General features: G+C 40.2%; 4 protein-coding genes across 7 annotated transcripts in view; 2 read left to right on the forward strand and 2 right to left on the reverse strand.

The window, feature by feature from the left end:
- Positions 1–12,918: 12,918 nt before the first annotated feature.
- Positions 12,919–91,283, reverse strand: PUS10 (pseudouridine synthase 10). Its single transcript, XM_075203861.1, has 18 exons — positions 91,028–91,283; positions 87,934–88,070; positions 79,849–80,076; positions 77,958–78,044; positions 69,082–69,116; positions 67,795–67,906; positions 67,090–67,151; positions 65,293–65,338; positions 54,282–54,346; positions 53,131–53,216; positions 52,221–52,346; positions 49,871–49,927; positions 49,718–49,794; positions 32,102–32,154; positions 30,345–30,462; positions 28,584–28,726; positions 18,869–18,968; positions 12,919–15,016 (listed from the first exon to the last, which is right to left on the reverse strand). Exons 2-18 carry the CDS (start codon positions 88,057–88,059, stop codon positions 14,978–14,980), a joined length of 1,560 nt encoding a protein of 519 aa, XP_075059962.1. The 5' UTR covers positions 88,060–88,070; positions 91,028–91,283; the 3' UTR covers positions 12,919–14,977.
- A 5,971-nt stretch (positions 91,284–97,254) lies between these two features.
- PEX13 (peroxisomal biogenesis factor 13) lies at positions 97,255–106,197 on the forward strand. Its single transcript, XM_075203862.1, has 4 exons — positions 97,255–97,518; positions 98,787–99,496; positions 100,325–100,450; positions 101,871–106,197. Exons 1-4 carry the CDS (start codon positions 97,445–97,447, stop codon positions 102,158–102,160), a joined length of 1,200 nt encoding a protein of 399 aa, XP_075059963.1. The 5' UTR covers positions 97,255–97,444; the 3' UTR covers positions 102,161–106,197.
- Positions 106,198–109,482: 3,285 nt separating this feature from the next.
- Positions 109,483–125,991, reverse strand: LOC142144726 (uncharacterized). The gene is made up of 8 exons (XM_075203867.1): positions 125,812–125,991; positions 123,183–123,554; positions 119,172–119,303; positions 115,992–116,150; positions 115,785–115,900; positions 115,121–115,226; positions 112,749–112,877; positions 109,483–110,143 (listed from the first exon to the last, which is right to left on the reverse strand). The coding sequence occupies exons 2-8, from the start codon at positions 123,444–123,446 to the stop codon at positions 110,093–110,095; spliced, it is 957 nt and encodes a 318-aa protein (XP_075059968.1). The 5' UTR covers positions 123,447–123,554; positions 125,812–125,991; the 3' UTR covers positions 109,483–110,092.
- A 116-nt stretch (positions 125,992–126,107) lies between these two features.
- Positions 126,108–144,179, forward strand: part of SANBR (SANT and BTB domain regulator of CSR) — a 43,803-nt gene continuing 25,731 nt past the window's right edge. The window contains exons 1-4 of one of the 4 annotated variants that reach the window (XM_075203863.1): positions 126,108–126,283; positions 131,243–131,390; positions 131,637–131,791; positions 142,668–142,854. In XM_075203863.1, the coding sequence (XP_075059964.1) occupies positions 131,642–131,791; positions 142,668–142,854 (337 nt within the window). In that variant the 5' untranslated portion in view covers positions 126,108–126,283; positions 131,243–131,390; positions 131,637–131,641. Of the gene's footprint in view, positions 126,284–131,242; positions 131,391–131,636; positions 131,792–133,401; positions 133,569–141,708; positions 141,729–142,667; positions 142,855–144,179 lie in introns of those variants that run through there. The other 3 variants (XM_075203864.1, XM_075203866.1, XM_075203865.1) reach the window with 3 other exon arrangements.

Raw genomic sequence — 144,179 nt, forward strand, 5'->3', positions numbered from 1 at the left:
ACGCCCCAAATGCATGACCACACCTCCCAAAATTTTTGCACCGCCGTTTGGCTAGCCACGCCCCTGAATGTATGATCATACACCTAAATTGTTTTGCGCCGCCGTAAGGCGGCGCAAAAAAATTTTGGGGCTTACTTGAATATGAGGGGGGCCCCATGAATTTTTTGTACCCGGGCCCTGAATTCTTCTTGGCAGCCCTGATTGTCGCTCTGTTCATTATCAGAATAATTATGTATGAGTAAATACTACAAATATTGATTTAATGTCGGGGCTGTTTGGAGCTTTCTAAATTTCATGTACCTGTCTTTTTTCCACCAGCTGCAGGTAGTAAAAGCCGCAAGATCAGGTAGGAGAAAGCAGGAGAGTCTGCCAAAAGTCCTGAAAAGTCCTGAATCTGGTGGGGCAGACCCGAATTTTGGCAACTGTCTCACATAGTCAGGATTTGGTCCAACTGCAATGACAGTTGCGAGGTATGTCCTGCTTCACACTGCTCTGCTCATGCAGGGAGAGCTGCGTGCACCTGACAGTAGTGCACACAGTATTGCCCATGTATATGTCTAAAATTATAGCCATAATTAAACCATTGGGCAGTGGAGGAGAGGGTGTTAAATGACCCGGGCCTCCCAAAACCTTAATCCAGATCTGAGAGTTGAATCACGCAGCAGGTAGGAACAGTGAGTGTCCATATACAGCTGACAGCAGGACCATCTTACCTCTCTGTATGTATTACCCAGTATTATTATATTACTGTGTTTGTTCCCAATTGTAAAGCGCTACGGAATTTGTTGGCGCTATATAAATAGATGTTGATCAGGATGATGAGGACAATTCTTATCTTATGCCGACAAAGATTAGTTCATGCTATATCTTTCCCGAGTTTCTTATTTGACCATGAGTTCTAAATAGGGTCATTGGGCGCCAACAAGTAAAGGCCAGCATTTACTTCAATGTAATATATGCTAGTAATCTTTATATACTGAACTTTTAACCACTTAATGTTTTTGGTTAGTTTTAAGAAATTAATACAAACCTTGATATTTACTGGAAAATTTAATTACCTGCTTTATCCAATAAAGTTTATTTCACTCTAGGTAGGACAATGGTATAAGGAGTGGCTGTAATTCAGAGGTCTGAGCTGTTCCTTTTGGGAGCCTTTGCTGCCCACAAATCAAGACGATCACTGGAAGTATGGGGGGTCATAACCTCGAGCCTTCAATTCCTTCAGCCAGAGCATTATTAAAAAGAAAGTTTATTTTCTCAATGGATTATAACTTAATTTAAGAGAAGTATTTAACTTATAATTAAAATAAACATTTTGTAAATATTAGAATGGTATTTGTAGTGCTCCATGGTCCATATAGACCAGGCCTGTCCAACTTGCGGCCCTCCAGATGTTGTGAAACTACAAGTCCCAGCATGCCCTTCCAGCTATCAGCAGGTTGTCTACTGGCAAAGCATGCTGGGGCTTGTAGTTTCACAACACCTGGAGGGCCGCAGGTTGGACAGGCCTGATATAGACAATACCATGGAGTTTTTTTTAAAAAAATGTGAATGCATGCGATTGCACACCATTTAGGTAAAATGACAAGAGATGTCACCAGTGGGTTCTACACACTTCTTTATCTGACATCATGACATCTCCGATAATCCCCTTGCCTAAATCAGTACCGTTTTATGTGACATCAGCCAGGGCTGTTTCAAGAAATTAGTGGTCCTAGTGCACAGATTACATTAACAGCCCCCTTCATCTTTGCAAAGCACAGAGGAAAACTTGCAAATGTATTCCTAAAGTATTAGGTATATCTCATTTTTCAAGATTGTAGCATATGGCAATACCTGTTTTGATCTCATTTTAACAATGCTTTGTCTGCCATTGCGTGTTGCTTTGGCCTCGTCTACCATTGATTTGACCAGGGCTGATAGATAACTCCGCCTACTTTTTTGTTCGCCCTGCCTATAGTTGGTTTGACCACACCTACATGAGGCCACTTTCAAAAATGTTCCATGGTCACTTTAAGTTTCCAATCTACCCTTTAGATAAGGCCTTTTTTATTTAAGTACCTTCCTCCTTATAGGGGGACAATTTGACAGTATAAACCACAAATGTACAAACAGTCTGGAAGACTAAACATAAACTTAATTATTTCACTAGAAGGAGGAGACACCAGAAGACATTCATAACATTAGTTAGTGAAGATTTATTTAAGGACACATATATGTAATCCAAACTACCAGGAGCTACAAAAACATGTGCTGGGTTCTAATTTCAAGTATACTGCTTTGATTTTGGTCTGTAAACATTAAAACACTTTCCAAGTCTTGGTAGCGCTTTCAAACAAACTACAGTTTAGTGGAATCGAGATGTATACATATCAAGACAACATCTTACCAAAGACCCAAGGCCCGGCTATGATGGACACACATGTACAGATAATAAACATCTTATTAGTATGGAGTCAGCCAAGTCGGCAATGCTTTACATGAGGCACCAAAAATTCAATTATCCCAGGCATGGGAATAAAGACTCATTCCCAAATAATCTGTTTTCAAATGCAAACACTACAGAACCTGGAGTGGTGGACATATTGCAGTGATGGCTAACCTGTGACACTCCAGGTGTTGTGAAACTACAAGCCCCAGCATGCTTTCCAAGCTATCAGCTAGTTATCTACTGGCAAAGCATGCTGGGGCTTGTAGTTTCACAATACCTGGAGTGTCACAGGTTAGCCATCACTGACATAGTCCCTCAAAATGACCCACATCGACTACTTGAGACAAAGAATGGCTACTAATTATTACCTGAAGGTGAGCTCACATGGTAATCTAAGAAACCTTATCACAGGGCATAAAAAAGTGTTCAAATCAGAGAGAATTGAAATCTCTATATCTAGGGCTGCCTTATTTTCAACATTATGTTGAGAATCATTCATTGACCACCTGGTTGGACAACTCTGTTGTTCAATAAATATGCAGCATCTTTAACAAATATTCACATTTAACAGTGACCCACAATCACCAACCAAGTGTAGGGCAGTTAGACACTTTCACTTAATAGTAAAGGTACTTTAACTTAGCACCAGCACAAATCTTAAGTAATTTGTGGTATTTACAAAACCACAATGACCAGCTGAATTAAGTTCAGAATAAAAATGTGACCCTCACTTAACACCATATATAATCTTTGCGCCAAAGAACACTAACACTTCATTATACGTCACCTCAATGCGTTAAGCTGGCATCATAAAAAGCGAGAAGTATAGCAGCAGGTTCTGAGTAAGGAAAACCAAAATTGTGCATCAGAAAGTCAAACAGCTTTATAAAGAACCAAAACTCTCCACCTTTTACCTTTTTGTGCTCCTATTTACCTCTGCATTCTATTTAGTAACGTTATAAGAGTGGTATAACTTCATTATTTAATATGATTTGAATTTGTAACTTTATTTTTTCCTGTTTGTACATCTTACTTCTATACTTAGTATCTATTAACTTTTGAAAATGAATAAACAATAAAGTAAAGTAATACATTGTGACCTAAAATTGAGTTAATGTTCTACTATCTACTAAGGAAAATTAATATCAAAATTCAAAGGAGCATCTGTGATCAATAAGTAAAACATTTGGAGTAGAGGTGGTAATCAAGAACTGAGACATCTACTGTATGAAGGAAAAACATGTAAAAAATTGAAATTAAGATGAAAGTTAAATTGTAGTGAAAATGGATGAACATGTATTCTTAGCACAATTCTACAAGACCCAGAGGAAGAAAAGGGGGAATCCCATGAAAAGGTGCCAGCCAGATGTTGATGATGTTCACAACATGGAAACAAGTAGGTGTAGAGTAGACAAAAGACGACTGACAGATATTTGAAAACAGAGCTTTAAAAGGGTTGTAATGTCATGGGATAAGTACATCACACAAACATATATGGATAGTTTCTGACTGCAGGTACAGATACAGTAAGTATTATTTTAACACATCTGAAAGTAAGAATATAACATTGTTATGATCATTTAGAGAACCATATTCTAAATTCATTATGGTGTAAAAGCAAAAGGACTACAAGGGCAGAACTGGGCACTCTGTTAAATTTGAGATAAGGGGTATTATTTATTGCCACAATGGGGGCATATGCTCACAATCCAAAAATTTGAGAAGTCAAGTACCTGTAGTCTTGTTACACCTCCAACAAAGGAACCATTGGGAACATTAGTTTCATGGAAATGTAGAACCACTTATACAATAGTTTGTAAGCAGCCTCTCGTATGCAGTTAGAGATTGTGGGCATGATTCATTAAGGAACGTAAGTCCATTTCCTTATTGTATCTTGTGTAAAATTGCTCTCTGCATGTGTGAAACCAAGACTTACGCTAGTGAATGCAACTGCATACAATTCATGTTCGCACGCAAGTGCACTTCCGACTGCTTACAATTTGAATGGGCAGAATGAGGAAGGGAAGGGGCTATGTAGGAAGGCAATGTACAGTAAGGGCGTACTGAGGTGGAGCGCACGCAGACACGCACATGCAGCCGGCTCAAGCTCTGGGCATCTCTCAGGTACATTACTCTTTAGCCTTATCACTTGCTCCAGCTACAGGGCAGGTGTCGACTGATAGTAATGGCGTAAGCATGCCAGAACATGTGTTTGCAGTTAAGACAAACCATAAAAATGCATTTTATGTACAAATGACATGAAGAACATCCCAATATATGTTTAGCATGTAAAAAAAAAAAAAGATAAAACAATTTTATTTTTTTTTCCAATTTTTATTATGTTTATAGTATTAACATGTGTTAAACTGTTTAATTTTATCCCCCATGTGTTCTGCAGTCTGTTCTGTCTGCATACATCAAGTAACTTAAACCCGAACTCAAATGGAGACGTTTCTTCACCTCCACTTGTACTTGAATATGGTGGACGTGAGTGCAAATTATATGAGATTTCTTATAATGCAAGTTGCGTTGAGTTTCCATTCCTTACTGAATTAGGCCCTGAGGCTTTTTGGGTAACATGTATAAGATTGCATGTTGTTGAATTGTGTCCCAATATGCCTGGAGAGGTGTTTTAGAATGGCAGTGTGAATACAATAAAAGGTGTGTTCATGTAACTGAAATACAATTAGACAGCGACGAGCTGAGAATATGCCTTTTAGAAATCTCTTGGGTACTGGAGGGCTAGTGTAATGATATAAATGGCAGCACTATCTAGAAACTTCTGATTGGCTTACTGCATATTGAACTTCATTCATTCATTAATGTGGCTACATTATAAGAAGTTATTATAAGAAGTTGCAATCATATAGTTGCAATACTGTTAATACTTGCTCCCGGGACACCACTTTATCTTGAGCCGATTGCATGGCAATGGCAACAGACGTCCTATTGAAGAGAGGACTCTGCAACAGCAAAAAGCTTCCTGTCCATGTATTGCCAGCATCTAGCCTTTCACTATTCAGCAGAAAACGGCTAGATACAAGAAGGTGGCAGGTGCCCTATGGAACTCAAAATGTAAAACCTTATACTGCAAAAGACCATCAGGAGTGGAGAATGTGGTCTTTTGCTAGACTGAGGAAGTAAGAGGAACCTGCCAATACCATTTGTTAAGTCAACAGTAGTCAAATAGTTAATACCAGATAGATTTTCTAGCAGTTCGTCCACGTGTGGGATATAGTAGATATCGAACTGGGATATGCTATTTAGCCGAAAGTCATTACAGAACCAAATACTCCCATTGTTTTTTGGGACAAGCACAATAGGACTGTTCCATTCACTAGTGGGTTCCTCAATCACATCCAGCTAGACCATCTTCTCAATCACCTTTCTCACTCCGGCATATATATTGCTTGCTCCGTCTTCTTTTCAGTGATTGTACCCACTAACGGAGGAGAGGAGCTCTCATATCAAGGTTTAAGGAGATTGTTGTGGTATATTTGTTCCGCTCTTCTCCTCTCCAATTGAAGGACCCTGTAATTGACAGGGCCAACAGCCTCTAGGGCAGGCCTGTCCAACCTGCGGCCCCCCAGATGTTCTGAAACTACAAGTCCCAGCATGCCCTTCCAGCTATCAAAAGGTTGTCTTCTGGTAAGGCATGCTGGGGCTTGTAGTTTCACAGCACCTGGAGGGCCGCAGGTTGGACAGGCCTGCTCTAGGGGGTAAATGTATCAAGCTGAGAGATTTCCGGCGAGTTTGAAAAGTGGAGATGTTGCCTATAGAAACCAATCAGATTCTAGCTATAATTTTGTAGAATGTACTAAATAAATGATAGCTAGAATCTGATTGGTTTTTCAAACCCGCTGGAAAACTCTCAGCTTAATACATTTTCCCCTAGGAGTTCATACGGACCTTGCCAGTGGACTGAGATTTTGCATTCCTTTGTTGGGACCAGGACTAGGGCCTTGTTCCCTGGGTGAAAGATTGAATTACAGCAGTATTAAAGTCATTTTGTCGCTTACAAATAATCATTGTCCAATGTGATTGTTGTGGTTCCAACGCACAAAGATATTTAATTGCAAAATATAGCGGATTTACAGCAAGCTATCATAATGCATAAAAGATGTTATAATCAAGCAATAAAATATAATATAATCAAACAAGAAAGTATAAACATAAACCGAATACATTACATGTTAAGTAGTGCTTCACCTGGGCCCATGAGAAGTTGTCTGTAGTCAGGCTAAGATATCTAGCTGGGGGGGCAGCTTGCTTATATTTAGTTTCAGTATAGGAAAAAACCACTGATGATGTCACTATGTATATAGATAACACTTAGTGAGGTCTTCATTGGTCCAGGGTTAATGATATTCCAGTTGCCTGCTGGTCATAGGTCAGTTCATTTGATCCTTTCAAAGGGTGAGGGGCAACTTCCCCCAACTGTTGTCTACATGTCTTCCCTCTGAATAACCAGTTCAAACTGACCCACAAACAAAGTGCTTTTGAGTATTAATCTCATATTACTTATATCTTTCGACCACTAGATGCGATTGCTACTCTGTCCAAACCGGGTTAATGCTGGTGAAATAAGTTTTAATATGAGATCAAACTCTTTACCTTTTACAAGACCTGAACCATACATACCTTTACTATAGTATTATTTATGCATAAACAATCTAATACATTTTACTAATAAATAAATGTGGATTGGAACCTTACTAGATGTGATTTATTTACAAGTGTAAGTGCGAATGTAAATGTGTGTGTTAATATGTGCAATTGCGTCTTAACACGTGGCATATTAATCTCAATCGCACGGTAAAACAATATTAATTTGGTTTACTTCATCCAATTATTTGACTTCCACAGCAGTTTTATCATAACTTCTCTTTGACCATTCCTGAGCCTCTTTTAAATGTTGTTGTACAATGGGCCCTGTCGTTCCCAAACTCTCCTACATATGGGTCACAAATTGTACCAGATTTGGCTCTCTGGGACCTTGCTGCTCCCACCTTTCCTTCAACTTATCCAAGATACCCCTTGGCTGTCTCCCGAACAATAACTCAAAAGGACTAAACTATGTTGAGGCTCGATGTACCAAATAGATGGCAAACATTAAATATGGGATAAAAGTATCTCAATCTTTCTTCCTGCGCCACGGTTTACCGCAGCATATGCTTTAATGTGTAGTTAAAGCATTTCACACCAAGCTGTCTGTGGCTGGAAAACAGGTGTGAAGAGCCATCACCCCTAATAGCTGACACAAGCTTCATCAACTTGGACATGAAGGGAGAGCCCTGATCATTAAGAATTTCCTTGCCAAATTTGTAAAAATCAATATGAGCTCTTTAGCTATGGTGTTGGACTTTATATTCCGCAGGGGACCTGTCTTTGGGTAACAGGTCGGCTAGTCAAGCACCACGCATATACATTGGTGGCCACAAGCGGACATTTCCTGTGGCCCCACAAGGTCCAAAGCTATACAAAGGGAACTTTTGGTATAAGAGGTGCCCTATACATGGGTTTGGGACAGGTTAATTGACTACTGGGGCATGACCGACAATACCTTTTCACCGCCATATGTAAACCGGGCCAGTAAAACCTGAGCAGAACTCGTTCCTTTTATCTTTTTCCAGGTGTCCCCCACAAACATGTTTATGTACAGCAGGCCTGTCCAACCTGCGGCCCTCCAAGTGTTGTGAAACTACAAGCCCCAGCATGCTTTGCCAGTAAACAACCTGTTGACAGCTGGAAGGGCATGCTGGGACTTGTAGTTTCACAACATCTGGAGGGCCGCAGGTTGGACAGGCCTGATGTACAGCTTTTAACACTAGAGATACATAAACCTGAGGAAAAATTAACTGCTCTACCTTTTCCCCTTTTACAGTATCAATTCTATACAGAAAATAATTTTTAGTAACAAAATACGGTATTCCTTCCTCATCTAAATCCATATAAGTTCGCTGAGCTTCACCAGTTAGATATAGCGCCAGCCTCTCAGCCCAAACTTTAGAGGCCGATTTGCCCTTTTTGCAACTCACATAAAGGACACCAGATATGCTTCTACGTAAGCAGTTGATGACATTTTCTGCAGAGCCGGACTAGTTGGTATGTTTCGGTCATGCCTCATCTGGGCTAACACTTCCTGTACAAGCTTAAGGTATTCCGCCTGTGCCTCCGCAACTTGTACACCTGAGCTTGCTGCTTTTTATGTGTAGTGGCCACATTCATGAGGACTCTCAAAACTTCCTTCATGTTAATGTCCACGTGGATTGGAAAACCTGCTTTCCTAAGCAGCTACTCTTCTGACACTACTTATGACACAGGGACCCTTCTAGTGATGCACACATGGACAACGTCTTGCTTTGTGCTTTGTTTTTTATTGTCAGGATGGCAAAGTAACTGATAATACAAAGTAACACACACTTTCTTGTGATCCTAATTCTAAATTAGCAGAGACCAGTTCCCTAGCCTCTGGACAACTTATTGAGCATCGGACGCACATAATAATGAACTCACGTTAAAAACACTTTTGACTCCTCCCACAGCCCTAGCTTGATGAACAGGCAACACTCTCACCTTGTCTTTACATAGGAGTTCTCATCAGGTGTTCTGCATGATGAGTCTCACTGCAGGCACACCCATTATTTTGTCACACATGTCCTTCATCTGTATTTCTTTGAAAAAAAAAAAATCAGAGAGGAATTCAGGTAATTTTATAGCAATCTCTACTATATCACGCAAACAATAGGGACCTCTCCCACTTCTGTGGAAATAATTCAGGACTTTCTTTCTCAATGCAACCTACTACAACCTGACTGCCACCTAGTACACTTGTGATGCTGGGTGGGGAGATCACAACAATTTTGGATGTTATAAAAAATAAAAATGTAAAAGCAAATAATGCCCAGGTACCTGACTGTTTCACAGCCACTTACTACAAGACCTAACATCATCTTACTTCAGTGTTCAATTGTGCGCTAAACTGAGTTTAATTTTAGGAGGATTTTGAAGCGAAGATATCCTAATGAGGGCAAAGGTGCATCTAATTGTGCTAACTTTAGACCCACAATGCTGGTGAACACTGACTTTAAGATTTATCAGAAAGTGCTAGCAAATGATCTATACACAGTCTTGTTCCAATTGATTCACAAAGACCAAGGGCTAGATTTACTAAGCTGCAGGTTTGAAAAAGTGGGGATGTTGCCTATAGCAACCAATCAGATTCTAGCTTTCATTGATTTAGTACCTTCTACAAAATGACAGCTAGAATCTGATTGGTTGCTATAGGCAACATCCCCACTTTTTCAAACCCGCAGCTTAGTAAATCTAGCCCCAAGTCTGCTTCATCCCTGGGAGACAGGCCCTCGATAACACAAGGCGGGACATCAATCTCCTCCATTCAGTCAACTCCAAAAAGATCCCGTTTGTAATGCCGAGAAACTAGATGTAGAGAAAGCATTTGACTGGATCAATTGGCCCTTCATGGTACAATCAATCAAGCAGTTTGGAGGTGATGTCCTTCAGGGTATACAGGCCCTATAATCAACTCCATTGGCGCATTGTCCAAGTAATTTACCATCACCAATGGCACCAGACAGAGGTGCCCCTTGTTACAGGATTTAGCAACCCATATGAGCCAAGCTGTAGCTTGGTCTGCAAATAATCATACTACGAGATGGGTATATTTAGAGGCCTCTTCCAGCAAGGTCCAATCCCCGGCATCAGCCATAAGTGTTCCAACTAATCTTCAATCCATCATCGTGCATTCACACCCAGAAATAGCTTTTACATGTCACATTTTGGACCATTGTAAACGTCATTTTGGGACTACGCTTCTATCCTCCCCTATTACGCCCCTCTGGAATAAACCCGATTTCTCTCCAGGCCAATGCACAACCCACTTCCTGTCTTAAGAAGGGTATTAAAATGTTCTTGGATACCTGTAATGTGACCAGTATGTTACCATACAGGAAAAATTTGACTTTTCAACAATTAGCCTTTTTACCTACCTACAAGTGACAAACTTTGTCGACTCTCTTGCTAAACTTGCTATAAATAGACCTCTGACTAGAAAATCTTTATGTGCACACGTTCCCCTCCCCAACGGTATAATTTCTATTCTCTATAATTTACTGCCCTCTGAAATGTCGGCTGATGCCGGCATTGCCCTTTGACTGGCGACATTTTGGAAGTATCACTTAGGAAATAGGACTAAATCCCATAAACAATAGGGCCTACTGTTATTATATATACAAAGGAGTAATATAGAGGAGTTGGTAAATGAGCTACCATTCTGATGCTCTTGAATATCAATTGTATAACATTGACCTTAGATTTGCAGTAATATACAATATTTTATTTTTGATAATTGGCACAGATGGTGTTAGGACTGGGAGTAATAACTCTCTGTTCTGAAGCCATCAGAGCAGTATTATTGTAAGTATTTCAATTTCAGCAACATTGCTGGGAGCTTAAAACAGATTCCTATAACCTCAATAGCATGGTTGGAAGCTACAAATGATAGGTCATCATCATCATCATTTATTTATATAGTGCCACTGATTCCGTGCGGGCCAGTCAAGTTCTTCCACACCAAACTCGTCAAACCATGTCTTTGCAGTCCTTGTTTTGTTGCATCGGCTAGAGTGGTGTAAAGCACACTGACACTGGACTGTGGAAACATGTTCTGTGGAGTGACAAATCCCACTTCTCTCTTTGGCAGTCAGATGGGCGAGTCTGCGCTTGGCGGCTGCCGGGAGAATGTTACCTGCCTGACTGCATTATGCCAACTGTGAAGTTTGGTGGAGGAAGGATAATGGTATGGGGCTGTTTTTTTTTTAGGATTTGGGCTAGGTCCTTTATCTCCAGTGAAGGGTAATCTTAATGCTTCAGCACAGCAAGTTATTCTGGCCCATGCTAAGCTTTCAATGTTGTGGCAATAGTTTGGAGAAGGCCCTTTTCTATTCCAACATGACTGTGTCCCAGTGCACAAAGCAAGGACTGCAAAGACATGGTTTGATGAATTCGGTGTGGAAGAACTTGTCTGGCCCGCACCGAGCCCTGACCGCAACCCCAGCCCTTCTCGTCCAACATTAGTGCCTGACCTCATAAATACTCTACAGAATGAATGGGCACAAATTCCCACAGAAACACTCCAACATCTTGTGGAAAGCCTTCCAAGAAGAGTGGAAGCGCTTACCGCTGCAAAAGGGGGACCAACTCTATATTAAAGTATATGTAGTTGAATACAATAACATTACAACCCCTGTTGGTGTAATGGTCAAGCATCTGAATACTTTTGTCCATATAGTATATGTCACATAAAGTTAATAATAATCTGGTAGGGTAATGTGGGTAAGATATACATACACATCTACACAAGGTATAATTTTCTCCCTCACCTATAGGTCATAGGATAGGCCCTATGCACCTTATGGGCTGAGCAAGATGAATGTAGTGTGTTGTACTATGAAATAATTCTCAAGTGGGAACCCACTTGGTACCCTTTAATTTGTTGGGGGGACTGTATAGAGCAGGGGTGGGCAAACCTGTCCTCAAGGGCCATATCCAGTTCATGTTTTTAGGATTTCTGTCTGTAGAAACAGGTGGGATAATTACTGACCCAGCCAAATAGATTAACTCAGCTGTACATGATTAAAGAAATCCTAAAAACATGACCTGGATATGGCCCTTGAGGACAGGTTTGCCCACCCCTGGTATAGAGTAATTATTTAAACACTCCTTGAATACAGATTGATGTACTTAGTTTGTACTATACAAAATCTGTATTTATTCCATATGGCAAAAGTGACCCATTGTTCAAAATTGTTAGCACTCCCTTCCATCTATACAGTTATATTGGCTAGACAGGGCTCAGTGAGTAAATTGTAATTTCTTAATCCATAAATTATAATTATATTGTCAAGTTATTAAAAATAATGCATGTCTGTTAAATAGACATATATGACATACAGTGGTTATTTTTAAGTCCATTGATGTGTCTGCAATTTAACGCTAATACCATCAGAACTGAGCATTCATTTTTCCCAATCTATCACCATATGTGCCGTTAATATAGATTTAATTGTATAGCTGTAATATATTTCAACAGAGCTCAATTCAGTGCCGCTGCTCTATTTATATTCAGGGGCACAAGTATAGAAATGTATTAATATACTGTAACTACCCTTTGTGTATAATCACAGAGGGACCGATCATATGAACCTGAATCTGTTTTAAGCTCCCAGCAATGTTGCTGAAATTGAAATACTTACAACAACACTGCTCTGCTAGCTTTAGAAGAGGGAGCTATTACTCCCAGTCCTAACACCATTTGTGCCACTTATTAAAAATAAATTATATCATTATTGTATATTGCTGCAAATCTAATCTCAATGTTATACAATTGATATTCAAGAGCATCAGAATGGCAGCTCATTTACCAACTTATCTAAAATACTCCTTTGTATATATAACAGTAGGCCCTATTGTTTAAGGGATTTAGTCATATTTCTGAAGTGAAACTACCAAAATGTCAACAGTCAAAGGACAATGCCAGCAGCAGCCAACATTACAGAGAACAGTACAATAATTATTGTCAATGAAGCATGGTGAAGGTTCCTTGCAAGTTTGGGGCTGCAGTTCACCAAATGGAGGTTGGGGTTTTGGTCAGGATTAATGGTGTCCTCAATGCTGAGAAATATAGGCAGGTACTTATCCATCATGCAATACCATCAGGGAGGTGTCTGTTTGGCTCCAAATTAATTCTGTAGCAGGACAACGACCCCAAACATACAGCCAATGTCATTAAGAAGCATCTTCAGCGTAAAGTAGAACAAGGAGTCCTGGAAGTGATGATATGGCCCCACCGAGCCCTGATCTCAGCATCATCGAGTCTGATTACATGAAGAGACACAAGGACTTGAGCAAGGCTACATCCACAGAAGATCTGTGGTTAGTTCTCCAAGATGTTTGGAACAACCTCCTTGCAGAGTTCCTTCAAAAACTGTGTGCAAGTGGATTTGGAAGTATTGATGAATTGATGCTGCTTTGAAGGCATGGAAGGAATGGTTGGTCAAACCAAATATTGATTTGATTTAGATTTCTCTTCTGTTAATTCACTTTGCATTTTGTTAATTGAGAAAAATAAACTATTAATATTTCTATTTTAAAGAATGTGGCTCAATGCAATATCTGTAAAGCCACAAGCATAAATGACCAAGCAATTAAAAGCAAAACTCTGTATCTAAATAGTCAGAATCTCCATCTCAGAATTGGTGTGCAACATCTCCGGGAGAAACTAAATTTAGTGCTAGGAGCCGTCTCAGCCTTTGCAGTGGGATACGGAGAGGTGTACGAAGACATGTGTTGTCTGCTTTTCAGAACAATCTCACTGAGTTATGGGGACTTTGTGGATTAGATGGATTCTCTCCAGAGCTTGCCCATGAACGCATTTTCATTCTCTTTGAATTCTATATCATTTATTTATATAGCGCCACTAATTCTGCAGTGCTATTCACTCACATCAGTCCCTGCCCCATTGGAGCTTACAGTCTAAATTCCTTAACACACACGGATCAATTTGATAGCAGTCAATTAACCTACCAGAATGTTTTGGAGTGTGGGAGGAAACCGGAGCACAGAGCAGAAACCCAGGCAAACACAGGGAGAACATACAAACTCCACACAGATAAGGCCATGGTCAGGAATTGAACTCATGACTCCAGTGCTGTGATGCAGAAGTGCTAACCACTTAACCACTATTTGCACTTTCCACACTTCTAGACATGTCTGACACTTGTACATATCTACTGTGCTGAAGAATTACAAATATTAGCATTGCTTTCCATAATATGGATATGTATCAATCTGCATTTAACTGATAGGGGGGTGAATTGTGTTTGGTAGTGTCACTATATGCTGCTCTGTAAGACACTTTGCAAAGATACTGCCACCCAGACCCTCCGAACAGTGTTCAGAGGAGCTGGGTGTGGGTTAAGATGCCAAAAATTCAAACGCTGATCCTGACGGCAGCTATTCAGTGGCTGAATTACAAAGATGCCCCTGAAACTGAGCATCATAACAAAATGTTTTACACAAAACAATCTAACAAGATAAACAGCAAAGTCTAAAAGGTTTACATAGCATATAAATCACCAAAAACATATTTAGATGATACTTCCCCTAAATAAATATAACTTATTCATCCTCGAACATGTGTATTTATTTTAACGCTCATCTTGAATTTAAGTTCACTTACTGTGTGGAATCTCTGGGAAACAAAGATATATACTGATATATATTGAGTTAAAAAGGTCTTATCAGATGTTAAGGAGGCATTCCAGAGCATTTTGTTCTATGCTAAACTAATTTGCTTCCTTATTCACATTTATCTTACCAAGAGACACAGTTTTCTTTATTGTACAAACAAAATTCTTGCCATACATTGGGTTATTACATTAAGAAAACAAGAATGAAACAAAAGAGGGCAGATCAACATGACCCAGGTAATATTATACTGTCCACGATCCAACTTCAATTGAGATCTCAATCATCTAAAGCCGGTGGCCAGTCCACATCCACAGACTGGAAAAAAAAAAAAAAGAAGAGTTTAATAAACAAGACAAATGCAAGACTGTTACATATTTAAAATAAATACAACAGTCATATGTTTTAGTACAGCGCAGAAGGCCAGTGCAAGTTTGTACATTTGACTCACTAACGATTGCTGAAACCAGGAATTATGCCTCTCATATGGATTCATTTACAGATTATGAAATTTAACATAAGGTTTTTGTCTATTCTTTTGATCAGCTAAATAGCTATGTGATTATATTTTTATAGAATTTGAAATAACCAGATTTATAATTAACTTTTGATTGGCACTGTAATTGTAAGTGCTTCAGATACAAATAAAAATGAATTTTTTTTTTAATTTGAGATTAAATTCCTTTTTTTTTTCATTTGCCTCTTTGTCCAATTTTAAATCTCTATATTTTTTTTTTTAAAAAAAAAATTAGATCAGTTTTTTTCGCTTTCAAGTTAGTGAATAAAACATGTCAGCTTTTCAAAGCAGACCCTAAATTTTATCTCTTTGCTGTGTAGGTTTTCATTATACTTTAGATTGTTTACATGCGGTTTTGTTTTTGGTAACTAGGGGACCGTTACCTAATCTAGGAGCAGCATATTTAATATGCCTTTCAGTGTGGAAGCTATGAAAATGTAGTTACATTATTGTAGTTGAAACAGATGTCATCTATCAACCGCATTTACCAATATGACAAGTTAGGATTCAAGGCACAAATCGGATCTTTAAGTAGTGATCGATTTAGGAGCTTAGGTAATTTCAGTCCATGGGGACTAGGTTGAATTTACTTTAAAACTTGAAGTGAACTCTATATGTGCTCGCAGATATATGTATTTCCCCGCAGCTTCTATGGGTTCTAGTAAACCATTTGTACAAATAGAGGACAGAGAAGCTGTTATTTTTAATGAAGGAACAAGTTTTTACAGCATTATTGAGGAAACGGCATCTGAACAGAGGTTTCCATCCTGATTGACAGTGTCAATGATACAAATAGTAGATGTGTTGATAAGTCATGTAACTACAATAATAGAGGAAGAGAATTTAGCTAGAGACGCTGCAAAAGATCAGAAGGGAAATGCATGTCCTGACCTGAAGTTAATACTAAAGAAAACACAATTATGAGCATTTATGAATTAACAAAGCAGCTTTTCTAACATAAAGTAACAGTGTTAGGCAGTCCACATCCAAAAAGCTGGAATTAGTGAAAATTGCCCATGAATGCTTAGTGCATGAACAGTTACTCCCCCCTTCAGTACCATCAGTATTAGTAAACTAACTCATTCCGGAACGGTGTTGAGGATAAGGAAGAGATTGATACTTTATCCAAACATTTTATAATATGCTTGAAGATATCCAAAGAAGAAAGGATTAAGCTACTGGCTGGGAAACTATCAGGATGGGCTAGTGATACCTATAGAGAATTGTCAGTAGCATGGGCCAATTATAAAATAAAACAAGTGGTACTGGAGCAATAAATCACTCCAAAGAATTACCCCAAATCCTTTATGTTTCTTGTTAAAAGCCAGCAAAACACTCGGAAGGAGTTTATTAAAAAAAAAAAATACGACTAAGACTGAGCTTACAGAACTGAAGTTGTGGTTGTTGTATGAGAAGCCAGAAAGACCAAATAAAACTATATATATTGTATATAACAGAACTGTTACTGGGGCACTGTGCAACAAAAAGCCTGGAGTGCTTCAGGGACAGGGAGCCTTTATATTTTTCGGCCTATATAGGCACATCTTTATAGGAATTAGGAGCAGAACATTCTGTAAAACATCTGATTGTCCAGTGTATACATTCATTCTATACATCCCCAATAACTGTAGTCAAATTTAACATAGACAAACAAGGGAGATTGGATTTTCAAAGGATAAACACAAAGTACAGCATGAAAGTTAACAAACAACATTATATTACGCCCAATTGATACCCTTGAGGTTAATGGATATCATTCAGGGTTACAGTGGCAGCGACTTCAGAACTTTGTAAAACTCCCCCTATCTATTCCTCCTTCTCTCCCTCCCTCCCCTATGTCTCTCTGTCAGTTTACCCCACCCCTTAGATTGTACGCTCCTTTGAGCAGGGTCTTCTCTCCTCCTGTCTTCTCCACTTTTAACTCTGCTCGCCAGCTTCCCTGCCTTCCTCCTTGAGGACCCTCTTCTCCCGTCCCCTCTCGCTCCCTCCTCTTTCCCCTGGGGGTCTCCCTCTCATCCGTGCCCTCCCTCCTTGGGGCCGTTGTTGGCAGACGTTCCCCTCTTCCCGCCCCGCTAGCTGTGCCTTGAGCTCACTGAGTTACTGTGATTATTGTTTACTGTACTGTGCTCTCACCTCGTATTGTAATTTCGTTTGTCCCTGTATGGCGCCGCGGACACCTAGTGGCGCCCTATAAATAAAAATTATTATTATTAATAATAATAATAATAATAATAATAATAATAATAATAATAATAATAATAGGAATGGGTTTGGGGAAGGAATAGGCCAAAAGGAAGTAAGTGAAGAATATGAAGGTGGTGGGAGGTTTGGGAAGAGAAGGCAAGTGATCATATCTGCAGTGTCGCTCCTCTAGTGGAGTTCTATATGTGTTGTAAAAGCAAGTATGGGAAGTCCATTCATTCATTAATTTTTGCTATTTAGGTACTGGGTGAATTGATGGTGACATCAGAATTTTATATGTAGCTGGGGTTTTTTTTTTGTTTTTTTTTTTGACAGTTCACAGAATTTATTAGGTCTCCAATTAGTTTGCTTTTATTAGTGACTGGTAGTGGATAGTCAAATATTAAGTAAGAGGTTGCTAGATATTCCAAAGAGTGATTTTATACCACTGATCAATTTTGGCCCAGAGCTTTCCAATATATTATGGTGAGCTCCTCGAGCCTCTCTGTGGTGGAGACGTGGTACAAAGTTCTTTCTCGCTGGTACAGGTGTCCCTCTCAACTTAGCAAAATGCACCCGGGTGGCTCAGGGTAATGCTGGAGATGTGGCTCTGGGCAAGGGACCCCCCTTCCACATCTGGTGGTCATGGCCTGTCATAGCGTCCTTTTGGTGCAAGGTGAAAGCCACAGAGGACATTTTGGGTGTCAAGTCGGGCCGAATTCCTGGCTATTTAGTTTTGTAAACGTACATCGACATTTATCCATTGGTGGTCACCTGTGATCCCTGACATGCAGGAGTGGTTTAGACGGATAGATCTTTACAGGCTTATGGGCGACATTAACCTCTCTGGCAAAAATAAGGTCACTGAATATGCAACAATTTAAGAATTTAAATTAGTGGCTCGAATTTAAGAAATCTCTGTTTTACGGCACCCTCATGGATTCGGGCTAGGTCAACTTGCATGAAGCTCAGGGTGGAACACCAATACATGGGAAATTATACATATTGTACTTTCCCCTTGGGGCATTCTACCCCTTGTAATGTGATTTACAGACCTTGAGGAGTTGTCTCCCTTTACCTCCCACCGCCTTCTCTTCACCCTCCCCCCTAGTTCACAGGGATTTTAGGGTCATTCGTGTTCAATATGTCAATTCTAATGGGGTCAACAGATAAAAATGCCTCAGGGTCTAAGCTCAGTGTCCAGACAATACTGCCATGAACAGTGCTTCATTGACAACGAAATGGCTCAATTTCAAGCGCATTATGAAGGGAATACAACAATTACTGTGTAGTCACACTAAGTGTTAGAATGCAAATTTGTCTGGTAAACGCAGCTTTGTAAAAAAGAAAAACAAAACATTTTTACACAAATTGCATGTTACATGTGTTATTTTTACGCATCTTACAATAGAACAAAAATTGGCAGTCTTGCGCTCTTTACATAAATATTAGTGAAAAAGTACACCACCAACCTCCACATCCAGCTCTAGAATGTCCGCAGTGGTTTTCAATATTGACCCAATATTTGGAACCGTTCTTCCAAAGTCGCCATGTGCAAATTCTTTTATATAACTTTATATTTGTTAAGAAAGTAAATTTAGATGTTTAGAATGTACAATAAGAGTCAATACTTTGAAGACCCTGCCCTAGACGCAGAAACCTGTACAATGCATGAGCATTTATGACTGAACATGCCAGAGGTTTCCCTCAGGACTGTATGCTAGCGGTGGAAACAGCACTCACTAACTGTTTATTGAATAGCCCCAGCAACATATATAATGCAATGTTTTCAGACTTAACTTTACCTTAATCAAATCGAGTTGTTTGCAAATGAGCTCTAGTTGTTTCTACTTTTCTGTACATTGGGGCATGTGACCCAGAATTGAGTACCAAAAACACAGAGTGCTGTTCACTTGTATTTCATGGTTTGATATATGAAAAACATTCAAAGAGCATCAGTTTTCTTGTTAGTAGAGTAACATTTACATGATTCATATAGGTTTGTACATTCAGGTCTAATTTACTTTGAAGTCCCCAGGGCCTCAACATGAAGTAACACTTATGAGCAAACATTTATTCTTTGAAGCAAATATGGTGCTTTTCTGATCTAAAATGGACTAGGAGAAACAGATTTTATGCAACTATAGAATTCAGATTTTCTCCCAGAAACCAAGTAAACATGTGAATGGATGGCCAAGAAAGAAGGCATAGTTAGAAGAACAGCCCTATCCTCATGAAAAATAAGGAGAGAAGACTTGCATGGTAATGCTGCAAGCTCAGGAACTCTTCTAGTAGACGAGATGGCTAAGAGGAACGTTTTTCAAAGTCAAAAACTTTAAATCCGCAGTGTCCAAGGGTTCAAAGGGGGAATGTTGTAAAGCATTTAACACAAAGTTTAAATCCCACGGTACAGCCAGAGGAACAAACAGGGGCTGAACATGAAGTACCCACTGAAGGAAAGTTTGAACATCAGGCATGAGAGCAAGTCTTCTTGGAAAGAAAACTGAAAGAGCCGACACCTGACCCTTAAGTGCAAACCAGCATCCATCCCATCCTGCAAGAACATAGGCAACCTAGACAACCAAATGAAGAGGCAGGATACCCCTTCTTTTCACACCAGGTAATATATGTCCCCCAGATATGATGATATATTTTAATCGAACCTGGTTTGCGAGTGCGAAGCATGGTCTGCACCATGCGCTCAGACAACCCCTTACTGCGAAGGATCATGGCTTCAGCAGCCAAGGCGTGAAAGCCAGAGGTTCTAAACAGAGTTGATAAAACGGTCCTTGTAGTAGCAGACGCCATAACAGACCCAATGGAGAGACTGTTTGTGTACCAAGCCCTTTTGGGGCCAACCTGGGGCCATCAGAATGACCAGAACACCCTCTCTCTTTACCTTTTTTAAGACCCTCGGAAGCATGGCTACCAGTGGGAACAAACATGGATTTTACTGAAACAGCCAGAAGATATCTCGCTCGGGAGCAGAAGAGCTGGACTTTGTGGTTCAACAGAGAATAAATCATGTCGTCTGGTTGACCCCACCTAACTACTAACTCGCAAAATACCTCCAGGTGGAGGGACCATTTGCTGGGATGCAGAGTCTGCCTGCTGAGAAAATTTGCTTCCCAATTTTCCACCCCTGGGATAAAAATTTACATGACAGCTTGAATGTGAGTCTCAGCCCACCGAAAGATCCTGTGCATCTCTCGCATGGCTGAAGGACTCTTGGTACCTTCCTGGTGATTAAGGTATGCCACTTGCTGAGACATTATATTTTCACTGATTTTCCCTGCAGCAAACTTTGTGCGCTGCTCAGAGCACAGAACAATGCTTGCAGTTTCAACACATTAATTGGAAGTTTGGATTCTTTCTGTGTCCAAAGACCCTGAAAGCGGATGTGAAGATAGACGGCAACCCAATCCCAAAGGCTGGCATCCGTTGCAACCAAGCTCCAATCCCAGATCGAGAAGTGTCAACCCCTGCAGATATTGTTTTTCTGCAGCCACCAAAGGAGCGACTGACACAGTTCGGGAGAAAGACGGAACATAAGACCGGACAGATTCATGTGGATCTGTTCCACTTTGAAAGGAGTTCTAGCTAAAACTCCAGTGCATAAAACTGAGCAAACTGGACTGAGTCGAAAGTCGATACCAACTTGCCCGGAACCTTCATACAGAAGTGTACAGAGGTTTGTTTGACAGCCAACAGAGATCTTACCATCTTCTGTAAAGCCTGAATCTTGTCCGGAGACAAGAACACCCACTGTTGTTGGGTGTCGAACAAAAGTCCCAAAAAGATCATCCACTGGGTCGGAATCAACTTGGGTTTCTTGAAGTTGAGTAAACAACCATGGGACAACAGAGTCTGGACCATTACCTGGATATGAGACAGGAGTACTGCTGAGGACTCTGCCTTTAGAAGAAGATCGTCCAGGTAAGGGATGACTGTAATCCCCTTGGACCGCAACAGCGCAGCCATGACCTTTCTGATCTTGGGGAAGAAATTGGTAGTGAACTGACTGAAGAGAAAACCTGAGGAGGGACTGATGACCTTCATAGATGGGAACATGCAGATAGGCATTCTTGATGTCTAGAGTCACCATGAATTTCCCTTGTTCTATACTGTGAATCACTAAGCGCAAATACTCCATCTTGAAACTGGGCACCATGACTTGGGTGTTCAAAGATTTCATATTCAGAATCGGCCTGAACTAACATTGGGGATTTGGAACACGAAACAGGTTGGAATAAAACTCCAAGCCTTTTTGAAATTCCTGAATCGGAAGAAATCAGGGAGGCTTCTCACAGAACCAGTCGCTTTCTTGGACAAGTGGGAAGCTCCGTGGAAAAGAAATGCCTAGTAGGATAACAGAGGTGATCAATCATGTACCCCCGATTGCTGAATAGGAGAAGACAAGCTACACATCACAAAATACTAAAGGGTCTCCGGCGCTAATAGGCAATAAAACAAACAAATGAATATATATAGGACATCAAGTGCAGCAAATCAAACAGAGGAAGTGCAAATCCTCTAAATAGATACAGAAACAGAAAAGCAGATTGCGCATAAGATGTCCTAAATAAAGAGAGATACAGTATGGTAATAAGACCAAACCAATAATGGATATAAATTGATATTTACTAAGTATACAGATGGTTAAAACAATTTAATACATGTACCAATATAACACATGATCCAGTGCACAGGCTCAATGACCCTTAGAAAAAAAAACACAAAATGTGTTTTATATTCCACAGAACTGTCCTAGAACAATTGGATAAAAAATGTTAGACAAAAGATGTATACAAAGGCTCCGTAATGTCAAATCACAACATAGCTTCAGATGACAACTTGCCACATACTGAATAAAGCGATGGGGGTGATTAATTATACACCTCTTTAGTGTTGGTTATATCGCATTCATATGGCAGCGGTAAATTGCAAGTATAAAAAGTGTATCCGTCTTGCATATCTTAATGTAGCCAAAATAGAATGAATCCAGCCATAGATAAAGGGGTCAAGCTTACCCGCCTCGACAGTCCAGATTGAAAATGTAAGTCCGCCGTCTGAGCTGCTAGGCGGTCAAAACGAAACTTGAATATTGGTGCACACCAGTGAATCTGTCCGGACAACCACAGACTTAGGTGGAAGGTTCCTTGAAAGAGCTTTGTAACTATAAAGAACGCCTCTGGAGACAATGTAACAAGGGTCTTCACAATAAATGAGGCCAGAGAGAAAGAGTATAATTACTCCGTGGAGCCAGCAAAACCTTGCGACGCGTTTCGTCTGTCAAAGCAGACTTTTTCAAGCAATAAGCTGACTCTCTCTTCACTTGGTATTTATTGGGTAAGAAAAGAGGGAGGAAATACCTCATCAAGTTAATAGCGACCACATGTAGATGTTTTTAGACAATATGTTCACTCATTGATAAGGCTCACATCCTTATGTCATTGTAGCCAAATGCATTCATAGTAATATAGACACATAAGGATATTGTGTCAAAAAATATAAAAATAGTTTAAAAATGAACATAAATTCACCTGCATAGGTCTATTAGTGAGCCTGTGCACACAAACATCCATGTACATTTAGGATACAAAATTTCTTCTAAAATAGGTCAGTTATTAAACCTGTGCACATACAAAACAACAAGATTATAATAATATTATATATACATACATAATGGAAAACCATTAGTATCTTATCATCATTGTTCTCATCCTAAAATACAAATGTAAATATAAAAACAAATAAAACAAATAAAACAAAACACAAATAAGACCTGGAGTAAAGGAATTGTAGCTGATTACTGAATATGTCACTAACCAAAGATTCTATGTCTAGCATTATGGTCTTAAGACAGAAAACAAAACTATAAATACCAATCATTGAATTCCATGGTTTCATTAAGGCCATCTGGAAACATGGTTTGCAGTTTGAACATCCATGAGACTTCGCTTTTACAAAGTCTCTTAAATCTATCTCCTCCTCTTTGTGTATAATCAATTTTCTCAACCCCAGTAACTAATAAGCCCTGAGGATTGTTATTGTGGTTCTCACAAAAATGTCTGGACACACTATGATTTTGTATGCCCTTAAGGATGTTTAATCTATGTTCTCTGAACCGGCATTTCAGAGAGCGAGTAGTTCTACCTACGTACTGGAGCCCACATGGGCACTCCAGCACGTAGATGACATAGGTAGTGTCACAATTGATGAACTGAGAGATAGAATGTACAGACCCATTACTATTAGACTTGATACTAGAAGAACCTTTACTGACAAAATCACAGGTGAGATATCTTCTTCCCACATTTAAAACAACCCAAGGGTTTCGATGGCAACCAGGATGGATCTTCAATTTTTCTCTTTTTAGTATTCAGGACACTAGGGGCCAATAGGTTCTGTAAATTACTATTTTTCTTGTATACAATTCTAGGAGTCTGTTCAAGAACATCATTAAAAATAGTATCTTGTTGCAAAATCCTATAGTTATTCTTAATGATCTTACTGATCATATAGGATTTGTTATTGAATTTAGAGATATAAATTAAGGAATTATTTGGATTGTTATCTTTCCTTTTATCCCTACTTTCATTTCCACTTCCATTTCTGTTCATGTTGCTATCATTATTATAAACTTTATTTACATTTTTAGATGCTTCGCCAGACTCGTTTTTTTTATTATTATTATTATGTGGGGTCAACAAATCTTGTCTATCTTTCTTAGGTGCAAAATTTCGTGCCTCATTAACCAAATCTAGGGGATATCCTCTTGTTACAAAGTTGTTAGTCATCTCCTGTGATTGTGTAATAAAATCTTCGTCTTTCGTACAATTACGTCTCACTCTGCATAATTGCCCTTTGGGGATATTCTTTATCCATGGTTTATGATGTGCACTTTTATAGTGTAGATATGTATTTGCATCTACTGGTTTGTTGTAATTTGTACAAACAATTTTGTTATTAATCTCATCAGCTGAGTGTGTGATATCTAGGAAATTAACAGATGAATAACTAAATTGATGCGTAAAGGATAAATTATACTCATTTGTATTTAAAAATGCAACAAAATCCACCGCTAATTGTGCACCCCCTTCCCAAATAATAAACAAATTTATTGTGAAGACCCTTGTTACATTGTCTCCAGAGGCGTTCTTTATAGTTACAAAGCTCTTTCAAGGAACCTTCCACCTAAGTCTGTGGTTGTCCGGACAGATTCACTGGTGTGCACCAATATTCAAGTTTCGTTTTGACCGCCTAGCAGCTCAGACGGCGGACTTACATTTTCAATCTGGACTGTCGAGGCGGGTAAGCTTGACCCCTTTATCTATGGCTGGATTCATTCTATTTTGGCTACATTAAGATATGCAAGACGGATACACTTTTTATACTTGCAATTTACCGCTGCCATATGAATGCGATATAACCAACACTAAAGAGGTGTATAATTAATCACCCCCATCGCTTTATTCAGTATGTGGCAAGTTGTCATCTGAAGCTATGTTGTGATTTGACATTACGGAGCCTTTGTATACATCTTTTGTCTAACATTTTTTATCCAATTGTTCTAGGACAGTTCTGTGGAATATAAAACACATTTTGTGTTTTTTTTTCTAAGGGTCATTGAGCCTGTGCACTGGATCATGTGTTATATTGGTACATGTATTAAATTGTTTTAACCATCTGTATACTTAGTAAATATCAATTTATATCCATTATTGGTTTGGTCTTATTACCATACTGTATCTCTCTTTATTAAGGACATCTTATGCGCAATCTGCTTTTCTGAAGCTACACATCACGCCAGACCCTGGAGGAACAGAAATCCCATCACGCCAACTGCTTGTCTACTGAATTAGCTGCTGGACGTCGAGCAGACCAGCCCTGACAAACCACCTCTAGGAGCGGATGACTGACTTGTGGAGTACTGCCCACGAGATCTGCCTGAAGATCATAAGGACTGGAACCTGGACATCTTGGGTTTTGTAGCATTAACAGGAAGAAACGGTACTCTTACCTTCTTTTGCATGAATGATGATGGTGTCAAGCTCAGGGCCAAACAAAACACCCACCAAAAAGGAAAGTGTTTCAAGAACCTTTTTAGACCACATTGGCCTCCCAGGACTTAAGCCAGAGAGTCCAATGAGCAGAGACCACAGAGGCAGAGATCTGTGACTCAATCAGTCTCTTGTCCAGTGCTGCAACCCCCCAAGTAATCCGTGGCTCTCTGAATTTATTCCACCTAAGAAGGCAATTCAGAATATGGTTGTTTGGATAACAAACACTCAGACAGCTGTTCGGACCAATGCTCAACAGTTTTGTTAACCCATGCAGACGCCAAAGCAGGCTACAAGGAAGCACCCGCCTCTCACCCTCCTCTTCGGAAGAACAGTTAAGGGCACTGCCAATTCCCTGCGCTTATGGGAGGAGGATGGTGTAGCTGACTCTAATGAGGAAAGATGAAAGAAAACCTTCCCAGGCCGGATACACAGAATCCGCCATCAGAGGTCCAGCTGGACACTGGCTTAGTGACCCAGGAATAGAATTCACCTCACTCACAACAGTGGCAAGGGGATTTGGAGAAAAAGCGTCAACTGATAGAGATCGCTCCAATTGCGCAAGCTCAGCCTCAGTATTGGTCAGCGACCGAACCCAGAAACTACGTGCGATCCCCATATTGGCAGGCTGCGCACAAAGTGTCCGCGCCTGACAGTTCGGATGGCAGCTTAGAGTTACAGATGGCACAAATTAACTTCATCATTGAAGTCACCCCAGCCTGAACCCTCAAGGATCTGAAATGTTACACACAGATGGGACAAAACACATTGAAAAAAACAGAGTGAAAAAGACAAACAGCACACAATCAAAGCACAGAAAGTGAGCCTGCTAAACAGCCAAAGAGCCTCAAAAGTCTAAGGTTATAAATCACTGAGAAAAAAACCCACTCCATAAGATGTTACCTTACAAGACAAAGAAAAGCTGGAGCTCCAAAATGGCTGCCTATTCTGGTGTCTGCAGACGAGGAGTGAGAGACCACCAGGGAGGAAGTGCAGGAAGATGGAAGAAGCAACTCCCCACCCCAAGCCCAGTACTGTATTGACACTATGTCCTAAGTGTTCCCCAATTGGATGTGGGAGAAATAGTTGTGTGTGTGTGTGTGTGTGTGTGTGTGTGTGTGTGTGTGTATATATATGTATATATATATATATATATATATATATATATATATATATATATATATATATATTTTTTTTTTTTTTTAAATGACTGTGCTTCAAAATATCTATAAATTAAGATTATCAATCCTTTTGATCAGACAACACTTTACAAATAATGTGTTATTAAGGTCAAAAAGGGCAAGCTGCCTGCAACCTTATTTTGGCGATTTTTCCATTTAAAAAAATGGTGGTAGCAGAAACACTACAATTTCTGTTACGTTGGTTAAGATTGTAGTGGTGTTTTCCAACAGAAAGTAATAGGCTGCATGATCTGTAGCTAAAGGAAAATCATTGATCAAAAATTGTAAGGAATTCAGTGTGAGGTCATGAAGTATTTCCTGCTACTCACGCCTCTACAAAAAAAAAAAAAAAAAAAAAAAAAAAAAAAAGAAGAAAGGGAGGGGAGGGGGAAAGGGGATAACACGCGCATTCAGCACTGTGTGCGCATAGAGGAATTTCTACATTTCGCTTATTATTAAAAAAACTGGTTGGTTGAGATTTAATCTCCCGTAACTAACTGGTGCAAAGATCACTGAGATTCAGGGCTTTTTTTAGTTTTGTTTTTTATTCATATTGGAATGTCCATTGTAGTTTACCGGGAAATTCCTGAAATGCTGTTGTCTGATCCTCTGGGGCGTATTTAATTGTTAGCGGTAACGCTGATAAACGAGCGCTCAAAAAATCTAAACGGTAATATTTTTTGAGCGCTCGTTTTTTAGCGTTAACGCTAACAATTGAATACGCCCCTTATAGTCTGCGCACTTCACTTATCATTATCTCTTGCTCCTCTTCATATACACTAGTTGTCATTATTATTATTCATCTTTGAATTTTTACCATATGCCCTCCATGAATTGGCAGGAAATTAAATTAACAAGCATGCAAAATACAAAAGTGCAAAGCCCTTCCGCATTTCAGGAGTGGTGGGGATTAAATTGTCCAACCCAAACTTGATGACGCCAAGGTGGAAAGACAGTTGTGCCACTCAACATTCTAGGGGTGTGGACCAGGGGTGAACCACCGCCTCTGCCACTGCTCATAGCGTAAAGAACATGGTCCAGGCTGATTCATGTGAGAGGCAAGAAAGTGAGCCTGGACAGAGAGCTGGTTTATGTTTGCCAACAGCTCTTGCACAAGTGATTTCTAAGCAAACTAAATGTCCTGCATTGTTCCTGTGAGGCACCTATACTTACTGTATCCATGCAAGTTACACATACGAGCTAGAACTCTAATCCATCCACTGACTGGCTATTCAGTGTTGAATCCAGCGTACTGATACAATGCACTGCATGTTACCCAGCATTCCTGATTCAATGTAAACAGCCAGAATTACCAGCAAAGAGGTGCTGCAGCAGTAAAACACACCACCCAGGAGCAAACTGTTTCAGATGTAGTGAAGAAGCCTGGTGGTGGCAGTGACTATTCTTCTACAACAGGGGGCACCTCTTTGGTGTGCAGTTGGTGAGGGTCAGGTGGACAAGCATCACCAGTAAGAGAGGTCAGTAATGGCAGGTACTGACTAAGCAAAAGCCAAAATCGATCTGTAAAACCCTTCCCGACATGGTGGCAAAATAAACTTATCCTCAAACGTGCATTTATACAAAATGGAACTAAAACTGATGAAGCAAATATTTTTATTGTCTGTCAAGCACCAGAATCGTAGCTTCTCAAGTGCAAATCTTTCCCTTGAGCAGACTAAATTCTAAACTGTATGTTCCCAATAATGCTCACCAGTATTACACTAATCATTGATGAAGTCCATACAGCTCTATGGATGAAACATGTTGGATAGAGCACATTAGTGTATATTAACGTGCTCTACCCAACATGTTTCTCAACTAAACTGCTGCTTGTGTGCAGGACTTACATTCATATAGATGCCACTATCTTTCATTATTGATATATGTCATTAAATTATCATAGAAAATCAAATAAGTTTTCTTCTGTAGTTAAGAAAGGATACGTCCCAGCTTGTGTCTTTAAATATAGTCTGAAATGGTGTTCATCTACATACTCCGTTTTCATAGTGTGAATAACGCGACATCTTGAAGCTAGCGGCCGGCGGTGAAGTACACGAAGAGGAGTTTTCTGTATGAGCTTCACCTCCTGTGAGAAACATTCAGTTACTGCAATGTGATCATATAATTGTATTATGGCAAACTTACCAAAGTTTCCTTAGCATCTTTCTAATCAAAATGATTCCTTAATTAGAATCTTTGTATTTCTTGTTCAGCATCAAAAACACAATAATATTAAACTTATGGATTCCTTCCACAACAGGAAACCAAACAAGGGTAAAAATTAAATCTACTGTTTCATATTAAAAAAAAACAAAAAACGGTATACCTACAGCGCTGGCATCACCAACACTGTCAGCAATATCATTAATGTTTGCTGGACCATTTTAAAAAAAATAAAATAAAAAAAGAACAGTTTGTGTTTTAACACAGAGAACCAGATGTGATATGGATATGGGGTTTTGGTGATGAGGGGCTACTGTGACCTATTCTCTAGAGCAAAAAAATGGAAAAATGAAAGCGACAGGTACATGAAATTTAAATCAATAAGCAATTTCCACACACAAAAAAAGAACAATAACATAGCTATAAAATTAACGATCATGGCACTAAACTTATATACATAAGTAGACAATCATTATGGATCTTCTGTCAATGTACAGAAAATAGAATTTGTTTTATGTATTAAACTCTCAAGTTTATCACGTAATTTAAAATGTTAACTCCAGTCAAGAATGATGTTGTCCAATTGAAATCATTATGCTGGTTGTTACAATTTATTTGGTAAGCTGGCAACAATTAGCTCTGGAGGGTCCAGTCTTTTAAAATGTAAGATACTTTTCATCAAGTAAATCTTATATTACATCTAAAATAATGATCAAAACATTTTTTTTTACTTTAATTTATGATATAATTAAGACTAGATGTGTTATCTGTTGAAGTAATATACCAATATAATACTGAACTTGTCCTAAAAAGAATATACTTTTACACTTCATCAGTTATTTATATAGCGCCACTAATTCCGCAGCGCTGTACAGAGAACTCACTCACATCAGTCCCTGCCCTATTGGAGCCTACAGTTTAAATTCCCTAACACAGACAGAGACAGACTAGGGTCAATTTTGATAGCAGCCCAATTAACCTACTAGTATGTTTTTGCAGTGTGGAAGGAAACCGGAGCACCCGGAGGAAACCCACGCAAACACAGGGAGAACATACAAACTCCACACAGATAAGGCCGTGGTCGGGAATCGAACTCATGACCGAAGTGCTGTAGTAGGCAGAAATGCTAACCACTAGGCCACTTAGCGTACGAAAGGGATCATGTTCACAAGAGTGATACCCAAAATAAATGTACATCAAAATCCTGAAATCTTCAAAATCCCCCAGCACTGAAAGGGTTTTCAAAATAAATAAATAAATATAAATATATATATATATATATATATATATATATATATATATATATATATATATATATATATATATATATATATATATATACACACACACACACACACATACATACACACACACACATACATACATAAATATACATACACATACACACGTTTATTTATGATCACTCTCCTTTAACAATTGACGAACAATTAAAGGTAACCCTTCCTTAACCTTGTCAGAGCAAGAAGCTTGTAATACACTGTTCTGTATTAAGTTTAATAGACAGAAAATTAACAGCAAACCTTGGAATTATCTAGAACTTCTAAGCCTTCTTTCAAGATGGGTTTCTCTGTCCATATTAGTGCGCTGTAACACTTTGTCTTCTCCTCTTCTCCTTCCTTCATGTGTGCCACTGCTTCCCTTAAAACAGAACAAATATGTTGTTTTTTTGTATTATATCTCTTTTATATAAGAAACCTGACAATTTTGACAAGCGATTGAACACTTTGAACCGGTCAATGTCTTGTGTACGTAGCCCACCCTCCACATACCACATGATAGGGCAGTCACATGTGTGCAGAGTTGCAAGAGGCAGACAGAAGATCCTGCCTCTCCAACACTGCGTGGATGGAACAAGGTAAGTGTAAGGGAAGGAAGGGGTAGTTATCTAACTATATGTGTGGGGAAAGGGAGGGGTGGGTATCTTACTACTATGTGTGAGGGAAGGGAAAGCAGGTCTTATTATAATGTGCGAGGGAAGGGATGGGTGGGTGGCTCTTAATTTAATGTGGGAGGTAGGCTATTAATGTAATGGTAGAGTGTGGGTGGGGGCTAATTTAAAGGGTGCTATTTTATTTGTGTGGTGATGGTGGGGCTATTTAATTGAATAGTGGTGCCTATTAATTTAAGATATGGTGATGGGAACTTTAATTTAGTGCTGGGGTGGTATGGGGGTAATATTATTTTAATATCGGGCTAGAGTTTGAGAAGAATTAGGTTTATCTCTTAAATGTGAATATGAATTATTTAATGGTAATGATGGCTGCAGGTATATTTATTAAACATAAATGCTATTAATTCATTGCCTGTGTGGGGGTCTCCACTGTAATTTGGGTTGAAGGTAGGCTTTTAATTAAATGATGGACTGTGGGTCGGAGCTAATTATTTAATGGTGGGTGCAATTAATTTATTTATGGGCCTATTAATATAAGGTGAAGTGACGGAACCTTTAATTTAATGTCGGGTGGATTAGGGCTATTAAGTGAATGTGGGGCTGAGTTTGGGGAGGACGACTATTTATTAAATGTGAATATGAATTATTTAATGCCAGGGATGGTTGTGGGAAATAGTTATATTTATTAAACTTAAACGCTAATAATTTATTGCTGGGGCTGTTTGGAGGGAAATAGATCTATTTTACTAAATGTGAATACTTGTATTTTAAGGTTGTGGCTGGAGGGAGGCCTAATTATTAAATGTTAGTGGTATTGATTTAATGCCAGGGATGGTAAAAGTTTTCTGAATTTCATGTGCCCATTTTTTTTTCTTGCCAAATAGGGCCTCCAACATTCCAGGATCCAGACAAGCAGCAAGTGAGCTAAAGCAGCAGCCACAGGTAGTGAAAGTGACAAAAACAGGTAGCAGAGAGCAGAACAGTCTGACAACTGTCCCGAACCTGATGGGACAGTGCAGAATTTGGGTGACTGTCTTGCTTAGTCAGGATTTGGTCCAACTACAAGGACAGTTTGGAGGTATGCCCTACTTCACAGTGTACTACTCGTGAAGGCAGAACAAATTAATGCCTGTGTTTTTGTCTAAAATATGTTTAAAATGATAAATCATATTACACTATAGGGGCTTTATTGTCTTGAGTGCCCCAAGACCCCCCAGAGCGTTGATCCAGTTTTGACTAAGAGCAGTTGTCCATAGGAATGAACAAATCCTATTCCAAAACTGCTGTGTATGATACAGTCAACATTCGCTGGAATGCTGCCGAAGGGCAGAGCACTAACGCAGGTCAAGTGACACGTGTATAGTCTAGAACAGATAAAACACTTACCTGGTGACAATCTGAAAGTCACGGACTTGGATTTTGTCAGAACTGTTTATTTTCTGCAATAGCAAAAGACAAAATGTAATAGAGAGCAATAAAGAGAGTTTTATACTGCAAAATAAACAGACAAGGAATAGCAGCTACTTATTTACATCCAAACCAATACAGCAAATATAAAACAGTCAAAATGCTAACCGTTTAAACTTTTATTAAACATAATTACTGCACATTTCTTTAACACAAGATAATTTTTTTATATTTTAAAATCAATGCTAGTGAACTTCATACCATTTTACTTTTCATGGCCATCAGCCATATAATACAAAAGGAAAAATACCCTTAATTTTATACAAACGATTAAAAAAAAAAAAAGTTACTGCAAATTAATTAAAAAATAATTAAATAAATAAAAACCCATTATTTTGCCCAAGGATACTTCCACACAACGTGGACCATGGGGACTATTTACCAAAAATGGCAGAAGCAGTGGCAGCACCCTGTCCAAGAATGATAAAACAAGCCGCAGCACATCATGTGATCAGGTCACATGATCAAACGCATAAATAGGTAAAACTTTGTTGCTATAGAGGCAGACATGAAAAACAATCAATAATGAAATATGATAGGTTAACTACAGCAACCAACTTATGTTTAAAGATAAATCGCTTATACAATGTATTACAATATTTCTGAGGATCAAAAGCAAATATAACTGAACAAAAATTCATAATAAAAAATAAAGATAAAATGAAAAAACAAAAACAAAAACGTAAACCATACTGCCTTCTTTCAAGTTCATTGGTCGATTGATTATATTTATAATTCCCAGGTTGATGTTTGTTTTTATACCTTGTTACAGGATTGGGTATATAAATTGCTTGTGCTTTAACCAATATATGGACCACAAGCCCCTTCAAAAATAATGCTGTGATGTTCAAAACCGATGAATATGTGCCTTTTAATACAGTCTTTTTAATTTAGGTACCTGTCTGATGATATATCCTACAAGTATGGGAAAGTGGTTCTCTGTAAACTGGTACTTGGTCTAAGAGTTCCCTCTGCTTGTAAAGATTGCTTCCTTTGTTTTAAAGTTTATAAAATGTATAGTATGCTAACGAAAATGAGTTTGTATGCAAGATATATGCAAACATGTTTTTGTACACTGATAACTCAAGGACTTATTTTGTCATATGCTTTTGCATTGTAGCAATGTGTCTCAACAAAAAAAAAATAATTAAAAAAATTGGATTTTTTGTAAAATCCGTTTCACTTGGGGGACACCGGGGACATTGGGGTATATAGTATGAACAGGGCGAACTGGCACTTTAAACTTCTGTTTAACCAAGCCCTAGCTCCTCCCCCTCTATACCCCACTTCCTGTCTCAGCCTCAGTTTATGTTTAACCAAGCCCACAGAAAGGGGAGATAGAGAGAAAACAGGAAAAGAGAATACAATTAACAAACAATAACATTCTCTTAACAGGACAACATGTCAAACAGTAGGAGAAACTAGAGCGTTAAGGATGGGCGCGGGGTGTCCACCAATGGACTAAGAGAAACGAATTTTACGAAAGTATAAAAATCCAATTTTCTCTGCCTTTCTTTGGGGAACACCGGGGACATCCCAAAGCTGCCTCACGGGAGGGATCGATCAGAAGAAACGGCACGAAGCACCTTTCTTCTCAAACTTGCATCCTTGGATGCAAACACATTAAACTTGTAAAATTTAGAGAATGTGTGTACAGACGACCACGTGGCTGTTTACACAGCTCTTCACTGGAGGCACCATGGCAGGCCGCCCAGGAAGCACTTACAGACCTTGTAGAGTGTCCGCTCAGATTATCTAGGATAGGCTCCCCAGCCCCACTATAAGCTTGACGGATAACAGCCGTAATCCACCTAGCAAAAGTGACTTTAGAACCTGGCTAGCCTCTTTTGTGAGCATGATAGAGATTCAAAAGATCCTCAGTCTTGTGCACCTTTTGAGACTTATGCACCAATATTTGCAAAGCTCGGACAACATCGAGATAACGAATAAAATAATTGTTAACCGAGGACATAAAATCAGTCAGTGCCGGAATGACAATGTCCTGATCTAGATGAAATTCAGACACAACTCTATGAAGAAAAGAGGGCTTGGTTCACAGAACTGCCCTGTTTTTATGAAAAACAAGAAGAGGAGACTTGGAAGATAAAGCAGCAAGTTCTGAAACTCTGCATGCCGTAGAAAAGGTCAAAACCGTTTTCCAGGTTAGAAATTTAAATTCCACTGTATACAAAGATTCAAAAGGCGGATGCTGTAAAGCATTCAACACCAAATTCAAATTCCATGGAGCTACCGGAGGAACCTATAGAGAATGTACATGAATTATCGTCTATGTAAGGGATGATTGTAATCCCTTTGCACCTTAGCAGAGCAGCCATGGCTGCCATGATCTTGGTGAAGAAACGTGGGGCCATAGCCAGACGAAAAGGAAGAGCCTGAAATTGGAAGTGCTCTGATCGAACCCTCAAAAGGGACTTATGACCCTTCCAAACAACCACATGGAGATAGGCATCCTTGATGTCTATAGCCACCATAACTTATCCTTGTTACATGCCGTGAATGAACGAGCGCAAAGACTCCATCTTGAACCTGGGCACTCTGACCTGGGAGTTCTAAGATTTCAGAATCAGAATTGGTCTGAATGAGCCGTCTGGTTTTGGCACGAGAAAAAGTTTGGAGTAAAAAAAACCAAACCTCTTTGTGAATCTGGCACCGAAATAATCACTCCAGAAGAAATGAGGAATTGAATTGCTTCTCGTAAGACAAGTCGTTTTCATGGACAAGTGGGAAGCCCTGTGGAAAAGAACCATCTGGGATGAAGACTGAGCAAATCGATCTTGTATCCCTGGTCCACCACCCCCTGAGCCCAGACATCAGTGGTAGACTGAAACCACCGATCTCTTAACAAGATAAGACGGGCTCCTACCACTGACGACAGCGGAGGATCAATATGCCAGTCATGCGGACTGTATGTTTGCAGATTTTGCTGCTGGATGGCGAGCAGGCCAGGCCTGGAGCCCACGCAGCAATCCACCCATGGAGACGGATGACTGGCCTCTAGAATATTGGCATGAGGTATATTGACCCCGAAACCTTTCTGAGGACCGAAAGAACTGGAATCTGCACATTCTTTGTTTGGAAGCATTAACAGCAAAAAACGGGCTCTTTCCTCCTGTTGCTTGACTGATAATTGAGTAAAGCTGAGGTCCAAGCAAAACACCCCAGAAAAAGGTGTCGAAGTCAGCAAATTGGATAAAGTCATTTCAATTAAAGTCTAGCAAACTTGGTTGTCTTTGTCTGAAAAGATGCGTACGGTACGCTATGACGTACAAGGGCACGCTACGGCGTGAAAGGGCGTACGCATCCACTACACGTGGCAACAACAGTAATCGGTCTTTTACCATACATTCGCACAAACACGCATACTTATAAAATAGTACACATTAATGGTAATTGCAACACATAGTCAGTTATGTCGAAATATAGTAGTATTTATATGTTATATCAGAGTTACATGCATATTAGTGAAATACACGGAATGGGTTAAAGGAATAACATCATGAGTGGTATCATAATGGACCTTATTACATATCCTACTGTTTGGTTCACTCTGCGAGGGAATCGCAGAGTGCATACGCAAGTTATGAATGATAGGGAATTATGAACTACTTAAGACTAAGGAATCCGGGCGGGAAGAGCAGAGCATACCCCCTGCAGAGATGACCCCCTCCTTTGGATTCCTTAGGATGAACCAGCCAATGATTGACGACCCCTTGGACATTCCTGAGACCCGGACCAATAGATGCAACCTATACCATCTTCATTGTATTACTGTATTTGATTGTGTATATAAGCAGCAGCTTGTGATCCAGAGTGCAGACATCTTGTCCCCAGACTTCAGGATTGAATGACTGCACTGGATCCAGAGCGCCTGCGATAAGTAACGGCTGTATTTACTATTACTGCGCTTGAGCATATTTTTCCACTTATTGCGAATAAACCTTTGTGCTTTGGAAACACAAATCGTGGTTCGACAATAGTTATTGGTTAGCGACGATACGCACATTAACAATTTGGGGGCTCGTGAGCTTTGGAGGTTTCGTTGCCGATGATACGCAAGACCAACGGATTTCGGTTCCTCAACAAAGGGTGGAGACGCGTCATAAACGGGTAAGAACGCACGGTGTTCAAAACCTGAATTTTACTCTGTGTTGCGAAACCGAATGTCCGTTTTGCATTATCTAGGGCACGCTAACTAGAACCTAGGGACAAAAGAGAAAACTGTTTCTTTTTTTTCTGTCATTGTGCGTTTTAACTGTATTGCATTGTTTAGCGTATGTGTACTTCCTGCTGTGCGTACGCGAACTTCCGGTAAACTTGCCACGTGGTTAAACAATCGTGTTGATAGTTATTATACATGCATAGTATAATTACTTGTGAAAGCCTCTGAGACATTATTACTATTGTTGGGAACTTTTGATTTTCTGCGCAGAAAAGGTGTATAGTGTGTGATGTTGTAACGTAGATACACTGTTTTATTGTTGAGGTGCTCAGTTGCTGTCTGACGAGGCGGATTGCCCAACTGAAGGACGGTATACAGGGCAGGTATACCGAATGCGAAAACTGGGTTTTCGCAAAGCGCTACCAATAGATCGCAAGGTTTGCTAATAATTAGTATTGGTAGGCAGTGCGATCCGGTCGCACCGTTAGTGCGAATTGGTGAAGCAGCTAGGAGGAATTATACTGGAAAGGCAGGTTGATTGTATCGACTGTGCGCTCCCAGCGATAATAAACTCAGCAGATTTTTGTGGTTGAGCCAGGGTATCGAGGAGCTGATAGCCCTTGGGGCCCACAGTGATATTTCTGTATTAGGGACCCTCGCCAGGGGCGAGAAAAGCGAGTGAGCGCGGCTAAAGGAAATACGTTCACCGAGTATTATAGATCTCTAGCGGTGAGTATAGCAACAGAGTTGAAATTATTAGGTGGAAAGAACAGAGCATTGCGGTGTGTCTGTGTTCCGGGTAGAAGGTATATTGTTCAACATGGGTGCTAAGCATACGCTAGAGATGGTCAGTGTACTGCCTAAGGAAGGCCCTATAGGTTCAGCGAGGTTTCTCTTGTGTAAGAAATATGGTGCATATGCAACTGTGTATTGTGACACGTGGGTCGGGATGACCAAAGCTTGTGATAAGCCTTTCCCAACAATAGGGAGTTTTAATGCAGAGGTACTGAATACTGTAAAAGATAAAATATGGTTGATCAAGTCAACGAAAAAGAGAAATAGACATAATGATTGTTTAAAATTGTGGCAAATGGAAGGTAACACGTGGCAGAGCAGCGAATGCAAACCGGAAATAGGCGTGGCGAAAAGCGCGCGCAAGGCGGATGTAACCGTTGAGAAGCGTGGCGAACTCAGCGCAAGCGCGCCCCCGCCACCTTATGTGGCGGGAGGGGTAAGTACAGCCGTTGTTAAAACTGAAAATAGAAAAATTACTAAGTTGTACCCTGTTTTAAATCAGTTTCAATCAAGTGTATCTGAAAATGAAGATGAACCCACTGTGATTTCGGCCATTGCCCATGCTGTTAATGTACTAGAGGCTCAACGCAAGTATGAGAAAATGGCTGAGATAGGTGAGAGTAGCGTGATCACTAGGAGTGAAAGTGTTCTAAATCTAGGGCCTGTAAATCCTGTAGTGTCTCCTGAAGTCAGTGTACCAGAGGGTGCGTTCCCGGTCCGCACAATATCAGTTCCCAATGGGAAACCGGATAAGGATGGTGTAGTTCCGTTAAGAAATGTTACAATGCATTGTCCCTGGACTAGATCAGAATTACGTTCCATTATGACTGAATTCCCGGACCCTAGAAAGGAGTTAGCTAAATGTCAGAAATTTGTTAAAGACTTAGGAAATGCTCACGAACCAACCAGTAAGGATTGGCGGGTAGTGTTGAGGGCGTGTCTTCCTCCCAATACTAACATACAAAAATTTATTGGAGATTGTTTGTTGGAGGAAGATGACACCTTGACTGATGAGATTAATCAACGGAATATAGAACAAATTGTCAAACACTTAGCCATCTGTTTTCCAGTAGTGGTAAATTGGAGTAAGATTTTCACCATTAAACAAAAGGATAGTGAAACTGCCTCAGATTACTTTGCTAGAGCTATAACAGCGATTGCACGATTTACTGGGATATCCAACATAAGTGAGGACCCACATCACAGAGAGGTAGCTGTAGGAGTACTGATGGATGGCCTTAGGGAAAATTTAAAGACGAGAGTACAAACCACATTACCTAATTGGAGAGGCGTCACGGTAGACTTCCTTAGGGAGTCTGCTGTGGAGCATGACAAGAACCTTTTTAGAAAAAGGGAAGAGAAAAGTGATAAGTTAATGACGGTAAGTATACAGGCTCTAGAAGGGGTGCACACACGACCACCAGCATACAACCCATATAACAGGAAACCTAAAGTGATCAGGTGTTTCAACTGTAACGAGGAAGGACATTACGCTAGAGAGTGTAATAAAGAAAGACTCAATACACATAGGGGTGGGTCACATAGATATCCTCCAAGAAAGGATTCACATAGACTAGAAGACTCACATCTACCCGCGCATATTACGGCAGCAAATGCTGCGCGGGAAATCAATAGTCAGCGCTAGGGGTCAGGTCATACCTGTAGTCTACAGCCAGTGAGGTTAACTGAGAGTCAGAGTGAAGAACCAACAATGATAGTTGACATAGCTGGCAGGAAACAAACTTTTCTTGTAGATACAGGGGCGGCCCGATCTGTGATAACCTCTCCTTTCAATCTACAGGTGACCAGCAAAACTATTCCAGCTATGGGGGTGACGGGAAAAGTGTTACATTATCCTCTAACTAAACCCGCCGAAGTTACTATCGGGCCTCTGCATACTAAGCATTCGTTTCTCTTGGCTGCAGCGGCTCCTACTAACTTGCTAGGGAGAGACTTGTTATGTAAAATGGGATGTGTCATATACTGTACTTCAGATGGTGTGTTCCTAGATATACCCGAGAAGGTTGCACATGAGGTACAGGACATATTGGACACCCCTCAAAGGTTAATGTTACACTCTCCTGTTATAGAACAAAGTCCATCTCAAGTAAAGGGGATGTTGCTGGAAATACCAGGTTCCCTATGGACCAGAGATGGACAGGACACTGGACTGATGGCAAACGTAGCCCCTGTCATGGTCAATCTAAAAAGTGGTAGGATAGCTCCAAAAATCCCACAGTATCCATTAAAACCGGAGGTGGAACTAGGGGTATATCCTGTTATTGAGAGGCTGTTACAACAAGGGATTTTAATTCGTACAGCCAGTACAGCAAATAGTCCCATTTTCCCTGTGAAGAAGAATGGGGGGAGGGGCTATAGATTAGTCCAGGACTTAAGGGGAATTAACAAAGTTGTTGAGAGCCAATTCCCCGTAGTGCCGAATCCAGCTGTCATCCTCATGCAGATTCCACCGTCTGCCAGTCATTTTACTGTCATTGATCTATGTTCTGCTTTCTTTTCAGTCCCTCTTCACCCTGACTGCCAATACCTTTTTGCATTCTCCTACAGGGGAGTGCAATATAAATGGACCAGACTACCCCAGGGGTTCATTGACAGCCCCAGTATTTTCTCCCAACCCTTACATGACTGTTTACAATCCTTTCAACCCCACAATGGGTCTGTTCTAATTCAATATGTGGACGATTTGTTGTTGTGCTCTGATTCTTTTATGTCATGTTTACATGATACTAAATTGTTGTTGCTTCATCTTTCACAAACAGGGCACAAGGTGGCAAAGGATAAATTACAGCTATGTCAGACTAAGGTCAAATACTTAGGACACTGCCTCACTAAGGGGCTAAGACACCTGACAACCGACAGAATTGAGGCTATACAACACATGACCCTGCCGCAGAGCCAGAAGCAGATTCGTACTTTCTTGGGGATGTGTGGATACTGTAGGTCCTGGATCCCAGGTTTTTCTATTCTGGCATTACCATTGCAGGAGCTAGTCTCTTCCTCAAAACCAGAACGTGTCGTACACACAGAAGAGTAAGAGCAAGCGTTCTTTAATCTTAAAGATAGTCTGACAAGAGCACCTGCATTGGGAATACCTGATTATGAAAAGCCTTTTGAGCTATATTGTACAGAAGCTGATGGCTGTGCAGCAGGTGTCCTCGCACAGAAACATGGTGACGCTAGCAGACCGGTAGCATACTACAGTGCACAATTAGACAATGTGGCAAGGTCACTCCCAACATGTCTCAGAAGTGTAGCAGCAACGGCCCTTCTAGTAAGTAAGAGCGAGGATGTAGTATTAGGACATAATTCAACCATCTATACACCCCATGCTGTATCAGCTCTGTTAAATTCAGCACAAACCAGACATGTTTCTTCAGCTAGATTCACAAAGTAGGAATTAGCCCTGATGGCACCCTCAAACATCACCATCAAACGATGTAGCACCCTAAATCCAGCTACATATCTTCCGTATGTGTCTCAAGAGACACAAAGGGTGGGAGGTGAGGAGACCCTGGTTGATGATGAGTTAGGCAAGAATACTGACACGCATGACTGTATGGAACACCTGAATCAGACCTTTACTGCAAGGCCCGACATACGTGACACCCCCTTAGAAAATGTAGATTTTACGTTTTATACAGACGGAAGTTGCCATAGACAGACAGAGACAGGAGAGCTATGTACTGGTTACGCTGTTGTAGACGATCAGGATGTGGTAGAAGCTGAACCCCTTGGTCCACCTCACTCAGCCCAGGTGGCGGAACTAGTAGCACTAAAGAGAGCGTGTGAACTGGCAGAGGGTAAATCAGCCAATATTTATACTGACTCTAGGTACGCCTTCGGGGTAGTGCACGATTTTGGGGCCCTTTGGCGTCTTAGAAACTTTACGACAGCAGCAGGTACACCAGTGGCACACTCACAACACATAAAAGGACTTCTGACAGCGATACAGTTACCCAGAACAGTAGCCGTCATAAAGTGCAAAGCCCATACCTTTGAAGAAGACCCAGTGTCATTGGGCAACAACAGGGCAGACGAAGCTGCTAAATGGGCAGCAGGGCAACCTATGACTGTATCGACCGAGACTATGATGGTTTTTCAGACATTAGACACGCAGAAATTAATTGAAATGCAAGATTTGTGTTCCCTGCAGGAGAAGGCTGTCTGGAAGGCGAAGGGATGTGGTCAAGAGTCCTCAGGACTCTGGAGGGATGGACAAGGTAAGCCCGTAGCTCCCCGAACATACTATCCAAGCCTGGCTGAAGCAGCACACGGCCTGACTCACCTGGGTAAAGAAGGTATGTGCAAACTGGTGAGAGCATACTGGTGTGCTCCCGGATTTTCCTCTCAGGCTGGTAAGAAAGCAAGGTCATGTCTTACTTGTTTGAGGAAAAATGTTGGGAAAACTATTCCAACTGAGCCATCCCACATCCCTCCTACAGACGGACCTTTTCAGGTAATACAAATTGACTATATCCAATTACCACCGTACAGGAATCTAAAGTATGTGTTAGTGTGTATTGATGTGTTTTCCGGTTGGGTAGAAGCATATCCGGCAGCCACTAATACTGCTGTGTTCACTGCAAAGAAAATCGTACAAGACTTTGTGTGTAGGTTCGGTATCCCTAGAATCATTGAAAGTGATAGGGGTACCCATTTTACTGGTGATATCTTCCAAAATATGTGTAAACTCATGGGAATCAGTAGCAGACTTCACACCCCTTACCGACCACAAGCCAGTGGTAAGGTGGAGAGAGTAAACGGTACTATCAAGAACAAACTAGGTAAGATAATGGCTGAAACTGGGTTGGCATGGCCTGAGGCTTTGCCGTTGGTCCTCCACAGCATTCGAACCACTCCTAGACCTCCTCTTAATCTGTCCCCCTTTGAGATACTGTTCGGACGACAACCTCATTTGATCGTGAGTCCACAAGACGACTTAAAGTGTAATAATGAAGTGACTGTACAATATCTTATAAGAATGAGTAGACAGCTGAAACAACAACAACAAAAACTAAAAATGCTGTCACCTGGTATGCCAGAAACGAACTGTCATGATGTTGAACCTGGAGACTATGTTATGATCCGCAATTTCTTACGTTCAGGTTGTTTAACAGACCGTACCAAGTGCTGCTGACCAGTACTACATCACTGAAGGTTGCAGAGAAAGACACTTGGGTCCATTCCACCCACTGCAGGAGAGTCCATAATCCGGAGAAAGTGCAAGACAAGACTCAGACCGACGACATAGAGCTGTCACTTGTGAGCCTGTTCCGGGAGACCTAAAGCCTGCAGTTGAGACACCTGAACCAGAGACGTTGCCTCAGAACTATCTTTCCAGCGATGGAGTGGCGGTTTTTGTTTTTCTTTTGTTCCAGGATTTTCCTTGTTTTTACTTTTTCTAGGACATTCTATTTTTGTGAAGGAGAATGGAGGATGGAGGAGAGTTCTGGGAGTGATACGGATGAAATGGAGGCCGAAGAAAAGTTAATAGGATATCCTGAGCAGCCCATTATCAAACTTGGTCCAGGGGTTATGAAAAGGTCTGCTAGCTCAGGAACTCGGAGGCAGTGTGAGGGGCTATTGTCTGATGAGTATTGTATCTGCAAGTTCTGCAACTCCCTAGTTGACGAGAGATGCATCCAACGATGCTAGTCCCCCAGTACTCTGAATATAGGCGGGCATCCTTTGGAGGATTATCACTCCCTGGTGGGTAAGGTGCTAAACCAAACTGAGTGTTGGGTGTGCTCTCACGTGCCTCAAGGGCAGCATAACATAGGACTAGTGCCATTCCCTTTAAACATATCCGAAGTACTCGAATTAAGGGGTGGGAGGCCCATAGAAGGGAGGTACAATAACACTAGGTCCCCTAGTCTGACGCTTCGACAATACTCCATAGGCAGATCTTTGCTGTGCCTAAACATATCTCATGCAAAGCGCCTGGAGAATTGGGAGGCTGACCTATCAGATCAGACAATGGCTCGCCACACTCATTTTAGAGAGAGACTCACAAGGTCACTACTAGGCAGGAATGCTGATGGAAGTCACAAGTTAGGGCGTATAACCAAACATAAGAAGGTATCTATTGGTAAAGTCTCTACAGATAAATGTGAAAATATCATTAATGCCGACACGTGTCTAGAGCAGATGGAGACACTAGGCATGGGTAGTTTTATCAAAACTCTGTGTGATATAATTCATGGGCATACTGTTCCTTATGTTCTCCCTGATGATGTGTATTTTGTTTGTGGAAGGAAAGCTTATTCCTGGGTGACTCCGAGTTCCAAGGGCTTGTGTTTCCTAGCTAAACTGGTTCCTGAAATCATGACTATTACTCATGAAGAAATGGTAGATATTCACAAGACTACATCACCACCATACATACACACACAGTATGAACACCGTGGCAAGAGAAATATGATTCCTGGTGAGGAACCCATAGCTACAAAATTGATTAGTGAAACTGCTGGTTTCCAAGTTATGGTTGCTCTAGATCTCACCAGGACCGCTCGGGGAACATTAAACTTTAAATATATCCAAGACCTAGCTAAATTAATAGATAATATCACCGAGATGTATGATGACACTTTCAGGTATACTGGAAGGGAGCTACAAGCGTACAAAAAGGAGTTGGTGCAACATAGACTGGTACTAAATTATCTCACCTCTATTACTGGTGGGTACTGTGTGACACTGGCCACCCAGTTCGGTGTCAAATGTTGCACGTACATTACTAATAATACTGAAGACCCTAAAGAGGTTATAGACCGGAAGATGGATGAAATTTTGCAGCTGAAATGGGAATTTCGAAAGAGCCATAATTCTTCGTTATATGAGGTCGGGGAAAAGGTGGCGGGTTGGTTCTCATGGTTGAACCCAGCAAAATGGTTCTCCGGTCTGGGGGAGTGGGTACAGGAAATGATTGCGAGTGTAGGTAAGCTCCTTCTCCTTATACTGGGTGTCATCTTAGCAATTGGTTTAGTTGTCAAATGTGTTCCTACTGTGTTGAAGTGTGGAAAACGGTCTCATGGGAGTAACACTGAGAAAGAGACTGAAAGGGTGGTACCAGATACTGAGATCATGGTCTGTGAAGAAGTATTGTATAATCCTGAACTTGAAACGGTGATTGGGTGATAGTTTATTACACTATCAAAGGGTGGAACTGTCGAAGTCAGCAAATTGGATAAAGTCATTTCAATTAAAGTCTAGCAAACTTGGTTGTCTTTGTCTGAAAAGATGCGTACGGTACGCTATGACGTACAAGGGCACGCTACGGCGTGAAAGGGCGTACGCATCCACTACACGTGGCAACAACAGTAATCGGTCTTTTACCATACATTCGCACAAACACGCATACTTATAAAATAGTACACATTAATGGTAATTGCAACACATAGTCAGTTATGTCGAAATATAGTAGTATTTATATGTTATATCAGAGTTACATGCATATTAGTGAAATACACGGAATGGGTTAAAGGAATAACATCATGAGTGGTATCATAATGGACCTTATTACATATTCTACTGTTTGGTTCACTCTGCGAGGGAATCGCAGAGTGCATACGCAAGTTATGAATGATAGGGAATTATGAACTACTTAAGACTAAGGAATCCGGGCGGGAAGAGCAGAGCATACCCCCTGCAGAGATGACCCCCTCCTTTGGATTCCTTAGGATGAACCAGCCAATGATTGACGACCCCTTGGACATTCCTGAGACCCGGACCAATAGATGCAAGCTATACCATCTTCATTGTATTACTGTATTTGATTGTGTATATAAGCAGCAGCTTGTGATCCAGAGTGCAGACATCTTGTCCCCAGACTTCAGGATTGAATGACTGCACTGGATCCAGAGCGCCTGCGATAAGTAACGGCTGTATTTACGATTACTTCGCTTGAGCATATTTTTCCACTTATTGCGAATAAACCTTTGTGCTTTGGAAACACAAATCGAGGTTCGACAATCGTTATTGGTTAGCGACGATAGGCACATTAACAAAGGTATGGTCTCAAGAGCCTTTTTAGACTCTACATCAGCCTTCCAGGACTTAAGCCAGAGAGCGCGATGAGCCGAAACTGCAGAGGCAGAAATATGTGCACCAATCAGTCCCGCGTCTATAGCTGCCTCTCATAAATAATCTGTTGCCCTCTGAAATTGCTCCACTAACGGAAGCAATTCAGAGGACGACCTGCATGCCAATGAATCTTTATAAAGCTGTTCTGACCAGCGTTCCACAGATTTGTTAACCCACGCAGATACCAAGGCAGGCCTCAAAAAGGCACCTGGTGCCAAAAAATTGGACTTAAGGACGACTTTAACCTTATGGTCTGTACCACTTAAGAGTGGCTGCGTTAAGAAGAGGAACAGTAGTTACTTTGGCTAACCTTGCAACAGCAGCATCCACACGTAGAGGTGTCTCCCATTTAGCAAGAACTTCAGGAGAAAAAAGGGTAACACGACTGCAGTCGCCGAGATACTTGGAACCTCCTATCAGGAGAAGCCAAGGCTCTGACAACAAATCTTTCAATTGGGAAAAAGCCGGAAAAGAGAAAGATTTATTTTACTTAGCATGCAAAAAGAGAAACCTTTGGAGCGTCAGGAACCTCTTTCTTAGGAAAGTCAAGTACCCGACGCACAGCCTGTATTAATTCCTCCACATTCGGACGAACAGAATGAACCTCCTCCACCACCAAATGAGCATCCACCACCAATTCACCTCCTCCTGGGAACAAGAGTCAGAATCTGACCGATTTCCCTGAAGGGGTGCCGCCAACCAGCATAATGCAACAACCTCTCTAAGAGGAAGAAACCAACATCAAACCCTGTACAGAGGATACAAGTCCCTGTACCCAAGCTGGTTCTACAGACTCGGTGGGGTAGAAACAGTCAAACACTGACTTAGCGAACTAGAACCAATGTTCTTCGCTTCCGTGCAAGCGGAAAAGATGGAATGGCCACAGCCTGTGACAGCACCAACTGAGCAAGTTCAGCCACCGTATTAGAGAAAGACCGAGCCCAAGCAGCTACTGCTATATCTGAACAAGCAGCTGCAGTATCACACAGTATGCTCTCTAAGGGCCAGCAGGCTGCGCACAGAGTCTGCGCGCCTGACTGACCAGATGGTAATTTAACGTGACAGACAGCACAGGTGAAACCACATAGATGTAACACCAGCCCTACCACACATGGATTTTTCCCTATCTGACACGTTAACAGATGGCACAAAACAGACACAACACAGTGTAATAAACAGTGTAACAAAACACAATATAAATAACAAGCAGCAAACAAAACTGAACAGAAAGTGAGCCTGCAATATAGCCAAAAAAGCCCCACAGATTAAAAGACAAAACTTTTAAAAATAACAACCCCCAACCCTTTACCTTACAGGACTCAGGACAGAAAAGGGGAGAAGCTGGAGCTGTCTATTCTGGTGTCTGCACACAAAGGAATGAGAGACCACCACGGAGGAAGTGCAAAAGAGGAAAACACCACTCCCCCCAGGGCCCAGCACTGAATTGGCAACTGTCCAACAGGACAACCCTCTCAACCAATCCAGTGCCTAGCAGATCTCACTATTTTAGTGACCCTAGCCTGACCCAGTCCCCTGAGCTAAAAATAGAATTTATTTTCTTTTTTTTTTTTTAATTAAATGACTGCTCCTAGTAAAAAGCAGCCTGACTCAGTGAACAACTGCAATTTTCTACCCCCCCCCCCTCTCCCAGCACTGTGCCGGGAGAGGGTTTCACTTACCTGCTGCCATCCCTCCTCATACAGTGTCTGCAAGCTGGCAGAACAGGAGATCGGACACAGCCTGCGTCGACTGTGCCCGGCTCCTAGGAGGGCTCAAAACGTTGGGAGAGGGGGGCTGGCAAAGGAGGCACCTCCAATCCCCCCCTCCAGACAGCGCACCGCCGTCCATGCTGTGCGCTCCAAACTGGCATGCTGCGCTATTCCTTCACTTTCCCCGCTAGCTGCAGGCTCGGGAGAGTGATTAATAAGTTGAAGACAGGGAGGAAGAGGAAGCTTATGCTACTTTACCATGGAGCCTCCAACACAGCAGCCGGCAGCGCTAGACTCGGTGAGTGACAGCCGCCTACGCTGCTCAGAGAGCTGCCAGCTGTCAGACACAGGAGACACAAGTCTCTGATTACTAAACAAGTAACAAAGTTAAAAAAAAAACCAAAAACAGAATTCGGCAGCTAAGCAGCCGAGACACAGTGCCAGTTCGCCCTGTCTCCACTCTATACCCTAATGTTCCCGGTGTCCCCCATAGATATATATATATATATATATATATATATATATATATATCTATAATATAAATGCTTAGTGGCGTGTGTTAGTCTGTCTGTGTGTGGAAAAAATAAAACCAAGCTACAGCGCCACCTGCTGGGCGGAGTTATACACTGACCTACTAAATTCTTAGTGTGTGTGGAAAAAAAAATTCAGAAAGGGCTGAAATTTGGTATACTAAGATGTTTTTAATTTGTTAATTGTTAAAAGTGTTTATGAAGATTTAAAATAAAAAATTTATATATATTTCTTTAAGGAGAAGTGACAGTTGGGAGTGGTTGGTGGTTGCCGGGGGTGACAGAGTGAGAGGCGTGTGATACTCAGGACCGCTGAGAGAGATCCCTGTGTCTGGATAGACATCTGGATAGATGTGGCGATGAAAATGATGGATGAGGTGATCGAGAAGAATGATGAGGTGGTGACATGTGGACAAAACCATGTTAAAAAAGGGCGCTTGCGTCGGGAAGTAACGCTCTTCCTCTGAGGAGGCCTGGGCTATGGCCCAAATGCATGACAAGAACCTTTTTAACACCTTAAGTAGCTTGACTTGACTAGAATGCATGAGTATCATGCACGGGTTAATATATATATATATATATATATATATATATATATATATATATACATATATATATCTATATCTCTATAATATAAAAGCCTAGTGGCATGTGTTAGTCTGTGTGTGGAAAAAAAAAAACAAGCTGCAGCGCCACCTGCACAGTTCAAGGAGTTCAGTATTTCATATTACACTTTATGAACTGGTTTTCCTGCCTTTAAACTTATGAAGGTTCACATTGGATGATTAGAAAGAGAAGAGGAAGAAAGCTGAAAAACCCCATGAACGGAGAAGAAACAATTCCAATTATGCATGTGATACAATGTCAATAAATGTCAAACTACTTAAGCAATAACGCGATACAATGAAGAACAAGAGGCAAACAACTGCTTTCAGTTTTCCTTTTTTTTAGTTTTCTTTACACCTGATAAAAAATGAAATGAGTATGATCTCAGAGGAAAAACACCTATATTGCAATGTTTAGTGATGTTAGATTCTAGTCCTGGAGTGCCTTTAACAAGAAAAATAAAAAATCTATTCATTCAATTAAAATAAGTCAGACACTGGAAGAGCTGGATAGTAAGGAAATATATTTACCCTTTCTGTTCCCTGTCACTACCAAATGGCCTCTACACCACAAGCCGCAACATTACACTCTACCGTGTCCATGGAACACTAAAACTAGCTGCCAAGCCAGGAATCAATGTGTGGGCCAGGCTTACGATGTACAGAGATATAGATGGCCATCCTTGGCCATATGGAGAATTTAAATTAAAGTTTTTATATGTCATAAATTTATGTTAGATTTGTTTTTTGGTCTGTCCACATTTTAAGAATTGAAGCAACACTGATTTTGTTTGATTCATTCCCCAACTAATGGATGGGATAATTATAAATTTAGATTACATATAGCAGCTATGGCAGTGTTCTTTCTGCGGGCAGTATGCAGAGTGTATCATCATAATTTATTTATATAGCGCCACCGATTCCGCAGCGCTGTACAGAGAACTCATTCACATCAGTCCCTGCCCCATTGAAACTTACAGTCTAAAATTCCTAACACAGACACACACACACACACAGGCAGAAGGGTGATAGCAGTCCATTGACCTACTAGTATGTTTTTGGAGTGTGGGAGGAAACCGGAGCACCCGGAGGAAACCCACGCAAACACAGGGAGAACATACAAACTCTACACAGATAAGGCCATGGTCGGGAATTGAACTCATGACCCCAGTGCTGTAAAGCAGAAGTGCTAACCACTTAGCCACCGTGCTAAGTGGTTAGTGGTGCGTTTTTATTTAATTTCCATCTGCTGAAAAAATCGTGACTCTGCACATGCCACAGAGATCTGCCGACATTGCTGGTCGTGAGTGCGTACACACTACAGAATTTGCCCGACATTGTTTATAGAGATTTTTTTAGTCGGTTTATAAAAATCAAACGATACATTGTCCTTTAGTGTGATAAGACATACTCATGGCATCGTAAACACTAATACAATATCGGACCCACCAGTAGATTATCGTGGGATTGGCACGACAATTGGGTGAAAAACCTGTAGTGTATACCCAGCTTTACTCCAGCTAAAGCCACATGGCTCAGATTTCAGGTCCTTACAAGCTGCGGTGTGCAGGAAAAATGTAAACTGTAAAATATAGATTTATAAAAGAGTCTCCCACCTGCTGAAGATCCTTCATGTCTTGTGCTGTGAGCTGGATTCTGTGAGGATTTACAAGTTCAATTGCAAAGGGTCTACCTAAAAAAACACAACTGATTAAACCTCCAGTTAGGTAATGATTGTTCCCTTCACTATGTAGTAATAATTATCGCACCTCTCCCAAGGGTCCGGACGTCCACATCTTCTCTACCAGACGATGAGAAATTGAAACCTTCCAAATATAAAAATGGAAAATGAAATAAGTTGGCCTGAATCACTGTAACAGTTAAAAATGAATTTTAAAATGACAACATGTAATTAACATGTAATTTGTAAAAAAGGAAAATGCTAACTATAATAGGATTTTGAATCGATTTATTTTGTTATGTTACGTCCACATCATGTCCATATACGGGGGGGATGGAGGGGTGTCTATAAATATAGATGGTAAACAGAGAAGGGCAGGGACAGCAGACAATGGAGGGCAATGGTCTTTAAAATAGTGGCAAACAAACTCCACTTTCTATTTCTGAAAAATTAGAAGGTTCCACTTTTACTTCGAATTTAGAACACAAATATAGTCGGAAACTGAATGCCAAAGTAGTAGTAGTTTTTATTAGAATATGGAGACAACGTAATTGCATTTTAAGGGCAACTTACTTCTAGTTTTATTGAATGCCAAATAGACATGCTTAACTGTTGGAGTGGTTTCACCTCTTCAATATGTCACCAGCTGGCAGATAAAAAAGCTGCCTGAAAATTTCTACATTGAATCAAAGCAGTTTTGGAGCAGCTGCTTAACAGCCCATGTAACAGTTACATGAGAAATAATAGACTTATATGAAGTACTTTTTTGCATGAGCTAGTGTCAAGAGTGCTTGTAACACAAGCACCTTTTTCAGCTTCAAAAACACTCGTGCCTAATTTTTATAGCGGTTTTATTGCAGACGTATAAGTGTTCTGCTTTTAAAATGCAAAGCTTGTAATGACGTTTAAAATACTCTGGTTAAACTGAAATATAATTTATTTCAATAGGATACTGTTTTATTGCATGTTTTGGACACTTGTCCAAAATGCTTCTGCCACAGTTTTAAAAAACATCTTGAGCGATTTATAATAAAGGAAAACTGGATAGGCGCTAAATGATATCCAACAATTCAAAAATATTGATAAGGATAAATTACACCTAACTATAGCTGCTACTCCCAAATAGGCAATCTATTAAAATTGCCCCTTATGGAAAAAAAAAAAGAAAATTATATAGAGATGGCAGCGCTGGTATAGATGATTATATTTATTCAGTTATTAAAAGAGATAGTCAAACATATAAACACATATAATAAAAAATTGTGCAGTAAATCCACAGATTAGAATCACTATACCGGTATAAATACGTAGCCTGCAGGCGTAATGTTAAATCAAATGAGCTCATAAAATTGACTAAATATTTTCTTTCATTCCCTCCGTCAAAAGTGCCAGACAAATAGGTATATGTATATCTTTACTCCTCAATGTAGGATGGTACTGATGAAAAGAGCCTCAAACAATCTTGTTAGATCTTACGTATGCAGATATGTCCACTGCACTGCTTTGAAAGCGTGTAGAAATCCACCTTATGCGATTGATCACAAGATAGCGTCTTTAGTGGATAGATTCAAAGACACAGAGTATTAGTAGACAAATCCCATTCCAACCTCCATTCAGAGGATGTCATAGGTCTTGTAATAAGCCAATCTCTGCAAATATAGTCTCACTAGTATGTGCACATAACTAAGTCAGGGGTCACTTATCTGAACTGTAGCACAAGGAAAGTGTGATTGCATTTTTCTTGTTCCCATGCGAGGGGGCCAACATGCAAGCAACGCTGCTGTCCGGAAGTGATGACGTCACCTAATGCGTTTATCTGCCCCTAGGTGGCGGTTTCGTCAGAGGTAATTGAGCGATTATAATGTTCATGTGAAATCCTCTGTATTTATTCTCATTTCAAATTATTTCAATTTGAAGTGAATAAACTCTCAAAAGCACTTGTGTTACAGCACCCTAAAGATTTTTGCAAAATCAGGTGAGCAAGAGCTAGTATCACACATATAAGTAATCTAAGTCAAAGTGTACATATATTCTACCACAAGTTAAACATGGTAAAGTAGCTAAACACTAAATAGAAAATGTAGAAATCCATCATCAAGGTGAATTGACAGTAAATGCATTAATCTCTTCTCTAGTGTGGTCAAAGCCATACTGTGCATTGAACAACTTTTAGACTTCCCACCATTGTTTGGGCCAATAACTGACTGTTTGATCAACATTTGGGCTAAACAACTGCATCACAAGGAAACCACTTATGTGTTCCTCAGCCAACCAAGCTTTCAGTCTGCCCAACCAACAGGAGCTAGAAATGTATTGAGAAAGACTGTAAGTGGTTGTTTGTGGATTGCACATGTACTGGAGCCTGGACGGCACTGCCAGACAGATTGTAGCATATGTAGCCAGCATTGGCTAAGACATCTGTGACATGGCACACTTACTGTCAGCTTTAAATACTGTCATAAGTTGCTCTGTTATAAGCTCCTCCACTGAAGACTCCATCTTCCTCTCCCCATCAATAACCCAGGGGGTCTGCGGTAAGGTCCTTGAGTATTTGTTATATCTTCCTGCAATGTATTAATATTTATGAATCCGCTTTCAAACAACAATAAACTGCAATAAAGTTTAGGTTTAGAATAAAATAAAATATATTCTTTACAATTACTAAAACAAATACAGCATATTTGAAGTATATACTGAAAATACTGTATTCCGAGATGTATTTTTGAGAATCAAAATTAATGATTCATACAAATAAGCTTCAATTCTCTAAAGACCCAGATAAGCTACAAGGCCGATCTAAGAAGGTACTTTCCACCTTGCGGCTATTCTCACCATATCATTGGCTGATTCTAATAACACAACCACAAAGTGAAATTTATAGACTGGCAAAATAATAGAATATCAAAAATATAATAAATACTCTCCCACACAACCTATTAGATCTATCTCTGATCTTCGCCTGTGATAATCACCTCTCATTCCTGCCTACAAAACTTCTCTTGTGCTGCTACCCACTTATGGCGTTCCCTACCACCCAATCAGACTCTATTTCAGCCTTCAAATATTTCAACGCTCTCTGAAAATTCCCCTTTTTATTAGCACTTACCTTACACTCACCTATACTACCAACACTAACCTAACCAGACAACTGTCCCAATCTCCACTTTGAGCAACACTCGCTCCTCTCATCTCAACTCGCCCCTTTCCCACTAGAGTAAAAGCTCCATTATGAACAGGGACCTCACTTTCCCGATCTCCATCCAAAAAAATAAAACTGGAACATACTTACTTAAGCAGTCATGAAATATAACAAGATAGTAGTGGCACTTTAGAATTAAAATATATTACCTGCCACAAAAACTGAAGCATGATTGCACTGGATATCCACAACTTCACATGTTGTCTTTGGAGAATATGGTGGCCATGGAAACTGACTGCAAAATGTACACAAGTAAAACAAGGACAATATTACCACTGTAGGTTATATCACACTTCTCTCACAACCTAATGCCATCTAAACAGGTCAGGGTGACATGATCATTTACTAAAGAAAACCCCCAAACCGCAGAATCCAAGTACGCAAAGAAGTAAAATACTACTCTTCTCCTCAACGTTGCCATCGGTATATTTGGTTTGAGAAAATAGAGACAAGCCTAAAAGAATAATGCATCGCTAAAGCACAGCAAAACATTCTCAAACTCTGTACATTATCCTTTGAATGAAATTAAAAGGGAGCATCACTTGTGAACTATTTTGAAAGCATTAGTACAGGCCTGGGAAACCTGTGACTCTCCAAGTGTTGTGAAACTACAAGTCCCAGCATACCCCTGCCAGTTATGGCTGGCACAGCATGCTGCGGCTTAGAGTTTCACAACACCTGGAGAGCCACAGTTTTTCCCAGGCCTGCATTAATAGGTAAATGGTGTGGGCTCATTAGAGACAGTTGAGAATTGATTTCTAAACATGTACATGTAGATTTTGGAGAAAAGCTGATACTTTTCATTTTTTATTTTTTTAAAAAAAAATGAGCCCTAGCCTTCTACACACAGCAGTATCATTAGTGAATTCAACTAAGCTTTAGCGTAAACTTATTTTTCTTTTTGCATAATACAGATCTTCCATGTACACTATTCATACGTATGTGAGTGGGGTGTAATGGGGCAATAACTCAGAAATGGTGATCAACTATAGTACTGATTTAGAGAAATATGCAATGCTTTAATCTTTTTTCAAGAAATGTTTACTCTCCTATGTAAAATAATATTCCCCAATAATATCTAGAACCATTATATTTGCAGCCCACATGAGCAACCTACGTAAAGACTAGTTACTTCAAACCTAAATAGCTTTTAAAAGGAGAACAAAGGAAAAATTAAACAGTTAATCAGCAGATTATTAACAGCTGCAGCTCTTATATACTTCCTCTCATCTCGCTTCTTCTCCGCACAGTTCTGTTAATAATACACTAGGTACTGAGAAGCAGGGTTAAAGGAACTCACATCCAGAAATCGTTGTCTTTTATCTTGTCTAGAGCCTTCACAACCGCCATTCTAGTGAAAACAGACTGGAGACAAATACAACAATTAGACTATTATCTGTAGGTAAAACAAACTCGTAAATACAGAGGATGTGGCTAAACGAGTCATCACCATCACAGAGACTGTGGTTTTATGCTTTTAAACACTTTTCTTATTGTATATTTGAATGGAAGAATTGTCATCAATTAAAAGAAACATTCAGGGTACTAGAGAAACAAATCCTAAAGAATCACAATTAGCCTAATATGCCAAATCTTAGGGATATACCAAATGCATATTCAAAATGTAGCCAATCAAATTTAAAAAAGAATCTTATACATACTAAATTGCTTTAAAATCTTAATTGGCTAATTAGCATCATGCAGGGTGGTGTGAAGTATTCATTCTTAACTATAATGTTAGCAACAAAATCACAGGAAAGTGTGATGGCTGAAATTGAATATTGCTTCAAACTCCTGGATTTGGCGTTTCCCTAATGAAATAATACACAATGATTTGTTTGGTAAATAGTGGCCACCCTGTTATATTCCCTTTAAGTAACACACAGGTAGATCAACAATAGAATTGCTATTTGCTGTGCTATTTTTGGAGAATAAGATCTTTGTAAGAGGAAATCCGAAATTATAATGCATGTCTGTGGCTTTGAAGATGTGTAAATGGTGTTACATACTTCAGACTTTAAATTGCAGAACTTTTGAGTAGGGTACACGATGTATAAAATGAAAGAAACCTGTACTGCAACTTTATTTTAATAATTCTTTGCTATATACAATCTTCATTTTACTTGCCAACCAGCTAAGTTTACTCATACTAGCCCACTCCCCCTGAATGTCCAGGAGACAATTGATAAAATAGTGTGTCGGGAAGTGTTTATTTCTATAATAATAATAATAATAATAATAATAATAATAATAATAATAATAATAATAAATTTGCGTCACAGAATCTGGATGTGGTTTTTTTTAACAGTCTATATTTTCTGTGGCAGTACAGGTCCAAGCAGGCTCTGACAGCCATGTGTATGCTGGCACTTGTAGTTCTACAAGTGTTGGGAAGCGCACTACAGAGCTGTTTTTTTGCTGGAGGAAGGTGCCTGCGTTGTTTGATGGGCCAATTCCCCCAGGAGACTCAGCCTGTCCTGATCAAGCTAGGGTTGTGTGACATTATGACAGGGGGACCTCAGGCTGCAGGTCTCCATGTCATAGCCAAGGCTGTGTTTTTTGTGGTGCAGCAACGTGGTTCATCCCCCCCAAAATTACGGCTACCAGTCAAAACTAGGACAGCTGGTGCGGAGAGTACTATTGTAGGAAGGAGGGGGGGGAGTTTACCATAAAACACTGCAAATGTTAAACACGGCGAATCTGTGACTGTGTCCACCTCTACGTAGAGAGCAATTATATGAGCACGCCATTACTTGGCCTACATTTACAAGCCCTTTGTCTTATGCATTCCTCCTCTCCAGATACAAGTCAGGGAAACACAAATGGTGTATATGGATGCAAGGATACACATTTTTGTGCATAGAATACATTATATAAAATATGACTTGAGTTACACCAAAACAACATGGTTCAGTCCTGCAGGCTGTTTTTATTCATTGTGCATTTGCCCAATGTAGATTATATCAATTCAACAGGTAAATAAAACATCACAAGCAAAGGCACCAAAACGGATTTAGCACTTCCATTATGGCCAAGCAGGATGATGCATACAGGTCAGTAAAATGCAAATTTCTGCTTTGCATTTGTGATTCAGTGTATCACAGGAAGGTAAGTGGAGGGACTTTAGTGATTATACACATATTTATGGAAATGTGGAAGAACTAGGCTTCTTGACTTGTATTATTCTAAAACAATCACGCGCAAAACAAACCTTTTAGGCAGTTAAAGGGTAAGAATATATTCTGTCCAACAATAACAAACTTTTCCCCTGGATAATGACACGTTATTTTGGAGTAATCACCATGACAATTTTTTGTTGCTTTGGTAAATATAATTAATCACACCAACTCTGCACTGTAAGTACATAGTTACAAATTATAAAATGCACTTGACATTTTTCTGTTCCTTACACACAATGTGGTGATATATATTCTGACCAATAACTGACATTCAAACCCTCAGGAACGAAGCCCAAGCAGTATTAGATTAATCACGCCGGCTGTGTAATAAAATGACCAGTATAAATCAGCTGGGGATTTACTTTTGAATTTTTCCTGCATTTTGAACAAACACACATCTCAATCTGTCTCACGATCTATATCACCTACAACTTCTTCTATTGCCTTTTCACGTGTCACCACTGTTTTTAGAACAGTGACTCTTTGTCTATCCCGATTTCAATAGCTGATGGACCATGCTACTACTTCTATATACAACCATAAATGTGTACAAAAGTCAGCAGACATTCCGAGGTCCCAGTAAAATAGCTCTGTTGGAACAAACTACTCTGCTTCTCTGCCTAGTGGTTCCAGAGAACAGTCACTGCTTTTGGAGTAACTCACATACAGAACTTACATGTAATATACATAGCAGATAATCTGCAATTATTTTTGGTACTGAAAACCTCACAAAGTCAGATGACATGCAAAGGTCCCAGACCAATGGCACACCACCAGATAAATGAAAATGGGCATCTTCATCATTTATATAGCACCAGCAGCGCTTTATAATTGGGACCAAACAGTAATGAAACAATACTGGGTAATTGAAAGGAAAATCAATCTAGCTGCTGTGTGCAAAATAGATTGTAGGGGCTCAAGACTGATTTTGGGAAGACCAGTAAGGAGGGAATTACAATATGCTCCTCTCACCCCTCAGTGGAATCTCATGGGAATTATTTCCCCAACTCCCCAGTCCAAGTCTGGTTTGGTGTTTAAATTGATTTTACAGCAATGTTTGCAGTGGTTGATGTTTAAATTGGTTTAGAGAAGTAAAGAAGAATAAAGATGGAGGAAATTGACAGGTACCTTATGTTGCCATGTTTCAACCCATTTAAAAAGGTTACTAGTACTTCTTATAAGAAGTGGTTGAAAACTGTTTCAGAATGGATGTGTAAATTATTTTCTGAAATGCCAAAAGTTGCAAACGTTTGTGCCAGCTGCAGAAAAGAACTTGGGACAGTTCGAAAAGAGCAATAGAGTCATTGTTCAGTTCCTGAAGATAATGTAGAATCAGCAGCCACTTGCTGACATCAGAGGGTATGTAACTGCTGTCTATGACAAGAAATGGTGCCTCGCATTTATTCTGGAGAAAGATGAAAACATTGATGAAGTGAAAGGGGCATTCCTAAATCTAGCTGGTCCATCACCATCTTTATCATACCCAGGGAAGACAATGTTTTATGGATCACTATGGTAGATGTTCTGTGAAGGTGAATCCGTTACTTCCAACAGGACGTATGTACACCCTTTCTGAAATGGAAATACTAAAAGCAAGAGAAGCCTTCAGTCAGTTCCAACACATTAAGTAGCACCATCCATCCAGAGCAGCAGCAACACATGATAATGATCTGTATAAGCTTTTAAAAATATGTGAAAGACATAATACTGACATATTTAAAACATTTGTGATAATTTTAACATACTGTGTCATTGTACATAATATACATCAAAGGGATTGTTTAAGAAGGTAAATTAAACCTAATAAACAGGCCTAGATAGCTCCCATTTACATTATTTTAACAAACAGTCCAAAGTGAAAGCTCTTGTAGCAGATGATCTCATTATGATCCCAAAATAATTATTAACAATAGTATGAACAATTTTTGAGATGTTTTTCAAAAAATTTTAAAATATGGCTTTAAGAGAAAATCAAAATTTTAATTTTGAAAATTTAAAATTTTTAATGAAACATACTGTATATGTCCTATGAAAGCTCATAATATGAGGTTTAAAATGCGACCTTGCCCAACTCTCTAGCTCAATCGGGTGATCTACAAATACAATTGAGAAAATTGCTTTTAGCATTTTTTTTAATTAAAAAAAAAGTGCTTTAAAAAGGCATATAATTTCAAAATTAGGGTACATAGCCTAAAATTTGGAGGTTTTCTTTACACCCAAGGCAGCATTTATTATACCAAATTTAATTAGAGAATGTAAGATAGAATTTTTTCAAAAATTGTGTTGATTTCATGTGGAATGACCCAGCATGTATTATTTACTATGTAATTTTATTAATGTCCTCCTGCAAAAAAAAACCAAAATGAGATGTTGTATCCTGCACTGTTGATTGTAAGTTAGAAGTCACTGGTGTTTTCTATGACCATACAAGAAGTAAGAAGCTGCAGCCAATGTGCCTATATATAGGACATTAACCTATTCTTATACATTTAAAGTTGCAACCCGCATACTTAATTTTTTTTTTACTTAAAAACAGCATATTTTTTTTTACCAGTTTTCACATGAATCTGATTCAATATGATGACCACCTATAACTTAGATTTCCCTTTGCAGAATATCTGTGTGGGATAGTGATATGGCCGAACAGTCTCACAGCTGGAACACATTTGTATTTCAGCACTCAAGCTTGTTCCCGAGGATAGGATCACCCGATCCATATCAGAGGCCTCCCACAATGAAAATTATGGCAAAGGAAGGAGTGGCATGGGGGATAATGCTGACAACAAGTGTTCCAAAGTTTCTCTGTGTACTATATCATATGTGACACACAAAAAAAACAAAACATAATGGGTTTGCAGCATTTCAAATAACTTCAGTTCTGCTAGAAGATCTAGGTATAAGTTCTTTAATAAATCATGAACACTGAATGTTTTATATTATGAAGTAGTAGTAGTATTTTTTTATATCTCTCCATCTATCAACTACACTTTATTTATTACTAAGTGTTACATTTATGACACATTTTCAATATGAGTATAGCCTGCTTTTGATTTTCCAGTCTATTTTCAAACTCAATTAATATTAATTATATATTTTTGACCAGATTATTAGTTAATTAACTCAGGCTTAGTTATTATAGTTACCAAAACAAGTTCGAGCAGAAGAACCAGCATTGTAAAAATGGATAGGGGCAGCAAATATTCACTTGATTTGTATATTTTTATAGACCATATGCCTAAGTATAAAATTTGTATTACCTAACACAGCTAACGTTGAAGATGTAAAGATACAGTAGGTGTCAAATTGTCCTACAAAACCAGGCTTTTCCATTAAATTTTACCGCTTTATGGTAATATACTGCATTTCGCCAACACTGAAATTCCCTGAAATACCTTTTTCTGCCACCAGATTTCCCTTTCAGAGAAAAGTACTAGGCATGACAGATAAATGACAATAAGGCAGTATACTGTGCTTTGTGGACCAAATTACTATGTACACGTCCCAGCTTTAATTAATGAATCTCCAGCATCTCTAGTCGGAGCACAGGTAACTGTCAATCACTTGCAGTAAAAAAAAAAAAAGACCTGCAAATAATTAATAGTTACCACACAGACCATAGATGTTGCACTATGTAATAACCCCCCAAAAAGCGTGAGATACCCCAAAACAAAACAGACATGACCATAGGGTTTCTCTGCTATAGTGAAACCAGCCCCAGGTTAGTCAGCACAGTGCTGGTGCCTCTAGAGTGAGGGGAGCTGGAAAAAACCACACACACCCTCACCTGCACTGAAAAGTGCTGGAGATAATCAGATCCCCCGCTGAGCTGTAGGAGTCAGGGTAATGTACTAAACTGGGACCCACCCATTCACTACAAACAACTGCTGCTAAATGACCAGAGCTGGGATTATCTGGGGGGTAAGGTGGCAGAAAGAAGAAGAGGGAGAGGAAGGGAACGTGGGAAGGGATGCGGAATTGAAGGTTCACGCATCAGGTAGAAAAGGATTAAACTTGCCTAGTGGTTCTATTCCACACTCGATTTCTACTAGAATTGAAGTAAAGGTTGGTTATGATATGACGCCCATAGGGACCAGACTTTATAGAAGGAAATGGAGGAGCAACCCAGTATACTGGTGATGTGTTCCATCTGGTAAGTGTGCCAGATGCCAGATTTGGCTACAGACCATTGAGAGTGTTGGTGGTGTGGGGCTTTTCCATGAGGCAGCGATTTGACACGTAGCTGCGCTAATGATATGTCAGAGGAGTTTGCGAGTAGAATTAGTGAGGTCTGGGAGAGGCAGTGATAGCAAAACATGTTTAAGTTCGGAGGGTATAGGAATATCAAGAATTGCTGAAGCTAACGCGAGGACTGCTGTCCAGTATGGGCGTATTTTGGGACAGTCCCACCAAATATGAGTAAAGGTTCCTGTTTGACCACAATTTCTCCAGCAGGCAGCACTTGTCTGTGGATATATAGCTGTAGTCTGGAAGGAACATAATACCATCTATGACGCAGTTTGTTGGTGTTTTCTTTAACGCGGACATTTATGGAGCAGCGTGCTATCCATTCATAAATGTCCGACCATTCTTCCTGGTCTAGCGTGGTCCCCAAGTCCGTTTCCCACTGCATCTGTAAGTGGTCTTTAACCTCCAAGGTAGTGGGAAGTAGGGTATTATACAGTATAGATATAAGACCTTTTGAGGATGGATCTGAGAGACACAGATTCTCAAATGCAGTGGGCGGTCTGGATGACAGCTGAGCTTTGACTGTTTGATGGCAATGCCTAACCTGCAAGTATTGATGGAACTGTCCCATACCAAATCCACTCCGGTCTGCTAAGTCCGAGAATTGCAGGAATATTGTAGTCTTGGTATTATGATTGTGTAGTAGTAGTTTGCCCTCACCTGCCCTTCTTGTATACATGGAGCGCGATAATCCAGGTGTGAAAGCAGGATCGGACCGTAGGTTTATCAAAACCGAAGGAGTGGGAAAAAGAGACACTGATCTATTGCATCGGGACCAAATTGAAAGCGTTAGGGCCATAACTGGGTGGGTTCGGGCAGGGGTTGGACGCTGTGTGGTTGGGAGCCAAAGGATAGAGCAAACAGGTGAGCCACCCAGTAAATCCACCCAAATCCTGGTTCCAGGAGGCGAGTGCCATTGCACACACTGGGCCAACCATGCAGTGTAATATTAGTTGCAAAGATTGGGGATGCCAAGACCACCTGCTGTGGAAGGGAGTTGCAAAATACGGACAGAGATCCTAGGTCTCTCATTTGATCATATGAATCGCATTATAGAGGTTTGTAACATTTTCAAAGTTGGGGAGGGGGGGTGACGCTAATAGGGAGGGTGTGAAAGAGGTATAATAGCCTTGGTAGTAAATTCATTTTCATTGATGTGATCCGCCCCACCCAAGATATCATAAGTTTATCCCATAAGTTTTTTTATACAAGCTATGAGTGGAGGGTAGTTGGCTTGATAGATACTTTCCACCTTTTTGGAGAGTGCTATACCCGGATATTTTATGTGGTCGGAGTTCCAGTGAAAAAAGGAAATTCAATTCTAGGAGCTACTTCAACTTAGGGAGAATATGAAAATGTAGGATATCTGTCTTGGCTGTGTTTATTTTGAAATTTGAAATTGTAGAGAAAGTGTCAAGCTCTTGAAATAGATTGGGGAGCGTAGTTAAAAGGCTAGTGAGTGTAAGGAGAATGTCGTCTGCATAGAGAGCTATCTTGTGATTGTTAGAAGGCAACTATATGCCGGTAATATTGGGATTCAAGCGTATTTTTATAGCCAGGGGTTCTATAACCAATGCAAATAGAAGGGGGGAAAGGGGACACCCCTGTCGAATCCCGTTTCGGATAGGGAAAGATGGGGAGGACCATACATTCACCTGAACAGAAGCAGCCGGGTTGTAATACAAAGCTGATACCCCCTTGAGGAAGCGATCTTGGAAACCGTAAGCAGATAAGGTCTGCATCATGAAGGGTCAGCCAATGCGGTCAAACACCTTGTCGGCATCTAGAGATAGAAGGAGACAGGGCTGCTTGCTGTCGTTAATGTGTTGAATGAAGTCTATGGTTCGCCTAGGATTATCTGCAGCCTGTCGGCCGGGAATGAACCCGACTTGGTCTGGGTGTACGTATCTAGGGAGCACTGAATTTACCCTATTCTTGAGGATTTTGGCATATATCTTTAGATCATCGTTTAGTAATGAAATGAAACGGTAGCTACTACAGAGGGAAGGATAGTTGCCCTCTTTGGAATTACTGTGATCCGGGCTTGGGTAGTCGCCGGGCTAAAGGGGGTTCCGTCAAGGATAGAGTTAAATCATGTGGTAAGCTTAGGGCCAAGAACGTCTGCAATTTTTTTTGTAATACTTGGCTGGAAAGCCATCGGGGCCCGATGCGGAAGCCACCTTCATGCTACGTAAAACTATGATGGTTTCTTCCTCTGTTATGTCCGAGCTAAGAAATTAAATCTCTGTTTCAGAAAGTTGTGGGAGATGGCAGGAGTGTAAATAGGTATTTATCCTTTCCTCCAAGGCGTCCAAGTTGTACACCGATGAGTAATATGCTTGAAATTCTTTTATTATCAAACTCGGGTTATATGTTGTTTTTCCTTGTGGATTTTTGATAGATGAAATAGGTTGGACATATTTTTTAAACATCATGCAGTACAGCAATCACTCAAGATCCTTTGAGAAGATTCTGAACAAACACTGGCACATTTTGCTAGGGGTTGAAAAACTGCAGAGCATTCTACCACACAAACCACAGATACTTTACAGGAGAGCACAGAACCTCAAAAGCACACTAGTTAAAAGCACCATGGATCCTGACAAGGAAATTGAAGAAATAAAGCAGTCTACAGGAGAACAAACCAGATTTCTTCCATTGCACCACATGTATAGCATGCAACACTTTAAGAAACAAGATCATCAAACAAAGTTTCTAATCTCATACCTGACACACACACCGGGTGTTCGATTTCTATTACCGAAGCCCAACACACTTACCTGCTCCCCGCTGACCGCCGCGTTCCGTCCGTCATCTTCTTTTCGGGTCTGCACATACGCAGACTTGATCCTTTTATGCCTTTTGCTTCTCACTCACTGGCTGTCCAAATTTGGCTCAAAATTCAAAAGGCACTTCCCCCTGCAGCTCAGTGCCTGTTCTTCAAGTTACGTGCTAGGTACTAGACGTGGCTCCATTGCTCCTGCTGGTTGTTCTCTCTCCTGCTATAAACCTGTTGTCTGCAGAGCTGACACTTCATTGTGTACTTCCCCACTATCTCAGTGGTAACCAGTTGTTCGCAGAACTGACACTTCATCTCTCCTGCTGTAAACTTGCTGTCCGCTGAGCTGACACTCCATCGTGTCATACCCCCATCTACTTTATAGTAAGCTTGTTGAGCCTGACGGATTCTCCTCTCTACAGTCACCTTACAGGTCTCGCTTCATACTTCCAGTAAGGGCTGCGACCTGCAGTACAGACGCAGCCAAGTCCAAACCACCTTGCGAATACCTTCTGACCATTAGACTGCGCGCCATGCTGGAACTAGTGCTAATTTAGGCACATCTAAGATCCTAATCTACTGAACCGTGACAATACCACCCAGAAAGATTATCATATCAAATAGAAAATCACATGCGATTCGAGCGGGGGCAATTATCTACTGGAATGCCCCTTACAATATTGTAATGTTCATGTTGTTGCTATCAATAACAATTGACCAAAGCTAACTTGCTGTAAGTCTGACAGGGAGTCAGTGTGATTAAGTTTAATTAAATGTTCTCTACAGTTTCATTCAAAATACTGTTAAATAGGAATCATTTTAATAACGCATTGATATTTGAGTATAATGTTGCTGTTAAAAGTGATAAAGCTCTGGAACACATAAAAGTGTAACAGACCATGGTACTTTAAGAATAGAGGGCCTGAGCCACATTTAATGGTGGACTTATATGCATACTGAGCGCATACAGAAAAAGATGCATAATATAAGAGGACATTCATGTGAATGTTGAGTTGTGTATATTGAAGGATGTGACCTACACAAAACGGTAGTATCTGCTCCAAAAATACAAGTGTGTATACTTACGCCTAACAGTAGCACAGAGATGTGACTTGACAGTGTTGTTACGACATGCTAAGGTCACATTATCATATGGTGTGCAATGTAATGAAGTGTCATATACACAAGAGAGAATAGTGTATTGACAGTTATTAATAAATGTGAAAGTTGAATTTTTCATGTTAAATGTAATTAAATAAAAACACCTCTAAATTGGCTGTTTACCCCTTTAAAAATCCAACGGCAATCATGTTTCCTGCAGTAGATCAAATGGAAATTTCAAATAAAAAAACACAAATAGACGGCCACCACCTGATATTATATAGCCACAATGCTTCTGTATTAAGTACAATAAAATGGAGGTCATGCCTCAAAAAGCCAAATCAGAAGTGTCTAGATAGTGCTGCTAATAGTCGTCGTCATCATCACATATCTTTGCCCTCCAGTAAGAAGCGTATTGGGGTGTGTGTTCAAGTCGAATTATGTTGCCTTCTGTAAAAACACCCTTATTGTACTCAGCTTACACTTGCCCACCAATGTTTTGTTTCTCCGGGAATAAGGGAACACAAGTCTACAATACACAAGATCTAAATACGGATGCAGTTTTGGTGCACATGCACAGTTCACAAATGTAAAACAAAAAACAAACACAGAACATTGATGTACTTCAAACTCTAAATAAAGCTCAATGAAACATTGGCAGAATAAACAACTGTCAGTGAATACAAAACATACTATATTACGAGGAACGTACTGGCAGACAGTCCCAATTTCTGGAAGAAAATGGGACATGACTTGAAATGGGTGTGTTTGAATTTGCCCTGATAGTTCAGTATGGAGGAGTATTTCACCAACTGTGTAGTGAAGGAGGTTAACATGCAGAATGATTCAACTACTGTTGAATGCTGACATCACAAATCACATTATAAAGTTATTTTGGCAAAGAAACTTAAAAGGTATTAGATCATCATAGTGGATATGGACACAAGCATTGAACTAGCACTGCGCATATTAAAATCCACATTTTACCCTGTTTATAAAACACTTACTTGTTTATTCTTAGTAGGCTTGAAACAGTCCTTGCACACAGTAGCTCTAAAACACACACATAATAGTGGAATATCAGTATAACATAAAATTCTTTTAGATGTCACAAATCTGAAAATGAACATAATGATTATCAACTATGTTAATATTATCAGACTAAAAAGTAACCATTAATAAAATTCCTTGCCAAATGCAGTACTAAATCTAGATCAAAATGAACTAAGTGATCAAAATAACGTCTAGTGATGAAAGCAAAAAGCTACTACAATAATTTTTTATTCCCATCACATAAATTAAAAATAAAGAATAAAAGTTGAGCTGAATTTGAATTTCTTCTGAACAGCCGTTTCAAAGAGGCTTCCTGGGCACACCGTGTGGACACAACACATTGAATCGAAAAGATTTCCTAATTTGGAGATTTTTAGCATTACAAACAATAACAATAACCAAGATTTTATTATTCAACTTTAAAATTGATTACATTTAGCAGATTCTGGAGACCTGAAGTAAAAAAAAATGCTGCTTTTGAAGTTATAATTCTGAGATTCTCTTGAAAAAATATAGATGCTTAAAGCTTTAATTAAGTAAAACAATAATACGGAGGCCTGGTCTTGCCAGAGGCAGTCTACTACAAACAATAAGCCAAGATAAATACATGCGTAGAAGAAGAAAAAAAAGGAGCATAAGACTGTGGACGCAGAGTCACTTCAAATAACAGACTCCAGTGAGATCACTGTATATTCACCAATAGGGTGGTGTTTACTATAAAGGAAGCACTGGCAAGACACTGAGAGATTCGTGGAAATCTATCAATACCCACCTGCCATTCTCTCCTTGTGCATTCCCGAGGGTAAGACAATTAAATCAATGTACTTATAATACCATTTTACTCCTCATTCACAATAAGTTTTCCTCCCAGATGGAATGCCCTACATTAACTGCAGAGTAAGGAGATTTCTCCCATAGTACAAACTCTGCAAAGAGGGGCAATAACATAGTCGTCTCACTAGCTAGTAATAAATGCCCAGGGCACTACATTCTAGAAGCAGTTCTCTGAAATATTAGTCCCTCAACCACCATGTAGCCTTCTTCTACTGGGTCACACTACAGATAATGACTGAGAAAGAGTTAGGAATCTTACACCAATCAGTCAGGCACGCACATATAGTTAGAGGTGCAATGACAATTTCTGGCAGCTGACATATCTAGCCTTTCCTATATATAGGATTTGGTCAGTCTAGCTCAATTTGATGCAATGAAAACAAATATCTGACTGTTTTACGGATTTGCACCAAGGATTTCTGAGTCACTGGAGAGGCGCAAGTAGGGAAGACAATGCTTCTGGCAGGGGCCGATCTAGAATTTTATTTTACGGTGAGGAGGGGATTTAGTCCCCGCCCCCTTTTTGACAGCTAAGGCTGCCTCTATGTGCAGGTCCGTTTGGCAGAGACAGGCAGGGAGAGTGTGCTGCCCGGCCGCTCCGATTGTAGATTGTAGCTGCCAGAAACACAATCAGAGCAACCCCTATCGCCCCTCTGGATCCGCCACTAGCTGCTGGCACACGTGAATATTACAAATTCTGAGATATCACTACTTTACAATACCTGCATGTAAACAACAGCTGTGGCGTGTGGTGAATCATTCAGGGATTACTAACTCACTCAATATATCGGGTGAGTAATGTTTTAAATGAACTGTGCAGTGCTTTCCCTGAGGTGCTAATACAACTAGTAAACTTTAATTACCTAGGCAATATGAATAGAGTAAAAAGTAAACTGTTCTGGGGAAGTGTCACTTACAGGAAGTGGCAATCCTCATTTGTTTCTTGGTGACAAAACACCACCCCGACTTCAAACATACTCTGAAAAAAATAAAACATTATGTCAGTCATAGAGACATGGTAAACAAACAGGGGAAGTGAGAGGGTAAGGCTATCAGCAGTGTGATCAAGCAGAAGCGATGAAAGAGGAAACCGAAACCAATCCCAATCCCATGTTAGATCATCAGACGAAACCTTTCTTCTGTGTGACCGTTTACTGAATAACAAGCAATGAAAACAAACGGCCCCTATTTTAAAGGAAATATACATGGTAAGGAGGTTGGATGACTCCTGAGAGACAATGCAAATGGTCTTCAGTAAGTTCTGTATTTTGTATGTGTGTGTGACACTAGGTCCTTCACATGAGAGAGGGGGTTCCTGTGTTAAGTTAGAAACAAAAGTCCTGTCCAGGTTCTGTTTGTTTATTTTTATGCCTGGAGAATAAATCTAGTTAAGGCCAGCAGAACCAAAACACTGAACTGGTGCGATTTATGTGGCTGAAGCGTGTGAAGTGCAGTCCTCTCCCCCAGGAGACGGTACCACTAATCTGATTTTATGACAAAATATATAGATTTAATGGTATCAAAACCTCACTAAATGAAATCTTAATGTGGGCATAAGTTCTGTGATTATTTACAGCTCATACTTTATTACATTTTGAATTCCAAAGTATAAAAGGTCACACCTTGCTTACAGCTTGAACCCCCAATTCATCAGATATCATGGGCTGAATTATCCACTTGTAAGCTTCCTTTAGCTGGATAATATCCGATTTTTCCAAGAGGCGACCTTGCTTTCTGTTTAGAAGCCATAAAAACTGCATTTAATGAGAGACCATAATCAAAATACATTTGCTATAAAGCACTAATATTGCCAATGTTATAATGGATGCTATAACATAAATATAGTATATGTTCCATATATTGCAGTTTTAAGGAAAACAATAGACAGTGGCTTACAGAAAATGTGATTTCTATTTACACAACAACTCTATAATTTCTTGTCACTGGAGCAGCAATATTATCCTCTTAATTTATTTATAAAGCACCACAAGATTCTGCAGTGTAAAGAAAGGAAGAAGCAAATACATATGGTAATACATAAATACAATAATAATACATAAACCAGATAAATACATACTGAGAATTATGGCAACTCCTTGCAGTGCTGGCTTTTAATCTCTTATATTGGGTCAATTTCAATGTATGGCCTATAATTACATCCTTTCACAATAGTCCCATAAATTCCTAGCTTTTATAACCCTTACTAATAATCAGACCTCAAACAGCAAGGAGAAACACCATAGAAAACACCATAAAAGTGTTACTTCAGCCCTGGTTAATCAGAGCTAAATAGCCAGTATTTGACATTAATATAATATCAAAGGCTGTGTATTAAGGAGCTGAGCAACATACATGTAATAGGTAAAGTGTTTGTACTAAAAGAGTCTGCCATTTTCTCTGTATCGCATGTGCAGCAGGTTGCCATGTCTGAAGGTTGATTCCTACACGGTGGTCCAGTGGATCCCAAACTTTCTCAGTTCGAGGCACCCTCAGAGTCTCCATAATTTATTTCAAGGCACCCCTAACCCTTGTGGCTCTGGCCACGGCACCCCTGTAAGATCGCTGCAGTACACAGATTGGGAACCACTGCAGTAGTCAGTGATGTCACAGTAACTAAACTAACTGCATTCTCAGTTTCTCCACCTGTAGAAGATTTAATCAGGGCACTGTCCAAAAGATGTGAGAACAATATGTAATGCCGAGGGCAGTAAAACCTTTATTTTTAATAGGGCTGAAACAGAATGTCAGGTTAACTGTTACATTCATGGTTCATATCTGAAAACATCAATTTAGTGCTTATTGGCCCTTCATATTGTATAATGACTTGTATTTATGTATGATAAAACTACAATGCAACAAGTGTATAATAGATGCACTGATGCATTAATCTCCCGCACACTTTTACTCACCTCATTTCCTGCTGTGTGTGCAGCCAGGCAGAATGCTAGATTCATGTTAGACGCACCCAAAAAACAAACCAAAAAAAAAAACAAAAAACAGATTAGTATCTGTATGCTCACATTGGTTTCACATTTACAAGTTTAACTACTAAGATTACTGGTGTCATAAGTGCATTTCGATATTAAACACTTGCCTGGCAGGCACTAAAACACAAAGGGAAAGTGTACCATATGTGTTACAACCAAGAGGCAGGGAAAATGGGTCTATTCATTTATTTCAGATAAACTTTTACAGGGTAATTCCCTGAGAAAATTATGTAGTCCAATTAAAATAATTATGCTGGGTACTACAACATGCTGAAACAACCAATGACAATGAAGGAAGGAGCTCAAGTATAATCTGAGACCCACCTTGTCCTCCAGTGCTAGAAACACTGTGAGGTGTAATTTGAGCTACTTACAATGGGAAGTGAAGTGGCTCTCAGTAATAAAAACAAATTCCTTACGCAGAAGGATCTTTTTAAAAGATGGTGAAATGCTGCTCTTATGGTAAATGACCAGATTTGATCAATTCAGAGGCTAAAGCAATGACAGGAATAACTCAGATTCACTAGAGCTAAATCAAAAATGAAAGCAGAAAGTGTCCAGATGTCCAGACACACAAAATGATTGGAGCTTTTGAAAATACTTAAATGGCCTTAGATGTTAGGGGAAAAAACAGCATGGTGGTATGAGGAATGATATGCCCATGACAGTGAATTTGTTAAAAAAAAGTTGTCCAATCCACCATCCTTAGCAAATAATGCCACAGGAAGCAATTCAGATGGGGACTTATCCTAGAACTCTCACAGTACTGGCCGTATTTTCCCATGTATAAGACGCACCTTTTTCCCCAAAAAGGGGGGGGGGGGGCAGCGGGTGGGGGAGATCGAGGGGGAGCGGGGCAGTGTTCCAGTTGCAGCAGGGGGAAGGGGGGTCCAGGAGGAGGGGGACAGGCAGAGTGGCAGCGGGGATCCAGCAGGCGGCAGGGGACAGGCAGAGAGTGGCAGTGGGGATCCAGCAGGCAGGGGACAAGCAGAGTGGCAGCGGGGAGGGGGGTGTGATTGCAGGGAGAGTGTGCTGCCCGGCTGCCCACAATCAGAGCAGCCGGCCATTACACTCTCCCTGCCTTTTTTTGACAGCTACCGTAATATTTTTTTAAAAAAATTTAGAGGCCAAAATTAAGGTGCGTCTTATACATGGGGACACCTTATACATGGGGAAATACGGTAATCAGTGCTGGTCCACTATTTGACTGCAATGATGGGGACTAGAGGCAAGAACAATGGAGCAGTGAACCTTTAAGTATTCATGGAAGTAAAGAGGAAGAGTAGTAGGAAGAAACCTATGAACTCGAGATATTAAGTTACCCAGGTCAGGATCAAGACTGTGGCGCAAATTATTAAAGAGCAGTGTCACCTACAAAGCAAGCATTTTGCTCAAACATTAAATGTACTTCTAAGTCATGGTGATGCACAGGTGGTCTGCAACTTATGGGGAACACCATTCCCATACTGTTTGAGAATCAGGTACTGTATTTCATTGCACTACAGTATAACACTATATTCCGTTTATCCATGTCCGCTGAGAAGTTGCGCTATACTGCAATCATTAGCGAAATTGATGGCTGTGGAAGGGCAGCATGGTGCCTAAGTGGTTAGCACTTCTGCCTCACAGCACTGGGGTCCCTAACATGGCCTTATCTGTGTGGAGTTTGTATGTTCTCCCCATATGGTTTCCTCTCACACTCCAAAACATACTAGTAGGTTAATTGGCTCCTATCAAATTGTGTGTATGTTAGGGAATTTAGACTTTAAGCTCCGTTGGGGCAGACACTGATGTGAGCGAGCGCTGCGGAATTAGTGGCGCTATATAAATAAATGATGATGTTCTAGTCCCCCTTCGTCCATTTGCTCACAGATGATATTGAAGCGGACATTTGAACCATCACTCTCCCTCCATCCCTCCTTAGAAGCGGAAGGTTGCGAGTAGTCCATATTTACGTCCCTGTATAACCTCAGCCTTTGAGTTTAAGAAAAGTTTGATACTTGGAGCGTTATGGAGGTTCCCACTTGTCTTTAGGAATAAAGTTTTCAAATGTAAACTAAAAATTCTCCTTAATCTGTCACAACTATATTGCAGGAACAAGGAAATAAATATCAAATGTGTAGGTGGGGCAACATCTGACCTAGATCATTTTGTTCATGTGAACATAAATAAAGTAGTGTTACTCTCTCCTAGTCTGGATCTTCATCTACTATAATGGTACATATATATACTATGCTATGACACGTAATAATTTCCTGTATCACTCTGCACTGCTATAGAAAATTATTGGGGGAACCTCATTACAAGCCAAGAAAAGTCCCACTGTCAGTGGGCATAATTATAATGTGTACAATTTAATCTACCCCACTACCCTCCACTTATCTTCAAGTAGTTGTGTTTAGTACCTTTGATGACGGAAATGCAAGTCCTCTGTCTGGTGAAAAGGGACACTAAAAGAGAGCAGATTGTATGCCCTATGCCAGCGGTTCCCAAAGTGTGCGCCGCAGCTCCCAGGGGTGCCGCGGCCAGGGGACAAAAAAACAAAACAAAAAACAATTTACCAATCCGGCGACGCCCAGGACCCAGCATCCTCCTCCCTCCTCACTGACTGTCGGGCATGACGTCATCACGCCCGACATATTCAGTGAGAAGCGGCAGGAGAGGGGAGGAAGCTGGGTCCCGGGTGCCATCACATTGGTAAGAAAACAGAAGAGAAGACAGAAGAAATAAATGAAAGAAGGTCAAGTATGGTAAGTAAAGAAACGGAGGGGAAGATGAAAAGAAACAGCAATGGAGGGGCAAAAGAATGGAAAGGGGCAGACAGCAGCGTGTGGATGGAAAGGGGCAGACAGCAGCGTGTGGATGGAAAGGGGCAGACAGCAGCGTGTGGATGGAAAGGGGCAGACAGCAGCGTGTGGATGGAAAGGCACAGTGTAAATGTGAAGGGGCACAGTGTGATAATTTTTGTACATGTTTTATTTTGTTAGATCTTATTCCTCTTAATATTAGCTGTAAATTATTCTTTGACAGAAATATAATTGAAAAATATATCTAAAAATATTCTTTTCCCTTGGATTTATGTGTATTATTTTTGCAAACAACTTACTAAGTATTTCTGTCTTGACCTAAATACTTATTACGTTATTTTGACTCAAATACTTTAAAAAACGGGACTGCTCGGTAATTATTTTGGAGGGATGCCTTGAAAAAATTATGGAGACTATAAGGGTGCCGGGAACTGAAAATGTTTGGGAACCACTGCCCTATGCTATGTACAGAAGACTTGAACTCAGTGACAGTTTGTGAGCTGCACATATCAGAATGATTTGGCTTAATGTTATGTTAAATCCCAAACGTTGCACATAAAGTAAGGCTGTACTCTATTTTTCTTTCGACAATGCAGTAGGAGGGAGTGAGTTTTAGGGACTGGCGAGGGGAATCCCTCGAAAGTTGTCTTACACAGTATGTGAGTCACCGAGAGTCAGCCAGGCATTACATGCAAGTCAGAGAGATAAGAACGGACACAGATTAAAGCAGAAGAAGGTAGATACATATGAAGTCAAACATTTACACATTTATATTATTCACTGGGTGGAAAACTGCTCAATTCTGAAACTTACTTATAAAAACAAAACAAAACATGTTATTAAAATTAAATTGATATTTCTATCTACCCTCCCTATGATGCTATAGTTAAGCAACTAGCTGTAGAGGAACTACAAGACACAGCATAACTTGTCAGCCAGTAGCTGGAGTCCCATAACAGCTAGAAACCAGGGGCTGTCTACTCATATTTCCTAAAAGTCCTTAGTTGCCCGATATTGGTAATGGAGACAAAGAAAACAAAAGAACAAACAAACCAGGAAGAATAATCATAGAGGGGAAGCATCAACAAAGGAGAGGCAGATACAATAAATCTCTCACCACACCTGTAAATATGGTTATTTTATTTATTCATATTTACAATTTATTATCCCACCTAAGCAGCTTCGCAACAAAACAAAATAGGATAATCTACTGTATAAATTTAGTCCTAATGAGATTTGGAAAAACATATCCTCCTTATTAAGCAGTATCATTAGTCTTGTTTAAAAGAACCTTGATGGCCATGGCAAAATAGGGAACTGACAGAGATGCAAACAAACTGGGCTCTCAGATCCTAAATTCAGCTAAATTGTTTAGTGTTGAGTTATTGGGAAGCTCTGGAGCACTATCTCTGCCTCTACTACAAAGTATAATCTGATATGTGGCAGCAATGGAAAAGAATATGGATACCTCAATAACAAATCTCATAAATCTGTTCAGATCTGAGAACTCTGGTTACAATATAATACAGCTGCTCCCCAAGGGAGCCTATTCCTATATATTTAACCGAGGCCTACCCACTTTGTTATGCTGCATTCCTTACCACTGGTGACCCCCTGCACCCTCCAAGTATCTATTCTCTTTACTTACTTTCTGTCACTCCGATTTATCTATCTATTTCACTAAGGTTTTCTTCCTACCAATCTTATATTTTGGATCCAACACCAATTCCTCACTGCATCATTTTTTAAGAAGGTTCGAAGGATAGGTAACGTGTATACATGCTACCTGTACTTGTATGTATATAGAAATGTACACAATACCCATGTGAATCGCTAAGATCTGCAATTTCAATTGAAATTGTCGTCTGTGTGTGCATGTTAAGGAATTTGGACTGTAAGCTCCAATGGAGCAGGGACTGTTGTGAGTTCTCTGTACAGCGCTGCGGAATCAGTGGCGCTATATAAATAAATGGTGATGATGATGATGAAATTAAAAAAAAAAAAAAAAGGAAAAAAAAAAAAAAAAGAACCATACTTAAATCCGTTAATGTCAGTAATATGTAATAGGAATGCACCTTTAGTCTTGAATCTGTGTAGATCAGTGTGTGTTTTTAGATTACTTATTCATATTATTAAGAAACAAATAACTTACAAATAATGAGAAAAAATATCAACTTAAAAATAAAAAAAAACAGCAAGTTTTTGCTGCAGTCAGTCTAAAGTTACCCCTCTGAACCTAGCCTAAAATATTGTATAACTAAAAACTCAGAAATGCTACATTATAAACAATAACTATTTTTTAATTTCTGACATTTTATAATATATTCATTTTTGAAGCCAGAAAATGGCATACATCACTATTTTACTGGTGTAAGGGCTCCCTCTGCTGGTATTTATGGGAGCACTAAAATGAAGCAACTCTTTTAGACTCTCATTCTGGGCCTCTTTTAAATTCTGCTCTTATCTGTGTATTTAGAACTGCACGTATCTCAACAAGCATGCAGCTCAAAAATCTGTGTAACAATCCGGCCGTTTATGGCATGCCTTTATGGGGTCAAATACTAAATATGTTTCAGTTATCATCATCAAGTAAAATAAATATAAAAATAAATAAATAATGAATTTAAAATAAAAAAAACTAAAAAAAAAAACTGTTGTCCTCTCTGACCCACAATTGAACCAAGCATCAGTGCTCATAGTCTGGTCTGGTTACAGCTAATGCACAGGCTTATTTCCCTGGGGAAATAAAAAAATATAATAATATATGTCCCCGATCCAGAGGAGGCTGCAACGTGGAATTTAGCACTTGGAAGTTGGACATACATCCAACGCTAAGTGAGTCCCTTTATCTATTACACCTAAGAGCAACCTTTTAGTACAACCATCAATGTAAGCACAATTAATAGTCTAGCTGATGCATTACAATGTATATAGTAACAATGCAATGTAAAAAGAACATAAAAGTTGCAGGATATAGAGATGCAACAATCCCTCTGAACCGGCTTATTTATTAGTCGCTCTGTATAAAGGCACTTTACAGAGAAGTATGATCATACCATCAGTCCCTGCCCTAGTGGAGCTTACAGCCCAAATTAACTACCACACTCACTAACATTAACCTACCAGTATGTTTTTGGATTGTGTGAGAAAACATCACCTGGGGGAACACCCTGCAAACACTGGGATTACATACAAACTCCACACAGATAGGGGTCCTCAACATTGTCTATTTATAAGGAGTCACAAAACTCTGCAATGCCAGACAGTCAGAAACACAAATCAGATAGTGCCTTAGTCATAAAAGAACCCATTGCCCAGTGCTGTGAATCAGCAATACTAACTCTTGTGCCACCCACTTATAACAGCCTCACATCAGTACTCTACGCTGTTAACACTTCTAGATGATCATAATGGTTACACGTTGGTCTAGCCCAGAGGTCGGCAAACCCCGCCACACTTGCCAGACATAGCACGCAGATCACTTCTGTATGGCACACTGGAGCTCCGAAGCTGCCTCACTAAAGCGGCCTATGATGGTCAAACAGAGCTTCTGCGCATGAAGGCTGCAACGGAGCTGCTGCACATCGGCTGCTTTGGTGAAGCAGCACCTTGTTATAGAATGGAGGAAGGATGTTGACTCCAAAGGTAAGTTTGGGGAAAACTATAAATTGGGGGCACAGCTCTGAGGCACACTGTGCATTGGGGGCACAGCTCTGAGGCACACTGTGCATTGGGGGCACAGATCTGAGGCACACTGTGCATTGGGGGCACAGATCTGAGGCACACTGTGCATTGGGGGCACAGCTCTGAGGCACACTGTGCATTGGGGGCACAGCTCTGAGGCACACTGCGCATTGGGGGCACAGCTCTGAGGCACACTGCGCATTGGGGGCACAGCTCTGAGGCACACTGCGCATTGGGGGCACAGCTCTGAGGCACACTGCGCATTGGGGGCACAGCTCTGAGGCACACTGCGCATTAGGGGCACAGCTCTGAGGCACACTGTGCATTGGGGGCACAGCTCTGAGGCACACTGTGCATTGGGGGCACAGCTCTGAGGCACACTGTGCATTGGGGGCACAGCTCTGAGGCACACTGTGCATTGGGGGCACAGCTCTGAGGCACACTGTGCATTGGGGGCACAGCTCTGAGGCACAGCTCTGAGGCACACTGTGCATTGGGGGCACAGCTCTGAGGCACACTGTGCATTGGGGGCACAGCTCCAAACTGGTTACACTAAAGTAGGTAGGAGATGAAGACTGAATACAATACAGGTGCTCTGACCACTGTAAAAAGCACCTAAAAATCCATATAATTAAATACCATTCACAAATATATATGTAAATGTTCAACTCTATGTAACCCCCCGCCTATCCCACTATATTCTTCCACTCATATTGAAGAGTAGTCACAACTAAAGGCACGTCAGCTTGAATGATTTTCCAGGTTCCCAGTCTATACAAGTTCAAATATAATGACAACCCTGCACAGAGCCAACAGGAAACAGGTACAACAGGGACAATTTCAATGCAGGGCAGAGAGGGCATCATGGGCAGTGATTTAGAAAGTTGAACAAACTGCACAAATCTCCTCCAAATCCTCCTGTTTCTATCTTTTCCAGGTTGTGAGCTTGGAGAAATATTGGTGCTTAGGAGCCAATGGGGTCTAAATATATCAATGACTTCTCCATTAAGATATTTTAGCTAAGGAACTGATTATTTTTTCCCTACGCACATCAGACACACATCTTTTAGCACCTGTAATAGAATGGGAATATTTAAATACACATTTATGATTGCTTCAAGTTAAAGTTTAATTCTGGGTCAACTTTTAATGTTGGTCTTTTAAGAGCAACTTGCAGTTGTTCACAGCTAGGAACAATCTCTGTATTTAGGACCAAGCAAGCCAGAAAGAAGCAGCCATTCGTGGGCTAGAACAACATTCAAACTATCAATTCATAAAGAACTATAGACCTCACAAAGCAGCCAGTCTCGGTGATGTCACCAGTTCCTAGGGAGTTAACAAGCTCCTCTCTCATAAATGCTGATTCAGTCCACAGATGACCTGCTTCCACTGCCAGTAGAAAACAGCACACTTTAAACAAACAATAGAAATGTCTTTGCAGCATTAGTACACAAAACCTCAAAATAAATAGAATGAGAGAAAGAACTTATTTAATAATTCAATGTTTATATTTTCCCATCATCAATATTTTTTTTTGCTTGCTTCGAGTTTGAATACAACTAATTTCATTTGTGGTTAGTTTCATTATAAGTAAAACCATGTAAACCTTGTATGACCACAGAGAGTCAATGAGTCACTGATTGACACAGGACCGCCATAAACACTGAGAAACAGTAACGATGCAACAGAACTAAAGCACCACTCTAAAGAATTACGAAAATGAAAACAGAAAATGCTTTGCGTAAGAAGATACAAATAACGTTCACAGCTATAATTGTAAAAGTTTTGGTCACTATCGGTAATAAATATATTTAACAATAAAAAGCCTACACTCTACACTGAGCAGGGTTTTTTCATCTGCACTCCATACTTCCTGTTTAAAACCACCGAAAAAACTACATGAAAAAACAGTCAGTATTTAACTTATGTGCAAAACAGAAAACTAATTTTCACCCCTTGCATTGTAACATGGTTTTGTCCAGGAGACTTAAATAAGAAACTTCTTAATTTAAGTTCCTTAATGAATCAGGCCCATTGTGTGCAGCATACTGCGGTACATGGATCTGCTCCTTATGCACTGTGGGTTACAACATCCTACAGCATAGTCATACACAGATCAACTGAAAGGAAAACAGATGAAGGTTTCTCTGTTTTCAGCAGATGATCCATTTTTCTCTATTATTCTAGATTTTGGAAGCACATTCTGGCCAGTACATTGCTATCACACTTAGTACTGCATTCTAAAAGCATATAATCCTTAAACATTTAATATCAGTAGACAAGACAGGAATACACAGGTCACCTTACCTCTCTCACCAACAGCTGTGCTGGTAGGGACACCGAGAAAACAAAGTCCTTAAACTCGTAACCTGCAGACTTGACTTTATGGGAAATCTAAAAAGAAAAGAAATTACGTCATACTTCTTGTCACTTCTGGAAGTGACTGCACTAATCATACAAATGAACAGTATGTGTAACAGAAATGATGAGGTCTTCTCACTATGAGCAAGTTGATAAGATGCTGTAAGTAACTGAAGATAGATGACCTGAGGAGGGAACAAGTCATGTGCTCTGCTTAGTAATACTGAACATGACAGTTCAAACACATTTACAAATCATATCAATTCTTTACAAGCAAGTGAAGAGGGAGCTGCCCTCACAGAGGTTAAACTACTATCTTAGCTGCTTTATGGTCTAGAAAAAGTTATAATCAAAACAACCAGGCAGCGTTTACTTCTGCTGTAGAGATTCACTAATTTATACTGCTAAAACAAGGAGCAGTCTGAAAAAAATCTGTCAGCACTTAAGGATTTCAAAAACAGGAGATACGTAATAATATCAAGAGCCTTAGCCTATCTGAAATGAAAAAATGAAATGATCCAGAGGCCTTCTTGGAAAATTGGTTTCAGAAAAATCATTGATCTGCCCTTCATTCCAACTGGCCCACTATGTCCAGGGGTCCCGACCCCCCCCCCCTCCCCTTCCAGGGGCCTCAACCAAGTCATTACTAGACCAAACCCTCAATTTCAGATATCAAGATGCTATTTTAAGGGATGCATGAAAGAGTGGCACCAAAATCTAATTTTACCCAGATTACACAATTGTTCTACAGAGCAAAGGAACAGTTCATGTCTGTGAAACGGTCACTACAGAGAAAAAGCATCTAGTATGCAATGACCCCCTTTCTTTTTTCCCATTTCACCAATGGAAGCTCAATCGTGATTGGAGCATGAAAATTTTCGGATTGTCGTATAAACATTGGTGTAAAATGAATCTTCTCTTCAAGTAATGACGTTCTAAACACCTCTCACACGAGGGCAGCCGTATCAGATGCATGAAAAAACAGTCAGTATTTAACTTATGTGCAAAACAGAACACTCATTTGCACCCCTTGCAATGTAACATGGTTTTGTCCAGGAGACTGAAATAAGAATCTTCTTCATTTAAGATCCTTAATGAATCAGGCCCCAGATCTTTATTATTTTGCAAGCTTTTAAGAGCTTGTAGGTCCTGTCTGGTGAGGTTTTTACTTTGTGGGATATCATAATTTGAGTCACAGGTCCTTTACTACCATTTCTTGGAAAGTAGCAATATGCTACTTCTTGACTTAATGGGTAGAATTTAAACTTCTATCTGGTACACACATGCACTATTATTCTGAGTGTCTCACAATATATATATGAAAAATACTACACTATTCTATTCGGGTATTCCGGTTCGGAGTCACGAGATACAGTGATTTATTGATTCATTGGGATTTGGGACAAACATATAGCTGTGCCCTATCTACGCACAAATCCGATCCACATTTAACACCTTGTTGGATTGGGCTATTTACACCTAATTACTACACTATCACGAACCCTGTTCCTTCTCTATTTTAATAAACAGACAGGCTGCATTAAAACATGCTGTGACACAGACTGTTAGATTACTATTAGAATACATGTATTTGTGATTAGAGCATTGGTCTAAGAACAGAATAATGACAAATAATTCCATGATTAATACCATACACAATATAACTGCATACCATCTATACATACCCACAATAAGACCTAACACAAGCAAAAACTTTGCTTAAACAAAGATGATTGTACAAATGGTGGATGATAGAAATACTGTAAAAGAAGGCTAGTGATGGAAGTGAACAACAATACCTGTGGGGTCTAGTGTTGCTGCATGCTGTGTACATTACCTTTTTAACAAACTCTGTGTTGCAGAGGTGCTGCAGGATCCCCAGGCACAAATTACAGGTTTTAGGAGTCTCAGAGTCAGAGTGCTTTATCTCTCTGGAGCTCTGGGATTCAATGTTGCACCCATCTGTGTCTTCCAATCTGACCTTCTTACTTGGTGGGGCATTGTTTTCATCAGTTGCACCTCCATGGGGCAGAACCAGGAACTTTTGCAGCTCATCAGCTAGATCCTAGAATGGTTCAAGTATAATCATTTATTTATTATTTCTAATCAAATTATTTTTTATTAGTCTAAAGAACTAATTAATTTACTACAATATCTGTAAAGTACTATAAGGTCAAAGTACTCAGCGCCCCCATGTACATGATATAGACCTCACCAAAATAGCAGAAATGGAAATCGTTCAAATGCAGTATTACAAATATCCGTGAGTTTGTGTCATCTGCACCAATTCTTCATATTAGTTACCAGATAACTTCCACCAGTGTGGTGGTTAATGTAACTTGTCCCATATGTCTTATGAAGGTTGACTTTGACTATTGAAATGCATAGCCTGGAACATGGTGCAGATTGATATTATTATTGTGAATTTGTAAGGCGCCACAGTGCTCCGTAGTGCCGCATAATAGGGAAAAAGAGGATTTATGTACTTACGATAAATCCGTTTCTCTGATTCCGTCTGGGGGACACTGCTTACCATGGGTTGTGGAGGGAGCTTGGGGAGTTGGCACCTAACTAGTTAACTTTTAGTACTGCTGACAGACCCCTCCCCTTTACAATCCCCCTGCCCCCTCTTGTTCAGTTAATTAAAAAGCCCAAGGAGAAAAGGCCAGCCAAACAAGAGCACACAGAAGAAAAGCAGAAGGGAGGGATCGCAGTGTCCCCCAGACGGAATCAGAGAAACGGATTTAACGTAAGTACATAAATCCTCTTTTCTCTTTCATCCAGTCTGGGGGACACTGCTTACCATGGGGACGTTCTAAATCAGCCCCCTAAGGGTGGGACTACTCTGAAAACCCCGCTCGTAAAGCACTACGAGCTAAATTTGCATCCGCGGATGCAAAAACATTAAACTGGTAAAATTTTGTAAAGGTGTGGACAGAGGACCAGGTGGCTGCCCTGCAAAGCTGGTCTGCAGAAGCCCCATTTCTCGCTGCCCACGACGCCCCAACCGATCTGGTGGAATGGGCCGTAAATCTCTCCGGGACAGGACGGTTAGCTTGCTTGAGGGTTGACGTAATCCATCTTGCAATGGACTGTTTTGAGGCTGGCCAGCCTCTCTTATTAGCATCATAAAGGACAAACAGAGAATCCGTACGTCTAATCTGAGAAGTTCTTTTAACATAAATGCGGAGAGCCCTAACCCCATCTAACTTTTCCATAGACTGATGATCCGAATGGGAAGTAGATGAGAAGACCGGAACTACAATTTCCTGGTTAAGATGGAAAGCTGAAACTACTTTTGGAACGAAAGAGGGGAGGGTTCTTAACACCGCTTTGTCCTCGTGGAAACCAGATATGGTTCCCGACAAGACAGAGCTCCTAATTCCGAAACCCTACGTGCCGATGCAATAGCCAAAAGAAAAATGACCTTCCAGGTCAACCATTTCAAATCTGCCAAAAGTAATGGCTCAAAGGGAGGCCCTTTAAGCATATCTAGTACCAGGTTGAGATCCCATGGTGCTGTAGGCGGAACATAGGGAGGCTGAATATGTAAGACTCCCTGGAGGAAAGTCCTAATATCTGGTAAATCCGCTAATTTCAGGTGAAAAAATACTGAAAGTGCCGATACCTGGACTTTTAGGGAACCTAACCGAAGCCCTGCTTCCAGGCCATCCAACAAGCGAGGGAGACGAAAGGAGGACGAGTGACATGTCCTATTTTCGCACCATCTAATGTAGGCTCTCCAAATCTGGTGATGGATGCGAGCTGAAACTGGCTTTCTGGCTCGCATCATAGTGTTCACTACGCTGGAGGAAAAACCTCTAGCCCTCCAGAGGCTGGCTTCAACAGCCATGCCGTTAAACTGAGCTGAGGTAAATTATGGTGACGGAAGGGACCTTGCAGAAGAAGGTCGTCTCGAGACGGAAGACGGTAACCCTGTCCTTCCGCCATAGAGATTATGTCCGCATACCAGACTCGGCGCGGCCATGAGGGAGCCATTAGAATTACTTGCAGACTGCCCTGCCTTACTCGTCTGAGTACGCGAGTAAGCATGGGAATCGGAGGAAACAGGCATCCCAACCTGAACTCCCATCACATCGTCATTACGTCCACTGCCACCGCTAAGGGGTCTCTTGCCCTTGCGCAAAACCTGTGAACCTTTCTGTTGTGTCTGGAGGCCATAAGATCTATGTCCGGAAGACCTCACCTCTGAACCAGAGACTGGAAAACTTCCGGATGGAGTGACCACTCCCCCGGCATCATCTGGTTTCGACTTAGGTAGTCCGCCTCCCAATTTCTTATTCCTGGGATGTATACTGCTGATATAGCTGGAACATATTGTTCTGCCCAAACCAAAATTTGAGCTGCAATATTCATTGCAGCTGCACTCCTGGTTCCTCCCTGCCTGTTGACATATGCCACGGCCGTGGCATTGTCGGACTGAACTCTGACAGGGTGGCCCCGGAGGAGGGACTGGGCCCCCGGAGGGCCAAAAGAATAGCCTTCAACTCCAGCACGTTTATAGACAGGGCTGATTCCTGAACCGACCAAAGCCCCTGGAGACGGAGGTGCAGGATTACCGCCCCCCACCCCTTCAGGCTGGCTTCCGTCGTGGTTATGATCCATGACCATGGAGCGAAGGACCTGCCCACTGTCATGTGGTCCTGAATCAGCCACCACTGAAGTGATTCTCTCGTCCTCGGAGATAGAGAGATCCTCTGAAGATCCAAGCGTAGGTGGGATCCTGACCATTTTGTCAATAGATCCCACTGAAAACATCGAGAATGGGCTCGACCGAAGGGGATAGTCTCGAAGGAGGCCACCATCTTTCCCAGCAGCCGCATGCACAAGTGCGTTGAGGGGCTGGGAGAAGACAAAACCTGAGTTGTTACGCTCTGAATCGAACTGATCCTCTCGACAGGAAGGAACACCCTTTGCTGGCTGGTGTCCATAATGAGCCCTAGGAAAACCATGCGTTGACACGGAACCATCTGGGATTTGTTTAAATTTATTAGCCATCCATGGTCCTCGAGAACCGCCAAGGTGAGGGATAAGTGATGACGTAAGCAATCTTCTGTGGAGGATTTGATGAGCAGGTCGTCCAAATAAGGTACGACCTGAACTCCCTGAAGGTGAAGATATGCTGCCATTACTGACATGATCTTCGTGAAAACCCTCGGCGCTGTTGAGAGGCCGAAGGGGAGGGCCCGAAACTGATAGTAGAAGGATCCCACCGAGAATCTTAGGAGGGACTGATAGTGGATCCAAATGGGAATGTGGAGGTATGCGTCTTTTATGTCTATGGACGCCATAAACTAATCCTTCTCTAAGCCGTTTATCACTGACCTTAGGGATTCCATCCGAAATTTGTCCACCCGTAAGTGCACATTGAGGCCCTTTAAGTTTAGGATGGGACGAAAGGAGCCGTCCGGCTTCTTGACCAGAAACAGGTTTGAATAAAACCCCTGTCCCTTCTGGTAATCTGGGACCCTGCAGATAACTCTTTGAGAAAGAAGAGAGGCGTTACAATCCTGTATTGCCTGCCTTCTTGATGGATCTCGGGGGAGCAGAGTCATGAAGAAGCGATGTGGAACCGGACCCATTACGTCTATCCTGTACCCCTCTGATATAATGCCCCGGAATCCAAGGATCGTGAGGACGCTGCCCACTGTTCTTGAAACAAAGACAGACGTACCCCCACTGGCACCCCCTCCAGGAGAACAAAATGGTCGTCAGGACGCAGGCTTCTCCTGGGTCTTGGAGGCCTGGCGCCTAGCTGCAAACGAGGATCTTCCCCTGGCAGAGGAGCCTCGAGAATTGGGCTGCCTGCCTCTAAAGGACTGTCCTCTAGGCAAGGAGGTCCCACGAAGGGGCTGACGAAAAGAGCTGACCCGAGGGTTTCGGCTCCTGCTAGGGAATACTGGCAAGGAAGTGCTTTTGCCCCGCGTTGCCTGTGAGATAAGGGTATACAATTCCGGACCGAACAAACCTGCTGCAGAAAAAGGAATGGTTTCCACTGACCTTTTTGATTCCGCATCTCCTTCCCAGGATTTCAGCCATAACGTTCTTCTTGCTGAAATAGATGCAGCCTGAATAGAATAGGATACAGCCGCTGTGTTCTGGGCCGCCTCATAAAGGTACCCCGATGCTTCCTTCAAATGTAAAGCCAAGGGAAGTAAATCAGAGTCCTGTAAGGCCTCTGCCAGCTGGTCTGCCCATGCCTCCATGGCTCTAGCAACCCAAGCTGAAGCAAATGTGGGCATAAAGGAAGAACCCGCAGCCGCAAATATAGATTTCAGCTGGGATTCCACTCTGCGGTCATTGACGTCCTGCAGAGATGCAGAACCTGGGGCTGGGAGTAAAGTGTGCTTGGCCAATCGGGCTATTGGAATATCCACTTTTGGAATACTCTCCCAGCGAACCACATCTTCCTCCTGCAATGGATACAAGGAAGAGAACCTTTTGGGAACAGAGAACCTCTTATCAGGCTGTTTCCAGGCTCCTTCTGCAATATCCTTAAGTTCTACGGAAGGGGGAAAATGAATAGCCTTTCTTTTGGCCTTCTTAAAGAGACTTCTGTCTCTAGGAGTAGGATCCTCCGGTTCTGGGAGGTCCAACGCCTGTCTCACTGCTAAAACCAAATCATTAATAAACTGGCTTTAGAGCCCTCTTCCTGTCCCAAAAGCTGAACCTGGTCAGGGTCAGAATTAACTTCCCCCTCTTCCTCTGAAAACTCCTCAGAATCTGAGAGGACCATAAGGGGATTATCGGATCAAGGCCTCTTTCTTTTAGCAGGCGGAATGTTTGGGGATTCAAGTAACTGGTTTAGTTTATCCAAACCCTTTATAAATGCTGTAGACCATGCCGGTTCTGTGGGAACAGAGGCTTGGTCTGTATGTAGAGAGGAAGGTCCTGGTATAGACGTTCCAATAGAACCTGTGGCAACAGGGAGGCCCAACTGTGTACTAGTATTATTAGCCACTGAAGTTGCCACAGTAGAAAGCAACTGATTGGATTGAAAAACCATCTGTGCTAAAGAGGAAACCGACTGTGTCAGGGAGGCCACCCAGGCCGATTCATCCGTCAGTGGGGCTGAAATATGCTGGGTTTGCGCAGGGGGGACCCCTGCTTTGCAGACGGAGCAGAGCGCCAACGGGTCCTTCTGCCCACAAGGTAATTTTACACTACATTTAGAACATGTAAAATATTTTGCAATAGGGCCCTTTCCCTTATCTGTCATTTCTTAATAAAGGAAGGCACACCAAACATACAGACTTAAATTGTAAAATTTAGCCGAGTATAGAGAGAGATTTAAATGTGTGGAGAGAATTGTGTAACAACAAGTAATCAACTAATCTGGATATAACAGTTGTACTTGTAATTATCTTAAACACAAATAATACTTAAGCAAGTAGGAGAACTATAGAATAACCCCTACTAGCCCACTTTTTTACACAGCAATAGAGAGTATGTGTTTAAGTAAATCAGATACTTAGCCCATAGGCCAAACAGGGGAGAAGTTTAACAGCAGTATCCTGGTGCCTGCTCCCTCAGCTCTGTTCTCTCTTCCCGGGCTTCTCCTTGGTGCCAGAAGACTGGGATAAACCATCTCTCTCTGGAAGGAGGGGGGAGCTCTCTGTCTTAGCTCCCCCCCTTCAGTAATGCTGTCTGTGCAGCTCAAAATCCACCAAAAAAAACGGGGTTAATGTGACAGAGTAGTGGAGACCTCCAAGGGAGGTCTCCGCAGCGGATGATACCAGATGCCCCCTCCTATGTATGAGGGGGGATCCTGGTATAGCCCCCTTCTCCTCTCCTGCTTAATAGCGCTATGTCCGGATCCAAGATGGCCGCCGCTATAACAGATATCCGATAACCGGCGCTCTATGCCTGCAATGGCAGCGCCGGTTATCGGGGAGGCTCCAGGAGTGACAGCGGTCCGGTGAGACCGCTTGTCACTCCTAATTCAGGCACCCATTCCTCCTGTCCTTGTCAGTGAGAACCGCTGGCTCTCATCTGATCAGGGGAGTGCCTGCGCTGTTCTGCTGTGTGTGTTCTCTATAGCAGAACACACACCAGCCCTGCCACCTGTAAAAAAGAGTTTTCAAAAATAAATAAATGAAATAAAAGTTTAAAATTACACTAGGTACTAAAAAACGCTGCCCAACTCCGCGGGCACTTAAAAAAAACTGAACTGAACAAGAGGGGACAGGGGGAATGTAGAGGGGAAGGGTCTGTCGGCAGTACTAAAAGTTAACTAGTTAGGTGCCAACTCCCCAAGCTCCCTCCACAACCGATGGTAAGCAGTGTCCCCCAGACTGGATGAAAGAGAAACAGGATATACATAAAACAGGGACATATAAAACATAGGGTATGGAGGGCCGTGTCCATGACAGAGCTTACATTCTAATTGGAAGAGGGCACAGCTGAAACAAGAGGAGCGAGAGTGGTTCAGAGTGGAGACTGGGACAGTTGTGAGGGTGCATTACTGTAGGAAGAAGTATGGTAAATAAAGAGATGGGTTTTCAGAAAGTGTCAAGATTTGAAGGCTGTGGAAAACACTGATTGAGCGCGGTGGGGAATTCCATAAGTAGGTAGCAGCACGGGAGAAGTCTTGTAGGCGGGAGTGAGAGGTGGTTACAAAAGATGAGACGAGGCACAGATGAAAGTTAAATCTAAGAGGGTGAGTATTTTGAGATGTATGAAGGGGTGGTGTTGTTGAGGGATTTGTAGGGAAGGCCGAGTAATTTTAATTGGATTTTGGAGGACACAGTCAGTGTAGGGATTTGCAAAGTGGATTATTTTAATATACTAAGGATTTCATGAAGGGACCCTGGAAATCTCATTTATTCCCCTACTGAGGACCATGGATAATTTATTGAAGGTTCCATTTGATGGGGAGGTGCTATTCAAATAATTTTAAGTGGTGGAGAAACAACCTCAAATTGTTCCAGTGCAAATTATAACCTATCTTGTAAGCAAAATGTTATGTATGCGTCATGATTACTAAGTCTACCTGATCTATTAAAGGTTTTTTCCTTTCATTGACAGTGTACTGCGATTATACTGATGAATCTAACAGAACAGGAGATTCTCTCTCTTGCTTGCCCACACTAACAGCAGGGTTGTCAAGGTGCTCCTTCGTGATCTTCTCTTTCATGTAAAGTAGAAGTTAATAGGAGAAAGGCTTTTACAATCTAAAACAAGACCCTCCTGAGCAGCTGAGGAGATCTCCTGTTCTTGATGTTAGCTGCATAATGGGTTTTGTCAAATTACTGGAGCACAGATAAGTAACACTTGAGTGCACATATATTAAGCAGCGCTTTTTGCAAATCGGCGATATTCTGCGACTTTGCAGGGCAAGTTTAAAACGGCAAAGTCTCGAAAGGCAAAAACTGCGTTTCAAGTCATTGCCGCTTTAAATTTGCCCTGTAAAGTCGCAGAATATCGCCAAATTGCAAAAAGCGCTGCTTAATACATTTACCACTTGAAATTTTATTTTACCTCACTTAAATGGACCCAAAATTAAATTTTTAGCTTTGGTTGAAATTAGCATGTAACGACTTTCTCCTACTATCTACTAATGTTTGGAGTCATATTCGTGCATTTATGTGATGCCTCACTCAAAGGATTCTAACCAGAGCAGAAGCCCCCTGTCAGTGATGGCTGGAGCATACAATATTTGGTCCTCTAAATCAGAGAAATTACAAGTTTTGAAAAGAGAACCTTTACCATGGAGCACATTTTTCCTACCAAAAAGGATTAATATACTGCATTAAGAAAATGCAGGTTTTAAGGATAATCCTAAGTAATTATTATGTGGATACAATATATCCATTTTTTAAGATGGAAGTACGTTTGAAAGTGTTTATGGTTTGGATAATTCATGCCCTTTAATCTTTTAAAGAAAGGAAAGAAAGAATACCTTGTATGGAAGCCGGTAAAGAGTCGGGGATCCGACACAGCAGAAGCGAAGGATACATCTTGGACATGTTTCTGCAGACAACAAGATTTGAGCAATTGGTTTATACTTTTCTTCTATCAAAAGCATGTTGTATTACCCTGTGGAATAAAATATATACTTGTTAAAACTATGACTGGTACAGTAGAAATAAAAGCATATCATATGATTACATTTTTTCTTAAATAAACAATTAAAACATTTTTTTTTCTTTTATGGTTTTCAAAGGAGAATATATACGTGTATGACTGCATTCACACACTCGTGTACATAGCTTGTGGGAGCAGTGATACTGGGGCTTCATCTAACTCATTAGAACCCAATTAAAAATCAGTACCATACAATAGAAGAAACACAGAGGGGAATAAAAACTGCAGAGTACACATTGCAATGGAAATATAAACAAAACATACTTTTACTATACCTTAATGAATACTATAATGTAAAATATTAATATACTATACAAATAGTAAGCTTTAAAAATCTATTTTGCAATGTAACAACGCAATTGTCATATTGGCTCAAATTATATGTTAGATTTATGGATGTACTGAACTTCCAATCAGGTGTTGTAATGGAGGTCTAGTAGTAGATAAAATATTACAATATATGCAATAGGAAATAGCAATGCAATACAGCAAATACATTCATTATTAGGTTTGTTTTAAATAGAAAAATAATAAACGATGATATAATATTCCTTCTCACGTACATATGAAAGTAGCAAAAAAAAAAAGTTTTTAAAATATGCCCACAAAATCATATAATATATACAAGATCAATGAAGAAAGCACCTATCTGCTTCAGAAGTGATTTACAAGCAGCCAATCAAAAGCAGGTGCAGAATACAGTTATCTTCACCAGTATGTATTTGCACAGCCACAACTGATACAGCTACCAGCAGGCATATATGCTTCTCTGGGCTGATCTTCCTCAGTTTGCAATTGTGTGACTACGCCCTTACCGTACTCAGTCTGCGTTTGTACGCCCTCTTCACTCCCGCCTCTCCAAGTATAAGGAGCTACAAGTACCAAATGCTTATTTTTGTTGGCATAAGCAGTAAAAATGTGCAGATTTTACGCTAAACAAACTGGCAGACACTCAACTCGGCATCAGCCCCAATGTGTGTACTGAAACATGAATAGATTTCATAATAACTCATAGCAAATTCATACCAGTTAAAGTCAGCACACTTTAGGCTACAGCTATACTACAGGATTTTAGTTGTGAGAATACAACTGTGCATGAGCGAAACAGCATGATAATCAATGGATCCCTATGTGACCAGTTGCACATACAGGGCCTGATTCAGTGAGGCACGCAAAACTAAAACTGCATTTTTATTTTTTTTTCAAATGCACGTAATTTGGGCATATGCATGACTGTATACAACTAGGAGTAGACCTGATCAAATGCATCTTGTTGAATACAGATCTAGGTGTGTTCTGCTCTGACAAACAATACACTGTGGGATACATACAATACATATGTGGAATAGAAAGTCCAGCAGAATGTACATATAAAAAAAAAAAAAAAGTATTCAATTATTGTCATCCATTAATAATATAGTCAATAATATAAAAACATTAAAAAAAAACTATTGGGTTTTTTTTTTTAACCATGAAAAATAGCAAATGCATGCTAGCACATGTGTGTGCAATAAAGAGCAACTATAAAAATGCATTTTATGTCCAGTACCATGCACACGTGCCCGTAATCACCATCACTCATCTTTTGCACCAGCTACAGGTCAGGTGTAAGTGCCACAACAAAAAAACACGCACATTAGATCCCCAAAGCCTGAATCTGACATTGCCGCATGCGCTCATGCTTGGCACACCCTTACTGTACATTGACTACTGCACAAGCCCATTCCCCTCCCCAATCCACCCATAAATTGTAGACTGTCACAAGTGTCCTTTGTGCTCAAAGGTGAATTGGATGTCCTTTCGTTCACTGGTGTACAGTCGATTTCTGGGCAAGCGCAGAGCGATTTTACACAAAATACAGTATGTATCTGCATCTACGTTCCTTAGTGAATAAGACCCACAATTTTAAAACTGTCATTGTGTCTAAAAGCAAAATGTGCAACTGCAGTTAGTTGTAATCCTATAGGAATTTCTTGGTTTCATACCATTTGATTTGCCAAATGCTATTAATGTCACAGTCCAGCGACTAAAAACTTCTAGTATAGCACTTGGCTAAAGCTACTAGGTCATAAAGCAGTTGCAATATTACTAATGTGGTGGCTGCACTGGAAACAAACATTTAAACCAAACTCTTTTGGTATTAGTTCAGTCCACATAATAACTGCCTCAACTGTGAGTAGGCAACAGGCAATATAGAAGAGAAGAACAATGGCAGAAATTCCAGTTCATGCTAAATGTAACCAAATCACTGGAAAATGTACAAGGCTGATAAGATATACTACACGCTCTGTTACACATCAGGAGAGAGGAGAACATAAATAAGAATGCAACAAAGTCTGGCTACAGCATCACACACCCAAAAGACTCCACACCTCTCTACTGTTGTGTGTAATCATAATTTCAAGTGGAAGCTAAATAAAATATATATTATCAAGAAGATAAACATCATTAATTTGGAATGCTAAAGAATACATATATCTGGCAAGCTGTAAAAATAACTTTTTGACCATTTCCACTATATACTGGGTCTTTAGAATTGGATTTATTAATAGTACTTTCCCAGTTCAATCCATTCCTGCATTTATGGCAATGCTATATCCATGTACAGATATTCTGTGTATGTGTAAATGATGAAAGGACACAAAGTATAGTTATAGGAGAGAGAGATACAGAGTTGTAGTTCTTTAACACTTAACATAAATTAGTCCCAAATGACCAGTTTATACTAAATTAAGCAAGCCTGATTCACCATACCTAAAACATGCATCTATGATTAAATATATATTATTGTAAATCTCTGCATAATAATATACTGATAACATGTTTTCTCTACAATTCCCCCCAAAAATTAATATTTCAAAATAAGCTTTAAATATTTGCTTGTAGCTGCTTTCTCGCCTGTCTCTTACCTTCACACTGGATGTTTTATGAAATATGTAAAGAAACTGTCCAGGAATCTGCCGAACAGAATGTAATAAGAAGGGATAATTGTATCTCTGCTAAATGACACTGTATGTAAGTAGTATGAGCTGCTAGTTCATGTTCATAAGCATAGACAGGTCATAAATTTTCACGACAGAGAACAAGCTTACAATGCTCTGTAAATATAATGGACATATATACGGCACATGGACCGAATAACTCGTGTTTCCCCTAGCGGGGGAAGTATTAGAGGGACGGACAAATAAAGTGCCACTGAGGAGGAAGATTATACTAATCACACACTGATGTAGAAGTGAGGTCTGGCGCCACCTGCTGGTTTGGAAGCTATAGGAAGATATATAGATATAGAGATATATATATATATATATATATATATATATATATATATATATATATATAAATAGATAGATATACATGTATATATATAGATATAAAAAATATATATAATATGATATGTATGTATATATATATATATATATATATATATATATATAATATCACATAATACTTTTGTGTGCTCACTCTGTTTGTATGGGTGCCTCAATGTCATGTTTTCCATGATTATCAATCCGTCATGAGGAGCTTACTTTTGTTAGTTTTATGTAATAATCACAATTAGTGTCCCACTCTTATTAAGAACTGCAAATATCCTTTAGATTGTAAGCTCCTCTGAGCAGGGTTCTCTCTCTTCCTGTTTTCACCACTTATAACTCTGCTCTACAGCTACTCTGCCCTCCTACTTCTTGAGCCCTCTGCCCTCTGACTACACTCCTGCGTTACTCTGCACTTTTGCATTTGCTCTTACCTATTAGCTGTGCCGTCTTTCACTCACCCTTTCTTATTAGCTGAGCTACTTGTAATGCTTGGTTTTTGTACCGTAATGTTATACCTTGTACTGTCCTACTGTTTGTCCCTGTACGACACTGCGGACACTTTGTGGCGCCTTACAAATAAAAATTAATAATAATAATATCCAGGGAAACAACATTCTCTGGGGACAATAGGACTTATGCTCATTAGAGGAAGAAATGTAAAACCCTGCTGGAGACCACATGTTAATACTTCTAATGATATAAGAAAGTGTAAGATATCTAGCAATACCAGGAAGTTAACCTTTATTGGTACATACAAGATTTATTAACAATGTAAATATTGATAAACCAGGTAACCACAATCCTATATGTTCTATATGCTGTATAGTATATAGATGTCACATATGCAGTGCCACCAAGAAAAATGTCAGGCCTCAGTATGTCAACAACTTGGAGCCCCTTCCGTAGCTCCAAATGGGGTGTGGCCACTCCAGGTTGGTGGCTCTTCCCACAACCAAGGCAGACCAGTGCACCCACGCATGCCTGGGCCCAGGTACTGTACCTGCTTTCACCCTCCCCCACCCCCTTATCCGCCCCTGCATATATGCAATATTAAAACAAAGAGGCTGCATCTAGAAACATAGCCTAAAGGGCCAATGTTCAAGCAGCATTCCCAGTTCACCGATACATTTTCATTTACCTGCTCCTTCCCCTTATTGATCCCCCAGGAAATGCACCCTGAAAAAGTTTTATTTCCCCGAACCTCCTCTGTTTCTGTACTATAACACCCCCAAAACCTTTTTCACTCACCACTTTAAAATGGCTGCTGAGATGGGTATGAGTGAGAGGACCAAAGGAAAGCTGCTATCTCCGTGACTGCAGTGTCTTGTTGGTCCACAGAGTCACACACCCCAAAGCAGCTTAATACAGCATCGGGCTTTTGGCTGGGGTTGTGAGATGAGCAATGGATAGCATGGAGCAACCCTCAATGCTCCAGTGAAGAGAGCCCTGGCTAGGGTAATTGTTTCACCATATCTGCGACCGCTACTTTAGAGAAAGTATACAGAAAAACACAATTTATTGTATAATTATTTTGTGTTAAACTACATATTTTTTTTTATTATGAAACATAAAATCCCTCAATGTTGCATTTGAAACATGATTATAGGTTAAATTAACTGCATTTTTAAAAATATTTATTCGTGGCTACACGGGTACACAGTAACAGTTGGCATGTTGCATATCGCAGTTACAAATTCCTTATTGCTAATACAGCTAGACAGTTGCAATTCTATATCAGGTGTATCCAAGAACTTTTAATATTATAATACAAGCTTGGTTCATGACAACAATTTTAAATTAATAAAAAGAGATGGGAGAAGAGTGAGGAAGGGAGACTTGGTGGTAGAGGACTGAGGGGTCAAAAGAGGAAGGGGAGGGGGAGAGAAGAGTACAGAAAGGGGATTCCATTTGGGAGAGGCCTGAAATGGAGAACTGTGTTGAGAGTATGAAAAGGTTTACTAGTTGGGAAAATACTTATTATGAAAGGAGACCAAGGGATCCATACAGTGTGGAAAAAACAGGGAAGTTTCTCAGTTTACAAGTCATATATTCCATTTGTAAGTTTGACAAATGCGTTTCATAACCAATGTCAATGACAAGTTGGGCATTGTGAATTTTTCCAGGAAGCTGCAATCACACAGTAAGCAGTGCTCGGGATGTCTTGTTGCGTTTATTTCAATGTTTGGGGATATCCAGGATGGGGAGAGGGAGTAAGGTAAATTTTAGGTTGTGTAGAATCAAAGTCATGATGATAAAGATCAGATTTCTGATCTCCAACCATAGGGGTTGAAGTTTGGGACAGCTCCACCAAATGTGCAGATAGGACCTTTTTTTTCTCTCCAACGCAGATCAGAACCATTTGGAAACATATGTTTGAATTTAGTCATCTTTCAAATGTCATGTAAATAATCAACATATAAACATGAAATTGCTGCTATTATAACATCAATTATATATAAATAATGTCTGACATTTCACACAATGATAATGCTCAATGTCTTGGTCCGTTTCGGGGAGACAGCAGATGTACTTTACAAGATCTCACTGTAGGGTCACAGAAAATATATTTTACATACTGTATGTAGCACTAATTATTTCTACCATATATAAACAAATCTACAATATTGACTATAAAGTCACTTTCCCATGCTTTACATGTATCAACTATAGGAGCCCTTTTAGGCTTAAGGACTCTTTGCAAATCTACATGTACATAGACTAGGTAAGTACTGAATTCCAAGGCTAAATTACACAAGTGAACAAAGCACCTGTGTGACATTAGCCTTAGAAAGACTGAGTCACAATTACCGTTATCCAGATTCCTGGAACAGTCTCTCAGAAACAGGATTTAATTCCAAAAGTGATATCTGCTCCATCTGCAATGTACATTGGCAGAGAAATATAGGTAGAGGGTAGAAAGGCTCAAACTCTTATTACTGTCATAATACTAGTTGATAAAATCTTTATCTTGAAATACTATTACATGGGGATAATTGCCCTCTAGCCTCTGTTGCCAGAAGGCTCATGTTAATAAAGTGGTTTTTGCAGGGAGCACACTATCAGGACTAGGTGCTTCTCACCAGGACTGAGGGCCCACTATTGGACTTTCTAGTAAGGGCTGTGTTGGAGAAGACCTAAAATACTTCTATTGTAGCCCCCCCCCCCCCCCCCCCGTCATAGAAAGACAAAAGACTAAACTACTTGAGAGGATAGTCTGCAACCGCCTCACCAGTCGCCTCTCAGACAACTCCCTCCTTGACCCTCTCCAATTTGGCTTCCGCCACCTCCACTCCACTGAAACCGCCCTGGCCAAAGTTACTAATGACCTTATCCTCCTGGACCTCTCAGCAGCCATAGACCACCCCCTCTTGTTGCAGACCCAACTTTCTCTGGGCCTCTCTGGCTCTGTCCTCCTTTGGTCCACCTCCTACCTCGCCAACCACTCTTTCTCTGTATCCATTTTCTGGTTCATCCCCCCCCCCCCTCTGTCCTCCCTGTAGGAGTTCCTCAGGGCTCTGTTCTTGGATCTCTACTCTTTTCACTCTACACTACCTCCCTGGGTGATCTCATAACTCGCCCTCTCTCGTGTATCTGACTGCCATTCCACCATCTCCTCTTGGAAGTCTTCACGTTTTCTCAAAATTAACATTGACAAATCTGAGCTTGTTGTCTTCCCTCCTTCTAGATCTTCTTCCCATCTTCCTCTCCCTATCACTGTTAACAATACTACCATCTCATCTGTTCGCCAACACCGCTGCCTGGGCATCACCCTTGACTCCTCCCTCTCCTTTGCCCCCGCATTCAATCTCTTGCCCAATCCTGTCATTTGCAACTCCGCAATATTGCCCGCATCCGGCCCTTCCTTTCTCAGGATGCCACCAAAGCCATTATCCACGCACTCATCATTTCCCGTCTTGCTTACTGAAACCTTCTCTTCACCGGCCTCCTCCTCTCCCACCTTGCCCCTCTCAGGTCTATACTTAACGCTGCTGCAAGATTCATCTTCCTCTCCTGCCACGCCTCTCTGCCTTGCATTACACTGGCTTCTTTTCCCCTACAGAATCCTTTTTAAACTCCTCACCCTCACCTACAAGGCCCTCTCCCACTCCACTGCCCCTTCCATCTCCATCCTCCTCTCCACTCATCACCCCATCACGTTCCCTGTGTTCGGCAAATGACCGTCACCTCTCCTCCACTCTGATCACCTCATTCCACTCCAGAATTCAAGATTTCTCCCAAGCTGCCTGACCCAATTTAAAACTCACCTCTTCCTAAAGCCTACCAGCCATCCATCTAACCTCCTTTCCATGCCTGACTCCATCACATCTCTTCCCCTATCCCGCCACTCGCTTCTCTTGTGATTGATCCCCTCTAACTTCCCATTGTGCCTCCTGTCTGTTTCCCCTCACTTTAGTATGTAAGCTCTCACGAGCAGGGCCCTCTTCCCTCCTGTCTCTCCACCCTCAATGTGTAAGCTATGTTGGGAGCTTTGAAGTCCTGGTATTTTTGTTCATTGTTCTGTATGGTTTTTCCCTGTATGGTCCACTGTCTGTACGGCGCTGCGGAAACCTTGTGATGCCCTATAGATAAAGATTATAATAGTTACCACAACAAAGCATAGAGACTGGGATCTAGTAAAGTGTGCTTTGAGGGAGTAGGGACCGGGCTCAATATTAGCATGGGGGCCCATTGGAGTTTAGTTATGCCACTGGCTCTTTTGCCATCCCAAATAAAAAAAATATAAGAAAACCTAGCATCATGTCATTTGTAACAAAAGAAACAAAAATTAGTTTTTTTTATACTGCTATGTTAAGAAAATGTAATACAATCTAGCAATGGAGTAAAATTGCAAGTTATCCTTGGTGTTTTGCCATGATGTATGGGGGCTCACTAATGTATAACAACTGAGAAGTATATTACTTTTATATTTGCCCATCCTATTATGCAGTTTAGTCCCTATTTCAGATTTTTCAAAATTATGTATAGCACTTTAGTGTTGGTGTCGGCATAACAAGCATGTGTGTGACTTTTCCGCAGAGTCTCGGCGATAGATTGCTCAGACCTGTGTAATACACAGTGTGTATGGCTGCAGTGGTTGTGTCGGCGATAGATTACTCAGACCTGTGTAATACACGGTGTGTATGTCTGCAGTGGTTGTGTCGGCGATAGATTGCTCAGACCTGTGTAATACACAGTGTATATGTCTGCAGCGGTTGTGTCGGCGATAGATTGCTCAGACCTGTGTAATACACAGTGTGTATGTCTGCGATAGATTACTCAGACCTGTGTAATACACAGTGTGTATGTCTGCAGTGGTTGTGTCGGCGATAGATTGCTCAGACCTGTGTAATACACAGTGTGTATGTCTGCGATAGATTGCTCAGACCTGTGTAAATACACAGTGTGTATGTCTGCAGTGGTTGTGTCGGCGATAGATTGCTCAGACCTGTGTAATACACAGTGTGTATGTCTGCAGCGGTTGTGTCGGCGATAGATTGCTCAGGCCTGTGTAATACACAGTGTGTATGTCTGCGATAGATTGCTCAGACCTGTGTAAATACACAGTGTGTATGTCTGCAGTGGTTGTGTCGGCGATAGATTGCTCAGACCTGTGTAATACACAGTGTGTATGTCTGCGATAGATTACTCAGACCTGTGTAATACACAGTGTGTATGTCTGCGATAGATTGCTCAGACCTGTGTAATACACACTGTGTATGTCTGCAGCGGTTGTGTCGGCGATAGATTGCTCAGGCCTGTGTAATACACAGTGTGTATGTCTGCAGCGGTTGTGCGGCGATAGATTGCTCAGACCTGTGTAATACACAGTGTGTATGTCTGCAGTGGTTGTGACTTGTTCCTTCTACTGATTTCAGTCATGCAGTGTGTGACCACGCCCCACTGCCTGTGACCCCCGCCCCACTGCCTGTGACCCCCGCCCCTTGCACCTACGTCACCGGTTGCTTACGGCGAGGGGATCTAGCTGCTACCGCTCTTGCAGTGGTCAGCATGGCGGCTCAGCCTCCTCCTAAACCGTGGGAAACCCGGCGTGTCCTGGGCGGCCTACCCACCACTTCCTATCAGTGAGTGTACACGGCACGGGGAGAGGGAGGGGGCCGCACACCCGGGCTCTGGAGCGTAGCAGACTGCTGAAGTCCTAAGAGCAGGGAGCTGTATGTCCAGCATTGTGTTACTATAGCTGGGGGTCCGGCTGGTGCACCCGCCTCTAGCTGCACCTGTTGTGCTCTGTCCTGTACATAGAGCTGGTATCAGACTCCTGAGCTGCTGGTCATAGCTGGATACCACTGTGATCATGGAGCTCTGTGCAGGCCTTATTGAAGTCCAAAGGCCCCGTGTGTTTCATTTTATTACCTGTGTCGCAATTGTAAGCTGCCTTACATGTACACACCGGCAGCACAGATGTTTGACACACTAATTCTAAGTCTTTTGCAATCACTTCAAATATTATGCAATACTAATAATTCATGCAGAATATGTATCAGCAACACATTTCAACTTTAGGATTAAAATCTAACTTGTAACAATGTCTTATTTGTACTTCCTCTTAGTGGTAGAGATATGTAAACATTCACTATTGCTTATATTAGAGTATCTCTGATTGTTCTGTCCAGACTCTATCACACTGTCCATAAAACTCCATTTTTGTATTTTAGTAATAGGTTTTGCAAAATTGTCCTCATAACATATGACATACAAATCTAATGGAAATAGCTACATGTGAAAGCCATGTCGCATTTTATTCTGCAATGCAGAGATAACTATGGCTTTGAATTCTGTAGACCCAATGGTTATATCACAAGTCAACTGCTTGGTGATGGATACATATGACAACTCATACTCCTATTGCATTATCCAGTTGCCTTTCATGCTTTGAAATGTTTGCAAACGCTAATGTTGCATGTAAATTTGTACTAGGTGATGCCCTGTATGTGTATTTTTTTGCTATACAGTAAAGTGTTAAGTTAAATTCAACAAGTTATTGTAACACTGATTTGCCAGAAGACCCTAGGGCATGTACATACATATAGCTGGGTGTACATTCCTATCAGCTTTCTTGTTGTAGAGAACACATTTTATTACTTTGCTTGAACATGGTGAAGTATCCTGATGATGGTTTTCTTTCTACAAAAAGTGAGCGTTGTCATTTTGTCTCACAACATCTGCGCTGGAGAAGAACTATGAGTTTGTAGGATAAAATATGTACTACAAAATGGTAATTATTTTGTCAAAGCTTGAAAAAGTCCCTCAATATTCTAGAGTCACGAAAGTGGTTATGACAGGAAATCTTCTTGTCTAACATATTACTACTTTTTTTTTTTTTATATTGTAGGTCAGCCGACTTGAGAGCTAGCACCCTCACCAGACCAGGACAGCCAGCTCTTACCAGGGTGCCACCACCCGTCCTACCTAGACCATCTGAACAGACAAGAACAAGCCCACTCAGCACCTACCGACCTGGATACAATTCCTTTTCTACGGGTTTTGGCTCTTATGGCAATTATGGCAGTTCTTTTTATGGTGGCCACAGTCCATATAGTTATGGGTACGGTAGCGGAATGGGCTACAACAGGTTCCAGACAGATGATGTGCCTCCCAGCAGGTTTGTGCGTCAAGCTGAAGAAAGTAGCCGTGGAGCCTTCCAGTCCATTGAAAGCATTGTTCATGCTTTTGCCTCTGTCAGCATGATGATGGATGCCACTTTCTCTGCTGTTTATAATAGCTTCAGAGCTGTTCTAGATGTGGCAAACCACTTTTCCAGACTGAAAATTCACTTTACAAAGGTGTTTTCAGCTTTTGCACTGGTCAGGACAATCCGGTTCCTTTTCCGGCGTTTGCAGAGACTTATGGGTCTTAGGAAGAGTTCAGAAAATGACGATTTGTGGACTGAAAGCGCTGGAACTGTGGCCCGTGTTGGCTCTGAGAACGATGTCACTAATTCTTCCAAGTCATGGCCCATTTTCTTATTTTTTGCTGTCATTCTTGGCGGCCCCTACCTTATTTGGAAACTTCTCTCCACTGGTAACACTGAAAATAATGAAGGTAAGTACTCCACAGAGCCAGATGACTTAAGCACTCATATGGCATCTTTCTGATGACCAAGTAAAACTCTTATAGTCCTCTCAATTTTACCGAAATGTTGTTAGGTGTGAAAAGCAGCATATAATACCTAGTTACTGTGAACTTTACTTTGTTCCAATCAAGGTGATAGTTTATTTACGTGGTGCAGAGTACAGAGGATGAAAAACAACCAGAGAGATAGTGTGTGGGGGAACAGAGATGGAGAGGCAATCCAGAGTGAGGAGAGTCCAAGTGAGAGTTCAGGAAGTGCGGGAAAGTGAGGATGGCAGAGGCAGGACAAAGGCTCTGATCTATAGGTCTCAGGAGCGCTGGCAAAGCTATTTGCCTGGGTGATCGTCCAGGGCAAGGGTTCTGTGACAGGCCAATCGGGCATGGGTTGGCTTCAGTTTGTTGGCCTCCGGATCAGGACTTTGCTCGTTCGGTTGAAGAGGTGACAGAAGGACAGGGAGTGATCAACTTATTGATGGTAACAAAGTTGCATCTGAAAAATTATGAAGGATCAGTTTGAAAATGCAGCTATTTTGTGGGATGAACCAATATTTAGGAGAATGCAGACTGCCAATTCATTAGGGACCAGTCCCTCATGAATATTTGGTATCTCATTGATGTCACTGGTTCCTATTGAATTGATATCCTGCATTCTCATTATTACTTCATAGCTTCAGTTTTGAATATTTAGTTTTTTTTGTATGTCTGACGATTACACAAGTTCACCATTTTCAAGTGTTAATGACAAACTGGTGATTCTGTTCCATTAACATTGGCTTAAAGATTTAATTCTTTATTTAGAAAATATAAACTGGGCGAGTGGGGAAGATGACCATGTTGTGGGAAGGACAGAATATGATTTTACTGCTACTTCAGAAGAGGAGATTTCTTTCCGTGCTGGTGATTTACTCAACCTGGCTCCCAAAGGTAAACTTTACCCAAGTATTTATAGGCAGATCCCGCTACAACTTGCAGACTTGTGAAGTTGGGTATAGAAATCTTGCTGGTAGATTACATTTTTTCCATGTGCTCTTCTCTATCCTTTACTAAATATGTTTTTCTTTTTTTTTTTTTTTTTTTTTATTTAATTCTGTGCTCTTTAGTCATGTATTTGCCCTAGGATATGACACATTGGTTATATTCACTCTCCGATTCAACAGCAAACAGCGGCGTGCATGGGTCTTTGCTGTGACCAACAAACTGTTGTTTGCTGAAAATATACAATCCACATACACCCTCTGAGGAAATTACCTAGATGGTGATAAAACAGGTCAGGAAATATTGGACATTCTGTTGGAGCTCATGAAAGGATCAAAGAAATGTATTGCTATTTACATGTTGAATTAGACAGCCATACTTTGTCACCAGTTGCAGTATCTCCTGTTATCAGAGGTAAACCACGGTGGAGCCTCTCTGAAGCTCACTACTAGGCTACAACTGCCTTGTTTTTACAAGATTGAGACGATATATCAGTGAGTACACTGGTGAAGCTAACTACACTCAGCTGTTGGTCACAGCAGAGACCCGGGCCCACCGCTGTTTGCGGTTCAATCGGATCCCTGCCAGAGCTTATTTCAACGGTTCAGCTTCACATACAGGAGGCTTCAACCTTTGGAATAAGGAATTTCATTAACACAATACTGCATTTAACATTTACTTAGCAAGACTACCGATTGATATAGATTATATACCAGTTTGTTTCAAGTCATAAGTCTGCACAATCTCCTGGTTTTTGCTTATTTTATACGATTTGAAGAGAGACTTATTTCATACCACAAAGTTAAATATTAAACCAGAGAACGGATATTCATTGAACCTCAAGTTATATGTGAATTATGCTGGTGATCCGTTCATGCCAACCTATTTTCAGCTGATACTTAGTTAACAGGACATTATACAGAGAAATAGTGTGATACATTGGATAATAGAAAACCAGAAGCACTGTATTAGTGTATGTGAGCATCCTCAGAATTTTAATGATATTGCTAACCGCATAAAATGGTTGTTAATATATTTGTATTGATAAGATGTACAGTTTATATTTACTGTATTGGTACTTTAATATTTAAAAGTTTGACCATCCTCAGCACTGTTTTTTTGGTTTTTTTTTTCTTTGCATTCAAATATTGCCTTTGGCAAGTCAGGGACACTATTCTCTGCAGTAGGGACGCTGGTCCAGTCTCTAAAATATTTTGGAGGCATTAGGTTAAACTGTGATAATTATAGTGACATAGAGTGCGCCTTTAGGAAATCTTTTGCTTTTTATATAGAAAATAAATGTCACTTGCTGCTTAGTCTATTCTTACTTTACTTTAATTGTCATTTAATGCGTTGGTCTATTTTTCAGAGCAACAACCTAAAATAAGAGGCTGGCTCCTTGGAAGCTTGGATGGACAAACAACAGGATTTGTTCCAGCCAATTACGTCAAAATCCTTGGTAAAAGAAAAGGTAGAAAAGCCACAGAGAAGAGAGAGGAAGAGCAACCGCTGCCCAACACCTCGCCCCTGACTAGGGCAACAGCCGTCGCCACTTTGGAAGAGCAAGAAGCTGCGCTAGAGTCTGTTTTTGTGGAAACAAGCAACCCGACATGTGATATTGAGCCAAACATAAGCCACGGGGACACATTTGATCTATAAAGAAACTTGCCGCTGTTAGGAGAACTGCAATGATATGTTGCATTGCACTGCAGTTACTGAACAGCGCCATATAATATAAATGGTGTTCAGTCTTAACTGGGTTACACTGCTACTTCAGTTGTAAGGATGTGCTGAAATACCTAGACATAGAGAAGAGTGTATAGCTGTTTATATAACACTAGACTCACTACTTAATTAAAGGGAATTAAATCCAAGCTTTTGCTAAACTGTATCTCTTCAGAACCCCCCTTCTTTACTTTCTTGATTGCTTTTGTTGCATGTTTAAAGTCTTTAAGATGTTGAGCGGACAGAAGGATGTATTGACTGACGTGGGTAATTACTCCAGCTCTGGGTTACGGAATGCAGTCTTTATTCTAGGCTACAAGTGAATGCCGATGGTGTGGCTCAGTAGACTTGCACGAGGTAGAAAACTACTTTACCAATATTTTGCAACCTCTCCTGAAACATTTTTATTTATAACAGGTTGCTGAAACTTTCTTGAAGTATTTGTGAATATTGCAAGAGAGCCTCTGATAGTCTAGTGGTTCTTTTAATACATGTGGCAGTAGCAAAAGTGGTAAATTACACACTTCCACAGGAGCCAGACAAGACTACAATATCCTTTTCTTTAGGTGATTTTTTTATTAATCACTAATTTTGTTCTAGCCTCCTGAATATGTTTGCTTCTATTCTTAGGCTTCAACACACTGGAGTGAAAGTATGGGGCTTCACGGTCCCCCTGAAGCTTAGTGAACCATGTACTTAAAAAGTGTTCCAAAAGGACTTCATTATATTGTACCAAGCGTTTAGTTCTCATGAACGATGCAGGCAACAGTGAAATTGACTTGAATTGATCCATTAATTTATCCTTTGTACTATCCGTAGTAAAGTGTGTTTAATAGAATTTGAGAATGCATGGCAAACGCTTGATTGTAATGCCGGTGTGTACGAGGTCTTAGAGGGCTAAGAAATTTATTTGTAACTTACTAAATAATTAAAAATGAGTAATTGGTGGAGGTGATGTAATATTTAAATCCATGGTTATTGCACCAGAGAGATCACCAGAACTGACCTAAGGCTAAGGAGGTTGTACTCCAAATACTGCATATTGCTTACTTCTAAATCCTTTATGAAAAGCTTAGTTTAGAAAAAATGTAAATGCTTAGACACCTCAACTCAATGGAAAGTTTTGCAGAATTAATCAGCATTTTATCAAATGTAGCATCATTATAGTGACTGATTCCATCTAGTGAGGAGTGGACTTTCAATCAGAAATGCCCGCAGTATGTTATAGATTGATGAAATTAGTCTGGTGTTTTCAGCCATGGGCTCAAGAAAAAAAGTACATTTTGTGTATTTAAATTAGAGATGCTCAGGTTCTGTTCCTACAGAACCGAGCACACCCGAACTTAGAGGATCCTGTCGCGCGCCCTCGGAATCGAAATGAGGCAAAACGTCATTGTGACATCGGATCTCGCGAGTTTTGAATTCCTTTTTAAGGTCCAACATAGCGAGGGGAGGGAGGGCGGACCCCCATTTTTCTTTTCTGCCACTGCTGTGTGCCAATGTGTCCTAGAACTGCGGTGTGTTTGTGTCATTTCTCTGTCGCTTAGCATCCAGCCAGGTCGCAGTATTTGTCCAAAAGTGTATGAAAATAATATTGTCACTTGTGAGGTGGTCTAAATTGACTGCAAATGACTTGAAATTAGTGTTATTGAGGTTAATAATAATGTAGGAACAAAAAAGAGCAATGTGAGTTTAGGATTTTTTCTAAAAAAATCCAAAGCCAAAACCCACGAGGGTGGTTTTGCCAAAACCAAAACACGAAGCTAATCCCGATCCAAAACCAAAACCAGTTCATGGGGGTCAGTGAGCATCTCTAATTTAAATGTGTTTTTGATTTCTATATAAATTTTGCCATGCTTACATGCACAAATTATTAATAATTGGATCTCCAAGGTCCTGGTAGATATGACTTAAATTGTCACGCCCCTTATGTTCATACAACACATACAGGAGGATGGTAAAATTACAGCAAAATAACCACAACATGCAAGCAAAAAACCAAATAGTAACAATGTGTGTTCAACATCAAACTGCGTGTTTAATGAATCCATTAAAACCAAAAGCTCCTTACTTTGGACAAATTCATACTTGTAACAATGTGTTTGTTTGGGCTATGTAACTGGTTGTTTTGTTACAGGGGGTTGATATTTTTTTTTCTAAAATATGGAGCTTTTCATTTTAATGAATCTTGTTATTTGATGAATAATGATACTTGTTTTTACTATTGGGTCTTTTCAGTGTATGTATTTCCCCCCCCCCCTCGTTTGTAATTTAATATACATGAGTTGTTAATCCTTAAAGTTCAATATATCCATTTACTTCTGCAGCTTCTGCTGTTTTGTGTGGGAAAGCGGTAATGGGTTCTCTATGCCCCCACCGCTGCCTGCCTCCCCTCCACCAAACGTCATCTTGCTGATATCATTGGATTTGCAGCACCAAAAGCAATTTAAGCTACTTGCTTCACACTCCGTGAAGTCAAGGTTTGTGATGCATAAGAGGGCACAAACATGGATGGAGAATCAAAGCAGTCCTTACTCAATTGTGTCCTAATCCAGGCGACCACTCTGTTAGGACCGACCTTCCCGGGTATAGATGTCTGAAAAGCACCACAGAGCAACACAGTCACATATCTAGATATTAGAGAAAACCATACAGATAAATCTAACTTTTTTTTTAAACTTATTAGTTTTTATGATTTTTTTTTTTAAATTATTATTTTTTTGGAATGATGAGAGTGGTACAAAAAAGAAAGGACGGGGGGGGGGGGGACAAGGTTGAGGATACGGAGCTATGGTGTACACAGGAATCACAGCAGTCACTATCAGCGGTTACTCTGCACTTTCAGTACAATAATTTGCTTTCCTGATTGGATTACTGGTTAGATGTTTGTTTTGTTTCTTTGTAAAATATTTGTAAGACTTCAAGAGGACTATCATTTAAAGCTAGCTTTAAAAAAAATCCCTATGTAAATTGTTAATGGCATTTTTTAAATAAAAATCTACAATAATGGTTATGAAACTTGACACGCTCTAGGGCCATGTTTTATTTTTTGTTTTTAACATACTTCTCAATTAGTAAAACTTATTTTGTGAAATTACTTTTAAAATAACAGTTCATTATATACTGTGCCTAAAAATATTTACTACACAATTAAATTTCTGTAGTGTATATATGGAGAATTTCCTGGGTTGCTATAGGAATTATGTAATATTAAAGGAGATTATCCAACCTGTGTCCCTTGGTAAATCATCTTTCAGTCAGGTGGGTGGTTTTCTCTTGGAAGTCCCACTGTATATGCAAGTGCTGCCTTCACTTCAAACCTCTTTTGGTGCAGTTTGAATGTTACCCTACATCTTGGAGTTCTCTAGCCTTTTGGCTTTTGCCTGTAATACAGGCGGCACAAGGTGGTAATAGTAATGTAACTGTGTAGGTCGCATGGGAGGACTTAATCTGACTTAAATATATAAAATCAGTTCTTAATGAAGTGTCAAAAAGTGGATGCCCCCCTATTAATTGTGAAGTCGGTGAAACAGTTTTGCAATCAGTTTAACTTAAAATTAATATGGACGTTTTCTGTTAAAAGTACTGTTGGTTATATATTATAGTATTGTATGATCACAATGGGTTTTTTGACTTACACTTATGTTTATTATATAAATGTTCTAATTTTCTAACACTGAATGTGATCTAGCGCAGGAATAGGCAATCTTGGACACTCGAGCAGTTGCTAAATTAGATTGTACATTGTTCTTAGCCATCTAGAGCATTGTGAATGATGTAGTTTACCGACAGCTGGAATACAAAGATTGCCTAGCCCTCTTCCAGTAAGATGTCAGCAAGCTGCTGTAAATAATAATACAAATCTTTAGATATTTATGATGAACTGAATTACTTAAATAAAATGTTCTATTTTATTAAAAACAATAGGTGTGTGCTATGTTATCTGAAATAAATGTTCAAAATATTTATTAGATGGTTCCACTGCTGTTTTTATGTCCTCTTAATAGCTGTATTTGTATTACATTGAGTTAAAACATCACATCACTGTTACACAAAACTCCAGAACTTTAAATATACATTGTCACAGCATTCAGTGAAAATGAAATGGCTTGTGAAAAACGAATGTGCATTGGAAGTGTCAAGCTTAATATGAGTTCCTATAGTCCAGTGATGGGCAACAGGTGGACCCCAGCTGCTTCCTGCTTTATTGTCAGATTTGTATGTTATAACATGTAACACTTGTTTAAAATGCCTGCTGATATTTTATTACAGATAGGCATCTCTTTATTTGATTAAATGTATTGTTTGAACTTATTACTGAGATTAAGGGTAATATGCAGCTATCTTTAAGATTATCGACCCTGATGAATCTGATTTTAGCTGCATTTTAATGGTGTTTGAAGCATGTAGGTCACTGTAGAACCTGCATAAAATGAGATACCCTTAATGCTGGGAAGCAGGATTTAATGTGATGAACCAGTGCTTCAAGTTTGCATTTTGCTAGATCCACACGTATAGACAGTGTTAAGGACAAACACCGACAACAACTGTCTTTTTGTTTTGTATACATATAGGGAATTTATACTGCCATGCAGCTGGTGCCATTTATAATATGGGATATACCGAGCAGGGGCTTTTTTCTTTTCTGGTTTCATTTCAAAATAGTGCCATGTGTTGTCTTGGCAGCTGTCTCTCAGGCTTATTTAAGGCCTTTTTGGGTGAATTTACAAGCCAGCCATCGTTGGATGTAAGCCCCTGTACCTGGCAGGTGAGTGCATCTGATTTTAACTGCATTTTAATGGTGTTTGAAACATATAGGTCACTGTAAAACCTGCATACAATGAGGTACCCTTTACTCTGGGAAGCAGTATTAAATGTTTTGATCAAAATATGAACCAAATACTTGTTTCCATTTTGCTAGACCCACCCATTAACCCTCCAGTGTTGAGAACAAGCGCCAACAAAAAGTGTTGTTTTTGTTTTGTATACATACAGGGCATTTATTTTGGCATGCAGCTGGTACCATGTATAATATGGGATTAACCGAGCACAGGCTTATTTCTTCCTTGGCTTCTCAGTCACCAGACCTGAACCCAATCAAGCATTTATCAGCTATTCTGGATTGATTAGTCAATCAGGCATCAATTGAGTGACATTCTTGAGGTGTTGAAGTGTCAATTACAGAAAGTGGTAAACTCAATGCCATGGCACATACAAGCTGTACTGGTGCCACGTGCCCTATTAAGTGACTTTATATGAGAGTTTCCATTTTTTTCCACTACCAGTATATTTCTCTGCTGGATTCAACAAAGAAATACTCTAATTGTTTGCAGGTAGATTTTTCAAAAGCTGTTGGCTTTCAATTCTAATTTTTGATGACAGTACTTCTGTTATTATTGTACAGGTCTTATTGCAGAGTGAAATAAATACTTCATGGAATAGGCTTATCCCAGTTTTGTTTATTAACATTATTTATAGAGAGGATCATTGAACTCCGCACTTCAACCCTACATACTATTTTAGACATTCAGGGTTTACCAAAACTTAGTTATTAAGCTTGAAAAGTAACCCTTGTTCCTCACTGAATTTGCTATCAAAACATTGTTGTACTTTATCTATCGGCAAAGATAGAAAATGGCATTTGTTGACTTTCCTAAAGCGGAACTGGTAGACTCCCTGTCTCCATGATCAGAGATTCATATGGGATCGTTGTGTTAGATCCTATACTTATTGAATTGGTGTAGTATTTGATACTACAGCTGATTACTCTGGTTGGAGGACTTCTTAGAGGGGAAAAATATTCCACAGTTGGCAGATGATGATTTTGCATTTCTGGAAATAGTCCAGAGATTTGATAACAAGGAGACCACAGTCAAATGGTTCCCTAATAGAATTCCCCAGATAGGATGGCACCAACATTATTCAAAATAATCTCTGTCCCCTCCCCTCCATGTGAGAAGCCCTAATTGTCCTCCTCACAAGAGGGTAAGGGTTTGTTTAACCAGGATTCATTTCTAGCTCCTACTTGAAAGATGATATCAAAATGTTGGCAAAAGCATTGGACATCTAAACTCAGTGAGAACCAGTATTAACCATTTGTAACAGTATGGATATATGCCTCATAAGACCACGGATTTTTATGTAAGGCATTTGTACATCAATATAGACCTTGACTTTCATAAAGGGGCCAGGTAATTATAATCAATTTAAAGTGGAGTGTAACTGCCTGCTGGCAGTCATGCTCTTTGGCCCTATATTTTTCCAATAGGTGTTATTGATATAGCAGGATTCTAATGCCTGGTTTGGAGATCTCGGTGTTTCCATTGGAAAGAGCACTTATCAGTGTTGCCCCTCTCACCTCTTCTATTCACTTTGGCTATATTGTATTAGGTATTAAGTTTTGGGCCTCTAACTTATTAACTGGAGTTACACTAGGTAAACATAAGTGTATTTTTTTTGTATGCAGATGACATACTTTTAAATCTTCAGTACCTCTTGTAGTGATACTAGTTGTGTTTATAAATAAATGTATTGTGTTTACTCTTAAAAACACCACCAGGTAAGTGGTGGTGGGCTCATCTTCCTCATCATTATAGATAAGGATATGACCAGCAGTCCAGATAACATTACAGCAACCTTCTGGTTGGTGGGAAGCTTACCAGTGCCAATAGTGATCCAATGAAACTCCTTAACATAGACCTGTCGCCTAAACAGCATTCTAAGCAGTGACAACACTAATGCATGTCTGACTAATGTTCACGGAGCGCAACTTATAATATATTTGCAGTGAATTGATAGTCTATATTCTCAAATACTAGATCAGCCCATAAAATAAATGACAGATCCACTGTAAATAAAAGATTGTTGATATATGTTTCATAATATCCCAGTGTGGCTTCCTGCTGGGTTTGTTTTTTTTTTTTTCATTCACGTAAGATGACACAATTTATTATTTGGAAGCCACTGTGTGATAGTACAGTATAGATAAACCTTTCTACATAATATAATGAATGATAACAGAGAACACTATCAAGTACTCAGCTGCATACCGTGTGTAAAAACAATATCAAACATCTTATGTTTTTTCATGAGATGAGAGTTTAAGAAAGAAAACAGACACAAAGATTCTAGGAATCCCCAACTGAATCCAATGTGCTAAAAGGTACTGGAGGGCTCAACTTTCACAATCTGCAATGGTTCCCCAATGATAATAACCACATTTCCCAAGGAAGGATTGCAGACACTATTTACGAGCAAATAAGTACAAATTTTATTGCTGCATTTACTACTTTTCATACCGCTTTGAGTTTATGGAATGAAAACATATTTTCTTTTATAGTAATACATCTTTGAAATAGGCTAGTATTTTACATGTTCAACCTAATTATGGAAGTTATTCTTAAAAAACATAATGGGTCTGATTCATTAAGGAACTTAAGTAAGAAAACTTACTCAAATTCTTGCATAAGTTTTCTGGACCAAACCATGTTGCAATACAAGGGGTGTAAATTAGTTTATTATTTTGCATATAAGTTAAATACTGGCTGTTTTTTCATGTAGCACACAAATACCAACTTTAAATTTCAGCGTACAAATAAGCTATCAAGTATGTGTGTGCTGGATGAAAAAAAACAGCCAGTATTTAACTTATGTGCAAAACGATAAACTAATTTGCACCATTTGCATTGCAACATGGTTTTGTCCAGAAAACTTACTCAATGTTTTGCCTAAATTCCTTAATGAATCATACCCAATATGTTTATCTTGTCATAGTAATTCTTCTAATGAGATAACAATCCCAGTGAAAGAAGCAATATATAATATTGAGTAAGGAAAATCCATAGAACATGGTAAGGCTTTTGCTGGTTATTTAAGCTTCCTGCTGTTCTTAGCCACAAGTATTTTCTGTAATTTCTCCTAAAGAAAAATAAGCAGGTGATAAATTAATTGATCAGATAAACCAGGTGTCCTGACAAACAAGAAAAGGTGAAGCAGTATAATATATTTCATTCAGCATTAGTTCCCTTCTGACTGACAATACGATTAGGTGCACATGGACTTTATTTTATATTTTAAGAGTAATGGCCAAGATGCAAATGGGAGGGAGTAGAAGCATAAACAATAGTGTTTTCATAATCTAACATGATCAGTGTGGACATGACATTAAAGCCCTACAAATAAAGATCCACAAACAAATAATCCAGGTAACTAGTACTGATCGCAGAATGCCTAGACATGTCCTGACAGAAGCTGATACTCCCCGACAGGACATTGGTACATACCTGCCAAGATGGTGGCCAGGCAACGTGATTTAACTTAGGATGCAGATTCCCTGGCGCAAGTGGCGGAGGTTTGATTGTGATCTGAGTGTGCCGTGGTAAGTGTGTCCGCTAAGGCACGAAATCAGAAGGGATGTAAATATGCAATAACTTGTATTTTTGCAATGTAGAAAAATAAACACCAGTGCACTGAATAGTGAAACAGGTACAAGCGAGTCCAAATAACAGATGCTGAACTGGATATTGTCCAAACAAGGGTCAAATTAACATCCTGTAGATAGGATCATCTATCACTGACCTAAAAACAATGAAATGATACAAAAGTCCATGTTCGCTTGATCAAACGGCCTTAAAGCCTAAATATCCTTATAAGGTGGAGAATTGATGTACCGTAATGGTAGCAGTGTGCAGATGCTGGGTACACTTAGCTGGAGCACCCGTGAGAGATGCACAGAGGAGTCTCACCTATAGTGAGGGTGTGCCGGCTTGTAAAGTTCAGGACGGGGCTGTCTGTAGAACTAAGCTTCGTTCGGGTGCTTGCCCGGTCCAGAGGTTGCCGTCCCACTTTTGTTTTTATGATTGCCCGGGAGTCTCTTGGAAGATCGGCATCCAAGGGAGCCATAGCAGGCGGTCCTTAGTCCTTCCATAGTAGCAGATAGTGGAAAGTTGCCCGATGTTAAATAAAATCAAAGGTGAATGCTGCATATATTATTGTTGAATGTTCTCAGTCCCAGGTATATAATAAACTCCTTGGTTAAGTCCAATGTACTGACAGTGAGTATTGTTGACCTCATGGTCATGTATAACTGCAACAAGCACGTAGATGGAAAGTGTGAAGTGTATATATGGTCTGCAAACTCCTCAGATTGGGGATTAGCAGGTCAGACTGCTAAAGCCAAATCAAAGAATGGAAATGCAGGTGGATTTGTTGTAGGTATAGAAACATATACGGCTGAACTTAAGTGTAGTGTTTAGAGGCACTGGGTCATGGTAAGTGAATATGCCTATGTACATACTGTTATAGTGGATTAGTACATAGGGCCATGGTTGGAGATATCTTCTAAGTGCAGCGTTGCATGAAGTGCTAGAGAAGGCATGGGAGAGACATACATGTGAGTAGTAAGATTAAAGAAATCTGTTAATCTCAAACTCGATGTTGAGGCCATTGGGTGATAGGGTCTTGAGGTTATAAATCCATTTGGTCTCAATCTGTGATATGAGTTTAATAAAGTCCCCTCCCCGCCAAGGTTTTTTAACCTTACAGATCCCTAGGAAGTGTAATTGGGAGCGGTCGTGTTCACGGTGTTTGACAAAGTGGTCGGGAACACTTTGGGTTCTGAGCTGATTCTTAATATTCCTCAAATGCTCAGCATTTTGGTCACAAGTTTCCTGATTGTTCTACCCACATATTGGTAGCCGCAGGGCATTGCAGGAGGTATATTACACCTGCTGTGTCACAGGCGAGTCTGTCTATAATTTTGAAGCTTTCTTCAATGGTGTTGGATTTGAAAGGGATTTAACTTGCTGAAACCAGAGAGTCAGTGATAGACCCCTGGTTCCAGTGCTGTACTCAGAAACCATTTAATTTGGTTTCTGAACACCAGATTACTATGTGTCAAAGTGTAGAAATTATATTACTACATTGGCGTTGCCACAGAAATCTGGTGAAGTCAGTAACATTTCTGGGACTTCCTCCATAAAGGGGGTGACCGTATCGGAACAAGGACAGCCAACCCAGCTATACCCTTTAGTTCACTGACATAGCATTAGGTCAATATAACGAGTTATTTATTGCTACAAATGTGCAGGAGGACATGGATCAGGTCCCCCTACCCTAAAAAGGACCCTCCAAATATAAAAGTTACAGAAAAATTTAAAATATAACTAAACAATAAATAAAAACTGGTCACCCAACTCTTCAGATTTGTCACCCATTATCTGTCGTTACAAGATAAATGTAATTTTTAAATTTTTATCCAACAACTCTGAATCATATAACCACTTACACCCACCATGCGGATTTCTACACATAGATGCATTGTATCAACAGAAGAAAATGCTTCTAAGACTAAAACTGGATACCTTTGTCTCTGGGCCCTGTAAATACATCAGATATTTTACAAAGTACAAACATTTGGTATCCCCATCCTCATAAGAACTAGCTGAGTACATTTCTAGAGTTACACTAATTACCTAAAAGTAGTTTGGGGTAAAAATAATGGAAATAAAGCTTAATGACATACTTGTTCCTGGAGCTGACTTCCAAATCTTTTGCACACTGATTGCAGCTCCTCAATTGTCCTGTTCTTTAGTTTTAGCTGTAACCTACTATCTTCCAGAGCGGACGACAGTGATTTGCACTGTTCACATTCCTGTGAGAAGACATTCAATACATTTTTAAGCTAAATAAGCTTATTCCACTAATTTACTAACAACAACATTTCATTTCCTCAGACACGTCAACCTGGAAAATTTGTATTTTGGAAACAATATTCTTATAATTACAGATTCTGTTTTCCCTAACAGGCCTGGTTAATGCTGGGAACACGGACCTTAGTTTCCAAGAATGATTCAAACAGACAAAATAGAAACAGACTAAGCAAACATCAGATACTATAGGTGTCCCAGTCTTGTTTAAAAAATATGGAAGCCCTAATTAAAATCCATCATTAAAATCCATGCATGAATTGAGAGAGTATAGCAACCTGCTAGCTAGTTCTTTAGAGAGGAAATTTCACCTGGTACATTTAACCACATAATGCCTTATTTAGCTCTAAGTATTTTCACTCGATCATGGGTCCATCTGGAAGCTACGTTCATTTGTATTAGTCATACTTGCCAACTCTCCCGGAATGTCTGGGAGAGCTGGCAAATCTCCCGCATCCCGCAATTGCAGGGCTAAAATGTCGCGATTTGCGGTGAATTGCGCCATTTTGGCCCCGCCCCTGCAACAAAACGGCATATTTGACACAGGGGCATGGCCAAAAATAACGCGCTTCACCATGCCCCCACCCCCTCCCGCCCTCTAGACACGCCCCTCTCCTGGGTACAACTTGCCAAAGGTAGGCATGTATGGTATTAGTCAAGTATAATCATGCACATGGGCAAAGGGAGTCTACCTGAAAGTGTGTGAGCTGGGAAATTCACTATGAAGAATTTAACATAAAAGTTAAAATAAAGGACCACCATAGAGGCTGTCCAAAAGATTACACCCTCAATAAACAGCCATAGCTGCCTAGCGTATTTACAGTCAGCAACACACTACTGGGTCTGAAATGCATGGTGAATACAAACATCTTTTGGCTGCATCAAGGTTAGTAAAAATCCCCATTATTCTGCTAGTTAAAGAAAGAGAAGAACACTATATAAAATAAAAAACTTTGCACATTAATTTAAAATAAATAATTTATAAGGTTTCCACATAAGGGGATACCCGTGATTAAACTGTAAAATATTTCTCATGTGACTATAAAAAAAGAAAGATTTATATTTACAAACTGAGTTCTGTTTTTTGGCAATTGTTACTAAAAAAATTCCTAAAGAGCAAATTACCAAACTTCAAAGTTCTACCTCTAGTAGAGGGTTATATTCCCAGGATCGTAGATATAATTGTGACAGACATCTGACTAGGCATACCGTCTCTATATCTACATACATATAATTGAATGTCTGATTAACAAATTTAGAACAAGTTTATCCACAGCCTTAATATACTGTTTTGAGGAAACATACCGTAGATTCATAGATGCCTTGTAGTAGATAACAACCACAGGTCAGTCTAAACAGTTACTTACTATTATAAATCTTTACTATGTCATAGGAAAAATACTATTGATTTATAGGTGAATATTTGGTTTACACTGCAAATGATTTTGACTCAGTACTGCCATATATTTGCTTTTTTACTACTATACAAGAACAAGGTATTTTTATCAACTTTTACCCCAAACCATACACTGGCATTGTACATGTAGTATATGTAGGGAAACAATAGCTACTTTAAAGCTAGATACACACTACAGAGTTTTCACCCGATTATCGTGCCAATCACACAATAAACGACTGATAGGTCCGATATCACATTAGTGTGTAGGCTCCCATGTTTATCGTTCTAAGGCACATTGTGTTGTTTGATTTGATTTTAGAACAGGACTAAAAATCTCTATAAACGATGGAGAGCAAATTCTGCAGTGTGTAGGCAGATTACCATAGAGTTTACAGACGATTATTTCAGCAGATGGTTATGACAGATGAAGAGCACAGATCTGAAGATAAATCGTGAGAACTCATGTAAGTGTGTACGCAGGAATCAACATGCTGGTCGGGTTTTTCAGTCGTTGGTAAAATCGTTAAAGATATCACATCGGGAGAAATTTTCTGTAGTGTGTACCTATCTTAAATGTAGCTTCAGATTAGCTTGACTTGCCTACTATAATCCCTAAAAATCTTTTAGAGTAGGGTTTTCTTGGTGGGAATGGGAGCAGCCTTCCTCTAGTGATTTAATGGTGTAGCTGGAACATGAAATTGACTGATCTATTTAAAGGTATCAGAATACCCACAGCACTGAAATACCGATAGTAATAAGAGTGATGATACAGTATCGTGATGATCTTACATGTTTTGAATGGTTATCTCTTTTCAACTGTGTTCTAAGAAACTGAGCTTCCTCTGCTAATCGACTCAATTCCTTCTGGAGTTCTTCCATCTGCTTCTGATGTTCCCTGAATTGTGGTAGTGATACACAAATAAGCAGGGATTTTACATCTTTATGATCATAGACTTCAGGCAGCATGTTAAGCTGGCTGCACACAATGCAATATTGGTTGATTAATTTGACCACATTGGCTCCTAAACAATTCTCAATACTGATCAAAATCGGTTTCTATTATGTCACAGAATATCAGGTGTGGATAATCACCAGGTTGAACAATGATCCCCATCAAGGATAAGATCAGGAAATTGATGGGGGTTTCCGAATTTAGCACCAAAATGTCAATACTTCATGTATATTCATGCCACAAAAAAGAGTTACTGCAAGTGCTTGTGCAATACTAGATATGGTAGTGCAACAGTTTCGCTCTAATGTGAAGTCTAGTCTTGAGGGTGGATTCCCAGCACCTGTTATCCTGCTCCCCTTACCTCTGTCCATCACCATGTGTTTGGGGCTATTCAACATGGGTGTGCAGGAGCTCATACATACAATTACCACCTCTCTGTTACAGATGTGTCACAAACATCACTGAATATGTGAGGCATACAATCTGTTGTGGTTATTGTACCAGGACTTGTCTTTGAAAAGTTCAGAGAGCTGAAGCTTCAGTTTATTAATCTTTTCATCCCTGATGCTCATCTCTCTTTGGCTCTGCTCCCGAAGTGATGCCAAGGTATCTTCATACTTCATAACAGAGGAAATATGGCATTTTAATTTATGTTTGCAAAGAGAAACTTTAAAATCATGCATAAAGCTAAGTCACCATTATACGCACCTGACTCTGCAGTTCTCGGTTTACTTTTTCATAATGCAGCCTACTTTCATCCAGAAGCTGTTCTTTGATTTCCACTAATCTCTGGCTTCTCTCCAGGCACTTTCTGGTTGTTTCATGGCTGTGTATTTCAAGTTCGATGTCTTTGGTAAACTGCAGCGTCTGCAAAGAAACAAATCTAAGCCAGCTACACACTAGTGAGAGTAGCAGCCTTGTTGATTAAACATCCAATAAGGGTCATAAAAACATCAGACATTGCCTTGCAGGAGATAAAGAATTTTATTTACTAACATGGGTGCAAAGTTGTAGAGTCCATTAGTAACACTCTAGTGCAGTAGTGGGCAACATGATCTACTGTAGAGTCCCACATTGCCCTTAGGGAGAACATCCGCTCACGTGAGATCAGAGAGCCAATCTAAAGTATTCATATAATTCAAACATTAGGTTACCTTATGGCTGTATAATCATGCTGGTGAGAGACGGACCTGCTAGATAAGACTGTGTGAGTTCACTATGTGTAATCAATATCACTAAAAAGAGGACAAAAAGGCAAAATTACTTTTGCAGGTGGGCCACATATGACAACTTTAAGGGTCACATGCAATACAGGTCCATCAGTTGCCCACCACTGTTCAAATGCAAATTACACAAATGTAAACTGTCTAATTGCAAAAGGTTACTGTTCTGTGCCACTTTTCACCTGTTTGTATATAACTCCTAACACTATACACTGTGTATATTTTTAATTATGTGTACAGTACACATAACTAAAATTACACAAACATAAGCATAAACCATCCACTAGTGCCTGTTAAGAATACCATTTGTTTTAGAATTAACAAAATAAATAATAATAATTAAAAAAAAACAAAAAACAACTTTACATAAGCAATGAACAAAATAAAAGCAACAAAACATAGTAGTACGAGTGGGGATAGCTATTGAAAATGTAATTTTCTAGCTTTTATTATTTTATTAACATTACATGCTCCTTTCTTCTGAGGCAAGTGTAATGTAGAAAAATTAACTATACTACATAAAATAAACTCGGTGTAATCTTAAATATAGGATTACAAAAATAATCTTGTAATTATCATTTAGTCCAAAAGAGTAGATGGTTTTCAATAGATACATCCAAATTTCCTTTTGGAAGATTTTTTTCTGCTCAATAGAAAAAATAGGAGATAAACATTGAGTGGCTTTCTACATTATTCTTATTATTTCTAATATGTTCTTGTATTCGCAACTTTGATACCTTTTCATGTTTTTTCCAACATATTTAAGTCCAGATGTACACTCTAATAAATATACCACTGGAGTTGTGATACAGTTCATAAAATGTTTGATTTTGAAGGTGTTTTATTTATTAGTCAGTGAATGATTTCTTATTTGAGCTAATACATTTACAATGGCTACATTTGTAGAAACTCATTATCCGTTTACAAATTTCCGTGTATTTCTTAGCATGCTTGTTGACATGTCCTTCACATTTATTCCCTTCTTAAATACAATATCAGGTTTTTTGAAAGGCAGGATCCTAAAATAAGATCCATAATCAGGATATTTAGATGATTTTTGAACACTTTCCTGATGATCCTCATAGATAAATTGTGTAATGAATTATATATTCGTAATTCATCCCTGTTCACCAGTTTTCTTTTATTTAAAGCTTTCTTAATAAATGTAACGTGGTAGTCTATCTTTAAATCTGTCAGCATAAAAGTCAATAATTAGTCTTCACATATTACGTTATTACCTGTCTGTCTTAATTTGGCAGGAAAAGGAATGTTATTTTTCCATTTCTTTAAATGACTACTTCCAAAGTCGAGGTAGCTACTAGTATCCACTGTTTAACTGTATGACCTGGATTACCTTCTGGAACTAGGTCAAGAAATGATATTACGTGGGTATGGGATTTATGAGTACATTTAAGATTATAAACATTATTGATGATATGTTGCATAAAAATCATTAAAAACCTCAAGAGTACCATTCTAAAGTCTTAAAATATCATCAATGTAACACTGAAAAAGAAAACCATACAGGTCTCAAAATGTTGCTACCATATATGGAATAAATTATCATAAATTTTTTCTGCATTCCCTGAGTGTCACCTGTTTTTTACTATCAATGTAACAGTAATATAAAATAATATACTCAAAAAATATTCAATTATATATTTACATTCCCAAAAGTAGGTTTCCAAAATTAGGTGGGAAGACGGGCCCCATAGCAGTCCCACACGTTTAAGGACAAAAATGTAAACTAATTGGGCCTGATTCAATAAGGAAAGTAAGCCAAAAAAAATGATTATGTTTCGCCTGTACAAAACCATGTTACAATGCAAGGGGTGCAAATGAGTTTACTATTTTGCACATAAATACTGTCTGTTTTGTCATGTAGCACACAAATACTTGATAGCTTTATTTGTACACTAAAAATTAAAGTTGATCTAGAACATGCCTTACCGCAACTATAAATCTGCAATCACATTTTAAATTTGCTTTCCCCTCCAATGCAACATAGTTTTGCCAAGGTTCAAAGTTACTCATTTTTTTTGCTTTACTTTCCTTAATGAATTAGACCCAATGTGTTCAAGAATAAAATAAATAAATATTAATTCACAAATAAAATCCTCATTGGCCCCATCTAATGTTCATCTGTATCAAGAGATTATTTAAAGATCCCTTCCTATCTAAAAGTAGCTACATCAGTTTAAAGTAAATACAACTGCATAAATGTATTTTGCAAAAAGTACATGTTTCGGTTACTGTTGATATCCTTTATAAGTCCAGTGAACAGAACCAAGCAGTTTTAACCTATAGAGAATGAATTGATACAGGCACATTAGATGGGATCTACAAATAAGCTTATTTACTTATACATTTAGTATGACTACAACTATATCTATACAGTGCACTTCATCTTAATTAAATAGTCATCTTTTAGATGCTAAATTATTTAGCATATGGGAAAAGAACAGATACAGAGTACTGAAGCCAGTCACTAAAACAAAGGAAGTAATATAAATAAATCATGAAACCAGGGGATTGCCAAGGAAAAAAATCCAGGGACAATTCTTCAAATCCTGAGATTGTCCCAAAAAGTCAGGGACAGGAAATACCACCATAAAATGTTAAAGCATCATTTTAACATATTTTGAAATCGGTAATGATGTTATACCTTAGTCTTAATGGTTGTATTTAGCTCAATCACCATATGCTCTTTTTCTTTTAGAGATGATTTCAGAAAGTGATTTTCCTTTTTTAAAGCTTCTATTTTTGAGAGAAACAAACTTTCCTCATCAGACGACACCTAGGATGAAAAACAAATGTGCTTTTTAATAGCCATACAAAGCGTATATGTTATGGAAAACATACATTGTTCTTTCAACTTTTTTAAACCTTTATTTCAACAGCTTTACAAGAGCATATTTCCTTGCGCACACACACATTCACTGAAACAGTTCAGTATATTTTTTGTATATTTTTTATACAGACCTTTTTTTTTTATATATTCAAAAACAGATTAGAAACATAACATACAGATTATCTTTTAATGCTGGGCGAACTTGCTATCATCAGGTTGCCCATTGAGTCCAATTTCTTTATGCTTAATGTTAAACAACAAATTCATGTTTGCAATAGCATGGCTAATTGCATGGTTTGCTGTTGAATCATTGTAAATATACAAGGTCATGGTGAGAACCACAATTTACACTGAAGACAGATGCTGCCAATAATATTTAATTAAAAAAAGTAATTTAATTTTAAAATAATGAAACAGTAAATTGTCTGGGTTGGTTTCCGTTACAACAGGAAAACCAGGGGGTAAATGTATTAACATGCGGGTTCTTCAACACCCGCGAGTTCAGCGTCTTCGGAGATTAAATTTAAAGCGGCGCTGCCTTGTAAAGGGAAACTTCCCTTTACAAGGCAGCGCCGCTTTAAATTTAATCGCCGAAGACGCTGAACTCGCGGGTGTTGAAGAACCCGCATGTTAATACATTTACCCCCAGGAGTATGGAGTCCCCTTGCCATAGTGAAAACCAGCCCTAGCCCCCACCCAGAGGCTAAAGCCCTACACTAAAAAATACTGGGACTCATTCCGACTCCCCTGGGCTGTCAGGGACAAGTAAATAAACAAAACTGGGACCCCTGTATGCCAACTAAATCCGGTATAACGGACAGAGGGCCCTAAAACCTTAACAAGAAAAGAAGATTTTGATTGTTAATAATGTGAAGTGGTAAACTAGAGTTATGGAGGGTGTTTAATTCAATTAAACATTACTTTAAAATTTTGTGTGTTTCTGTACTCTTTTTTTCCCCATAAATTAAAAAATTAAAAGAAAAAAAGAAATAATAAAGCGACTTATTCAGGCCCTTGTTAAGAAGAGTCACATGTCAACTTTCTAGGAGCCTTCTGATTGTCTGATCTTTAAAGTGGAAGCAGCCCCATGCTGTCAACCTATATGGGTGACTTGCTGTTTGTTTTACCTGGTCCCGGTTCTGCTTCTTACCATTTTGCAGTGGACTCTGACTATTCTCTGGATCTCCGTCGGCCCTGACCTATAGTCTGATATTGTTCATTGTTGTATTTCTGTCTGCCCTGACATCTGCTTGGATATAGAACCATTCCATCTTCTTTGGCCTACGTGAGTACCTGCATTTTCTTGTTAATCAGTTTACTGTATATGCTGTTTTGTGAAGCAGTACAGAACTGATTTTAACATTACTGTAATAAATGGGTGGAGAGGGCACATTTTTAGGGAATCTTCTAGCAGTGCAGAGGGGAACTTCACATACACAAAGTAATAAACGTAAATAATAATAACCTAGGCTGGTTTCCACTATAACAGAGAGACCACAAGCATGGTGACTCCAAGCTACATTGAAAACTAGTACTTTAATAGGGGGGCACCAACCTTTCTTTATTATACAGTGCAGCATCTTTAATGTACTTTATTACACAGTGCAGCATCTTACACTGAATTACAGATGCATCCAATAGTAATTAATTAAAGAAATGTAATTTAATTTAAAATCAATCAGCAGCATCTGTTGTCTAAGTTTAGATGACTGTCAATCACTAGCAAATTTCTGCTATTAGGTCATTTGTTTGTTCAGATAATACAGATTCTTTAATTTGCACTGGGACATAAACATAGTCATTTGATTCACAAAGTGCAGTAAAATGTGTTTGATTCATTTGACAAGCATAGGACGATTCTCTAATCTGGTGGCAGAAAACTGTATTGCAGGGAATTTTAATACTATGCTTTGGGGAAGATACTGTATTTGTTGCAATGCGTTTCTTTAAAACAGAAGATTAATTAAACCACCCAACACGAGAAGAGAATTTGAAGTATGGTATAGCTATAAGAACACTGTATATATAACGGAACATGAAACATACATGATGTAACAATATTAAAGGGGTAGCCCTACTCCCCAGTTCTGCAGTTTTTCACGATCTCCAACTACGACACACTATTGGCTCTCAAGTCAATGTCTCCGCCCCCGCAGTTCTCAGTTTCCCCTATAAAAAAACCCCTATTGTTTACCATGAGCAAGAGGTGTGTAATACCGCATTCATACTGCCGACCCGGCAATATAGTATATAATATAGTATATGAACCCGGGATATTGCCGGGGGACAGAGGCTCTCACAGAGAGAAATTCCCAGGAAGACCCTGTTCATACTGAACACGGGTCTGCCCGGGTCTCCATGGCAACATCGCAAGAGGAGCTCTGATTGGCTCCTCTGGTGATGTGTTTTGTTTTTTTTTTCAACTTTATAATTGTGTTTGGTGAGACCCAGGTTGAAAAACCCGGATCTCACCATTCATATAGGAAAAATATATAGGTGAGGCCGCGCTTCCTGGCGTTAAAAGATATATTTTGCTGCCATAGAGCGGAACCGATGTGGTATAAGGAGGATCCCCACCCTCTAAAATGATAGATCTAGATAGGATAAATTCGGTACCTGGGCGCATAAAAATGTATATATAAATTAGGAAGGAGATTGAAGAGAATAGTATACAAGTGAATATTTTAATTCATAAATACATTCTGGCCAGAACAACTTAAAATCACAATGTAAGTGTATAAACTTTGATACTTGCAGATTAGCAAGTGACAGGCATATATCTGGATAGTTCAAAAGTAAAAAGAAACGACCATCAATGAGCCCACAATATGAGTAGTAAGGAGTCAATGGTGAGTTTTCATCTATACGGAGCAGAGCACCGGCAGCATGACAGCCAGTATCTGAATGAATAGAGTGCGCATGTGCCCCCTCTCAAACTGCCTATTCTTACGGGGCCACGAACGACATCACCTACCCGGCATCAGAGGAGAAAAAGGAACACCCGATCGCAGGAGGAGGATACCCAAGCCTGGCTTGATCACCATATTACTCAAATGTGAGTTTTCAATGCCCTTTTTGACTTTTGATTTTCATTCGAATTGGATATGCTCGGAAGTAAGATGGACTCACCATTGACTCCTTACTACTCATATTGTGGGCTCATTGACGGCCCTTACATCTTTTAAGCAATATGTTTTAAACCAAATAACACACACCTCTTACCTGAATTGTTGGTTGTCCACCTGTGGAATCCGCTTCCTATGCTGTTGGCCTGGCTCTATGTTAGCCTCACCTCTTGCTACATCATCACACAGATTCAGATCACTGGCACAAATACCTTTCAACGTTCCAGTGTAATAACTATTGGCGCTGAGAACACTGGTAGCATGAAGCTTTGTGATGCTGCAGCAAAAGGAAAGACCTTACTGCAGCCAACTCAGAAATAAGGCCCTTAAAGCAAATTAATAAGGGACCCCCACAGTTTAGTTAGGGATGATTACTTTCAAGAATTAATGCTAAAAAAATTAAATTAGCCATTAAATAAAAGGCAACAAAAGGTGGCCAATTTTTTTCACTATTATTGTTAAATCCGTAGCTCTGAAATGTTTGCTAAGTATCTGTATTTAAAACTATTTATACCACGCATCAGCTATATACTATTAAATATGGAAAAATTGTTGTGTTGGTTAGGTCATGTACGCCATTTTATACTTATAGGAATTATATATAACTGTCGTATGTATTAACTGCACTCCAGAACTCAGCCATTAACTGCATTACTATAACAGATTCAAAGCATTACTATATGAAAAGGTAAGTTTGTACCTGAACTGATTTGCTTGCAACGCTCTTCTCTGGTTCTGTAGCTCTAACATTGCTGGGAAAACTTTTTGCCGTTGTACTGACAGGCTGATTAGCCACTGATCTGATATTTTGAATTCCCAAACCAATCCCTGCAATGCTAGGGAGACGTACTAATTTGCTTGTCCTACTTGTATGAAATGACTGGCTTCGGTGTGTCATAGTAGGACCCAGTTCTGACAGGATTCTTCCACAAACTATGGAGTTTCTTTTCAGCCTGGCTGTCATTATCACACACAGGAGACAGCGGTTACTTTTGGCGCTTGAAAGCTAAAGACTCTTCAGTTCTGTAGCCGACAGGTTAAGAAGCCATTATTGCTTAATGTGTATTTCTCACTGTGAAGATAGAAAGATTTATTATTTGAATATAGTTCACAAAATTGGTCCTAATCATCATCATCATTTATTTATATAGCGCCACTAATTCCGCAGCGCTGTACAGATAACTCACTCACATCAGTCCCTGCCCAATTGGAGCTTACAGTCTAAATTCCTTAACATACACACACAGACAGATAGCAGCTAATTAACCTACTAGTATGTTTTTGGAGTGTGGGAGGAAACCGGAGCACCCGGAGGAAACCCACGCAAACACGGGGAGAACATACAAACTCCACACAGATAAGGACATGGTCGGGAATCGAACTCATAACCCCAGTGCTGTGAGGCAAAAGTGCTAACCACTAAGCCACCGTGCTGCCCGATGACCACTGCAAACTGCAAACACAGAAAGCAGACAACCATTTTCTTTACTCAAGTCTCAGTTATGTCACTAGTTACTAGTGAATGTTTAGGCTGTATTCTTGAAATTGGTTCACCTCACAAAATGCTTCCAGTGAGTTTAGGCTATAACTCTCAATGGTCCAGATTTTGGAGGGGCATCCCGATTTGCGTACCATAAAAAAAGAAGGGGCTTAACAAGAAAGTGGGTGGAGTTTCAAACTAATTTGACCATTTATGGGTGGAATTCAGTGGAGCGGAGGGGTGTTTTGTCCAGCGTTCAGGGTAAATGTTGGGAGATATGGTGTAAGCAACAGTAGGAAAGGGTATTTAACCTGGTCTAATGAGAACATTTTATCAGCATAAGTCAATACACTGTATGCTGGTCATGGGGTATGGGGTGAACCTCATCTTTGCATACTGACCAGCAAATGAGGCTGTACTGCTTACCAACAATCAGCTGTGACTATGTATTTTATAATGTCCAGCAGATTGGACTTTACCCTGTATACGGTGCTCAATACTGGTCATCAGGCCCTGTACACTGTTCATTAGAAATACCTGCTTTGTATACTGATCATCAAGTAGTGTTTCCATGGGCAAACAATAGCTGCAGCAACACATGCAGCTGTTACATAGTCCAGAGGCATGTGGGAACTGGATCGGTCTCACGTCATCTTCCTACTGCCTAACTCAACCTGATCTCAGTACCTGCCAACTCCCTATACTTCACAGACAGTGTGTGATACTGACTGAAGTGTTATATACAGAAGAGAGAATATTATCTGGACAGCTATTAATAAATGTTGTATTGTCAATCTAAATGTAATTACAAACATAAATATAAATTAAATGTAAACATATGTTGTTTACCCTTTTAAAAATCAAATGTGACCTACTGTAGACAATGTAACGCGATTTGACGGCCACAACGCTTATGATAGATGTACAGTCATCGTGAGGGGTCTATATGCAATCAGCCAACCAGTAGCGGCTATATGGCTGCTGTTGGTCATCATCATTGTGATCACTGTGTATATCTAAATGTGCCCCTCATGCATCTATCTGTCCAATGGTAGTTCTGGAAGTTATTTTTATGACCTGGCAGCCATGTACATGTTACCACTTAACAAAAACACATTGAGCATCCTTAGGTAGCCTGTAGTTCGCTACCTCTTGTGGAACTAAGGGGCACATTTATCATTTATCGTTGAAATAGAGAAATGGTTATCAATCCTTATCGGACGGATAAGTATTGATTCATTTCTCAATTTTATCAAAACCGGAGTACAGAAACAGCAGTCCCGATAATCTGCTGTTTCTGTGAAAAAAAATCATACTTACCTGCCTCTTCGGAAGCGCTGTCTTCGGGTCTTCTCCTTACTCTTCAATTGCGCATGTCCAGTTCCAAGAACTGGACATGCGCACACAGATCCCCTCTCTGTCTCTGCAACGATAGTTGCAGAGAGAGAGCTGTGAGTGACAGGGAGGGCTCATGTGATCCCTCCACACATGCGCTGTCCAGCTCTGCTCTCCGGAGCAGAGCTGACAGCATTAGATTTCCTCAATTCGGATGATGTACGCCAGCTGCAGCTGGCGTACATTAACATGACAACGGGACTTGTTAGATTGCGGCCAGGAGCAGTCACCAATCTGTTGAATGGTGACTGCTCCCAAAAACGAAGAGGAATGCATGGATATCTGCTGCGATGCCCCCTTAATAAATTTGCGGAGGGCACTGTGGGACCTTAATTACCCGTTAAAAGCACTAGCGTGCTTTATTAAATATGCCCCTAAAAGTACAAACATGCTTTTCCAAACGAAAACTTAAGCAGACAGTTCCATGAGATCAGTAGTGCAACAGAATATCTACCTCTATGCTACATGCATGGGAGCATCTACAGGTACAAACATCTCCCTAATCCCGACGACCCCCATACACTCTCTCATATACTGGCCTTGGTGGGGACCTGGGTGTGTCCTGTTCCAGAATAACGCTGCCAGAGTCTCCGCCCTCCTCCCCCGTTGCTAAGAGACGAGCGGACGCTGAACCAGAGCCCGCTGCACTGCGGCAAGGCAACCAAGCGTGGTGCAACCGAACCCTATGTGACTCCTCGACAATCTCATTATTCTCTGCTGAATTCCTAACTGGCCGTTCTACAGCGAGCTCATCAGCGCATTACCATTGGTCAACAGCCTAAGACTCTGCAAGCTGATTGGTCAGTTGTCTTGCAGGTGTGGTAGAGCGAAATAGGTTGTTACATGAAAATCTGTCTCACCCGGCTCCTTAGTTGTTTTGTGGTCTGTCTGATGGAGGAGCTTCCCTGGGGACAGGGAGTCTGCAGGTAATTACTGGGGGAATGTCAGAGATTACGTACAGTCCCTGTAGAAGTGCATACAGAGAAGCACATATATAGTAGTCCATGCCATAGCTATACACCTAAGTTCCATGCATTGTGCATTAAAACAATACATCTGAGATGCAGCATATTGCATATTCTTTATTAGATTTATGAATAATAATCAGACAGGGAATAGGTATATAGATGCAGTATAAAAGGTATTTATAACATAAAGTGATTACATATAAAGTGTTTAAATACATCTTATAGCCAAGATACAGCACAACACAATATGTATACTATAACCTGCACACTGCATCTTGAATCATATGTAACATCTTGTATATGTAGTATAATTAAAATAAATGCAGTACAGTTCATATATATCTTTGTATTGTCAATATCCTCATGATCATCCTCATCACAATAAGACTCATTTTCCTTCATTGTTTCTATACCGTTTATGTAAATGTGAGGGAACATTATAGAATTAGTTTAGCTTTGCTACATTCATCATAATACACTGCACAGAGTATAAGGCAGGGCTATTGCTATCTGTATTATATTTAATATAGTAATGCAAAATTAATTCATTGATGTTTGTTTATTAGTATTATAATCACATGCAGCATATTTTGGGGAAAACACAATGTATTTATGTCCTGTTTATGTACTGTAAGTAAGTATAAACCTCTTCTGACTTAAAAGTTGGTAATATATATCCAATATTAAATAGTAAATAAATAGTAATAAATAGTAGACAACTGACATTATTATAAGTATGTATACCAAAGATTGGCAGCAACTTCAAGAGTGAAACCGAACATAAAATGTGATGGGTCAAACACTGAAATATGGACATAAAAAAAGAGATGCTGGGGTCGTCCAAAGTTTGTAACTATGAAAAACTCAAAATTTAAGATGAACCACTTTGGTCCATAGGGTTAATAATGCATGTTTATTAGTTTCAGTATCTCACCATTAAGCAGAAGCATTCACTGAAAGCATAATTATTAAACAACAAATAAGGTGGTTGTCAAGCAAAACTTTTAATGACCCCTCTTAAAATATCTATAATGTAATGAAAAAAGGGGAACAATGACAAAACACCACAATAATAGTGGCCGTATTAGACAATAGCAATAAGGAACCAAGCATATTTACTTATAATTCTCCAGGCTGTCCATTGCAAATGTTAATTAGGGTAACTTTCAAACTGCAGAGGACCCTTGTGGTTCCACTTGTTGGGTGGAGAGGAGATTGATGTTGTCCTTAGGACTCCTTTGCCAGCAAATCCAGATTTGTGGAAGACATCATAGTTTGACCTAATGCAGCAAAATAAATGAAAGTCTGTGACCAACAATATTCTGTTTTCAGAGCTTTAGAAAGCTGGAGTTTTGGATTTGTTGAGCTAATGTAGTTAGAGTGATCAGCTTTTAGAGTAATCCTAGGCTACGGAAAGGCGATGGGTTGTTCTTGTGGTAAAGTTTTAAGTGCCTGCTGTGTATTTTCAGGGGGATTGTAATGGGACTATTTAAAAAGGATTAAAAAAGTGGATTATTCTCATTTCATTTTATTCACAGTTTACCTCATCTAAAAGTGCCAACTTCATGTCCGTGATGACCAGCCCAAAAAATTGAACCTATCTTATTCTGTTATCAGTACTTATCGTCAACGTGAAATGCTGATACAAAAATGTAATAGTCTCTTAATAAGTCATCATTATCATCAGCTATTTATATAGCGCCACTAATGCTGCAGTGCTGTACAGAGAACTCACATCAGTCTCTGCCCCATTGGCGCTTACAGTCTAAATTCCCTAACACAGAGACACAGACAGAGAGACTAGGGTCAATTTGGTATCGGACAATTAACCTACTAGTATGTTTTTGGAGCGTGAGAGAAACCGGAGCACCCGGAGGAAACAAACGCAAACACGGGGAGAACATACAAACTCCACACAGATAAGGCCATGTTCGGGAATTGAACTCATGAACCCAGTGCTGTGAGGCAGAAGTGCTACTAGAAGACTTGTTACTTACATTATAATGAGATCTTCAGTAAAACATAGAAAATGGCGAGTTAGCCTTTAAAGAGGACATTAATTTTTTGGGGAAACCACCTTATTTGTGTGGACTTGATGTATAGTTGATAAGTGTTTTTTACGTGGTGTTAATGTATTCTTTACCATAGGAATCTTGAGCTTTTTGGATTTAGGTTTATGTATATTTTATTAATATATGTATGACTTGTATAAAGGTATGCATCTGTACATTTATATGGTCGACATAGCTCCTTTGTAACGTCTTTTACACAAAGCGGTTAGTTGTCATTATACCAGCAAAGTCATGATTGTGCTAATGTCTGCATGGCTTCGTCTCTAAAACATTTTTTTTATTTTCTGTTCCTGAATAAATTTCAATTCGTTACAAAGGATGAGGTTAAGGGGGATTGGAAAGTGTTCTTTGATTTGCAAAATGTGTCAAAGCCTTGATTTACAGCAATTTCAGAGGTTTCTGTCTAAATAAATTTAAATGGCACTGAAATCATAGAAATGTCATTTGAAGTTTAGGCAACACCCCCTTACCAAAAGTTAAAGGGGTTCTCTGGTCAAATTGAAATAAATAATTTTTTTAATAACTTATATTTCCCAATCCCAGCCTGAGAGAGTAGTATTCAGATGCTGCACTGCTCAGCCGCCAACATTTAGTCAACCATTCCTGATGCACTGTAATCTGATAGCACATTATAGTGGACCCTATCTCTATATCATGCTATTATATATAGAACGTTAGTGTGCACCCTGATCTGTAGGCCCATATAATATGATGCCATGCTGACTGAGAGTCAATACACCACTTCATTAACACTGGAATCACTGGCCAGGTAATTAGACATAAAATATTTACATTATGGAGGATAGATTATAAAGAGCTGGGGTGTAAGGAAATGTTTTTTAATTACTAGAGACCCTTTTAAAGGGGTTGCTGTATGCTCTAGGGAGCGCTGCACAGTTGAACAGTGACATACGTTATGAGACAGGGTTTAATCACAGTGCAGAGACAGCTCCCCCACCCATAGCATGCTATTGTCTGGGCTTCCTCTGTCACTCAGTTTTCTTTCATAGTCTCCAGCTTGCCACCTGCTGGGTTGACTGATAGGAATGGCTGGAAACATACACAGTGAGAAGGTGGAAACGGAAATCCACATAGAGACATTTAGCTGGCACTTCTAGCTGAAACACACAGCAATGCCTACAGCATGAACCCTTAGCATTCTATTCATAATGTTTTATTTTTATTTTTTGCCTTTACAGCGTCCTTAATTAGGGTCAATCAAGCACTGCATTTAAAAAAACGAGACAAAAAGTGTTTGAAATGTGCAAATAGCTTTTGCAGGTCAGTAAGTTTTCCATTTTTGCCTTGGTGGTTGTGTTTGGAGTTGAGGTGTGTCATTCCGTAGTCCAGTGGGGATTCTTTGATCTGTATAAGGAGACAAAATGTGTGTGTGTGTGTGTGTGTGTGTGTTAAGGAATAGTGAGTGCTTACCTATTGTGGTGTCAGTCACCTCCCTTGGTACACTATTGGTAGCATGTAGAGGGAGGTATCTATGATAAGATAAAGAAGGTTAGTAGTTTTGAATGTTTGTAGCTCTGTGAATAGGATTGGAGACTGATCTTAGTAGAGCGGTGGGTGTTAGCTCTTGTTTTGTTTATAGCTGTAAATGTTTTTAGATAATTGGGGGACTATAGCACTTTTTCTATGATTGGGATGTTTATAGCAATCTGAGGTCACTGCAGTGTAGCTGTGTGTGATGTTTAAAGCTCAGTTGTAATTACTTGGGGAAAAATAAATATAGATTCTGTCCAGTAGGGGGTGGTGTTATGGTAGGTACTTGAGCAGGTAGTACTATTCAGTTATGCATGTAGATAGCTAGCCCTTAGAAGGGCCTTTGTTTTTGCGTATGGAGAGCAGGAGGGGTGGGTTCAGTTTGGGATGAGTCTTATTGCAGCACTTTGCAGGAAACAAATACCCAGGAATAGGGCGCCTGTTTCCTGATCTGGCTTCCAGATATTCTTAGGGTGCAGGTAAGTGATAACCAACATGTGTCGTCCTGGTTATAGAGTGGGATGCCTGAAGAAGTCCTATAACTGGGTCAAAGTGTGTTTGATACCACTTACCTGCACCCTCAGAACACCAGGAAGCAGGATATTTGTTTTCAGCAGTATAATGTGTCCTACAAATCTATATATGTATCTTGCAAAGTAAATTACATTACTGTCATTTCTCAGAAATGCCTTGCTCTAAGGTTATTGCTTGGTCATTGTTCGGTTGTTGGAGAACAATTCAGCAGACAATTCCGTATGAGTGTACATCTGGAAAGTCTGAAGGGAGAAGGATACCTTATAATCATGATATTGCATGCATATATATATATATATATATATATATATATATCTCCTCTTTTCATGTTATTGGTGTTATCAGAATAGAGCATCATCCTTTTATTTTTATTTTCTAAAATCCTTTTTCTCATGTTTTGTAGAAGACTAGTTCAAACAGTTTCATGCCAATATATACATGGTCGGCAGAGTAGTAAATCTGTCAGTTATTCACATCCTGGGGTGAATTAATTGGGTTGCATGAATTTCATCTGCATTGAAGACCTTCATTTACCCTAAATAACTGACATATTCACACTTGGATTATTTTTGTATAATGCTTTTTAGCTGAAGGCTGCTTAGCTATGGCAAAAATTAGCATTTTAATTAATCCAGCAGCAGCTTTCTGGTGTTCATGTGGACTTGCTTTTCCTGCATTGCAGCTCTGTTGGCAGCTAAAGGGTTAGGCACGCCTGGCAGCATTTGTGTTATCCAGGCACACCAGCATTGCCATCCTGTCACTACATTATATATGAGCTCTAATTGGAATTAAACCGTTTCTGCCCTTTTTCACATCCCAGGCTTGTAGAGGCAGAGCTCGTTTGATTGGATGAAGCATCTCATCCTCTCCTGTCTGCAGCACCAAAGCTTCACATCCTTCCTCCTGCTCACTGCAGGGACATTGTGCTATCAAGCTTCCTGCAACACCGCACCTTCTTTTCTACACAGGTAACCTTTTTAGAAGAAACAATCCAATTTCAAGTCTTTTGCTCAATCTTCTGTTTTCCGTACTAACAGTCTTTCTTTTTTTCTGATAAAGAGCCAACATATTCAATGTAATGGTATTAATATTAGTAGTAGTAGTAGTAGTATTAAAAGTAAGATAATCCTACTAATTTGACCTTTTGCTATTCTTTATTTTTTTTATTACAATTTACATTTTTTTTTTTTTTTATTATTTTTTTTCCCCATCAGACAAGATGAGTCGAGGATATTCAGAAAACAATAACTTCCCCTATGACAATAACCAGATGGTTTTGGATATGATTCTGTATTCACTGGTGGGTGTCCCTCAGCCAATTAATTGGGACAGTGTTGCGCGGCTGGTTCCAGGATATACATCTAAAGAGGTAATGTTTAATTTGATTTATATAGATATGGCATTGTTTATACAGAACAATTTATCCAGAACATTCTAAAAACTAGATGGGGAAAAATAAATAATAATGTCATACTCACAGATCTGATCATTAGTGCCCCCTGTTAATGTCACCGTGAGGAGCACTGCTCGTCAGCTTAATGAGAAAATCGGGCAATGTGGGAAAGCACTTGGGTAAACTTTAAATGTAATTTAGTATAGTTCAAGCATAGTGCTTCAAATTACAGAACAAATCCTTCTACTTGGCATCTAGGATAATAGATTCCCTACTCTATATACAGTCAACAGTGTGTTTCACTCACCGTAAAGTTGCATGTGAGCGATGTTGCTATAAATCAATATTTATAGGTGCCATGGTTAGACAGGTGACATAGTCATGACAGTATGCCAAAAACCCACAGCGTGAAGGATCTCAACCTTTTTCTGTCATGACCTTATGTAATACTTTCCCACTCTCCCGTAATGTCAGGGAGAATACCAAATTCTAGGTAAGTCTCCTGGGAGATCAGACCGTTCTCCCAAATCCTGCTCTCTTCCTAGCTAAGGGAGCAGGATGGGAGCCTTCTGACGCGATTTGTGGTGAATTACATCATTTTGGCTTTTTGTTTTAAGCTGGCTATTCATTTTCCTTTTCTTAATAGCGTTCTTGTTTTAAATTACTGTTGTCTACAAATGAAGTACATTATTGTAGTTAGAAAATATATTGAATAGAAAATGATATTAAAACATGATTAATAATTAGCATATTAGTTGGCAGTACACAATACGTTTGCTAAGAGAGGTTTATGGAGACCAACTCGGAATGGCTCGGTGACCATGGTTGTGGGTCCAGTGGTGACTCATAGGTTAAGAACGCCGATATAAACCCACTTACATTGGGGCTGATGCTGAGTTTCCCACAAATAAAGTTCTAAAAATCTGCATGTAAAAATAGAATATGTATGCCCCTCTGCTGAGGGCACCAGCTCAGCAGCAGAAGCATATGTCAGGCATACATACACTCAGATACACTTCACGCACAGCCAGGTTATAAGCACAATACAAGTTTTGATAACATTCCTTTTGATAGCGAAAAATGCATCTGCTATTGTGTTTGGTTTAAAGAAATGTAAAAAAAACCTCTAGCAGATATAATATTCCTTATCGAGTACAAAAAAAGCAAAAATAATAATAATAATACACTATAGGGTCAAGTGAAGGGAGCACCTATCGGCTTCAGAAGTGAATCGCAATCAGCCAATCAGAAGTGGTTATTTAGCGCTGACAATCGTCATCATCAGCTTGCATTTGCAACAACCCTTGGGCACAAATGATACGGCTACTGACAGGTGTATATATGCGTCTATGTGCAAGTTTGCATCTGTGCGCGGATTTTACGCTTTGCAAATGGACGTACGTTAAACTTCACATCAGGCTTATTATGTGGAGTCTGTAATTATTTTGATAGGGAACTTCCTAACACTGCTCAGCTCAGTATTAAACATATAGAACCCAAGAGTAATTTTACTGAATTAAAAGTCCTCATTTGTCTCTTTCCATTCTATATATAAGAATGTATGACATTTTTGATGTCTTTGCAAGCTGACAGGAGGAACCATTTGAAATGTTGGTGGACACAAGGTCATTCCATTAATATGCTGTCCGAGGTGGATATCTCTGCCACCCTGATCTCCTCCTCCCTCCCATCTTATACACCCTGTCACTGAGACCACCCCTACTAAGCATCACTTTAAAAGAGGCTGAAGGAGGTGAGCTGACAGTGGTGAGTGTAAGAGATGTTGAAGGAGGTGAGCTGACGTGGTCAGTGTAAGAGAGGCTGAAGGAGGTGAGCTGACAGTGGTGCGTGTAAGAGAGGTTGAAGGAGGTGAGCTGACAGTGGTGCGTGTAAGAGAGGTTGAAGGAGGTGAGCTGACAGTGGTGCGTGTAAGAGAGGTTGAAGGAGGTGAGCTGACAGTGGTGAGTGTAAGTATTCTATCCCCCCTGTGCCTTACTTTTATTGATACTCAAGGAGGCTTTTAATTGAGCCACAATGACCGCTTGCCCCTGTCACTGAACCAAACTACATGAGGCTCACTGACGGCCTGCCACCAGGCACTAGGGGATAGCATCTGTAGTCAAAGGTGGCAGAGTACTCTGCAAAAAAAAACTATTTTGCTGCTTATTCAACTTGTTGCCATTACTGGGTTAAAATCGTCAGCGTGAATAACTATTATAAAATTGGAGTAATATTTTCAGCAGTGTATGTTACAATTTTACAAACTAGACCTCTTATTTGCTCTGGAAAATGATGGCATAGACTACTCACTTGTCTTGACCAGGAGCTAACTGTTGGAGATATCTCAGCAGAGTCATACAAAACTAGGGATGTGCACCGGCGACTTTTGAGGTCTCGTGTTTTGTGTTTTGGATCCGGATTTTCGTTATTTTTGAGGTTCGGATTTGTCTCGCAAAACACTTGACGAAAGGTCTCGGTTCGGATTTAAGGTATTGGATTCGGATTTTTTTTGAAAAAAACATAAAAAGTTTAAAAATCAAGTTTTTGGGCTTATTTTCACTCCTAGGCTATTATTAACCTCAATAACATTCAATAACAAGCATTTCCACTAATTTACAGTGTATTCTGAACACCTCACAATATAGTTATTAGTCCAAAACGTTGCAAAAAGGTATCTTTCTGGACTGCGTAGAGGAGTGGGTCACCACAATATATTAAAAACCCTGAACTTTTATGATTCGCACCAATAATTGTACCTGGACTGCGTAGAGGAGTGGGTCACCACAATATATTAAAAACCCTGAACTTTTATGAATCGCACCAATAAATGTACCTGGACTGCGTAGAGGAGTGGGTCACCACAATATATATAATAAGAAAACCATCAACTAGTTTGATTCGCACCAATAAATGTACCTGGACTGCGTAGAGGAGTGGGTCACCACAATATATTAAAAACCCTGAACTTTTATGAATCGCACCAATAAATGTACCTGGACTGCGTAGAGGAGTGGGTCACCACAATATATATAATAAGAAAACCACCAACTTGTTTGATTCGCACCAATAAATGTACCTGGACTGCGTAGAGGAGTGGGTCACCACAATATATTAAAAACCCTGAACTTTTATGAATCGCACCAATAAATGTACCTGGACTGCGTAGAGGAGTGGGTCACCACAATATATATAATAAGAAAACCATCAACTTGTTTGATTCGCACCAATAAATGTACCTGGACTGCGTAGAGGAGTGGGTCACCACAATATATTAAAAACCCTGAACTTTTATGATTCGCACCAATAATTGTACCTGGACTGCGTAGAGGAGTGGGTCACCACAATATATTAAAAACCCTGAACTTTTATGAATCGCACCAATAAATGTACCTGGACTGCGTAGAGGAGTGGGTCACCACAATATATATAATAAGAAAACCATCAACTAGTTTGATTCGCACCAATAAATGTACCTGGACTGCGTAGAGGAGTGGGTCACCACAATATATTAAAAACCCTGAACTTTTATGAATCGCACCAATAAATGTACCTGGACTGCGTAGAGGAGTGGGTCACCACAATATATATAATAAGAAAACCACCAACTTGTTTGATTCGCACCAATAAATGTACCTGGACTGCGTAGAGGAGTGGGTCACCACAATATATTAAAAACCCTGAACTTTTATGAATCGCACCAATAAATGTACCTGGACTGCGTAGAGGAGTGGGTCACCACAATATATATAATAAGAAAACCATCAACTTGTTTGATTCGCACCAATAAATGTACCTGGACTGCGTAGAGGAGTGGGTCACCACAATATATTAAAAACCCTGAACTTTTATGATTCGCACCAATAATTGTACCTGGACTGCGTAGAGGAGTGGGTCACCACAATATATTAAAAACCCTGAACTTTTATGAATCGCACCAATAAATGTACCTGGACTGCGTAGAGGAGTGGGTCACCACAATATATTAAAAACCCTGAACTTTTATGAATCGCACCAATAAATGTACCTGGACTGCGTAGAGGAGTGGGTCACCACAAGATATATTAAAAACCCTGAACTTTTATGAATCGCACCAATAAATGTACCTGGACTGCCTAGAGGAGTGGGCACTGGGCACCACAATAAAATATATAAAAAACCTTCAACAGGTCTGCATTACACTACACATACGGCTGCTCCTCCATCCTCTCCATCATATACATGTTGGAGTTTTAGCGTGTGACAACCTCTTGTTTTTGATAATGTCAGTGCATTTTGAATATTTTTCAATTTGCCCCACACCACTGAATGTACTTTATCTATGATACGCATCTATCTATCTTGACTGCGTAGTGTGGTGGCCCCGGTACACAATTTGGTACCGAGGCCACAATATAATTAAAAAACCCTCCACGTGTCGGAATTCCACCAAACAAGTATCTGGACTGCATAGTGGGGTGGCCCCGGTACCCAATTTGATACCGGGGCCACAATACCTCCTCAAAACATGCTCCAGACAATTCGTCATTGACAGACCCCAGACAGACAGGGTCGTAGTGTTATTGTTTGACTTTGTAAACCCAAAAAAATGTCCCTGTTGCACTTGCACATAGTCGTGCAATGAAGACTGACTTTTTCATTTAAAGGCACGATCTTTAAAGTGTCAGAAAGAGAGAGAAGACACAGGAGAGGAGAGTTGTAGCTGGGGACCTGGGGTGGAAGCTCCCAGGCTCCCCCAGCATTGCCTGGAAGTCTGAGCGTGGTGACTGAGCCAGGGCAAGGAATGTGTGCCCTGGATGAGGGGGAGAACTCCATGCCACTATAGTGAACCCAAGAGAGAGGGGGACACTGCACATGGAAGAGGCCCTGGAGTGAGGGCTGCTACAAGAGGCATGGTAGCTGTAGTGTCAGATCCTGAGGCTGAGAGTACACAGAGTGACGTGTCAGAGCACAGGAGACATTATCCCCGCAGAGGAGGGATGAGCTGCAGTTGAGAGGTCTGTTGTTGAAATAGGACATGCACACTTTAACAAACCAATCATTTCAGCGACAGGGCCTACCAAACAACTTTGACTGAAATGATTGGTTTGTTTGGGCCCCCACACCAAAAAAGCTATTCATCTCTCCCTGTACAGACTAAACAGGCTCTACTGAGGCAAGATGTCGTCCTCATCCTCAACCTCTGATTCCTCTCCCCCTACAGTGTGTACTTCCTCCTCATCACACATTATCAATTCGTCCCCGCTGGACTCCACAACCACAGGTCCCTCTGTAGTATCTGGAGGGCAGTGCTGTACTTCATTGAGGAATTGATTATTCATTTTTATAAACATCATTTTTTCAACGTTGTGAGGAAGCAACCTCCTTCGCCGCTCACTGACCAGGTTCCCCGCTGCACTAAAAACTCTTTCCGAGTACACACTGGAGGGGGGACAACTCAGGTAAAATAGAGCCAGTTTGTACAGGGGCTTCCAAACTGCCTTTTTTTCCTTCCAGTAACAATATGGACTGTCTGACATGTCTACTTGGATGGTGTCAGCAAAGTAATCATCCACAATTTTTTCTATTGTGACAGCATCCAATGCAGCGAGAGTAGACATGTCTGCAATGGTTGGCAGGTCCTTCAGTCCGGACCAGATGTTATCAGCATCCCCGCCAGTGCCTCTTTTGGGAAAACTGAGCTTTTTCCTCGCAGCCATAGATGTGGAAGAAAATGAGGGTGGAGCTGTTGGCATGTCACGGTCCTCTTCAGAGGACAATCTCCTGACCAGCAGGTCTTTGCACCGCTGTAGATTTGTGTCCGCCGGAAACAGAGACACAACATACGCTTTAAACCGAGGATCGAGCACGGTGGCCAGAATGTATTCCTCTGACTTTAAAAGAGTGACCACCCTCGGATCCTGGCAAAGCGTACGAAGGGCTACATCCACAAGAGCTACATGCTTGCTGTAATCGCAATGGCTTACCAGCTCCTCCCTCACTTTCTCCAGCTGCTTCTGCAACAGCCTGATCAGGGGAATGACCTGACTCAAGCTGGCAGTGTCGGAACTGACTTCTCGTGTGGCAAGTTCAAATGGCTGCAGAACCTTGCACAACACGGAAATCAGTCTCCACTGCGCTTGACTCAGGCGCATCCCCACTCCTTTGCCTATGTCGTAGGTGGCTGTGTAGGCCTGAATGGCCTTTTGCTGCTCCTCCATCCTCTGCAGCATATAGAGGGTGGAGTTCCAGCGCGTCACAACCTCTTGTTTGAGGTGATGGCAGGGCAGGTTCAAGCTTTTTTGATGTGCCTCTAGTCTGCGGTAGGCACTGGCTGAATGCCGAAAGTGTCCAGCAATTTTGCGGGCCACCGCAAGCATCTCCTGCACACCCCTGTCACTCTTGAGGTAATGCTGCACCACCAAATTAATGGTGTGGGCAAAACATGGGACGTGCTGGAAATTGCCCATATTTAATGCCCGCACAATGTTACTGGCATTGTCTGACACCACAAATCCCCATGAGAGTCTAAGTGGGGTAAGCCACTGGGAGATAATTTCCCTCATTTTCTCTAATATGTTGTCAGCGTTGTGCCTCTTATTAAAGCCTGTAATGCACAATGTTGCCTGCCTTTGCATGAGCAGCCATTTTGTAGATGCTGCTACTGATGCAGCTGTTGCTGTTGCTGCGGAAGGGGATGCATCTACCCAGTGGGCTGTCACAGTCATATAGTCCTTCGTTTGCCCAGAACCACTTGTCCACATGTCCGTGGTTAAGTGGACAGTGGGTACAACCGCATTTTTAAGAGCACTGAGGACACTTGATCGTACTTCTCTGTACATTTTTGGTATCGCCTGCCTAGTGAAGTGGAATCTCGAGGGGATTTGGTACCGGGGACACAATACCTCCATCAACCCTCTAAATCCCACTCCACTGATGGCGGACACCGGGCGCACGTCTAACACCAACATTGCAGTTACAGCCGCAGTTATACGCTTTGCAATAGGGTGACTACTATCGTATTTGGTGGTCATGGCAAACGACTGTTGGACGGTCAATTGTTTGGTGAAAGACTTAGCGGTCTTACGACTTCCCCTCTGGGAAGATGACCGACTAACAGCAGCAACAGCAGCAGTGGCAGTAGTAGGCGTACCGCTGCAGGATTCCTCGGATGAATCCCGTATTGAGGAGGACTCAGTCTGGCTGGTGACTTGGGCTGCAGGACTGAATCTGATGGAGATTGTGGAGGAAGTTGACGAGGAGGGTGTTGCTGGTGTGTATCCAACTGGACCACGGGATTTAGGTGTCCCTGTACCGATGAGGGTCCTAGCCCCAGTTCCTGAACTAACCACTGAACTATGAAGGTTATTCAGGTGACGTATAAGGGAGGATGTTCCTAGGTGGGCAAGATCCTTACCCCTGCTTATTTGAGCTTTACATAAGCTACATATTGCCATACATTGGTTGTCTGGATTTGGATAAAAATAACTCCAGACCGAAGAGGTGCATTTTTTGGTCTTCTGACCAGGCATGACGATGGGCTTTTTCATCCCATGGACATCAGCTGTTTCCCCCCCTGGTGCCTCATTTACAATAACCACATCACCATCCTCATCATCAAGTTCCTCCACAGCGCCAGCTACATCATCAATAGCCTCCTCCCGAGCCACCTCTTCCCGTACAGTGATGGGAAGGTCAGGCTTGACAACCACCAACACCCTTGGACTCGCCTTGGGGATTTGTGATAATTTCTCTTTAGAAGGCAGAGTTGTTTGCTGTTTTGTTGCTGACAGCATAACTCTCTTCAATTTTTTGTAGGGGGGGGGGAGGAGGAGGAGGGCTAAGATCCGTGGGTGAAGCTGAACCACTAGTCATGAACACGGGCCAGGGCCTAAGCCGTTCCTTGCCACTCCGTGTCGTAAATGGCATATTGGCAACTTTACGTTTCTCTTCAGATGATTTTAAGTTTCTCTTTTTGCTACTTTTTCTTAACTTGGGCTTTTTGGATTTTACATGCCCGGTACTACGAGATTGGGCATCGGGCTTGGAAGACGACGTTGATGGCATTTCATCGTCTATGTCATGACTAGTGGCAGCAGCTTCAGCATTAGGAGGAAGTGGGTCTTGATCTTTCCCTACTTTATCCTCCAAATTTTTGGTCTCCATTATATGTAGCACAAGATACTGCAGAATGTGTGAACTTGGTAATATTGCAGTACCAATGGACTTATACTGCTGGATTGGTTTTGCAAATTTGGTTATAATTATTATATATTTTTTTTATTTTTTATTTTTTTTTACTTTTTTTTTATTTTTAAAAAACTTGGGAATAGTGGGGAAATAACTATGCCCTTAGAAGCACAGAGCACAGGACACAGCACCACTGGACTGAACAGGACACGGCACAGGACCCAGCAGCACTACGGAACTCAGCAGGACAGAGCACAGGACACAGCACCACTGGACTGATACTGCAGAATGTGTGAACTTGGTAATATTGCAGTACCAATGGACTTATAATGCTGGATTGGTTTTGCAAATTTGGTTATTATTATTATATATTTTTTTTTTTTTTTAATTTTTTATTATTTTTTACTTTTTTTTTATTTTTTAAAAACTTGGGAATAATGGGGAAATAACTATGCCCTTAGAAGCACAGAGCACAGGACACAGCACCACTGGACTGAACAGGACACGGCACAGGACCCAGCAGCACTACGGAACTCAGCAGGACAGAGCACAGGACACAGCACCACTGGACTGATACTGCAGAATGTGTGAACTTGGTAATATTGCAGTACCAATGGACTTATAATGCTGGATTGGTTTTGCAAATTTGGTTATTATTATTATATATTTTTTATTTTTTTTTTATTTTTTATTTTTTTTTACTTTTTTTTTATTTTTTACAAACTTGGGAATAATGGGGAAATAACTATGCCCTTAGAAGCACAGAGCACAGGACACAGCACCACTGGACTGAACAGGACACGGCACAGGACCCAGCAGCACTACGGAACTCAGCAGGACAGAGCACAGGACACAGCACCACTGGACTGATACTGCAGAATGTGTAAACTTTGTAATATTGCAGTACCACTGGACTTTTACTGCTGAATGTGTGAACTTGGTAATATTGCAGTACCAATGGGCTTATACTGCAGGATTGGTTGTGAAAATTTTGTGGTAATTAAAAAATATTAAAGTAGTTTTTGGTATTTTATAAAAAAACTTTTTTTTATTTTTTTAAACACAGGGGAATATTGGGGAAATAACTATGCCCTTAGAAGCACAGAGCACAGGACACAGCACCACTGGACTGAACAGGACACAGCACAGGACCCAGCAGCACCACTGACCTCAGAAGGACAGAGCACAGCACACAGCACCACTGGACTGATACTGCAGAACACAGCACAGCACAGCACAGCACAGCACAGCACTAAACAGCACAGCACAGCACAGCACAGCACAGCACTAAACAGCACAGAACTACAGCACAGAACTAAACAGCACAGAGGACCACCTAACACACCCTCCCTCTACCCTGATCAATGCCCGAGTGAAGATGGCGGCGACTAGCGGGGAATTTATAGGATCCGAGTATCGCGAGATCCGACAACGGGATTATGAGTCAGAGCCTCAGTTTCACTTTTGAATTTGGCGCCAATACCCGGATCTGTCTCGGATCCGACTCGGATCCGCAACGTTCGGGTGGGCTCGGATTTCAGAAATCCGAGCGCGCTCATCCCTATACAAAACATATATATTGTTAAAAATTCTTCTGTATAATGTCCCTTAAACATGGTAATATGCTAAGCTACATACCATTCTGCAATTTAGGAGACCGTTTTATTTGTCTAGGTTGAAGATTCTGAGTCATTGTAGTCTGACGTATGCGGCCTTGCAGTTGGCTGACTCCCTTGGTGCTTATCATGTGAGTCAGTACAGCCAAAGTGCTAAGACACAACAGCATATCTGTGCAGAGCCAGCACACACTGTAATCCTCTAATGCATCTTACATGCCCTATGGAAATTAAACTCCAATCCCTTAATGGCACATAAAATGTTGTATTCACATAGGTGGAATGTGATACATTTAAATCACTACTATACTCCAACATTTACATTTTGAGATATACCATGGAGGAGATATACCATTGTTCAGTATTAGGCGTTACCTTTATTCTCCATTACAGACATCTGAAGCTCCTCTTATATCGTGAGGACATCCTGATTAGAATGACATAAATATCATCATCACCATCACCATTTATTTATAAAGCACCACTAATTCTGCAGCGCTGTACAGAGAACTCACTCGCATCAGTCCCTGCCCCATTGGAGCTTACAGTCTAAATTCCCTAACACACACACACACAGACACACACACAGACAGACTAGGGTCAATTTTGTTAGCAGACAATTAACCTACTAGCATGCTTTTGGAGTGTGGGAGGAAACTGGAGCACCTGGAAGAAACCCACGCAAACACGGGGAGAACATACAAACTCCACACAGATAAGGCCATGGTCGGGAATTGAACTCATAACCCCAGTGCTGTGAGGCAGAAGTGCTAACCATTACGCCACCATGCTGCCCCAATATGCCCTAGAAAACTCATTACATTTTTACAGATTAGCTCCCACCCCACATGCTGTGGTTGTCGCATTGGGAGAAAAGTTCTGTAGTGTGTACCCAGCGTTATAGGCAGGATATAAGGCTTTAACAACAAAAGTAGAGAAGGTTGCAATGAATGGACAACACTGTGATAAGCACAGGTAATGTTATTGCCTGCCATTGAGTGCTTCCATCCCTGTTATGTTATATTATATATGTGTATACTTATAACCAGTGTTTTTGTCTGAATTTATAGTGTGCAAAAAGATTTGAAGAACTAAAAAGCAGTGGGACATCGCCTGTTGACAACCAATATAATCCACTGCTGGCAACAGGAGGAATTGCTCTGGAGAGCCTGGCTATGTATATCAAATCTTCCCTGCATGATCCAGCTGAGGACCAAGAGGATGTAGCAGCAGGACAATGCACCATCTCTGCCACAGGTATACCGCAATGTAGAAAACATGCCTTCCGTGTTGTTTATATGAGGTACATCTTATACATCACATTCTAACACAGTAACTGTAAACGTAGTTGTCAGTCGTATCATCAAGTAGTCCCAAAGTGCAGAGTTTTTCTCTTCAAAGTAGAACATTTTATAGGCATGAAAAAAACAGTTGCCTTCAAATTTGATGACGTGCCATCTGGTTATGAAGTGCCAACTTAGCAATACTTCAAACCATTTTACCATCCTGACTGGGTGTTGCCACAATAATCTCCTTAGCAATGATGGCATTTTGTATACAACAGAAAGGATGCCTTAGGAGATGACAATGAATAAATCTACTGGTTATAGCGTGCACTTCAGTTGACAGCAGAAGAGTGTAAACCTCAGCCAATGGTGACCGTCTGGTGGGATGGCCTTAGATCCCTTGTATCCTGGCTTTTCCACTTCAGTTCTGTGTTTCTTATCACTGAAAACTTGGAATTCTTATTTGTCTAAATTCCATACTTCTGAGCGAACAGAATTAGGTGGATAGACAGATATATCTGTCTTAGGGGTCTATTAATGACACATCGCATTTTCTTCACCTTATCATTTCTTATTGCAATGGTAAGAAATGATAATGTAGCTATTTATTAAAATTCTTCAGCTGGGACATGTCCTAGCGAATAGCTTATAGTAATGTGATTACAATCGTGATCACTTAACTTCCAGGTTCTGACCTGGCCTTTATGCTGCTCATTCATGCCCAGAGAACAGTTTGCAATAGGGAGGAGCGGGATACAAAGCCTGCTGGGAGGGAGGCCATATTCAGATTGCGTTAGCTGTCGGGTGGAAAAATTGGTCCAGACCGTAGTCTCATTGTGAGTAATGGGGACTGCAGTAGTTTGCTTAATGCAGGAGCTGTCTCTGATATCTCCTGCATTAGGCTAATGTTAAATAGCACCATAACTTTTTTACCTTAAGCTTGCAGAAACAGCTTAAGGAGTCTATTTATCAAGTCTAAAGTCTAATTGTCATTAACAAAGAATTAGTGGTGGCATTAATAGACTGGAAACATGACAGCCTATATTTCTTATTGAGAAGTAGTGTAACTACCAGGCCAGATTTCCGTACCACTTAGCTTGACTCTAGGCTGGCAGAACTGTAGGGCCTCTTGTTTCATCACATGTTTATCCTGTTTATGCTTGTCTGCATAAAAAATGATCATTTTAAATAACTTGTAGAATATATATGTATTTCCTGCTCTTATTCGTATTTATACAGATGATATGAGGGAGGTTTAGACATTGAAGTTCTATGGGTAGAAGAGGGGGAAACAAG

Source organism: Mixophyes fleayi, chromosome 3 (genome assembly GCF_038048845.1).
Source record: "Mixophyes fleayi isolate aMixFle1 chromosome 3, aMixFle1.hap1, whole genome shotgun sequence".
NCBI lineage: Eukaryota > Metazoa > Chordata > Amphibia > Anura > Limnodynastidae > Mixophyes > Mixophyes fleayi.

Excerpts from the sequence above, each read along its gene's own strand:
- PUS10 (XM_075203861.1), bottom strand. The coding sequence starts at position 88,059 with ATGCTTTTGATAGAAGAAAAGTATAAACCAATTGCTCAAATCTTGTTG. Across the intron at positions 78,045-79,848 it reads ACACAGAGTTTGTTAAAAAG|ATTTCCCATAAAGTCAAGTC; the intron begins GTAATGTACACA and ends TTTTCTTTTTAG. Across the intron at positions 53,217-54,281 it reads AAAGACAACGATTTCTGGAT|TCAGTTTCCATGGCCACCAT; the intron begins GTGAGTTCCTTT and ends TACATTTTGCAG.
- PEX13 (XM_075203862.1), top strand. The coding sequence starts at position 97,445 with ATGGCGGCTCAGCCTCCTCCTAAACCGTGGGAAACCCGGCGTGTCCTG. Across the intron at positions 99,497-100,324 it reads TAACACTGAAAATAATGAAG|AAAATATAAACTGGGCGAGT; the intron begins GTAAGTACTCCA and ends TTCTTTATTTAG. Across the intron at positions 100,451-101,870 it reads ACTCAACCTGGCTCCCAAAG|AGCAACAACCTAAAATAAGA; the intron begins GTAAACTTTACC and ends TCTATTTTTCAG.
- LOC142144726 (XM_075203867.1), bottom strand. The coding sequence starts at position 123,446 with ATGACAGCCAGGCTGAAAAGAAACTCCATAGTTTGTGGAAGAATCCTG. Across the intron at positions 119,304-123,182 it reads TTGCAAGCAAATCAGTTCAG|GTGTCGTCTGATGAGGAAAG; the intron begins GTACAAACTTAC and ends TTTTCATCCTAG. Across the intron at positions 110,144-112,748 it reads GAAGTCAGCTCCAGGAACAA|GAGAAATTACAGAAAATACT; the intron begins GTATGTCATTAA and ends ATTTTTCTTTAG.